Genomic DNA, 120,592 nt, shown 5'->3' on the forward strand with positions numbered 1-120,592 from the left:
GTTCATTTGTGCTGGATATTAGATTCCAGTTATAAGTGATATCATATGGTATTTTTCTTTGCTTTCTGGCTCATTTCACTCAGGATGAGATTCTCTAGTTCCATCCATGTTGCTGCAAATGGCATTATGTCATTCGTTTTTATGGCTGAGTAGTATTCCATTGTGTATATATACCACCTCTTCCGAATCCAATCATCTGTCGATGGACATTTAAGTTGTTTCCATGTCCTGGCTATTGTGAAGAGTGCTGCAATGAACATGCGGGTGCACGTGTCTCTTTTAAGTAGAGTTTTGTCCGGATAGATGCCCGAGAGTGGGATTGCGGGGTCATAGGGAAGTTCTATGTATAGATTTCTAAGGTATCTCCAAACTGTTCTCCATAGTGGCTGTACCAGTTGACATTCCCACCAACAGTGCAGGAGGGTTCCCTTTTCTCCACAGCCCCTCCAGCACTTGTTATTTGTGGATTACTAGCCTTTTATTCTCAAGCCTCCTATACTTGCCAACGATGACTGTATCTCCTATTACATAAAGAAAAAAGTAGACATAATGTTTCCCAACTTCTTCCCATCTACATTCAAGACTTTGCTCTTCTCAGCCATGAGCCCCTCTTTTCTAAAGCTAATGCTTCTATTTATGTTCCTGATTTCCTTCCTTCCCATCTTTTCAAGTACCGTATTCCATCTTGTTTAATCTTCAGTTTTTCTCTTTTCACTCATTTATTTTCCTCAACCTCTAAATAGCTTCTGATATACTTTACCCCAAAACAGTAACAAAAACCTTTTCCTAACCCTGCCTCTTCCTCCTAAGCTATCTTTTCTTTCTCCATCCTATGATTTTTAGACTTCATTAAAAAAAATAAATGTATCTTTCCTACCTCCTCATGTTCATTTTATTTTATTTTATTTTTATGTTTTTAATTATTTATTTTTTCCACTGTATAGCATGGGGACCAGGTTACACATACATGTATACATAATTTTTCCTCCCATTATCGTGTTGTGATGTAAGTATCTAGACATAGTTCTCAGTGCTACACAGCAGGATCTCATTGTAAATCCATTCCAAAAGCAATAGTTTGCATCTGTTAACCCCAAGCTCCCCATCCCTCCCACTCCCTCCCTCTCCCCCCACTTCTTCATTTTCAATTTCTTTTTTTTATAATAATTTTTTTTTATTTTCCCACTGTACAGCAAGGGGGTCAGGTTATCCTTACATGTATACATTACAATTACATTTTTCCCCCACCATTTCTTCTGCTGCAACATGAGTATCTAGACAAAGTTCTCAATGCTATTCAGCAGGATCTCCTTGTAAGTCTATTCTAAGTTGTGTCTGATAAGCCCAAGCTCCCCATCCCTCCCACTCCCTCCCCCTCCCCCTCCCATCAGGCAGCCACAAGTCTCTTCTCCAAGTCCATGATTTTCTTTTCTGAGGAGATGTTCATTTGTGCTGGATATTAGATTCCAGTTATGAGTGATATCATATGGTATTTGTCTTTGTCTTTCTGGCTCATTTCACTCAGGATGAGATTCTCTAGTTCCATCCATGTTGCTGCAAATGGCATTATGTCATTCGTTTTTATGGCTGAGTAGTATTCCATTGTGTATATATACCACATCTTCTGAATCCAATCATCTGTTGATGGACATTTGGGTTGTTTCCATGTCCTGGCTATTGTGAAGAGTGCTGCAATGAACATGCGGGTGCACGTGTCTCTTTTAAGTAGAGTTTTGTCCGGATAGATGCCCAAGAGTGGGATTGTGGGGTCATATGGAAATTCTATGTATAGATTTCTAAGGTATCTCCAAACTGTTCTCCATAGTGGCTGTACCAGTTGACATTCCCACCAACAGTGCAGGAGGGTTCCCTTTTCTCCACACCCCCTCCAGCACTTGTTATTTGTGGATGTATTAATGATGGCCATTCTGAGTGGTGTGAGGTGATATCTCATGGTAGTTTTGATTTGCATTTCTCTTATAACCAGCAATGTTGAGCATTTTCTCATGTGTTTGCTGGCCACCTGTATATCTTCCTTGGAGAACAGTCTATTCAGGTCTTTTGCCCATTTTTTCCATTGATTGATTGGCTTTTTTGCTGTTGGGTTGTATAAGTTGTTTATATATTCTAGAGATTAAGCCCTTGTCGGTTGCATCATTTGAAACTATTTTCTCCCATTCTTTAAGTTGTCTTTTTGTTTTCTTTTGGGTTTCCTTTGCTGTGCAAAAGCTTTTCAGTTTGATGAGGTCCCATGGGATTATTTTTGCTCTAATTTCTATTGCTTTGGGAGACTGACCTGAGGAAATATTCATGATGTTGATGTCAGAGAGTGTTTTGCCTATGTTTTCTTCTAGGAGTTTGATGGTGTCCTGTCTTCTATTGAAGTCTTTCAGCCATTTGGAGTGTATTTTTGTGCATGGTGTGAGGGTGTGTTCTAGTTTCATTGCTTTGCATGCAGCTGTCCAGGTTTCCCAGCAATGCTTGCTGAATAGACTTTCTTTTTCCCATTTTAGGTTCTTGCCTCCCTTGTCGAAGATTAATTGACCCTAGGTGTCAGGGTTTATTTCCGGATTCTCTATTCTGTTCCACTGGTCTGTCTGTCTGTTTTGATACCAGTACCACACTGTCTTGATGACTGTGGCTTTGTAGTATTTCTTGAAGTCTGGGAGAGTTATGTCTCCTGCTTGGTTTTTGTTTCTCAGGATTGCTTTGGCGATTCTGGGTCTTTTGTGGTTCCATATAAATGTTTGGATTGTTTGTTCTAGTTCTGTGAAAAATGTCATGGGTAATTTGATAGGGATTGCATTGAATCTGTAGATTGCTTTGGGTAGGATGGCCATTTTTACAATATTGATTTTCCCAATCCAGGAACATGGAATATCTTTCCATTTCTTTACATCTTCTTTGATTTCTTTGATTAAAGTTTTATAGTTCTCAGCATATAGGTCCTTTACCTCCTTGGTCAGGTGTATTCCGAGGTATTTGATTTTGTGAGGTGCAATTTTAAAAGGTATCGTATTTTTGTATTCCTTTTCTAATGTTTCATTGCTGGTATACAGAAATGCAACTGACTTCTGAATGTTCATCTTATATCCTGCTACTTTGCTGAATTGATGAATCAGTTCAAGTAGTTTTGGGGTTGAGTCCTTAGGGTTTTCTAGGTATAGTATCATGTCATCTGCATACAGTGACAGTTTGATCTCTTCTCTTCCTATATGGATGCCTTTTATTTCTTTTGTTTGTCTAATTGCTGTGGCTAGGACTTCCAAAACTATGTTGAAGAGCAGTGATGAGCATGGGCATCCCTGTCTTGTTCCAGATTGGAGTGAGAAGGCTTTCAGTTTTTCCCCATTGAGGATTATATTTGCTGTGGGTTTCTCATAAGTGGCTTTGATTATGTTCAGGAATGTTCCCTCTATACCCACTTTGGCGAGGGTCTTGATCATGAATGGGTGTTGGACTTTGTCAAATGCTTTTTCTGCGTCTATTGAGATGATCATATGATTTTTGACTTTTCTTTTGTTAATGTGGTGTATGATGTTGATTGATTTGCGTATGTTGAACCATCCTTGTGAACCTGGGATGAACCCTACCTGGTCATGGTGTATAATTTTTTTGGTATGTTGTTGGATTCGGTTGGCTAAGATTTTGTTGAGAATTTTTGCATCTATATTCATCAATGATATTGGGCGACAGTTTTCTTTTGTGGTGGTATCTCTGTCTGGTTTTGGAATGAGGGTGATGCTGGCATCATAGAATGTCTTTGGGAGTATTCCTTCTTCTTCAACCTTTTGAAAGAGTTTCAGGAGGATGGGCACCAATTCCTCTTTATATGTTTGATAGAATTCACCTGTGAAGCCATCTGGACTTCCATTGGCACCAATTCCTCTTTATATGTTTGATAGAATTCACCTGTGAAGCCATCTGGACTTCCATTGGCACCAATTCCTCTTTATATGTTTGATAAAATTCACCTGTGAAGCCATCTGGACTTTTATATGTAGGGGTTGATTTTATGACCTCTTCAATTTCATTTCTGGTGATCGGTCTGTTCAGTTGGTCTGTTTCTTCTTGATTCCGTTTTGGCAGGCTGTAAGATTCTAGAAAATTGTCCATTTCTTCCAGATTGTCAAACTTGTTGCCATATAGTTGTTCATAGTATTCTCTTATGGTCTTTTGTATTTCTGCTGTATCCGTTGTGATTTCTCCTTTTTCATTTATAATTTTGGTTATTTGGCTTCTTTCTCTCCTCTTCTTAGTGAGTCTGGCCAGGGGTTTGTCAATTTTGTTGACCTTTTCAAAGAACCAGCTCTTGGTTTTATTAATTTTCTCTATTGTTTTTTGAGTCTCTATTTTATTGATTTCTTCTTTGATCTTTATAATTTCCTTCCTTCTGCTGGCTTTAGGACTTTTTTGTTCTTTTTCTAGTTTGTTTAGGTGGAGGGTTAAGTTGTCCATTTGGGATCTTTCTTCTTTTTTGAGAAAGGCCTGTGTTGCTATAAATTTCCCTCTGAGCACTGCTTTCGCAGCATCCCATAGATTTTGAGCGGTTGTGTCTTCATTATCATTTGTTTCAAGGTAGTTTTTAATTTCCTTCTTGATTTCCTCATTGACCCATTGGTTTTTGAGTAGCATGTTGTTTAGTCTCCATGTAGTAGGTTTTTTCTCTTTCCTTTTCCCATGGTTGATTTCTAATTTCATGGCATTGTGGTCAGAGAAGATACTTGAGATAATTTCTATGCTCCTAAATTTATTGAGGTTAGCTTTGTGTCCCAATATGTGGTCGATTCTTGAGAATGTTCCATGAGCATTTGAGAAGAATGTGTATTCTGCTTTTTTTGGATGTAGGGTCCTGAAGATATCAATGAAGTCTAACTTTTCTATTGTTTCCTTTAGGATCTCTGTTGCTTTATTGGTTTTCTGTCTAGAGGATCTGTCCATTGATGTGAGGGGCGTATTAAGGTCTCCTACTATGATTGTATTCCCATCAATATCTCCCTTTATGTCTGTTGATATTTGTTGTATGTATCTGGGTGCTCCTGTATTTGGGGCATATATGTTGACGATAGTAACATCCTCTCCTTGGATGGATCCCTTCATCATTAAGTAGTGTCCTTCTTTGTCTTTCTTTATGTCTTTTGTTTTAAAGTCTATTTTGTCTGATATGAGCGTTGCGACTCCTGCTTTTCTGTCATGTCTACTGGCGTGAAATATTTTTCCCCACCCTTTCCCTTTCAATCTATATGTATCTTTTGTCCTAAGGTGAGTTTCTTGTAGGCAGCATATTGAAGGTTTTTGCCTTTTTATCCACTCAGCCACTCTGTGTCTTTTGATTGGGGCCTTCAGTCCATTGACATTTAAGGTGATAATTGATAGATGATTACTTATTGCCATTTGAACCTCGTGTTCCAGTTGATTCTATGGTTCTCCGTTCTTCCTTTCTTTCTTTTTATTTTTTTTTTGTTGGATGGTCTCCTGTTATTATCTGCTTGAGTGTATTTTTTTCTTCATTTTTTGCAAATGAAATATTTGCTTTTGGCTTGTGTTTGCCCGTTTTTTTAAGTATGCTAACCCCTTCCCAAAATTGTGTGTTTTAGACTGATGTTCCTGTAAGTTCAAACACCTCATTACTATATTAAAATTAAGAAGAGAAACAAGAGTTCCCGGCGTGGCGCAGTGGTTAACGAATCCAACTAGGAACCATGAGGTTGCGGGTTTGGTCCCTGCCCTTGCTCAGTGGGTTAATGATCCGGCGTTGCCGTGAGCTGTGGTGTAGGTTGCAGACGCAGCTCAGATCCCGCGTTGCTGTGGCTCTGGCGTAGGCTTGGCAGCTACAGCTCTGATTCAACCACGAGCCTGGGAACCTCCATATGCCACGGGAGCAGCCCAAAGAAATAGCAAAGAGACAAAAAAATAAAAAATAAAAAATAATTAAAAACAAAAGAAAAAAAAAGAAGAGAAACATACAAACAAACAAAAAGGGTTATTTACTTCCTAACATCCCTTGCCCACATTTTATGGTTTTGATGACTCTTTTTTATTGTTTTCTTTTAAATTTTATTTTGTTTGAAGCATGTTCATGATTAAATCTGTATGCTGGCTTATTTGAGTGACTGCTCTCTGATTGCGGTTTCCTCAGTCCTAGTTCTTCCTCTTCTTTTTTTTTTTTTTCCTTTTCTTTTCTTTTTTCTTCCCTTTCCTTCCTTTCTTTTTGGTTTAGAGAAGCCCTTTCAATATTTCCTTTAACCTGGGTTTTGTGTTGCAGTATTCTTTAAGTTTTTGTTTGTTGGAAAAAATTTTTATTTCCCCTTCTGCTTTAAATGATATTCTTGCTGGATAGAGTATTCTAGGTTGCATATTTTTTCCTTTTAGCACTTTAAATATCTCTTGCCCTTCCCTCATGGCCTGTAGTGTTTCTGTAGGGAAATCAGCTGATATTCTTATGGGGGTTCCCTTGTAGGTAACATTCTGTTTTTCTCTTGCTGCCTTTAGGATCCTCTCTTTATCACTAACTTTTGCCATTTTTATTATGATGTGTCTTGCTGTGGGTCTGTTTGGGTTCAGTTTTTTTGGGGCCCTCTGTGCTTCTTGTATCTTGAACCCAGTATCCTTTATATTTGGGAAGTTTCCAGCAATAATTTCTTCAAATATATTTTCCATCCCCTTATCTTTTTCTACTCCTTCTGGAATTCCTATTATGCGTAGATTGGCCCGCTTTATATTATCCCATAGGTCTCTTATATTGCTTTCCAGTTTTTTGATTCGGTTTTCTGTCTGTTGACTGGATTGAGTGATTTCCATTATTCTATCTTCCATACCACTGATTCGTTCTTCTGCATTATTCATTCTGGTTTCTACTGCCCTTAGTTCAGTTTGCATCTCTGCAAATGAATGTTCTAGTTTTTCTTGGCTCCTCCTTATATTTTCTAGTTCCTTTCTGAGGGTGTCTGCATTACTGTTCATATCTTCTCTTCATTCCTTCAGTATTTTCACTATTTCTCTTTTGAACTCCAGGTCTGTCAGACTGCAGAGATCTGTTTCATTGTTGACTGTTTTAGGTGAGTTCTCCTGTTGGTTTGACTGGGGGTGGTTTCTCAGCTTCTTCATCTTGCTTGTTGTTTTCTTTCTCCTGAGGGAGTTGTACTCTCCGTTATCGGGCAGTGTTTGCCTTGTCACTGCCATGGAATGTTTCCTGAGGGCTGGCGTTGTTGGTCAATCTTTTTTGAGGCAGTGTGGCTTTTCTGGAGTGTTGATGGGGCTAACAGTGTTTCTTTGAAGCAAAGGAGGACTTCCTGAGGGCAGACAGGACTGGGAGGTCCACACCACGATGGTAGCAGATTTCACTTGGTCATGTAGAGCTTGCTCTGGTGTTTTTAGGCTGTGGGGTTCTTGCAGGGGGTTGGCGGTGTTGGGCAGCTGTTCCTTAGGAGTGCAGCACCCCCTCGGGGCTGGAGCAGCTATCTGGGTCACTGAGAACCTAAAAGGCTCTTCTCTAGGGCAGCCCAACTCAGAAGGACGGCCTGAGAATGTAGGCGGATCTTTTCACAGTCTGGCCAAGCTTGTTGCAGCTTTTCTGGGCTGCAGGGGCTCTTCCAGGGGGCTGGTGGTGCTGAGCAGCTATTCCGCGGGAGTGGGGCACCCCCTGGGTGCTTGGGCGGGTAGCAGGGCCGTTGGAAATGGAAGAGGCTCCTCCCCGGTGCAGCCTGACTCAGAAAGACCATCTGAGAACTTTTCCCGACTCGGCCAATCTTGTTGCAGCTTTTCTGGGCTGTAGGGGGTCTTGCCTGGAGCTGACAGTCCTATGCAGCTGATCCTCTAGAGGTTGGCACCCCCTGGGGGCTTGGGCGGGTAGCAGGGCCACTGGAAATACAAGAGGCTCCTCCCCGGGGCAGCCCAACTCAGAAAAACCATCCGTGAATTAGGCAGATCTATTCACGGCCTGGCTAGGCTTGTTCTAGCTTTTCTGGGCTGCAGGCCTTTTCTCGGGGGCTGGTGGTGTTTGGTGCTACTTTGCGGAAGTGTAGCCCCTCCAAAGGGCAATCAGGCCTGTGCAGGGACAGCCCCTGCGGTGGTAGGCTTCAGGCAATTGTTGAGGCCAGCCCTCCTGGATGGCAGGCAGCCCCAGGTTCGGCGAGAGAGTAGGGGGTGTTGGGGGTGGTGGGAGGGGATGCACTGGGAAGCACAGCTTTCAGCTAGCTAGCGGGCCTGTAAGCTTGCTGTGGCATGTGGGGGTATTCTATGGGGACCCACCCCTTCTTCTCTCCCCTCCCCAGCACAGGCACAGACCAGGCTCTTCTCCCAGGTTCCTTCTGATGGGGCTTTCCACTTCCCCGCCCCTAGAGTATTGCTCCCTTCCTCTGTGACAGCTTTGTTTTCTAGTCTCCCAAGCAGTCTCTGCCCCATCAAATGGTTTCTAGACCTCCCAAGCAGTTTCTGCTCCGCCCCGCCCCCCCGGCCCGGGGACTAACCTCTGGAGGCGAGGTCTTAGTGCCCAGCCCCCATCCAGGCGTCCCCCGTCCCTTTCCCGGGGACTAACCTCTGGAGTGGGGGTCTCGGTGCCCAGCCCCCACCCAGGCGTCCCCCGGCCCTTTCCCAGGGACTAACCTCTGGAGCCGAGGACTCGGTGCCCAGCCCCCACCAAGGCGTCTCAGTTTTTGGTGACTGTGCCCGTAGTTCAGATGGTCCATTCGGTTCTTGATCGGCTTTTCCGTACTCCAACTTACTGCTACACTCTTCTCTGCATCTGGAGATTCCTCCGGTTTTTTTAATCTTTCCCCCGTGTAGGTGGCTTTCCAGGGTTTGGGATCCCTTTCTCCTCCGCAGTTCCCTTTCGGGAGCGCCCGTCCTGCTCGGATTCACCTTCTCTCACTCTCCTCTTTTCTCCCGTTCGGCCCAGTAATGTCACGAACTTCTTGCCGTTATGGGAGTTTAGGTTCCTCTGCCAGCAATTGGTTGCTGTTCTGTGCGAGTCATTTATTCTGTAGATGTGCATTTTTGTTGTGTTTGTGGGAGAGGGCGAGCGTGTCCCCCTACTCCTCCACCATCTTGCCTCTCTCTCTGCCTTTTTTCCATTTTCAATTTCTAACTTGTGACACCCTAGCTGCTCTACCTACTTTATTTTCGGAATGATTGACTCTGACCACTCCCTCCTGAAACTCCTCCCTTTTGTGTCATTCCTGCTCTTCTTGTTATTCTTCATTCTTCTCTTCCTCTGAATCCCTTAAATCCTGAGGCTCTTAAGTTTACATTTCTAATCTCTCATTCTGTGCTCTCTTATTTTCATTCAATAGACTTCACTAACTTCAGTCACCATTTATATGCCCTGATTATTTATATTTCCACCTCCCATATTTCTCTAGAAGTATATACACCTATCTTTCTAATTATTTCTTAGTCATATCCATATCCAACTTATATCCCATATATATCCTCAATGTCAGTAGGCCTAAAACTAAATTGTCTCTACCTCTCATTTCTGTGTTTCTCGAATCTTTTATAACTTCTCTAATCCTTCCTGTCAGTCAAGTCTTCATCATCACTTTGTGGATTTTTATAGTAGCCTCTGGTTAATCTGTCTGCAAGAATGATTTCTTGCTTTCTAACAATGTGTTCTGCTTATAAGTAACAGTTAACCAGTTAACTGTAGCTTAAATAAGTGAGAGTCTAAAATCTGGAGCTAGGCAGTACAGGATTGGTATAGTGTCTCATTGGTGTGATGAAGGATCTAGATTTTTCTTTTTCCACTCTGCTCATTAGCATGTTGATTTGCTACCTCATGGTGGCAAAATGGTTCTTATACATCTGGCAACACACACACACACATTCAGAGTAAGCAGAAGGATTACAACAAACTGTACCAGATGTTTCTGACCCCTTTTTATCAGAGAAGTAAACGCTTTCTTAGAACTCCTCTCAAAATAACGTCTGTCTGTATCTTAGCACAATTGGTCATGTGGCCAAATTTAGCTCAGAGAAGATTGGTAAATCACATTTTTGTCTATGGTGAAAAAAGCAAGGGGTAAAGGATTTGGAATGGGTGTTGAGTTTGAGCTAACATACAGTGTCGGCTGACCTATTCTAACCCATCTGTCATATTATTATGATATAAGTTGTCTAACAACTGAGTAGTTATCTTCCTGAAATCTTCAGTGACTCATCATTACTTACAAAATCAAATTAAGACCCCTTAGCATATCATAAAAGACCCTTCATATATACGTCCAGGTAAACTTTAATCCTTCTTTCCTTCCCCACCCGCCCAACTGCCAATGTATATTGTATTTTATCTATATCATGCCACTTGGTCCTTGAACATGATTTGCTCCTTTATGTCTATTTTTCTTTGCCTTATACTGGATTCTCCTCTTAGAATTTTGTCTATCTCATCCTGCCCCATTCCAGCTTCTTACTCATCCTTCAAATGCAGTGGCACCTTTCTCAGTTCTCCAAGGTAGGATTTAGATACTCTCTCCTATATGTTCCCTTACACTTGGCATTTGTAGCTGTGATAACCCATACAATATATTATAAAACTAAAACTAGTTAATTTTTTTCTCTTACAAGTCTCCTTATGGGTATGACAATCATCTTTGTGTAGCTTTTATGCCCATGAATACCTAGTATGTAGTAGGAGCTCACATGTTCTGCAATGCTGGTTGTAACACAGGGTGTAAAAATAATTATAATTCTGTCAAAATACTAATGCACCATTAGAAAAGATAGAAACATACACAAATACAGTTTTATATGTAGTATCTGCCCTAAGATAGATACAACAAAAGAACTATAGATGCTCAAAATGGAATGTAGTTCTGAGTGGTCTTTGATAGGCTCAAGGTGAGGAAGCAGTTCACTTACTAGCTTTTTTATAAGCTTTTCAAAATTTAGCTTCAGGAGTTCCCCTTGTGGCTTAGCAGGTTAAGAATCCAACTAGTATCCATGAAGATGCTGGTTCAATCTCTGGCCTCACTTAGCGTGTTAAGGATCTGGAATTGCCGCAAACTACAGTGTAGGTCATAGATGAGAGTCAGATCCCATGTTACTGTAGGCCGGCAGTTGCAGCTCTGATTCAGTCCCTCGTCTGGGAACTTCCATATACTGCAGGTGCAGCCCTAAAGAGAAAAATAGCTTTAGTATTTTAAATGATTTTTTTTTGCCATAGATCTGTTTATGATCAAATGCACCCATATTTCATCAAATCTGACAGATTATTTACCTCTAAGAAAAAAGTGCTGCCAGTTTTATCATTATACTTATCCCAATTTCAGATGTTTTAGAATGTCAACATATAAACATCTGAACTGTCATAAGTTATGGTAAGTGAAAAATAAATATCCTGAAGCCAAGTATAAGTGATTTTCGAATTATCTGCTCTTTTGGATCATCAGCTCTACTACTAGCCATTAGTATATTATTTTGGATAATGGAGAGTTGACAGTATCTGCAAACTCTGTTTCAAAGTAAGAGATACGTTCAAACAAGAGTTTGGTCACTTGCTGTATTGTACAACACTCAAAGTCAAACTGCTATTGACATTCAAATGTTGGAACCTATGTTGGGACAAATTGTGATGAGTTATCTTTAAGTCTTCTCCTGCCTTATCCATGAGTTCTTCTCTGTTAAACCTGAACAGATGCCACCCTCCTCAGAGGAAAGGTCTAAAGCCTCTCGACGAGTGTAGCAGTCAATAGAAACCTGGTTCCAAATGACAACAAGAAAGTGCATGCAGTTACAGTGGCTTCTGATGGCTATCTGTTTAAAAACAAACATATTACTTTTACTTGAAAGTAAAATTTTCATTAACACATTTGTTTTATTGAAGGTCTACTAGATACAGGGCACTGTGTGTATAAAATACTTCCAACTAATAATACAATAGTTATCCCTTGGACTCCTCTAAATCTGTAAAAAAGAAAAAAGGCCTATTGAGTTTTAAAACCCTTTCTTTAGGAGTTCCCGTCGTGGCGCAGTGGTTAACGAATCCGACTAGGAACCATGAGGTTGCGGGTTCGGTCCCTGCCCTTGCTCAGTGGGTTAACGATCCAGCGTTGCAGTGAGCTGTGGTGTAGGTTGCAGACACGGCTCGGATCCTGCGTTGCTGTGGCTCTGGCATAGGCCGGTGGCTGCATCTCCGATTCAACCCCTAGCCTGGGAACCTCCATATGCTGCGGGAGCGGCCCAAGAAATAGCAACAACAACAACAACAACAACAAAAAAAATTGAAGAATGAAAACCATATGATCATCTCAATAGATGCAGAAAAAAAATAAAATAAAACCCTTTCTTTAGAAGTCTAAAACTCATTTCATTGGTTTTTCTATAAATCTAATTCAGTGGGTTTTTGATCCAACTATTTTAGATCTTGTTTTTATACTATTCTCATTAATATCATGGACCTATTTTATGGGTAGAATTGCTTTCTAACTTCCCTTTTTCTTATGCTTTATAGCAAAAAGATGTATCATGTGATTGTGGATTACATTAGAACTCAACTTTTACTTAAGCATAACTCAAATATGACCTCTATGAGTATCTAATTTGAAAATCTAGTTTAATTGGAATAAAAAATTAAGTATATTTTGACGTTATGTTCAGATGTTAAGATAAATTTTCTAATTTATGGCGTGCCCATCTTGGTGCAGCGGAAATGAATCCAACTAGTATCTGTGAGGATGCAGGTTTGATCCCTGGCCTCGCTCAGTGGGTTGGGGATCTGGCATTGCTATGAGCTGTTGGGTAGGTCACAGACACAGCTCAGATCCCACATTGCTTTGGCTGTGGCATAGGCTGTGAGGTATAGCTGATTTGACTCCTAGCCTGGGAACCTCCATATGCTGCAGGTGCAGCCCTAAAAAGCAAAAAAAAAAAAAATCTAATTTATGCCATGTTAAATGATAAATTTGATGAAGAAAGGGATAGCATATAGAATGACAATACTAGCTGTAATATATACCTGACTTAGCCTCTTCAGCATTTCAGCTCCAATACCTAGACCTTTTAAAAAGAGATAATGCAAAATGAAAAAAATATAAGGTAAAAAAATTCACTTAAGTTATTTGCTTTAGTTTCAAAGAAATAAAATATAAAATATAGAACCATGAATTTGGTTATAAATTCATAATAGCTTTTGTTGAAACTCAACTCATGAATGTGTTTCAAATCTTTTTCCTAATTGGAATGTGGTTCCAATGGTAATGGAAAAGAGTTTGGATTTATTTTAAAGATCAGTGAAGAGGAAATGAGTTCCTGTTACTATCATCCTATCACAGAATATATTTCATATATGTTTATAGACAAACTGGTGCAAAATGCAAAAGTACGTTTTAAAGATAAAAGTATAGCTGTGATAATTTGGCTTACTCAAGCCTTCATGGGAAGTAACAAATCTTTTTCTAGTCTGTGATTGAGTCTTCATCATATAGAGTCTTCATGAAATAGAAATGAGTTATGTAAATTAATTTAAACACTGTATTGATACAAGAGTTCCATAAACCAAAACATACTATTTTAATTTTTTTTTTGTCTTTTTAGGACCAAAGCTGTGGCATATGGAAGTTCCAAGGCTTGAGGCCAAATCAGAGCTACAGCTGCCGGCCTACACCAAAGCCACAGCAATGCCAGATCCAAGCCACGTCTGCCATCCACACCACAGCTTGTGGAAATGCTGGATCCAGAACCCACCGTGCAAAGCCAGGGATTGAAACTGCATCCTCATGGATACTAGTCAGGTTCATTACCACTGAGCCATGAAAACTTTTACCATTTTAATTTTTAAAGTATAAAGGGTTACTTGACCTTGGTAAACTTGTATGACATAAAAGTCCTCTAGGTAAAGTAACTTGCCAATCCAGGGGTCATATGTAAAGTAGTACATTGCAAATCCAACAGTCACTTTGCCTAGGAAGAGAAGAGAGAGGATACAAAGAGGTGAATGCTTTGAGTATTACAATATTTGTTCCTCCAAAATGGAATATCTTTGTATTTTTTTGAACTGTTAAAGTAATAAAAATGTGCTGGACAAAATCTCAAAACAATACAGAAATGCATAAGGTTTAAGTCCCTTACAATACAACCTTTAAGAGATAAGTCTTCTTCTAACAGTGTAGAGGGTGTTCTTACTAAATTTTTTCTATGTATATACAGGCATAAGTACATATGACACATTGTCTTTTAAAAAAGACTGAGTTTAGGTACTTACACTCTACTCCTCTGCTTAATAGTAATTATATGTTATCAAACTTTGTTTTCAGGTAGAGAAAATATACACTAGATTAAATTGGGAAAGGCAGATTTATTTTATCTGATAGTTTTTGATGATTGTATACTTCTGCAATCAGGGTAGAAAAGGGGGTTTTCCCCAAGGCCATCCCTGAGTAAATCTGAAATATCAATTCATATGGAAAGTTTACAGTAGAGAAAAGGAAGATGGAGTTGGCAGCACTGGAATTCCTTTCTTCACCTGTATAACAATCTCACTGGCAGAACCTGTCTGAAGTGCATAATTTGGAACTCTAGAGTTTGTTTGAATAATTGCAACTTTCAGAGGACCATTTTGCTGCTAAATTATAGTTAATTTTGGCGAAATTCAGCTATTAGCCCAGGGGTGTCTTCCAAGCACCCTCCCCCTAACTCAACCATCTCCCACCCCACCTCATGGCAGGCAGCTGTAGGGACAGCAACCTGAATTTCTGGAGTGGAGTGCTATGCTGAATGCTGAGGTGAGGAATTGGAGGCTGTGCACTGTTTTTCCAACCTCCACCAACTAATGCAGCTTTTAGGAGATTTAAAGGAGCCATACCTGTTTTGTTAGTCAAAAACAACTACGTATACAGGAGAATCTAGAAAGCCACCATGCATGACCCAGGAAAGACTTAGAAAAGACTTCAGAACATCTTTAAACACTCAACTCAGACTGATCTCTGACACAGGCACCCTATAACAACTTTTTTAAAAGACATCCCTGAGGAAGGGGGAGAATTTGATTTCCAGAGTTAACATATTATAAGATTAGATGTCCAGTTTTCAACAACAACAACAACAAAAATCAGAAGGCATATGAAGATATTGGAAATTATAGCCCATTCAGAGGAACAGAGCAAATCAAAAACATATCTAAGGAAGCCCAGATGTCTGACTTACTAACCAAATATTTTAAAACAACTGTCTTAAAGATGCTCAAAGAACAAAAAGAAGACATGAACAAAGGCAGAAAAAAAGATGTATGAACGAAATAGGAATATCAATAAATAAAAAGAAATTATGAAAAAGAATCCCCACCAAAACTTTCTGAAGCTGAAAAGTATAACTGAAATGAAAAGTGCAGTGGAAGGGTTCAAAGTCAGAATTTAGCAAGCAGAAGAAAGAATCAGTGAACCTGAAGTTAGGATAATTAAAATTATCAAGTGTGAGGAACAAAAAGAAAAGATGCAGAAAAGTAAATGGAGCCTAAAGGATCTATGGAACACCATCAAGTAGACCAAGATCCATAATATGGGACTCTCAGAAGAAGAGAGAGAATGGAAAAAATAATATTTGAATAATGACAGAAAACTTCCCAAATTTGGTACAAGATGTACAAATACAAAAAGTTCAACAAACCCCAAAAGATCAACACCAAGACATATAATCAAGCTGTTGAAAAAACAAAGAGAAAATGCTGAAGTAGCAAGACAGAAGTAACTTGTCACATACAGTGGATCCTTGGTAAGATTATCATCTGATCTCTCATCAGAAACTTTCAAGGCCAGAGGGAGTGGATTGATATACTCAAAGTGTTGGGGTTGGAGGAAAGAGGCAGCAGAGTGGACACCTGTCAACCAAGAATTCTATATCCACCAAAACTATCCTTCAAAAATGAGAGAGAAATTGAGATATCTCCAGACCTCATCCCACCCCACCCCACCCCGTAAAAGAACATGAGGAAGTTCATTATCCCAAGACCTGCCCTGCATAAAATGTTAAAAGAAGAACTTCAGGTTGAAATGGAAGGAAGCTAGATAGTAACTCAAAGCAATATGAAGAAATAAAGATAATGGTGCCTGGTTAAAGGTAAATACATGGGCAATTATTTTTAAAACTAACACTTTTCTTTGTAATTCCACCTTTTTTTTCTATATGATTTAAAGAACAAGTGCATAAAATTAATCATTAATTTGTGTTCTTTGGCACACAATGTATAAAGATGTAAACTATGACATCAGTAGCATAAAAAGGGGGAATAATGTACAGGAGAAGGGTTTTTATATGCTATTGAAGTTAATCAGGTATAAACACAAATTTGATTGTTATGATTTTGGGATGCTAAATATAACCCCCATGATAACCACCAAGAAAATATCTATAGAATATATACATAAGGAAATGAGAAGGGAATGGAAATATTTTACTGCCAGAATCAACTAAACACAAAAGACAGCAATGGTAGAAAAGCTATATATAGAAAATAAAATGTCAAGTCCTTTCTTACTAGTAATTACTTTAAATGTAAGCAGGTTAAATGCTCTAATCAAAAGACATATTAGCAAAATGAATTTTTAAAAACCCAACTATATGCTGTCTATAAGAGACTCACTTTAGATGCGAAAAAAAAATGCAAAAAAAGTTAATAGTGAAATGAGGGAAAAAATATTTCATGCATATAGTAACTAAAAGAGAGCTGGGATCACTGCTCTAATATCAGACAAAATAGACTTTAAGTAAAAAAAAAAGTGTTACAAGAGACAAAGATATTACATAGTGATAGAAGGTTAGTTCATCTAGAAGATAATAACGACTATAAACATCTGTGCACCAAACATCAGAGCTCCAATATATGAAGCACATATTGATAGAACTGAAGATAGAGACAGCTCTAAAATAATAGTTGGGAACTTCATTACATCAATTTCAATAATGTATTGAACAACCAGACTAATGATAAATATGTTAATAGATTATTTGAACAAAACTATAGATTCCACTCAACAACATAATGCACATTTTTCTTGAATTTTTCTAGGATAGACCATATGTTAGGCCAAAAAACAAGTCTTAATATATTTTGAGAGATTGAAACTATATAAAGTATCTTTTCCAATCACAATGCATTGAAAGTAGAAATCAACAGAAATAAACTAGGAAAGTCACAAATATGTGGAAATTAAACAATGCACTCAAAGTAGAAATCACAAGAAAATTAGAAAACAGAGATGAATGAAAATAAAAACACAACATATAGAACTTATGGGATGCAATGAAAGAAGTTCCGCAGGAGGGACACTTATAGTTGTAAATGCCAACATTAAAAAAAAAAAGATCTTGCACCTTAAGGAACTAGAAAAAGGTAAACTAAGCTCAAAGCAGAAAGATGGTAACAATGATTAGAACAGAAATAAACAAATTAGAGGATAGAAATACAGTAGAGAAAATCAATGGAATCAGAAGTTGGTTCTTTGGAAAGATCAAATGACAAGTAGATTGATGAAGAAAAAAAAAAGTAGATGCAAGTAATTAAAATTTACTACCAACCTTACAGAGAAAAAAGAATTTTAATTAAGTACTATGAATTGTATACCAACAAATTGGATAACTAAGAAGTGAACAAATTCCTTGAAACTTACAAATTACCTAAACTGATTTAAAAAGAAAGAAAATCTGAGCAGAGCTATAGGTAGAGTTTGAATCAGTAATTTAAAAAAATCTCCCAACAAAGAGAAGTTATGGGTCACCAGATGGTTTCACTGGGAAATTCTACCAAACATTTAAAGGATTAACACCAATCCTTCTCAAACACTTCCCAAAAAATTGAAGATGTGGGAACATTTCCTAACTCATTCTATGAAGTCAACATTATTCAGATACCAAATATGGATAAATATTAAAAAAATTAAAGACCAATATCCCTTATTAATATAGATGCAAAAAATTCAACAAAATAGTAAATTAAACCCAGAAGCATATTAAAAGGATCATTCACTATGAGCAAATGTGATTCATCCTAGGAATGAAAGGATAGTTCAACATAAGAAAATCAATCATGTTAACTGAACAAAGGGAGAAAAACATGATCATGACATTTGGTACAGAAAAGACATCTGACAAAATACAACACCCTTTTATGACAAAAGCCCTCACAAAACCAGGAATAGTGGCAAATTCCTCAACATGATAAAGAATATCTATTAAAAAAAAAAAACACAGTTTATACTCACTGGTGAATGACTGAAAGCATTCCCCCTAAGATTACAAACAAGACAAGGATGCCCACTTTTACCAATGCTATGCAACATTGTGCTGGAAGTTATAGCTAGAACTTTTAGACAAGAAAAAGAAATAAAAGCCATACAAATTAGGAAGAAATAAAATGATCTCTATTCACAGATGGCATGATCCTATCTATAGAAAATCCCAAAGAATCCAAGAGAAATCTATAGGAGCTAGTAAATTAATTCAGCAAAGTTTCAAGCTATAAGATCCACAAACAAAAATTCCTTTGATTCTTATACCAGCAGAGGACAAACCAAAAAGTAAATTTAAAAAGTCATTCCATTTACAATTGCCCCTAAAATAGTTAAATACCTACGAATAAATCTAACCCAGAAGGTGAAGTACTTGCATACTAACAACTAACATTGGTGAAAGAAATTAAAAGTTATCCCCTGTTCATAGATAACATTATTGTCAATATTACCCAAAGTAATCTAAAGATCCAATGATGTCCCTATCAAAATTCTAGCATCCTTTTTCACAGGAATGATAAAGGCCATCCTCAAATTCATTTGGAATTCCAAATGTATAATTTTATACAGATTTTCCTCATGATGAGGTTATTTCCTTATAAACCCATCATAATTTGAAAATAATGTAAGTCAAAATGCATTTAATACACATAACCTACCAAACATCATAGCCTATTTTATAACAAAGTGTTGAGTATCTCATGTAATTTATTGAATACTATACTGAAAGTGAAAACAGAATGGTTGTAGGGGTATGGAAGTGTTGTAAGAGTATTGGTGGTTTACCCTCCTGATTACATGGCTGACTGGGAGCTCTGGCTCACTGCCACTGCCCAGCATCATGAGAGCATCCTATTGCATATAGCTAGCCCAGAGAAAGATCAAAATTCAAAATAACAATTTCTACAGAATATGTACTGCTTTCAAGCCATTACAAAGTAAAAAAAATCATAAGCCAAAGCACAAGTAAGGGGCTGTCTGTACACTTTTTTTTTTTTGTCTTTTTTGCCATTTCTTGGGCTGCTCCCACGGCATATGGAGGTTCCCAGGCTAGGGGTCGAATCGGAGCTGTAGCCACCGGCCTACGCCGGAGCCACAGCAACATGGGATCCGAGCCGCGTCTGCGACCTACACCACAGCTCAGGGCAATGCCGGATCGTTAACCCACTGAGCAAGGGCAGGGACCGAACCCGCAACCTCATGGTTCCTAGTCGGATTCGTTAACCACTGTGCCACGACGGGAACTCCTGTCTGTACACTTTAATCATCACTTCTCTTAGTGTTCATATTTCCTCCCTAAACTGTTATAATTCATTATAAAACACTAACCCATCCTATTAATATTTCTGGCTATTAACATGTAGTAATATCTTGAAAACAGTTTTAAGTCATTTTGCTTTTATCCACTTCATTCTATCAAGCTACTATTAATATATTGGGCATTAAATTGTACTGTCTGACCAACTACACTTCTCATTTTACGTTTTGGAAATTAGTGGAAGTCTATCGCTGCTATAAAGATGTAAAAGCTCTTAAATATCAATTTAATACTTTAAAATGGGGAAAATATAGAAGAGTGGAGCACTAATAAAGCTATTAAACAGCAGCTTTTTATACAAACTTATGCCCTGTACATCTAGATACTATTAAGATAATTTCTTCGTGAACAAGGACAGCAGCATCCACATATCTACCTACAAGTAGTGCTTTGTGCATACATTGTCATGTTTCTTTTTCTAGCTCTGAAAATGCCATAAAACATCTCACCCTTTGCTGTTAACTTCACTGCATCTGGCATGTTTTCACAGGCAGCCAATTCCTGTAAAAGTAGAAAAAACTTTGATAAGAATGAAGTTTTATTGAGCATTTACTAACATACGATGTCCTAAGTAGTATTAAAAGTGAGTCAGACCTAACCCCAGTCATGTAGAAACTTAAAATCCAAAACAGCACATGCAACTAGTGACTATATATAGAGAGAAGATTAACTATGTTTGTACATCACTCCTGTGATGGTCAGGTGTCCAGGTAACTAGCCTTGAACACAACCAGAAATCAGAAAGTAAAACCAAAAGGTTTTCTGCAAATTCAAGGTAGATGTCATAAAATCTATGTATTATAAAGCTCATAGACTTTACATAAGAGTCTGTTCTGTTTGTTTGTGGGGTGTTCTTTCCAGTTTAACTTTAGAATTTATTTGGCTTTTTACTATATTATTTTCCACACATGCAAATTAATTCTTCATGGTTTGGATCTCAAGCTTGAAAAGGCAGTCTCCACCTTAGGATTATAAAAATGTTCACTTTTGTTCCCTTATTAATTAATTATTTAATTTTCTTTTTTATTGAGATATAATTTGCCGGAGTCCAGCTCCAGCAGCCAGGGTGTCCCGGCAGGGATGGACAGTGTCGGCGGATGCAAACGAAGACAGCCTCTTTATCCCTTCTTTCAGGGCGCTGGACTGCTCAAATTTTATTAGCATAAGTAGCAGTTTATATAGACAGCTTAATTGTAACTTACATTACAGTGCTTAGGTCATATTTTTAAAGGTTAAACTTTTAGATTACATGGTACAGTACATATACATTGTGTTCTAAGGATTTTAATTAAAACCAACAGATACAATACATCATGTAAAACTATAATGGGTACAAAACATCATGTGGAAAAAACAATATATGAAAATAAGGCGATTCGGTACAAAACGTTTTGTGGTTACTTTTAGCAAGCACCACCCGTTATTGTTTTAAGCTAATCTTTAACAACTAGAAAGGTCACAAGCACAAGACATTTACAAAAATTCATCTTTTAGATTAAAGCTTGGGATCCTAACTTCAAAGTGTTATGATCAGGGGACAGTATGAGAAAATATTTTTTATATCAAAGCAACTTAATTTCCTAAAATTTAAAAGCTTTTTACAAAATTCATTAAAAGCAAGATTATTATGTTTTTCCATGTATGTCTAACCTATTCTTAACCTATTGTACATAGCACAATTATCTAACTCCAAAATCTATTCTTACTTGTAACAAATTAATGAGTATTTTGTTTTTACCTACATTGGATCTGAATAGGGGGAATTCAACCAAGGTGAAGCTCTGATTATTTTATTACTGTTCCAATTTTTTGTTGTTCCAATTTTATTGAGTGACAAAACAATATAGGAAAATAACAAAGAATAACAAACTAATAACAGGAAAGATTGAATAATAAGTAAATAACAAGAAAGACTGATTTTTCCAAGAAGCGATTTTTATTCTTGCATTGTTGTGCAAAGCCTTCATTTTGTTATTGTAGCCATTGTTGTCGGGTTAGCAGGTGAGCCTCATTATTTTTAGAACTTGCCCTCAGAACTGTGCCGCAGGGTAAGCCCTTTTCCCTATTTCTAAACCTGCCCTCGGAACTGTGCCAGTGCGTAGGCTTTTTTTCCTTGGTTAGGAGCCCTGCCTTCGGGACTGTGCCATCAAGCTAGTTCCCTCCCTCGGCCTCCTGCATCTCCTCGGCTCCCCGCAATAATTGACGGATAACATTGCATTAGTGCAAGGTGTGCAACATAATGATTTGGTATATATATATTGCAAAATGATTACCACAGAAAAGTTTAGTTAACATCAGTATCTCACATAGTTACAATTTTTTGGGATGATAACTTTTAAGATCTACTCTCTTAATAACTCAAATATACAATACAGTTTTGTTAACTATAGTCACCATGCTGTACATTACATCCCCAAAGCTTATTTATGTTATAACTGGAAGTCTTTACATTTTAACTACCTTCACACATTTCCCCCACACACACCCCGCCTCCCGCCTCTAGCAACCACCAATGTTTTAAATTCCTTTTATTTATAATTGATTAATTTGGTTTTCTTGTTTGCATGTTTTGGTGTAAGCAGCAAGGTGGAATTTCACCTCTTATTTATTTATTTATTTATTTTTAAATATTTTTAAAGCACCTTACAAAGCAAGTTTTATTTATTTATATATTTATTTTTTGTCTTTTTGCCATTTCTAGGGCCACTCCCACGGCATATGGAGGTTCCCAGGCTAGGGGTCGAATCGGAGCTGTAGCCACCGGCCTACGCCAAAGCCACAGCAACGCGGGATCCGAGCCGCGTCTGCAACCTACACCACAGCTCAGGGCAACGCCGGATCGTTAACCCACTGACCAAAGGCAGGGACCGAACCCGCAACCTCATGGTTCCCAGTCGGATTCGTTAACCACTGCACCACGCCGGGAACTCCGAATTTCACCTTTTATTAACTGATTTGAAATGTCTACTTTATCATGTACTACATTGTCATATATAGTATATACTGTAAGAGAGCTTTTGGACTCTCCATTCTGTTCCAGAGATCTATCTCTGCAGTTATGGTAATAGGTTACCATAGTATTTTAATTATTTACAGCTTTGTAATATCTAGTAGGAATAATCTCCCTTATCACTCTTCTTTTTGGAATCTTTCTAGAAACACATGTTTATTCTTCCATATGAAAATTTGGGGATTTTGACTATGGAATTACATTAAATTTATAATGGGGAAAAAAAGCTTTTAAAATATATAAGGAAGACAGCAAGGGCTAAATTATGTAGAGCATTGCTAAGAAATTTGGATTTTATTTTCAATATAACCAGAGCTCAATGGAATTTAATTTTGGCTGCTGTTGAGCATTACTTCCTGTAAGCTCTTTGAAGGTAGTGATGTAATTCAGTAATCTGGTATCCTTTGTAGTACATAGCACATGGCCTTCCCCTAGTATGCACTCAATGTTTACACAATGAACAAAAATCAGATACTAATAGTACATAGTGCTTAACTATGGATTATCAACAACCTAAAACCACACTTCAAGAACCCCCATAAAAGGCTTTAAGTGAAAACTGTGGTAAGCAAGAAGTTAGTTATGGCTGTCTAGCTATAAAGTGACTAGAGCCCCAAATAATGCTGTTGTGTAGCGATTAAGAATAGGGTAAAATAGTTTCATACAGAGGAAAATTGGAAAAAATTTAGTGGCAGGACAGTAAATAACATCTGCAAAATAGTCAGCTAAGGAATGAATTACTATGATGGCAAACTCTCCTAAATCCCTTTGCAAGGAGAGAATGTTTTGCAAATTTGGCAATGAAAAGGAGTTAGGATGAATGTACATGTATGAATTAGAGAAGAACATAAAGTCAAAGCTAATTAATCATTATATTCATGTCTATGATGCAAAGTAATTTAGCCTTTCTATTATTTTTCTACAATGATTATTCATTAAAATTATTTCCAGGAAACATCCAGTATACATTCAGGTACATGAGGCAAATTCAAAAGTAAATGTTGTTGGGAACTTCACAGAAACAGATTCACTGAAGTGGGAGAATCTAGTGATGTATTTTCTCTTGGTGATAACAATGGGCATTGTTTGGAAACATAAGGAAGGTTAATTTTCTGGATAGAGAGATTCACTCTCCTTCAATAATAAATTTATTAATTGCCAACTGGGTGTCAGATAATAAGCTACCAAAAACTCCTTGAAATTATTTTCTACCTGGAAAAATGTACTTCTTGAATAATTAATATGTTGGGCCTAGTTGTTTTTTTTTTTTCTTTGGCTTTGTAGGGCTGCACCCGCAGCATATAGAGGCTCCCAGGCTAGGGGTCTAATCGGAGCTACAGCTGCCAGCCTACACCATAGCCACAGCAAGGCCAGATCTGAGCCATGTCTGCAACCTACACCACAGCTCACAGCAACACCGGATCCTCAACCCACTGAGTGAGGCCAGGGATCAAAATGCAACCTCATGGTTCCTAGTCAGATTCGTTTCTGCTGCACCACAATGGGAACTCTGGGCCTAGTATTTTGACTGATGATCTAGCCATGCAGATTAATGCCTGTTAGAGAACAGATGTGGGAACTTGTGGGGATAGAATAGAATGGAAGACATGGAAGGATGGCTAACCCATATCTTACAGTTCTGTAACCAGCCCTAGCATCATTTCAACACATGGATTTCACTAGAAAACTTCTGGTATTTTATTTTGACCATTAAAACACATTCTCTGATATGATGGAGGATAATGTGAGAAAAATAATATATAAATATGTATGGCTTTGCTGTATAGTAGAAATTGACAGAACATTGTAAATCAACTATAATGGAAAAATAAAAATCATAAAAAAACACATTCTCTGATCAAAGGGAACAGAAACTTGGTCTGATTAAAATGAGATATATATATATATATGGAAACATTTTCATTACAAAACTCTTTTATAAGGTTTCCTTACCTATAACCTGTGCCTGGTTCCAACCACACATGTACTCCATTAAAAAATCTAGGCTCTGCTTTTATATGGGCTTTTATATGGAAATATTTAGATTGTGTGTCACATAAATTATTGCCTTGAGTGCTACAAAACTTCAACACAGTAGCTATGGCTGTTAGTTTGTCCCCTTTACTGTACTGGGATGATTTCCAGGAAAAACATTAAAATGAAATTTTAAACCAGAAATATTTAACCCAGCTCCTTGGATTCCTGGGAGGCTATCTGTGGATGGGCTTCAGGAGTCAAAGTGTCTGAAATTATATGGAAAATGTATTGTGGATGCATATTGTTTTCTGGGTAGTCAATTACTAGCTTCTAGTAATTAGTAAGTAGGTGTGGTCTCAAAGCAAGACTCCCTACCCTAACATCTTAGCCATTAATACCTGAGATTCTGTCACTGACAGGCCATTCATTTGGATTAAGCATTCCTTTTGTCTCAGATTCTCTTTTAAAGTTAAAATTTCCCCCAGGAGGAAGAACACTTTAGATCCCTGAAATATCTATGAATTGGTTCCCCCATTATGTTTTGAGCCTCCTACTATAAGTCAAGCAATTTATATGTAATCATTTTATGTTACTGAATCATTACAACAATCTTGTGATATAGATAAGTTACAGTTATAGATATAGATCATCTTAATTTTAGATGTGGAAATTGAAGCTTATAGAAACTACGTAACTTCCAGAAGTTTTTATATATGAGTCATAATTAGCAAAACTAGGATTCAAACCCAGCCTATGCCTTTGTTACCTTCAACCCTAAATTAATGCTAGGAAGTTACACAGAAGGAGAAGAAAGCAGCTTACTTTAATTAGACGCAGGATTTCCGGGCAGTCTCCAGCTTCCACAGGTCTTATTAGAAAACAATTCACACTTGGTTGCCTCAGGATTGATTGGCTCCTGCCTAGTTGCCTCAAGCCTGTCTGCCCTATACTTAGTTGGCTCCTGCCTGGTTGTCTCAGACTTGTTTGACTCACGCCTTTTTGGTTCGTGCCTGATTGGCTTGTACCTGGCTGACTCGTGCCTGATTGGTTCCAGCCTGGTTGCCACATGCCTGCTTGGCTCATGCCTGATTGGCTTGGGGCTGGCTGACTTGTGCCTGATTGGCTTGGACCTGGTTGACTCCTGCAGGATTAGGCTCAGGCCTGGTTCTCTCATGCCTTGTTGATTCGTGCTATGTTGGTTCAGGCATGGTTGCCTCATGCTTGGTTCATTCATGGTGGATTGGCTTGAGCCTGGTTGCAGTTTACTCATGACTGACTGACTCATGCCTGATTGGCTCAGGTCTACTTTCCCTGTGCCAGGTTGCCTTATGCTTATTTGGCTCGGACCTGGTTGCTGCATGCCTGACTGGTTCATGCCTGGTTGTCTCATGCCTGGTTGGCCCAGTTGGTTAGTGTCAGGTGGGCTTCTGCTTGGTTGATTCATACCAAGTAAGCACATGCCTGACTGGTTCATGTCTGGTAAGCTTGAGTGGTTCATGCCCTTGATTCATGTCTGGTTGTCTGAGAGCTTGTTGGCTAAGGACTGATTGACTTAGGATTGGTTAGCAGATGAGGGGTTGGCCAGGGACTAAGTGTCTTGATGTAATAGGAGCCCTTAACTACAGTGCTGTGGTGGAGGATGTACGATGTTTCTTGTTTTTCTCAACTTGATTAGTTCTTTGAGATACCCCTCTAACAAGATAAGACTAGGGAAAATAAAGGAGGGCTACCTAAAAAAGATTATTAATGCATCCAATTTGCTGGAGTTGATCTCAGCAGCTATCACAGCCAAAGACGTTTGGGTTCCAGGTTTTCATCTGGCCTTTCCCTGCCAGCAGGCTAGAAGTGAAGGGAAGTAGAAAATGACCCTGGGGGAGTATGACTGCCTCACCACCTTGTACCATCACTGCATCACAGTGATGAAGTCACCATGCTCTTATCTACATGTGTAGGTGCTCCCCCACGTGGTGAAGGAGGGGCGAGGCAGGGCCACTGACCACTCTATTTCTTACTCCTGAGTTTAAGAGGGTGAAGCAAAAAGCTGGAAGGAATCTCAAAGTTTATGCTTGACACTCGCCCTAAGAGTGCCTACTGTTTTAACCAATCAATTCAAAGATACTTGCCTCAACCCTTTCTGCTTTCCCCATGCCCCAGTCTTGAAAAAATTCACTTCCTATTTCTGTTCTGACTTCCACTTATCACCTTTTCCCCACACCATAGAAACTAGAATGCTTAAAAGTGTTCTTACTTAGGTGCTCAAGTTCCTAGTGAAGAAAGTATTTCTTTACAAATAATTAAGAATAACTATGGCTACTGTTTATTGTGTTATTTTATTATCTTGGAGCACTTTACATTTTCTCATCCAATCCCATAGCAACCCTATAGTCCTCAATCCTAAGGAAACTGCTTCAAAAGATTTGGTAACCTGATGGAGACCTGAACAGTTGGCAAGGAGCCAGAACTCAGACCCAGGTCACTCTGATTCTAATTCCAGGATTTTTACCATCACACTATCCTACCTCTTATTACACACACTATACTTACTCTCCATCTCCACCACTGTAACTTCAGGTATATTGTCTTTTCACCACATCCCCCCTCAGAGAATCCTTCTCCCATTTCTCCCATCTTCCTTTCTTTCCTTCCTTCCTTCCTTCCTTCCTTCCTTCCTTCCTTCCTTCCTTCCTTCCTTCCTTCCTTCCTTCCTTCCTTCCTTCCTTCTTTCTTTCTTTCTTCTTTCTTTCTTTCTTTCTTTCTTTCTTTCTTTCTTTCTTTCTTTCTTTCTTTCTTTCTTTCTTTTAACATATGGAAGTTCCCAGGCTAGGGGTCAAATCAGAGCTGTGGCTGCTGGCCTATGCCACAGCCACAGCAATGTGGGATCCAAGCCGTGTCTAGACCTATACCACAGATCACAGTAATGCTGGATCCTTAACCCACTGAGCAGGGCCAGGGATCGAACCCGCATCCTGATGGATACTAGTGGGTTTGTTACCGCTGAGTCATAAGGGGAACTGCATTCTTCCATCTTTTTATCTATTGGCCCACTTTCTTAACAATGTATATTATGTAACTGGCATTAGTATTGTTGTAGTTGGAGTGTCTTTTTTTAAAAAACATACTAGAGAACATTGGTTGAAGCTGTTCTGAGTCTCACACTTTGCTAAAAGGGCTTTATGTATGCACTATTTCATTTAATCATCAAAGCAACCTTGTGAGATTTGAACTCTTGTCCCCCATTTTATCAATAGAGAAACTAAAATTAGAAAAATTAATTTTCCCAAATGGAATGCATACCAGAATGGAGACAGAGGCTAAGCCCCATCCCATGTACCATGACCATTTGACCTGTACTAGCTATAAAGGGAACCTAGAGAGCTTACTTTCTTAGCACGACAGACAAATCAAGTCAAATCACAGAAATATGCCAAACCTAACACAAATTAGATGTAGATACATTCCTAATCTTGATCCTACTGTAATGATGAGAGCTAAAATTTTATGAAGGCTTCCTGTAGTGTTAGGCAAGATTCTAAGGAACATTTACTTATATTAATTCATTTAATCCTCACAGCGATCTAATGAGGTAGATGATATTATTATGTTCATTTTTCAGGTAAAGTAACTGAGATTCAGAGAGGTTAGGTAACTTGATTTAAGCCACACAACTGAAAGTCCAGACAAAATAAGGAAAACCTATTTCTCATTTTGGTTTTTCTGAAATCCCAGGAAAAGGGTGAAGGAATTTTGCTATTTGCTTTACAAAATCAAATAATTTGCATAATTTATTGTGGAGATGAATGACTTTTTTTTTCTTTTTTAGAGGAGGAGGCATGTATTAGTTTTCTGGTTAATGCCTTAAAGGGATAAAATTAGAAATTATAATTCAGCGATATAGAACTGTTAACAAGTATCTTTTGTATTTTGACTCATGAAACTTTCCATCACTTGAAGGTGATTTAATTGTTAGTTTGTTTTTATTTTTATTTTTTTAACATTATGCAATGATGATTTTAAGGAGTTGCACCAAAAATCCATATTCTTGCTCACAGTTACTTATTTACACAACTTGTCCATATTAGGAACAAATAATGAGATTCCTCCATCAGCCATGAAAATTATCTCCACACTGTAGCTGGTATCTTATCAGAAAAAAATAGTTTTTTGAAATATTTAAACAAAAACAGCAATAATTAGCTGTTGCCACAAGGTGGCAGTGTTATCCTGCTTAGGAATAAAGTCTAAATGATAAACATTGTAATCTTATTTAATGACTGTACATATATTTAAATTTCAGGTTTTTATCATTTCCAGGTATTATCAGAAAAATTCTAAAATATAATTTTAGTCTTAATACACTGTTTTAATACAGATCTAGTCTAGGTAGTGTATTTTGTAAGCCAATACCTGCCAAATTATAAGAATTAAAAATGTGCATTCATGGTCTGCGCTATCAAAATGTTATTTATTTTTTTGTTTGCCTTTTCGTTTTCTTTTTAGGGCCACACCTGTGGCATATGTACATTTCCAGGTTAGGAGTCGAATCAGATCTGCAGCTGCAGGCCTATGCCACAGCCAAAGCAACGTGGGATTCGAGCTGCATTTGCGACCTAGCGGCTTGCAGCAATGCTGGATCCTTGACCCACTGAACAAGGCCAGGGAGTGAATCAGCATCCTCATGGACGCTATGTGGGGTTTTTAACCTGCTGAGCCATAATGGGAACTCCCCCAAAATGTTTTAAATTCAAGGTAATGTATAAGTTATTCCCCATAGGTCCAAAAACATGGATATGTTTATGCATTTAATTGCTAGTGACTACACACATAAAATCCCCTTTTCTGAACATGCTAAATAAAATCCAGTATTCTGAATTCTAACCCTAGCTTCCTTTCATCTAAATGAATATTCACAATTGAGAAAAGCATTTATATAATTTTCATCTATAGGAAGCAAACTTAGACTTTTCCTATCCCTCAGAGCCAATTATTTTTCCTGTCCTTTTTAAGTTAACAGGCTTTTAATTTTCACTCTGGTAAATTGCAAACATAAAGAAAGAAAAAGAAAAGGCAGGAGGGGTGTGGGGATGGGAGGAGTGAGGAAGGACTTAAGGCAAGAAGCCAGACTGAAACAGAGCTAACATATGGATGTATTTTCTGAGATAAAAATTTAAAGTATTCTGGAAACATTCATCAATAAACAGACTTAATATATCTTTTAATTTTATTAAAATGTAGTTGATTTACAATTTTGTATTAATTTCTGCTGTACAGTGAAATGACTCAATTATACATATATATATAATTTTTCATTTTTTTTCCATTATGGTATATCACAGGATATTCAATATAGTTCCCTGTGAATACAGGACCTTGTTGCTTATCCATCCTATATATAATAGCTTGCCTCTGCTAATCCCAAACTCCCAATTTTTCCCTCCCACACCCCCTCCACTTTTGGCAACCATAAGCTTCTTCTCCATATCTGTGAGCCTGTTTTTGTTTCATGGATATGTTGATTTGTGCCGTATTGTAGATTCCACATATAAGTGATATCATATGATATTTTTCTTTCTCTTTCTTTTTTTTGTCTTTTGTCTTTTTTGTTGTTGTTGTTGTTGTTGTTGTTGCTGCTACTTCTTGGGCCGCTCCCGCGGCATATGGAAGTTCCCAGGCTAGGGGTCGAATCGGAGCTGTAGCCACTGGCCTACGCCAGAGCCACAGCAACGCGGGATCCGAGCAGCGTCTGCAACCTACACCACAGCTCAGGGCAATGCCGGATCGTTAACCCACTGAGCAAGGGCAGGGACCGAACCCGCAACCTCATGGTTCCCAGTCGGATTCGTTAACCACTGCACCGTGATGGGAACTCCCCTTCTTTCTCTTTCTGACTTACTTTGCTTAGTATGATAATCTCTAGGTCCAACCATGTTGCTGCAAATGGCATTATCTCATTCTTTTTAATGGCCGAGTAGTATTCTATTGTATATATACATACCACATCTTTACCCATTCATCTGTCACTGGACATTTAGGTTGCTTCCATGTCTTGGCTATAGTAAATAGTGCTGCTATGAATATAAGGGTGCATGTATCTTTTCGAGTTATAGTTTTGCCTGAGTATATGCCCAATGGTAGGATTACTGGATCATATGGCAACTCTACTTTTAGTTTTTCAAGGACCCTCCATACTCTTTTCCATAGTGGCTGCACCAATTTACATTCCCACCAACAGTGTAGGAGGGTTCCCTTTTCTCCACACCCTCTCTAGCATTTACTTAGAGAATTTTTAATGATGGTCTTACTGACCAGTGTGACATGGTAACTCATTGTAGTTTTGACTTACATTTCTCTAATAATTAGTTGTGATGGGCATATTTTCATGTGCCTATTGGCCATCTGTATGTCTTCTTTGGATAAATGTCTATTTAGGCCTTCCGCCATTTTTCAATTGGGTTGTTTAGAGGTTTTTTGTTGTTGTTTTTGTTAAATTGTATTAGTTATTTGTATATTTTGGAAATTAAGCCCTTGTCAGTTGCATCATTTGCAAATATTTTCTCCCAGTCTGTAGGTTGTCTTTTCATTTTGTTTATGGTTTTCCTTTGCTGTGCAAAGCTTATAATTTTGCTTTTATTTCTATTACCTTGGGAGACTGACCTAAGAAAACATTAGTATGATTTACGGCAGAGAATGTTTTGCCTGTATTCTCTTATAGGAGTTATGGTGTGTTGTCTTATATTTAAAGACAATATTTTTAAATATTTGCCACATTTTATTTTATTAAAGACTACATACTCCTTGTAAAACATTTGAAAAATATCTGTAACAGACAAAAAATTACCTCTAGATTTGGCTCTGACTAAAAATGAGCACATCCAAGAATTTGAACTTTTTTCCTTTTTAGCAAATTTATCAGCAAATTTGCAATTAATGGAAACTCACAACTTCACTTATGCTTTCTCTTTGCTTAGCTGAGGGTGTAGATCAGGGATGTGTGGCTTTTTTCTTTAGAAAAATTCTCCAATAGTAACCTATGGGAAAGGCAAGATAGGTCTAGAGCCTAGTCTGGGATGAAGACTGAGAAATAAATCACTTTGTATATAAAAAGAAGAACTTGGATTTTTTTCCATGGAGCAATTTGGAGAAAGCGACTAGGAACTAGGAAAAGAGAGATTAAATGCTAAGGAAGAGTTCTTGGCTTGAGGAGCAGTACCTGGCCAAACGGTGGTAGGCTAAGTAAGGCCTAGGGCACAAGACAGCCAGTAAAGTTTCCCTTTAAGATATTAGTATTCAGTTTTAAATTGTTTCCTATTAGATGCTGTGGTTAAATACCCCTACCAGTAATATAGTGCAAGTTATTTACTACACTAGCCATGTATATGTGGTAGTTTGAGGCCATGAAAGTGGAGGGACGAAGGCTATGTGTCTGACAGAGGTGCTGAAAGAAGATGGCAGCTGCAGGAGTTGAACCCAGGGACTAGGAGAACTGACTGTAGCTTAGACTAGCTCATGAACAGGTATCTAAGAATAAGGTTACTCTGGAGGAGGAAGGATGGGTAAAGAGCATGGACCCTGATGTTACCTGGGATTTGAACTCGAGATATTTGGTTATTATAGGAATAAATGACTCCAGAAGACTGAGAGACTGAGTTACCTAGGAAATGCATAAAATAGAAATGAAAAATCTCTCAGAATCGTATCTGTACATAACCATTATTTATACTTCAGTGACTATTTTTCTCCTCTCTATATATTTTCTCTATATAATATATATATAATTTTAAATAAAATTGGCATTGCAGTAACTATCTTTCTTTACTTAATAATATATCATTAGTCTTCCCTAGCTCCTATAGCACTTTATATAACATTTTTTTCAAAAAAATTGCTGTCATTCAACAAATCTTTATTAAATACTAACCATGTTCCAAATTGTTTGAGGCCCTGCTGAACATTTATTGTCAGGTACTATATGACACATGCTTTATATATATAATCCCATTTAATCCTCACAATGAGGTAGGCATAATGATCATAGTTTCACAGAGAAGGAAATTTAGGCTTAAAGAAATTAACCTGCCTGAGATCACGCAATTTGGAAATGGTTGAGCCAAGATTCAAACTCAGGACTAGTGTGACTTCCTGGGCCCACTGCTCTGAAGCAGATGCTGAGTCAACTCATTTTTATGTATATGCTTTCTTTTATTTAATCAACCCCATATTTGATGTGTATTTCAATTGGTTCCAGTTTTGTTGTGTCAAACAATGTTCCAGTGAAAATATTTGTGCAATAAATTTTTAATCGAATATCACTTTAAATATTCCTGGAGAATGCAGAAACTATTTGGGAAAATAATAGTAGATGAAACCCAGACAGAATCTCTGCTTAAATACCTTGCATTTGATATATAGGACTCTTAGGCAAATTATCTTACTCAGTATACAAGTTTCAGCAAATACCAAGGGAGTGTCCAGTTATAACATTCCTTTCATGTTAAAAAAAATGTGTTTTTACTCTAACTCCTAAAATATTTTAAGGCAAATCAGAGGAAATTGGTGGAGTAAAGCTATCCTTAAAAAGGTTTTTGGATGCCATTAGTAGCAATTAATGATATTTAAAATTGTATTTTTTCCATTTTACTTAATAACAAAGAGTAAAATAAGGATAAATGTACTTTATTAATTGAATTAAAGATTTAAAGGATCTTATAATAACTTAAAATGGAGTATAATCTGCAAAAACACTGTGTCACGATGTTGTTCACTTGAAACTAATAGAATATTGTAAATAAACTATACTTCAATTTTTAAAAAGATGAAAAATCCAAATAAATTGGTTCAGCTACTATGGAAATTTCCTTAATAAACCAGATGATTTAGCAATCTACCCTACTCTTAGACATATATCTGGAAAAGAAGAAAACTCTAATTCCAAAAGATACATGCACCCCTATGTTCATAGCAGCACTATTTACAAGAGCCAAGACGTAGAAGCAACCTAAGTGTCCATTAGCAGATGAATGAATAAAGATGTGGAATACTACTCAGCTATAAAAAAGAATGAAATTATGCCATTTGCAGCAACATAATGGACCTATAAATTATTATACTAAGTGAAGTTACACAAAGACAAATATATGGTATCACTTATATGTGGAATCCAAAATGATACAAATGAACTTATTTTCAAAACAGAAATAGACTCACAAACATAGGAAACAAACTTATGGTTACTGATGGGGATGAGGTGGGTGGAGAGATACTTTAGGATTTGGGGATTAACATATACACACTACTATATGTAGTATAGATAACCAACAGGGATCTACTGTATAGTACAGTGAACTATATTCAATATCTTGTAATAACCTATAATGGAAAAGAATCTGAAAAAATATATGTATATATACATGTGTAACTGAATCACTGTTCTATACACCTGAAACTAACACAACATTGTAAATCAACTATACTTCAATTTAAAAAGGACTAAAAGGAAAACTGCAAGTGCTACAATAAAATAATTCAGGAAAAATTTATGAAATAATTTATCCCCACTCTAATTCTTAATTATTAAGAAATTTAATGTAGTTTAAATCCTGCTTTTTCCCCCTTTGAATAGTCTTCCTTTTAAATTGCCTACTAACCCAACTAAATATTATTATAATCTTACTTTCCAGTCTCTTCAAGTGTCCCTGTTCCTGCACTAGTTCTCTGGAAAAGCCTCTCTCTCCAGAGTATGATGGAGGCAGGAGACTGATACTACAGTTCTGGCCTCAGAGAAGCTTTATATTCTTCCCCTTATTTGTACTCACTAACCTTACTAACTTTCAACCACTTGGTTATTGTCTTTCTGAAATGTCCCCCCAGTTTAAAAGGAAATCCCAGCTCCAAAAGAGGAATGATGACAGCTTTTCTCCACCTCTAATGAAGAAGTAATAGTCTTGGAGAAAATGAGATGTAAAGTTAGAAGCTCTTAAGAAGAACATAATTCTGGGATGAAAGCAGACCAAAAGGGTAAAAAGACTGATGAAATTGAGAATTCAGTTTGCTTTGGGATCATTAGGAAATATGCAAAACAGAAGGAAGCAAAGTTAAAGGAAGCACATTTCCAGAAACTGAGTTTATGCCAGTAGTGTTTGATGAGAGAGTTCTGCTTCATTTGAACTTTGAAACTGAAAATCATAGCAATAAACTATCATCTGGAATATCTTGGGCTGTTATAGGAAAGGTCATTGCCATGAATATTGTGCTTAGTTAATAAGTACTCACAAAATGTTAGGGATTTTGCAATATATACTCTAAGACACACTCTTCTTCTTCTACAAGCCTATCTGTTAAAAAAATATTTAGAGTTATCCATCAGAGAGAGGGGTGAAAAAAAAATAGGTCCTGCTTAAGTTGCGATGATATTCTCAACACAGCTTTCAGCTGGCTGGAATGTATAGAATTTTCAAGAATAAACTCATAATCCAAAATACCCTCAAATACGGAAATAGACAGTAAAAGAACTTGGCATCAACAAACCCCTAAACAAAACATAACAAAAAATCCTCAAATTCAAGAATAAATTTTATGCTTCTGAGTACCTTTGATGCCTTAAAGAAAAAACCTCTATGAGCCAAAGTCTTCTCATCTGTAAAATGGAAATAATAATACCTGCCCAATAGATTTGTTGTGAGGGTCCATTTGAACGGAAAAAACTATATAATAAAGTACAAATGTAAGGGATTATTGTTATATTTAGAGGGAAAATGATATTTTTGTAGGAAAAAAAGAAATAGTTAATTGACCAAGGATATGACAGAAAATAATTGAAAGGCCCTCGTTAATCTTCTTGAAGTACTGGTCCATTTCCCCTGAGGCTCTTATTCATCTGCCACTTACCTACCCACCTCAAACTCTAGTCTTCAGACGTATTGAACTTTCTTCACTTCCTGAGTGCAGGCCCTCTCCCTTCCAGATTCAGGCAAGCCTCTCTTATGCACAGACTCACTTTACAACCCCCAATTTCCAAATGCCAAGTTAATCATGACTCACTGTCTCAATTTAGACAGAACTGCTGGCAGAAGTCTTCCCTGACTCCCTAAACTTGCCCCCATGTGCTCCATATTGCACTCCTTCTTTCTCTGTACATCAAAAGAGAATACTCACACTGGAACCCCCAGGAGCTCAGTCAAATGCAGATTTTAAGATCCACCCTCTAGATTCTGTGGATCTGGTGTATAACCGGTCTGCAATTTAGCCAGTATGTCAAATGATACCGACTCACACCAAAGTTTAAGAAGCACATTCTGTCATGCTACTCGTCACCCTGAGTTTAAATTGTCTATTTGTCTCTTGCTTCTAACCTGTAATGAGAGGAGGGGCCACATCTGTCTTGCTCACGATTGTATTCCTTGTTCCTGACATAAAGTACATGCTGGAACAAATAAATAAATGACTATACGAAAGAAAGAAAAGAAAGTGAAAGACCTTGTTACCTAAAGCGGGAAGATCCATGTGAACTCTGCATGGCCCTTTGACCACTGTATGTCAATTATTACAAAGAAGACGTGCTCTGAGAACAAGCACACTAAATGTAAAACATTTACCAATACCTGGATTCACTGTCATAATAACTGCAAACTGAGAGTTTCATAACAGTCTTTTAATGGAAATTGTAGATGATTTTTCAGAAACCAAAAAGGCATATTGACAACACATTAAACTGTCAAATTTGTTTACTGCCAGAGAGTGGTATTGAGAGGGAGGGTAAGGGATTTTCGGTTTTACTTTGTATACTGCTGTATTGTTTGATTTTTTAATTATAAGCATATATTATCTTTTTTAAAATTGAGGTATAATTAATTTACAATATTGTGTTAGTTTCAGATGTACAGCAAAGTGATTTACTTATACACAGACATGCATGCACATATATATCTATTCTTTTTCAGATTCTTTTCCATTATAGGTTATCACAAGATATTGAATATAGTTCCTTGTACTATACAGTAAATACTTGTTGCTTATCTGTTTTCTATATAGTAGTTTCTATCTGTTAATGCATTCTCCTAATTTATTCCTCCCCCTTTCCCTTTTGGTGACCATAAGTTTGTGTTTTATATGTATGTGAATCTCTTTCCTGTTTTGTAAATAAGTTCATGTGTATCATTTTTTATTAGATTCCAAGTATTACTAATATCATATATTTGTCTTTGACTTACTTCACTTAGTATGATAATCTCTAGGTCCATCCATGTTGCTGAAAATGGTGATATTTCATTCTTTTTTATGGCTGAGTAATATTCCATCACACATATATAAACCTCTTCTTTATCCCATTCATCTGTCTATGGACACTTAGGTTGCTTCCATGTCTTGGCTATTGTAAATAGTGCTACTATGAATGGAAGAGTGTGTGTATCTTTTTGAATAAGAGTCTTCTCTGGATATATACCAAGGAGTGGGACTGCTAGATCATATGGCATCTCTTTTTTTTTAAGGAACCTCCATACTGTTTTCCACAGTAATTGCACCCGTTTACATTCTCACCAACAATGTAGGAGGGTACTCTTTTCTCCACACCCTCTCCAGCATTTATTATTTGTAGACATATTACCTTTTAAATTAAAAAAAATACTCAAAATATGTTTTAAAAACTTCAGGGCTGTGCTGTTGATGCCATGATTTATCAATATGCTACTTTACAAAAATGCATTTGAATAATTTTTTGTAATCCAACTTTCTCTATATTTAGATATTTGGGATTGAAGTTAAAGTATTTAGCTTCAAATATTTGCCCTATTCCTTCTTTCTATAACTTTCAAATATGGTTCCCTGGTACATCCTTCACATCATTGAGTCAATGGAGAAGTCACAGTAAACAGATACTGAAGCAAAAGGGACTGGGGGCCTGGGGGACCTAGGGAAATGTTATTTAAAGGTAAAAACTTGAAACTAGTAAGTAAATAAGTTCTGGGGATCTTGTGCACAACATTGTGATTTTAGTTAACAATACTGTATTATATACTTGAACATTGCTAAGAGACTGGATCGTAACTATTCTCAGCAAACAAAAGAAATATAATCACTATACAGCAGAAATTGGTACAAAACTGTAAATCAACTATACTTTAATACAATTTTTTTAAAGAAATCATAATTGTGTGACATGATATAGGCATTAGCTAGTGCTCCTGTAGTGATCATATCGTGACATGTAATTTACACAATGTTATATGTCAGTTACATATGAATTTAAAATAAAAGAAAAAGTACTGTGGAAGAGTGAGAGCACTAGCTTTGAAGTCAAAGGGTCCTCAGTTTGAATCCTGGAACTGTCAGTTAATAATCCTGTGAGGTTAGAAAAGTTATTTAGTCCGCCTGACTTTCATCCTCTTTAAAATGTGCCAATAATACCTTCCTCACAAAACTATTATAAAGAATAGATGTGAGTTTATGTGGAAAGTGTCAAGCATGGGGCTAAGTGTTCAATGAATGACAGCTTTCTTTTCTACTTTGTTCATTAAACAAATATGTACTGAGCACCTACGTACAATATATCACTTTATGCACTGGGAATACACTGGTGCACAAAGCCAACATGGTCCTTGGAGCAGACAGACATTAAATTACATCTATCTATCTGTCTAGAGAAAAAGATGTGATATGTACTGTGAAGAAAAACCAAAGGGTTCTATGAGAGAGTAGCACAGGGGTATCTAATTTTTTGGCTTTTTTTTGTAATGTGGAAAAGTGGGTATATTCCTTGGGAAAAAAACAAAAACAAGACTGAGTAGGTGTTGGCCAGGCAAAAAAGGCAAAAGCAAGAATAACCCTGTATTGCTTTAATCTGAAGCATTTTTCTTCCTTTCATTTGAAGGTAGAAAAACATAAGAAAGTGTGTGTGTAAAAAAGAATGGAGGATTGCCCACTGACTTATGTAAATGGTAGATAATGTTTCTGAACTCTGCACACTTGAGACCTTATCTCAAAGTTGATCTGTAATGAGTCCTTAGGACTTTGCTTAACCAAACATCTAAAGTAACATAATAGCAATATACAGACATGAAACCTTGTTTGAATGCTCAAGTACTTTAAAAATTTTTTTACTAGCAAAAATTTTTTTCTTTTCAATGTATCAATGCCATGAAACTTGCAAATAAAACTGCCCTTCCACTGTCCAGTCGATTAATTCTTGAATCATTCCATTGAAGAGCTCACCAGATACATGATCCATTGCTATGCAATGCCTTATATTTCAATGTCTATTTTTTTAAATTATGAGCTGCCTGAGAGTACTCAGTGAACTCTGAAGGGAAAGAATTTCTTAACCAATGATGTAGCTCAGGAAATTTAAGTATGCTCCACTCATTGTAATCCTGTGTTACTCCTGGTCCAGGAAATCTCTTCAGGGCCAAAACAAAACAAAAAAAACAAAAAAAAAGAGATCAAATTTATTACAGTACAGATCCAGGAAGGCCTAAATGATTTCAAAGTTCCCAGAATTGACCTAGCTTTACAAGAGTTAATCTGAAGATCAATCCACAGCTGTAACAGATTTCAGGTCCCTTCCCTTCATTATCTCCAATCCATCACCAAAGAAGCTCATCATACCTCTGAACTTTCTGTTATATCCTCCCCCATCCTGTGTCACTTCAGCCTGGATTAATGCAGCAGCTTCTTACCTGGTATACCTAGCTTCAGGCTTTGCCCCTCTAGTCTACCCTACCCAGGTACCCAGGTTATATATTATTTTATGTCCTATTCACGTATATATAGCATTAGGTGTCTGGAATTGTTCTGAACATTACAAAAAATTGTCATTTGATACTCTCAATAATCCTATGATATGGGTAATATTGTTATCCCTGTTTTGCAGAGGACTCTCAGACCCAGGAGAGGTTAAGTAACTTGCCCAAGGTCACATATTTAGTAAGTGGTAGAACTGGGGTTTAAACTTAGGCAGCCTAGTGCCAAAATCTATGCTCAAAACCACTATCAGATACTGCTACTCTCAGTATAATGAGACATCCTTCTGCTATGCTGGCCTTACTGAACTTTTTTCCTTGAATTCCTTCAACACTTATGAACTACACCAATTTTGTACTGGCTTCTCATGTGACTGTTTTGTGCTTAACTGATTTGGACAACCCATCCAAGGTGTAAAATTCTCAAGGAGCAGCAACTATGTTTTATCTGCTTTCTATAGCCTTCAGAATGCTTAGAACAGGATTAAGTACCTAAAAATTGCCCAAGACTTGAGCAAATCTTCAGAGGTTGAGATACCCAATGATAGCCTTTATCCCTTTCATTACAAATTTCACCCTTCAGTTTTTGTTAAGCTGATTTATACCATTATAGGAAACTTTTTCACCATAGTTAAAATGACTCATGAATCAAAGTTCAAAGTTATTTTGAAACACTGGAAAACTGACTCAGGGATTATTTAAATTTATCAACTCAACTTCCTCAAAGTCTGCCATTTTATAATTCTTTAGTGAGGTATTTTACCAAAAGGAGAAAACAAAATAAAACTTTACTTAGATAAAACTTTTTAAAGTGAACTAATTTTTGTTACTAACTTGCTGAATCAGATTCCTATATAGTTTAGTGTGATTTATTGTGTGATTTATAGCCAAAAGGCTTGAATCCTAGTCCCAGCTCTACATCTTTTCTAGTTATAGGAATTTTATAGGTTATTTAACTTCTCTGAGCCCTGCCTCTACCACCAACTGCTTTCTCATCTATAAACTAGGTGTTATATTTGCCTTACCTCAAAGATAGTTTTGAGGATCAAAGAGAATAAGGAATCTGAAAGTATTTTTTAAACTTTAAAGTACTATTTAAATGTAGGTTATTATTATTCATAATATTAGGTCTGACAATAAAGAAATGTTAGTTCACATTAGCCCCTAATCTAAACTGTGTGGTTTGAGTGCAGGCATTAACTTCTCTGAACCTCATTCACACCATTTGTAAAACAAAGCAGCTTACAGTTTTAACATTTTGTGATTTAATGATCTTAATTTCCTCCATAACTTGTTGGCAAATAACAGAAAATCTGATACAAAAAAAAACAAACAAAAAATTCTTGAATTATTACTTAATTTATTCAATCCATACCATGAAGTAAGGCATTTTATATCATTGCTTTGCATTGCCACTTATAGTTACATAACTTTTACAGGAAAAAATTGTTTTAATTCCTCATGTTTTCTATAATTATAAGTGATGATAGAGCAAATGCTGTATGTATATTACCTTATGTAGAAAAGAGGAAAATTACTCTCTTTGCATTACTCAAAAATAAACTGAAAGGAATATATATTGTAGGGAGTTCTTGAAGTAAATAAAGTAAGTTTAAACCAGGAGAAAATATTTCTTCTCTGCTCAGAATTAAAGCTCCAAAAGTAAATGAACTCCAATAAGTGAGTATTCTATTTCAACAATAACAACATAAAACTTCTTCAAATGTGTGTGTGTTCACACACACACATGTGTGTGTGTGTGTGAACACACACAAACACATACACTAAGTTTTCTGCCAGTGGAAAACTTCAAGACGAAAGTCTTTGAAATGCATTAAAGCAAAAAAGAGAAATGTTTGGCTCATAATAAAGGGAAGAAATGAGTGAAGAAGAATGTAGAAATTTGGAGATTAGATTGAAGGGGAAAAGCATTCATTTAGTTAAGCACTTATTCGTAAAACATTTATTTATTTGATCATCTACTATGGGCAAGACAGATACTACATCATGTTCTGAGGAGAAAAAAATGAATAAGATAAATCTTTGCTCTAAGATTTCAGTATTATTGGAGAGATAGATAAATGGATAGATGGATAGGTAGATAAGTCAATTTAACTGCTGTGCCAGAGATATGCAGAGGGTGCCAATGGAGCAGGCAAAAAACATCTGTTTCAAATGGAAGAATCAAATAAGGCTTTTGGGAGGAAGTGATGTTCTGACCTAACTTATAGATGAGAAATAAGAGAGTGAGGTATATTCCAGGTAGTAAAAGAAGCCTTGATTAAAGACTGGAGATAACAAAAAGCAAGGAGGATTCCAGAGATCTGCAACTTGTTCCATGTTTAGAGTGTGAGAGAAAGAGTAGCAATAAGTGAAGCTGAAGAGGTAAGCAAGAGCAAGATCTTGAAAGAACTTAGTATGACTTTGCTAAGGAGTTTGGCTTTATCTAGAAGTGACTGAAAACTACTATGAGGTACCACCTTACACCAGTCAGAATAGCCATCACTAATAAGTCCACAAATAACAAATGCTGGAGAGGGTGTGAAGAAAAGGGAACCCTCCTGCACTGTTGGTGGCAATGTAAATTGGTACAACCACTGTGGAAGCAGTATGGAGGTACCTCAGAAAACTATACATAAAACTACCATATGACCCAACAATCCCACTCTTGGGCATATATCTGCACAAAACTTTCCTTGAAAAAGACACATGCACCTCTGTGTTCATTGCAACACTATTCACAATAGCCAAGACATGGAAACAACCTAAACGTCCATCAACAGATGCATGGATAAAAAGATGTGGTATATATACACAATGAAATTCTACTCACCCATAAAAAGGACAAAATAATGCCATTTACAGCAACATGGATGGAACTAGAGACTCTCATCGTGAGTGAAGTAAGTCAGAAAGAGAAAGACAAATACCATATGATATCACTTATATCTGGAATCTAATATATGGCACAAATGAACCTTTCCACAGAAAAGAAACTCGTGGACTTGGAGAACAGACTTGTGGTTGCCAAGGGGGAGGGACTGGGATGGTCTCGGAATGTGGGGTTAATAGATGCAAACTATCACCTTAGGAATGGATTAGCAATGAGATCCTGCTGTATAGCACTGGGAACTGTATCTAGTCGCTTATGATGGAACATGATGGAGGATAATGTGAGAAAAAGAATGCATATATGTATGTGTGACTGGGTCACCTTGCTGTACAGTAGAAAATTGACAGAACATTGTAAACCAGCTATAATGGAAAAAATAAAAATCATTTAAAAAAAGAAATTTAAGCAAAACAGTGACATTTTATGTTTTAGAAATAAAGCTAATGAAAGAGAAAAGATCCAAAACCAGTTGAGAAGTTGTTACTTTAATCTAGAATTTTTTAAATGTTTCTGAAATAAAGCTGTGGAGGTGAGGGAAAGAGGATACATTCAAGAATTCTTTAGAAAGTTAAAGTGAGAGGACTTGGTGACTGACCATACATGAGGGTGAGGGAGATGGGAAGTTATGGGAAGATCCCTAAGTTTGGGTCTTTGGTGAACAAATGGATTACAGTGCAATTTAATGAAATATGGCATATTGGGTGGGGGAGGAGCAGGTAAGAAAGCAAAATTATGAGCTGTCATATCAAATGTGAGGTATCTTTGAAATTGCCAAGCAAAGAAGTTCAGTCATTCAACAGAGTATAAAGAGTGAGATTAGAACCTCAGTGATAGAATCCTAAGGACTACCAACGATATAGATTAAATGGAAGAAGAAAAGCACCTGAAGAATATTGAAAGAATTGTCTATAAAGGTATGGGGAAACTCAGAAAGATAGTGATGTCACAGAAGCCAAGGGAGTAGAGATTTTACAGAAGGAAGTGGTCAATGCTAAAAGTGCTCATAGGAGATAAAGACTGAAAACTACCCACTGGATTTAACAGCAAATAGGTTGTATATAACTTTATTGATTACAGTTTCAACTTCAGTGATATGTAGGAAATGGAATCGAGCTGTAGGCTAAGGAGTGGATAAGAATTGAAGTACATGCAATGAATATTATTCTTCCAACTAGCTGTGCTATAAAGAAGAGGAAAGAAATAGTGATAAGTGAATGGGCAGTGAGCTTGATGGAGTTCATTCTCTCTCTCTCTCCCCTCCCTCTCTGAAAAGACTTACCCATGTTTAAATGCTGATAGGGAGGAGCCAACAGAAAGGCAGAGATTGAAGATTCAAGAGAGAGGGGATAATTAAAGAAAAGAGAGCATAAAAAGGCAGAAGAGGAGGGAATCTGCAACACAGATTAGAGGATAGAATTTGTTAAGAATGGGAAATACCTCTTCCACTGAGATGAGAATGAAGGAGATAAGGATGAAAGCCAACGAAGAGAATTTTGTATGTGAATAACAAATGGTAATGGCCAGTAAATTGAGGAGTTATCACATCATAACCTCAGTTTTACCCTGTGAAAATTGTTATGTAGGGTGATGAAAGTCTGGAATAGTAAATGAAGATAGTGGTTGAGGGTCTGGTTTGTCTAATGCCAGAGGCGATGAATGTATCTTCTTCTTCACCTCTACTATTCTTATATCCCATTTCCAATTCATCAGTAAATTCTACCAACTTTGTCCTCAAAATATAATCTAAATCCAACCTTTGTTCTCTACCTCTACTGCCAACACCCCAGCCTGAGCCATCAGCATCTATCTCTTTGATTATTTTAATAACTTTCTTTCCAACACCCCTCCCCAGCTTCTTTCAAGAGTTTGCCTTTGTTTTAGGGTTTCTGCTGTTTGAATATGATATGCATAGTGTAGAGCTTTTGGTATTTATCCTGCTTAGTGTTCTCTGAGATTCCTGATCTCTGGATGTCTATGGAGGGATGTCTGTCATTAATTTTGGAAAATTCCCAGCCATTATTCAAATATTTCTTCTGCTCCTTTATTTTTCCTTCTGATATTCCCATTACAAACATGTTATACCCTTTGTAATTGTTCCACAGTTCTTGGGTATTCTGTTCTGAGTTTTTTTTTCTTTTTCCTCTTTTCATTTCTACTGATGTATTTTCATTTCTACTGATGTATTTTCGACCTCAGATTTTTTCCCCAACCATGTCCAGTCTATTAATAAGCCCTTTAAAAGTGTCCTTTATTTCTGTTACAATGTTTTGGTTTGTAGCATTTGATTTGATAGCCTTAGAACATCCATCTTTCTTTTTTTAAAAAAATTCTTTATTATTGACTTTTTACAGCATCATTATTATGTGTGTTGAAGGGGTCTTTTTGCATTGAGGTAGTAAGGTGATCTATTATCTCTGTAAACTTGTATGTCTAGTTCTTTCTCCAGGTTTGGGAAGTTCTCAGCTATTATTTCTTTATTTATTTTTATTTTTATTTTTATTGTCTTTTTTTAGGGCCACACCTGCATCAAATGGAATTTCCCAGGCTAGGGGTTGAATCAGAGCTATAGCTACCGGCCCACACCTCAGCCACAACAACATGTGATCTACATTGTTTCTGTGACCTATACCACAGCTCACGGCAATGCCAGATTCTTAACCCACTGAGCAAGGCCAGGGATTGAACCCACGTCCTCATGGATACTAGTCTGGTTCGTTACCACTGAGCCACAATGGGAACTCCTAGATCATACATCTTTCTGCTGACATTACCCATCTATTCTTACATGCTTTTCACTTTTTCATTAGAAACTTTAGCATGTTAATCATAATTATTTTAAATTTCCAATCTGATAGTTCCAAAATCTCTGCCATATCTGAATCTGGTTCTGATGCTTGGTTTATATTCTCAGACTTTCCCCTCTGCTTTTTAGCATTCTTTGTAATTTTTTTTTTTTTTTTGAAAACTGGGTACGATGTTTCGGGTAGAAGGAACTAAGGTAGGTAGACCTTTAGTGTGAGGTATTATGTTAGCTGGAGTTAGGCTGTACTTACTCTTTGCTGTAGTTGTGTCAGCCCCTAAAATGTCCTCTAGTATCCTTTTTTTCACCTCCCCTATTGTCTTTGGATTTTCCTAGAGACTCCTTAAATAAGTCTGTGTCTTGCAGCTCTCTCAGTTGTAATCTACTACTATTACACTGTAGCCCTGTTGATGTGACAGTCAAGTACTGTGCAGGGGAAGTGTTCTACAATCTTGTGATTAGATCTAATTTTGTTAGTGGACCTGAGTCTTTGGGCTGTGACTTTCAGAAGCATTTCTTAGCTTTTTCTCACCTCTTATATCGTAAAAAAAAGAAGACTAGTGGGGGGTGGAGTTGCCTAACTGGCCTTCCTCTAAGTCAGATAAAGTTCTGGTAGCTTCCCTTGAGGGCAGACTTTTTTTTTTTTTTTTTTTTTATACAGGGAACAGAACATTCTGGCCATTTCGAAGTGATTATTCTCTTCGGGTCATATTTCAATATGGTTACTTTTCCCCTCCACCTACCCAAAGTATGAGGAATTTTCCTCTGACATTCACCATGAAAATCTTGTGGGATTCCTGGAGTTAAAATTAATGAAAGTGTGCCCCTTTCCCAAGACCGAGTGGAAATTCCAGGTAAATTGCTGGATATATGAGTCTGGAGTTTTCAGTGGTTTAGAGATTGAAATTCTGGAGTCACTTGCTTCAGATGAGATGATATCTCCTATGAAGTGGGATAGAAAACAGAAGAGGTTTAGCTTTAGACCAGGGCACTCCATGGTTTAGAAATTAATAAGCCAACAGAGACAACTCTGAAGGAATGGCCAGTAAAGTAAGAGAAAAAGCAAAGACAGGGATGTACTGGAACCCAAGTGAAGAAAGTGTTTCAAGAAATAGAGAGTGAGCATCTGTGTCAAATAGGTAGGGTGGGGTAATCATATAATTTGCTCAAAATGAGAATGAAAGATAACACTATTAATAATCATGTGGGGAGAACAGGCAAAAACTATGACTTTCCTGGATGAACTGGGACATATGGCCTCCAAGATAAGTCATGTAAGATGAGGACTGAAAATTGACCACTAAAAAAATGATATTTTTGGAGTTTCCATGTGGCCCAGGATAACAAACCTGACTGGAATCCATGAAGATGAGGGCTTGATCCCTGGCCTTGCTTCGTGGTTTAAGGATCTGGCATTGCCATGAGCTGAGGCATAGGTCACAGATGTGGCTCAGATCCCACATCACCCTGATTGTGGTGTAGGCCGGCTACAGCTCCAATTCGACCCTTAGCCTGGGAACTTCCTTATGCCACAGGTGTGGCCCTAAAAAACAAACAAAAAAAAATTGGCCTTTTGATTTAGCACCATGGTAATCATTGGTAAGCATGGAAGGAGCAGTTTCAGTGGACTAGTGAGAAGAAAGTTTGCCTGATGTAGGTTCAAGACAATGTGGAAGAAGAATTGGAGGGACAAGTCTAGACAACTCCTTTAAGGAGTTTTGCTATTAATGAGAGTAAAGGAAAATAGGTGGAGGAAGATGTAAGGTAATCAAGGAATTTTTGTTTGTTTTTGAGATGCATGGCATGAGAGCATGTTTACTGATGAGAATGATCCAATGGAGAACTCAAAATTCTAATGCAGAAGAGAGAGAGGGAAGAATCACTGAGCAGAGTCTTTAAGAATGCAAGAGAAGATAAGAAACAATGTATGAGTTGTTATTACTATCATTAAAAATGTTATTGTTACTCATTATTTTTTATTTCTCTCAGTACCAAAAACCTTAATGTCTTACAAAGGATTGACATGAAATAGGAGATATGTTTGCTAAAATGTTCCCTTCCTACAACTTGTCTGCAACTGTGCTTCTAATGTCTCCCAATATGGCAGGTCTGAGTGGGCCACAGTGAATTTGCTTTATATTGGCTGGAAGTTTCAGGGGAGTAGATTTTGGTTTAATAAAAGAATGACTACCTGACAAAGTTGGCTGCTTCCAGAGGGTCTGAGTTACCTGTCACTAGAAGGTTTAAAGAGAGCATTTTAGTGTAATATTAATCTATAAATTCTGAACCAAGAGAAATTGAGATCCATCTCAAAAGACAGTGTAATTTTGTAGAAGGGATTCAAGCAAAGGTTACATAGAGTTAAATTCTACTATTCTCTGTGGTTCATAACCCTTTGTATCTCATTTTTTACTAAACACTTATATAAAGATTTGGTTCTGATGGTAATAGAAATAAAATTTTCCATTTTTCAAAAATGGGTAATATATACTTTCATAATATTGTACTAGTACCATGAAGTACATATTTTTCTGCTGTAAGAATTCTAAAACAAGGAGGTTGTTTTAAAATGAGATATAAAAATAAATTATACTGGGTCAAAGTGAGGCAGGTAGTTAAAAAATTATTTGTATTAATAGGCTGCATGAAGGTTGCAAACAGGTTGCATGAAGGTTTGACCTGGAACTCTCTTGAAATTTCCATTTTGTTGGTTTCCATTAAGATGGAGTGGAGAATAAAGTATAACAATGGATACCTTCCAAGCAGGAAATAGTGCATAAAATATACTTGCCAGTAGGTAAGGGAAGTAGTAGATTTGAGATACACAGTAGGTAGAAGGTTAACAACTTATCAAAATGACCTAAATGGGAAATATAAGGTAAGGAATATTAGCAGAATGTTAAGTGACATTCTGAAAATGTGGATTTGAGAAGAGAAAGAATGAGGGGAAAAGAATCCTAATAAAAACCTGGTGTCTCAGCTGGATTACGTCTGTCTTGCCCTGCCTAATACTTCCTTTTTTCTCTCCTCTTATTTTTTCTCTTCCTGGCAACTCTCCTTCTGTTTCTCTCTTTCTGCCTTTTTTCACTTCCTTTTTTTCTTACTCTTTCTTCATCTCTTCTCCTTGCCTATGATACTCAATGATGTTCACAGATTATTGCTTAGCAGTCCTGGTGGCTGTAAGGTCAGAGATCTCTGATTTTGTAGAGCATCGAAAACTGCATCTATAGCAATATATTTCATGCATAAGGTGTGGGAGGGGGTTGGCAAATACTAAAACATGATGAAGCTTGGTACAAAGATAAACAAATAGCTCTTATAAGTAATAACTGTGACTAAACTCAAGCAGTATACAACTCATAGACAAGTCATGTACATTCTATATATATAGGAACTGTAGATATGAGGAACCGACAAGTGTACAACCAAAAAGCTATCTAGCAATTTACACAGGCTGGAGGAGAAAGTTCAAAATCCATGCTCATTTATCTCATGTATTAACCACTCAAAATCTCTGTTCCCTGATCTCATCTCATAATTGCAGTAGTCTTTAAGCGCAGTTGTGAGGGCTGCTTGTGTTTCTGCCTTACTCTCACGATGGTGGATTGCAAGTTTATATTGACTCGTATTCTCTTCATCTCCTGCTGTTTTCTGACTGTATATTGCGCACAACGTAAGAAAAATTTTAATTGTTTTATTTCCATAGATTGAAGATGTAAATATTTCATTAGATATTAATCATAGCGGGGATCAAGGCTGCAATAATTAGCCTAAGGGGCTAGACAGTACTTTAAGCAAAGGTTCTGTTGTTAAAAATTTACAAACCTGAAAGTATCTGATTCTTTTAAAAGATGTTTACTTTTAGAATGGATACATAATTGTTTTCCCTTGAAGCTAACTTGTTGGTCTCTGATCTCTAAGATAAATATTTAAAAATTTAGTGGTCTACCAATTTAAAATGTCTACTTGTGGGAGTTCCCGTCGTGGCTCAGTGGTTAACGAATCCGACTAGGAACCATGAGGTTGCGGGTTCGGGCCCTGCCCTTCCTCAGTGGGTTAACGATCCGGCGTTGCCGTGAGCTGTGGTGTAGGTTGCAGACGCGGCTGGGATCCCGCGTTGCTATGGCTCTGGCGTAGGCCGGTGGCTGCAGCTCCGATTAGACCCCTAGCCTGGGAACTTCCATATGCTGCGGGAGCGGCCCAAGAAATAGCAACAACAACAACAACAACACAAAAGACAAAAAAAAAAAAAAAAGACAAAAAGACAGAAAAAAAAATAAAATAAAATGTCTACTTGTGTCAGTGATTGTTATAGGATACTTATATTTAACACTTTATTTCTTATAATACATAAGCTTGGGGAGTTCCCATCGTGGCTCAGAGGAAACGAATCTGACTAGGAATAAGCTTCTACTTTATTTTTCAGAAAATTTTGGCTCTGTAATACATTCAATACAAACATGTACTTACTTGATAATAATAAAACGTGAATTTCTATAAAAGGAAAGAGATATCCAAGGAAATAAATTATATAATCATATCTGTCTATAAAACAGCCTAACATCTTTGCCAAGCCAAATATTTTTCAAAATATTGCCTTTTGAAAGCAGATGTGACTTAAATTTCTCCAAGCAGTACAATTTGATCCATTAATTCTGGTGAGGAATTTTTGCAATGTTGGTAGTTAGACGGTCAGTGGTGCATTTTGGTCACCTGAAATGGTTTCTAGATCCAAAGAAACTGCTTTAAGATACTGTATTTTTCTAATGTCCCCCCTTCATTTATATACAAAAAATGTTTATGTAGGAAAATCAGTGTCATATTTTACATTAGGAAAAAATATACTCTCCAAAGAAAGACAGTTTTTCTTTGGATTCTACAGGCCTGATCTTATGGAGCTATTTTCCCTTCTTTCTAGCCACCTCTAACCTTGGGATTCAGAGAATCTGAAATCTCACACTTATAGAACCAAGTCTTTGTGTTTAGGCTGGTTATGGGTTAAAAAAAATTCTCCTTTTCTTGGAATTACACTGTCTGTGAATGTTTATAGGTCCTGCGATGACTCATAAATTTTCCTACTCACTGATTTTGCAGACTCTAGAAAACTGCTCAGTCTACATTGCTGAAAGGGCTACTGCAGCCATGTCACTGGTAGACTGACTTTCCAAGGTAACCCTAGAAATAATAAAAAATCATCAAGGACTGGGAACTGAGGTGCTTGCCACCCTCAGTGGCCTACTACTAGGGTAACTAATCTTCCTGTCTCAACCAGAGCACTCTGAAAGTGAAGAGAGCAGTATTAATAATTATTCCAGGAAAAAGGCATAAACTGGAATTGTCCTAGCAAACCAGGGTACATTGATTCTGTCTTTGGATATACTGATTTGTCTTCCCTTAGCCGGAGACGATGCTCAAATTTAGTCCAAAAGGACTTCATTTCAAATGCTAGATGTCCTTTTAGCTATAATGCTGTGTAGTGACTGTTTTTAAAGCCACATTATGGAGTCTCCTGGTGGGCTATCAGTTAAGGATCCAGCATTGTCATTGCTGAGGCATGGGTTCAATCACTTGTCTGGGAACTTCCACATGCCAAGGGTGTGGCCAAAAAAGAAAAGCCACGTTGTGAAAATCATCAAGAACAAAATAACAGAATGAAATCCTGTTTGTTATTCACCTTGATTTTGAGAGATGAGCACTTGAAAATATGATATCTGAACATTTTCAAAAGTACCACAGTTATTTTCATTTTTATATTTTAAGATTTTTTAACACAAATAGTTTTTCTAACATGTAGAACTTTTCACATGTAAATTAGCCAAGTTTGAAACATTTGTTCTATATTGTTGAGGGATTTTTTTACTTTGTTATTTACAGCCAGTTGTACATCTGTGACTGACTTTGATGACTGTCCAGGGAATATAACAGATTTTTGTCCAGCGAATAGTGTTTGTGCATGTAAAGATGGAAAGCCTTTTTGCAAGTAAGTAGTTATCTATGCTGTAAAGGAAAAGTGCAATATATTGTAAGTAACAACTAACTTTTTGTTTGCTATATTCAACAATGCAATAATTGTTTTAAAATAATGTTTTAATCAGAAATAGCTCCTCTACATATAGTACAGTTATTGCAGATTCCCTAAAATAGTTTAATCTATTGTTTTAAAACAATATAATAAAATTTAAAACATTAAGACAATTTATATTAATTTTAAGAGATTAGCATCATTCAAAACTGCTTTCCTCAGACATTTTTATGGATAAGTTATGTATATATATATAACATATATGTATATAACATATATATTCATGAATAAACCATTTTGCCATTCTAAAGAAGGAAAATTTAAGATATACCTCATGTTATGTAACTACAATAATCATGACACGTAATGTGTGAATAAAGTGCTTTGTAAATCATGAAATATTTTAAATGCAGTGTGACTCCCCTTCTTTGTTTTCAAGTTTGCTTTTTGTGAAAGTGTGCATTCTTTGAGTGCATATATATATATATGTATATATATAAGTTGGGCAGACTTTCTACTTTGTTCTAACCATAAAAATGAGAGTAGTAGGGTAAAAAATGGGAAGACCTGGGAAAAAAATCAACATAAGAATAAAAAGGAGTTCAAATGTGAGAGAAAGAGAAGATAGGTGGAGAGGGGGCAATAGTGAAAGGTTTTCCGGAGCCCTTGCTCCTTAGACTGATAGTAGGAAAACCAGGTGTAAGGGGCCAGTGTGGGCAAAGGCACTGTGAGGCTTGAGAGAATTTTGTGTCTGGAGAAATACTGAATGATAGTATTTCCAGTTTCTCAAGTACACTCTTTTCTCTCTCACCTTTGGATGCTGACATATACTACAATTTCCTTCTATTACTCTTCCTTTACCCTCCCTCCTTTCATCACAGCTCTTCTTCCCCTGATGAGTTCCTACTTAACCTTCAAGACTAAGCTCCATCATGTTGCTAACACAGCACTTAAACAACTCTACTGCAGTTTCTTTGAATGCAAGGTACGTTTCCCTTTTGAAAGCACCACAAAAACAATAATTTAGTCTTATCTTCAGCACCTAGCACAATGCCTGTCATACAGAAAGTGTTCTGCAAGGATGTGTTGAATGAACCAGTCACTCAATAGTGCAAAATATTGGAAGAATATTGAAGATGAAAAGTGATTTTTAAAAGCCATTGGATTTATTTATTTATTTATTTATGTCTTTTTATGGCCGCACCTGCAGCATATGGAAGTTCCCAGGCTAGGGGTTGAATCAGAGCTGAAGCTGCCAGCCTACACCACAGCCAACAGCAATGCGGGATCTGAGTTGTGTCTGTGACCTACAGCACAGCTCACAGCAACACCAAATCCATAACCCACTGAGTGACGTCAGGGATTGAACCCGTGTCCTCATGGATACTAGTCAGGTTCGTTACCACTGAGCCACAATGGGAACTCCAGAAGAAGAAAAAAAACATTGGATTTAGCTTTAGGAGTTGTTGGTGATAATCCCTGAGAATATTCCAAGATTGAGATGAGAATACAAACCAGATTGCAAAATTACATCAAGGAATGGGAAATAAATGTAATACAGCAATAAATAAACATATATGTCATTTGAAAATCTTAATGTTATTTGTAAACTCTTAGTTGAAGGAATTCTGGAGGCAGGCTAATCAAAATTTTGTCTAAAAGCTTACCTGTCTTCCTAATCCTTATTATAATTACGTGCCTCATTTTTCACAAGCCTTTACAATTGTTAATTGCCAGATCACATTGACATTATGCCTATTTTGATATTGATATTTTTTTCCACTAAGTTGATTCAAACAAGTTACTTCAACTTATTTTACTGATGGATCGCAATGTGGAACATAACTATAGCAAGGACCTACTATACAGCTCAGGGAAATATATTCAATACTCTGTGATAGCTATATGAGGAAAGAATCCAAAAATGAAAGTATATGTATATGTATGGCTGATCCAGTTTGCTGTATACCTGAAACTAACACAATATTGTAAGTCACCTATACTCCAGTAAAAGTTATTAGAACTAACAAAAAACCACAAGTGCTTTGCCTGTATATATATCTGTCAGGTTTTTTGAATGTCTACCTGATGACAAGGGGTAATTTTTATTACTAAATATATTAGCACCACATACTTTGGATCAGTTATTTTGACATTGTTAATCAAAGTTAAGCACTAACAAATTATAATAGAACATATCAAATTAAGTGGTGTAATCATTATTTTAAGTTCATAAAACATTTTAATAGCATTGCTGAAATTGTCTAAGGATACATGTACCACCACCACCACCACCACAACCCACACCCCTACAGGCAGATCTCTCAGACACACATGCACATATGTTCCAAATATTTCATTCAAATAAAAAATGAACAAAAGACAATTTTAAAATGTTTAAAGATAGATAATTTAATGAAATTGGCCTAAGAATACATGCCTGATACTTTTCAAATTTTTCAGTCATATTTTATTTCAAAGAACTATATTTTACATTGTTATGAACTGAACAAAGTTTATTTAAGATCATTTAAGATTTTTTAAAAAATTCAACTAACTCTGACCCCCTAGGTCCATTACTCATCAAAATGAGAATCAGTACCTCAGTTTATCTAAACAGGATGCAAATTTTTTGGTGTTGCTGTTCTATTGAGGTATAATTGATACAAAAAAATTACATACATTTAACATTCACATCTGGATGAGTTTGGACATATGCATACATCAGTGATACCATGACCACAACAAAAGCACTAAACATATCTATCTCTTCCAAAAATTTCCTTGTGTTTTTTTGTGATTTCTTTTCTCTCTTTCTTGCCTTTTTTGTAAGAAAAAGTAACATGAGATCTATCCTCTTAACACATTTTGAAGTGCACAATTCCATATTGTTAACTATAGGTACAACGTTGTACAGCAGATCTCTAGAACTTATTCATCATGCATAACTGAAACTTTGTACACATTGAGGAACAACTCCCCATTTCCCCCTCCTCCCCAGCCCCTGAAAACCACCATTCTAATTATCTGCTTCTAATAAGTTTGATTATTTTTATTTGGAACTGCTCATGTATCTCTCAACCAAGGTTCACATTTCTCACATACTGATTTCTGAGAAAAAAAAGTTAACTACATTAACATTTTTAATGTATTTTTATGTAAAGTTTTTGTATTTTAAATGTATTTTTATATAAAGATTTTATTTTCCACTGATAGTTGAAAAAAATCACATATCTCCCAGGATCACTATGAGAATTAAATAAGATAAAATATTTTAAAATCCTCACATAATAACTAGTTCAGAAAGGTGTTCCAAAAAAGTCAGTTCATTTCTTCTCCCTAGCTACTATGATGTTAAGCTCAATGGCTCAATTCTCAGTTTTCATCATACTTAACCCATTAGCAGTATTCAACATGATTAACAACTCTCTTCTCCTTGAATTTTCACTTAGCTTCCAGGATCCCCCTTTCTCTGGTTTTAATTTTTTTTCTTCCACTTCAGTGCCCACTTCTCAACCTTTGTTAGTCTCTTCTCCTGTCCCCACCTACTCAATGCTGAAGTGTCCCAGGACTTAGTCCTTCATTCTCTTTATCTGTATCTCCTCCCTTGATGATCTCATCCAGTCTCATGTCTTTATCTACCATCCAACTGGGAAAATTTATACTTCTAGTTTTAGAGGTATAACTGCCTACTCAACATCTCTACTTGGTTATCTGATACCCATTTTAAAATCAGCAAGTACAAAACTGAACTGCCCAACCCCCATTACTACCACCCCAAAATGTTCTTTCTACACAGTCTTTCCCACCTCAGTTGATGGCAACTCCATCCTTTTGTTTGCTCAGGCCAGAAACCTTCAAGTTATCCTCAGTCCTCTTTTTCTTGCACATCCTACTTCCTGTCTATCAGCAAATCCTGTTAGTTCTGCCTTTAAAAAGGATAAGCAGAAATCAACCATCTTTTACCCTCACCACCACTGTTATCATTCTTATCTAAACTATTTTGGTCATCTCTTGCCTAGATTACCAAACAGCTTTGTGACCTTTCTCCCTGCATCTACCTTTGTCCCTTATATTCTGTTTTCAGTACAGTAGAAAACAGAATGATCCCTATAAAACAATCTAGAACACATCACTCCTCTTCTCAAAACCCTGCAGCTATTCCTCATATCACTCAGTGTAAAAGTTAAAGTGTTTACAGTGATGTATGAGGTCTTTTGTGATCTGGTCTGCTTCCTTTTTTGGCCTTACTGTGCTTCAGCTACACTGATTTTCTTGTGTTCCTCAAACATGTAGGCACATTTCATCCTGCTTTAGAGCCTTTGTACTTTCTATTCCTGATGCTTGGAATGCTGCTCTTCTCCCAAAATATCCTATCTCTAACTCCTTCACCCACTTCAGTCTTTCTTCAAATATTACCTTCTCAATAAGGCCTGTCCTTTACTAACCTATTACATCACTGCAATCTTTCCCACAATCCAACCCACCATATTGCCAATTCCCCTTACCCTCTCTACTTTTTCTTTTTTCCTTAGGACTTATCACCTTCAAACATTTTAGATAATCTACTAATAATGCTTATTTTTGTTGTCTGTCTTCCTTTGCTACATTTTAAGCTGCTTGAGGACATGGGTCTTTGTTTTATTCACCAGTCTGTCTCAAATACTTGGCACAGTACTTGGCACATGGTAGGCACCCAATAAATGTTGTTGAATAGATGAATGGTTACTGTTTAACATATAATTACTTTGTGATTCATTCCTAAGTTAAGCAAGAAATCTACTCTTGAAAAAGTCTTTTTCCAAGAAGAAATCCATGAGACTTTATAAGACATATTTTTCAAGTATATTCTAACCTCCTGAAATGAATGACATCTTATTACATATTAGAAGCCATGTCCTGTTGAATAGATTACTACCTATTTGAAGCTGGTGGATTCATTTTCTTAGAGAATCCTAAACTATTAAAGCTATAAAAATTATATTAATCATCTAATCAACCCTTTCATGTCATCCATGACAGTACTCCTTAATATACTGGAATGATACGAACCAGGAGTAGTTTACTTAAGATCTGATATTCACTGTTCAACTGGGTAATCCATTATCAATTCTACAGAAGATAATGAAGCAATCTCTAAAGACACTACATGAACTAACCTCTCCATTAGTCACTCCAATGGAGTATGATGAAAAGTCATATTATTCCTCTCCACAAAACCATAGACATTTCCATGTGGGTGTATGCTATGCCAGTTCAGTCTAGGCATCAGAGACACACATTCAGGTCATTTGGCAAAGTGTCAAGGCTTTATAAAAAACATGAGAAGTTCATACATGAGTAATTTATTTTTTTTAAATAGAGGAAGAGATTCTGAACTCATGGGAAAGATGGAGCCAAGCAGATGTTTCTGGCAGACAGTCTGTTCTCACCTTCTCATGTTTCTTCTCGTATTTGTTGTCAAGTGGCATAGTCAGTCTGTCAACCTGCATTTATCAGTATAGGAGATGGTGAACAGAACACCCAGCTGCAGCTACAGAACTGGTAGACTAGGCTGCTTCAAACTCTCTTCCTGGCACTGATAGAACTGAAGTAGCCAGAATGAAATAAATATGAGCAGTGGGCAGAAAATGGACAGTTTTAAAAGAGTCTCGACACAGTCATTCTGGATGAGACCTTTTTTGTTGTTTGTTTCATTCCTAGCTAAGTGCCACATATTCATTACCCATTGGTTAGGAAATCCTGACTGCCTTCTGCATGCTGACTCAATGTATTCAAACCTGTAGGTTTTAGAATGTTTGCTCAAGTGGAAAATAGGACAATAGAAATCTCTTGAGGACCTTAAAGGTAAACCTCATGGTTTAATAACAATGAAAGATGTGATTCTTTCAGGGGAAATGATTTGTTTTTGTTTCTCTAATTTGTGAGCTTTTTCAATTTTTATTATCTCTTTCTAGATGTCCAAATTTCAGAGGTCAGTGGGGAAATTACTGGTACATGGGAGTCAAATGTGACCAACTCTGGAACACACTGGACCTGATTTTAGTAGCAGCATTGCCTGGAATAGGACTTGCTTTACTAGTTGGTGTAACAATCCAGACTATCCACTACTGTAAAAAGAGGTCAAAGAAGGATACAAATGACCACCGGTAAGAAATTTCTAAATACCTCTCAGAGTGATAGGAAATCTCTTGTGAAATCAGCAAATGATTCAAGAAATAATGGATATCATGTATCCTGCATACAGCTGGCATGTTCGCTTCCATATTTATCAGTTTTTAATTAAATTTGAACAAAAGTCAGGATAACCAAATACATTCTGTTCAGGATTTGGACATAGCAAAAACTGAAAAGCACCTTCCTCAGATAAAAGCCAAGTGTAATTCACTAAAGAACTGTCCTACTTCAGGGCCTTCCTTCCACCAAGGTAGTATTTGTATGCACCACACATTCTGTCCTAAGAGTTGGGGTGGGGGGACTGCTATACCAGTGTCTCTTACCCCAACCTCCAGCAACAATGTCAGAGAAATGGACAGAGGAAGCCAATAGACTTGATGTAGTCTGACTCTGTCTTTGGTAAATCATTTCACAGGGCTTCAGGTTTCTCAACTATAGGGACTGCTATAATCTGTCCTACCCACCTCACAGAGATGATGAGATTGATACTGAAAACCACAATCATTTACAGAGAGTTTATTATATGTGTCAGCTGAATTATAAATGTATCATACCTATCAACTCCTGTAATCCTCACAAGAACCCTATAAAGTACAGACAAGATTACTGAGGCAAGAGAGATCAAATAACTTGGCTCAGGTTACAGGACTAAGTCTGTACCCAGGCAATCTAGCTCCCAGGCCTAAACTCTTAACCCCTATGTTATGCTAATGGAATCTAATGAGATAAAACAGTGCTTTGAAAGCAGTAAACCCTGCTGCATTCCTTTTATTTCTTTGTTTTAAAGCAAACAGTACCCTTTATGTTTTGCACTGCCTCTGAATGATAGAAATATGAAGGGTAAATACCAGTAGGGTAAAATTTCATCAATTTTATCGCCTAATTCAAATTAGCATCTACTTTGAAGTATTATTCTTCAATGACAAGGTAATGTTACCCTCCATGCAGTATGAGGATAATTTGAAATAATACTTTAAAATTGAAAGTGGCTGGTACTGTCAGTCTCAAATTTTAAGAACAGGCTTGCAAATTGCAATAAAATCAACAATTTGAACAGTCTCAGATATTTGTCTGAGGGAGGGTGAGATAAACTCTCCAACCTTTTTGTTTTTTCAAAATCCTAATCTTTGTTGCACCATCATTGTATGTGGTACACATGTACCTATGCATGAAATCAGTGTTATTTAGCATTAATTTTGTAAATTGAAATTGATAAAGAGAATTTCATATTGCCACCTGACTTTGGTTGGAAACTTCCTGAGATGTTAAAGAAACATTTTAATTAGAAATCACCTGTGAACAATCACCTTTTAAGCATCCTGTCTTTTAAGCCAACTCCATTTGGAGTTTTCCTACTCCAAACCTTTCTAGAACACTGGATTTGTATTCCAAGCCTCTCTCTTCTACTAATTGTCTATGACTTTGAGTGGATCACTGAGTCCATTTCCTCCTTTATAAATGAGGAGCTGGGTAATACATATCCTACTTCTTCACAGTTGCGAGAATCAAATTAAATAATTAATGGGTAATTGCATTGAGAAGCAAAGGCGAAACAAAAAGATTAGCTATAAATCAGAATAGTAGTAGTGGGTGTCATAAGCACTTAGACTTATTTATACGCTTTTAGGGTAAAGAATTAAACTGTCTTATTTTTCTCCAGTTAAAATATAATTTAGTTTGAGCTCCTCTTCTTCCCTTCTGCCATTCCCTCAATTGTGAATTGACAAAGTGATTCTGTGTATACTCTGAAGTGTAGTGGAAAAAGTATCTACATGGAGCCAGACTGACTGGGGCTCACATCCCTGCTCTACAAATCAACCATGTGGCCTTGGGGATGTCCTTAAAATTTCTCAGCCTCAGGTTTATCTCTGTAAAATGGAGTTAATAATACCTATATTGCAAACTTTTTGTAAATATTCAAATAAGATAATGTAATTTTTTGTGAAATGATGTGTGAAATTTTAAGTTGCGTCAAAAGTACAATGGATGGATAGATGGATAAATACATGTAAAAGCAAGTATAGTAAACTGTTAATGATTAGAGCTAGGTGGTAGATACATGGGCATTTACTATAAAATTCATTTTGCTGTATGTTTGAAATTTTTCATAATAAAATGTTGGGGGAAATCAGATAACATAAAATAAAACATTTTGAGCATGGAAAAACTCAACAAATGGTAGCCATTATTATCACATTCTCTTGAGTACATATAATAATGGATGGGATGGGAACATTCATTCTGTATTGTCAAAAAATGAGTTTATAAAACAAGTGATTTTTAACCAATTAAGCAAGTTCTCTATCCTAACTATATATACATTTTTAATTTAATGTGTCAGAGAACAGAGGCGTTTATCAGGACTCCAACCTCAACATAATTCTGCTCATGCTTTCCATACTGCTATGAGACCTCAACCTGATCAAGGCCAGGTAAGCACTGAAATTCATTTGTAAGGTAAACTAAATTTAGAGAAGACACCAAAGAGAGAAATGCCTTGTAGGAAAATAATAATTTTGGGATATCAAAGAATTAGTCAGAGACAACAACATGAAGTCTGATCAGAAGATTTGCACAAATATGGGATGGTTGATGACAAGCTGTTTATCAGTAGAGTACAGGCCAGGCCTGGGGCAAATTTCACAGGGTGTGCTCTCTCCTTTTCTCCGTTGTTTGTTTCAAGATAAAATCAAGTTAAAATGTATATCAAAAGCAGCCTTGGGGAAAGTTAAATCACATATCAAAGGGGAAAAGAAAGCCCTAAAATAGAGCTAGAAAGATATGGGTAGCAGGACAAGGATTAGAGTCATATGTTTTTTTTTTTTTAACCTGCTGAAAAATCTCTTAACAATATGTTCTCAGTAACACAGATCCTCTAAAAACAGAAGACTTGTGTGGATCTCTTCAACCTTAGGAATAGCTCTGTAGTAAAAGCTCTGAGTATCATACCTGACTGCAAATATCAGAAGTGGCAGCAATATTTTATTGTTTCAAATCAAACTAATAACTAGTAAGATATTGGAAAATCATCTTTTTGTTTTGTATATAAGGTTCTAGAACATGCCCAACTATGATCCCTACATTTTAAGGAAGACTAAGGACCACCAAACTCAGTACAATTCTACATTCTACATATTTTCCTGATATGGTTCCTTCTCAATAGCATCAAGGCCAGTTAAAACTGAAACACAAAAAGTTTAAGATAAAAAGTTGATGAAAGGTGGATGAATGAAGGAAAGCAGTCAAATATTTTCTATTTTAAGTCAGAACAATTAAATATTGGGACTTCGAGTATGAAAGATAGGATTTACGTGTTTCTGAATATATCTATATCTATCAAAAACAATTTTCAAAAAAGAAGGTTAAGGTACTCGGGTTTGCATATACTGTGGTGAATAATGTTGATGTTATAAATGACTAACTCTAAGGCTGTCAAATCCTTTTAGTTGACCAATTTTTTTATAGAAGAATCCTAAGATTTAGAGATAGTTGTGGAAAGGAAGTGCTTTTCCTTTTCTAAGGATTCATTTATTCTTATGCTCCCCATTTATTTCTGCCACACACTTATTTTTCAAATCTTCTCATGGACTTTCTCATATTCTCTCCTCTCATCATCTCTCTTTTTTTTTTTTAACTTAATGCTATACAAGCTCTAATAGTGGGTAAAACTCGGAAGGAAAGCCAAGTAGAATGCCCATCGTTTAGGCTATATTCAATAAATGTCACTCTCCCTTTTCCCAGTCTGTCTTCCTGTGGCTAAATACCTGCTTTAGTTCCTGTTACAGCTATCCGAAAATTTACACTGTAGACACTTCTCTTCATTGCTCTGAACATTTCCTAAACTTCCTTTAACTGGGGCAGGGGATGGTGGGCTTGGGGTTGGGAGTGAACTGCCATGCCTGGTCTCAAATCTACCATATTCTTCTCTTCCTGATGGTTTCCCAAAGTCTAAGGAATTAAGAATTAGAAATGGACCACAGGTTAACAATTTAATAGAGGACAAGGAAACTTTCCAACTGAGTTAAACTTTTTAGAAGGGTGTCCAGATGCACTGTGCTCTGAGTGTATGTTTAAAATATTGACTTTGGCGTGTGATGACTTCTCAGAAGCTAAGGCCCAGATCAGGTTTCCACAGAAGTGAATAGTGCTTTTTTATGCAAATTCATCACTATTTATTCAGCTAGCTCACACACAGAGAACCAGGAATTAATAAGCAGAGCGTGAGTTTATTCTTGAACTGTCAACGTTAATCTTTTCTAATTGACTTAGCAATTACATTTGAGTGGGTGCAGGCAAGACTACATATTTGCTACCTCTTCTTCACCTGTTTACTTTTAGCAGAGTAGCCTGTGGCTTTCAAAGTTGCTACAATCCCAGCATGAGCATGTAATTAGAAATCCCAATGTATTCTACGAATCTCTGACAGAAAGGTGTGCTGCATAATTTAGTCCTGTGAGAAGTCACCATTGCCATTGTTGTTTATTTTTGGTTGTTTGATCTCAAATGTGTTTTTCAAGTTTATCTGCCTTTAAAACCAAGCTTACATGGCATGATTCAGCCCCGTTCAGCCACAGGATATAACATGTTTTAATTGCTTTCACTTGGTCTTTTTTACTAAGGAAAAAACTGTGTCAGAAGGAAAAAAAAAGCACTCCTACTTTTGTTAGAGACATAGGTAAATGGTGTAGTCTGAAGGGCATAGAAATAAATACTGGTATGATTTTAAAAGCATATAATAAACCATATAAATGGAGGCAACAAATATGGAGATAGGTTCACTGAAAAAGATGTACACTTTGACTAACAGTAAGATTTTCTAAATTTGGCAGTGTAAGCACAAACTTACCAAATTGCTGGATTGACTGGATTTTCAAATAGAACAAATTGAAAGCAGGAAGAGGTAATGAATTAAGCTTTAACTTCTGCATTTACTAAATCCAAATTATTCTTCCTGGATAATAAATGAAACAATTAAAGTATCCCTCAGATACCTGAGCATATTATCATAATTTAAATAATTTCTCATTAGAAGTTGTTAATATCATCTTCAGACAGTTTTTAAACATTATCAAGCACTCCGCTGCAGATAGCACTATGTGAATTGTTATAACCTCCAGACCGTTGTCGCATTCTCGGCATGCATTGTCATTGGATATGTACATTACTCTACCTTAGCAGTAAACAACTGGTCACAGTTTTATGAATATTTGCCTAGTTAAAGCCTTAAGTTATGTCACTTATACAATTCATGAAATTAATTTGTTCAAGACAACCAGTTATGTCAAGTGAACTGGAAATCAGCAAAGTAAAAATAACATCTTTTACTGTGATTAGTTTTTTCAACTGTCCAATGTTTTGCTTAGGAAAATAATATTAATTGCCTAGAAACACTAAAGGAATCTTAGTCATTGAAAAGGAAATTTGCAGCATTTTAACCTTTTTTTATTTTTTAAAATTTATGTGATTTTTAAAGGTCATTTTCCATTTAGCTATTACAGGCTATGGCTATATTCCCAGTGTTGTGCAACATATCCTTGAGCCTGTCTTACACCCAAGAGTTTGTACCTCCCACTCCCCTACTCACACTTTGCCCCTCCGCCTCAACTGGTAAATACTAATTAATTCTCTATATCTGTGAATCTGCTTCTTTTATGTTATAGTCACTAGTTGTATTTTTTAGATTCCACATATATATGCTATTACATGGTATTTATCTTTATCTGACTTATTTCACGTAGCACAAAACCCTCCAAGTCCATCCATGTTGTTGGAAATAGCAATATTTCATTGTTATTTATGACTGAGTAGTATTTCAATTGGCAATTGTAAATAATGCTGCTATAAACATTGAGTGCATGTATCTTTTTGAATTAGTGTTTTCAAAGAAAACTATGTTTTGACTAAACTCTTAAGCTTCCTTAATTTTATTTCTATTTTTCTTGCCATTATTTAAAGATTATCATGTAGCCAAATTTTCTGGAATTTTAAAAATACGTTTCCAAAAATAATACAATACCTGTGCCACAAGGAAGTCACTGGATGAAATTTTCCATTTCACCAATAGATGGCAGTAATTAACCATTACATGTGTCTTTGTAGGCATTCCGGGTTTGGGGAATCTACACTGTAAAAATTCAAAAGCAGAAAACCTGTAGTTAAGAACTAGTGGCCAAATCATTCAGAGAACATACCGTCAGTATGAAATTATGGCGACTCTGATAAAATCTTAGTGTCATACTAACTTCATTGTAGAGAAAGAATCAATCAAGTGGAAAATAGGAAAATAGAAAACTGTAATGCTGAAGGATCACAACTATCAGTTTTCTAAAGTATGCATATATAATGGAAACACATTTGACAAAATGTCATTTTCTTCAGGTGAAAAACTATAGGTTAATTTTCCTTAAAATGTGAAAACTCTTCATAATTGTGAAGTAAAGAGATCAACAAAATTAAAAAATGGGCAAATTAGATGAACTGACAGTTCACTGAGAAGGAAATTCAAATGACTCAAACACATGAGAAGATGTTAAATTTCCCTCATTATTATGAAAGAAATGTGACTATAATTATATTTAAATACCATTTTTGCCTATCATTTTAGTAGAGATCCAAAAGCTTGATAATATATTGTTAGAAAGGCTGTGAGGAAAATGGCTGGTGGAAAGACCATTTGGCAATTACAAATGCATATATCCTTTGACCTGGCACTATCACTTCTGGGAATGCATATCCTGCAGATATGTTCCCACAGGATATATTTAAAAGGTATTTATTGCAGCATCAGTTGCAATAGTAAAGGATTGGAAACAACACAGATGTCTATCAAGTGAGGCTGGTTAAATAATCTATAATATATGCAATACTACATCCATAAAATGGAATGCTATAGAACTTTACAAAAGCAGAAGGTTATCTCTGTGCTAATATGAAAATATCTCCAAGACATGTTTAGTGGGGAAAAAAAGTGCAAAAGAGAGTGGATAGTATGCTTCCTTTTGTTTAAGAAAGGGAAGGAAGTAAGAATACACATTTGCATTTGCTTATATTTGTATAAAGAAACTTTGGATCAGTACACAGCAACTATAAAAGTGATTACTTCCTTAGGAGGTTAGAGTGGGAACTGAGTGCATGGGGGACAGAAATGAGAAAAAGAATCTCATTGTTTAAATTATTACTCATTCGAAATTTTTCAGAGTATTTTGCTTTTAACAATGGAATAAATAAAACCTTATTTAGTAAGTTATGTTAGTTATAGTTATTAGTGATATTGTGCCATTATTATTTTCCTGATTTTGATAATGTGCTATAGTTATGTAAAATGTAAACACTAGAGGAAGCTGAGTTAAGGTAATACAGCGACTCACCATACAATATTTGCAACTTGTCTATAAATTCTAAAATCATTTCAAAATAAAAAGCTTTTTAAAAAATAAACAGTTGAAAACCTGTTTGGTCCACAGTCTCGCTGGAACGTGTGAGAAGACAGAAAAACACTATTATCCCTGGTGTCCAGGGATATGATACAGATCCATGTAACAATGACAACTCTAGGTCAGGTTCCTTTACTATACCCTCTTGGGGGAAGATGTTTCTTCCTTAATAACTATTTTCTTTTGCAACTATATATTGGTTTGGGTGATTATTTTTAAAATGTATGCTTCCCCACTAAGAACAGAGATATGTGTGTACATATTGTACATGATAGATGTCTTAAAGCACGTGTAGGGAATTTAAGTGAAAGAAATATTATGTTTATTTTGCATAATTCCAACAGGCAGAACCAAAACCAAAGGTGGAGATTACGGGAGGCAAACTTTGGCTCAATGTAATCTATTCATTTTTAACTGCCAGAGCAATCAAATAATCAAATAGATTGTTCCAGTTAAAGGTGCACTCCTCAAAATTGGAAACATTCCAAAAGAGGCTGGGATGAGACGGAAATGACATCTTCAGGTGGGAGAGCAGATCAGATAATAGATAAGATTCTAAGATGGTCAACACTAAGATTCTGTATGCTTTCTGGCATATCATACCTTAAATCTTCTTCAGCTTCCTTCATATTTGAAGAATCAAAGGAGCTCTTGTTTTTTTGCTATCCTTCAACTCTGTGTTCTCAGTATGTTAAATGCCAAGGTTATTCTTTGAAGCCCATTTTCTAATAAATAACAGATAATCTCATTGAAGCTTATCTGCTGAGTTCTACCCACTCACTCAGCCTTGGGAGATCTCCATGAAGATTATCCTTGTCAGCTTTGCAATTCATATTCAGGAAGCTCAGCATTATTAGATGCTAGTTTGGAAGAATTTTAGAGACCATCTATTCAATAACAGATACTTTTCAAGTCCTTTGGTGTGGAGACTTGTAAAATTTTTTGAAAGTCTAAGTAAATTATAAACATTTAAACCCCCTTACTCAAAATGCTCAAAAACCCTAGTTGATTCTGTCAGGCATTATATAATTTTCAGCATAATAATGATGATTATTTCTACCTAGTAGGTTAAGTTTTCTTAAGCATTTGATATTTTATTAATCTCGCACCTCACGCACAATGGAAAAATGAGAATTATTGGTCTGCAGTTGTCAAGATTCTATCCTTATGGATTGGAGTTAGCACAGTGGCCATTTATAACAAAATGCAACACTTCATGGTAATCTATTCCACAGTTTCAACTTTGAGTTCCTTCATGCTGTTCAAGAGATGCTCTCCTGCCCTTGATTCTCCTATACCTAGTACATTGACTAAGTCTTGACAAGTGATTCCAAATAGAACTTTCTACAATTTTATAAATCTATGCTGTCCAATGTGTCAGCCACTAGCCACGTGTGGCTATAGTGGACTTGAAATGTAGCTAGAATGACTAAGGAATGGGTTTATTTTGTTTTGTTTTATTTTAATTAATTTAAATTTAAATAACTAAATCTGGCTAGTGGCTACCATATTGGATGGAACAGATATAGACCATCCTACACATTTAAAATAAAATTTTCTGCTATTTCTGATTTACTAAACACTCATAAAGGCATTATTCTTAATTTTCCTCAGTAAAACTCAATGAAAATAATTCATGTAGTGTCTCCTCTAATCTTATTTTTAATTCTAAGGATAATTTTGTGTCTGCTCTCTCATTTCCCTCTTTGGGTCATAGTGAAAAAAACTCTAAGTTTACAATCATATGATCAGAGCCTGAGAAATAGTTCTGTGACTTTGATCTTTTTATATTTAAAATTTACAAAATCTGAATCTGTTGAATTATGGTTATAAAGTGGCTCAAATGATTTTATTCCGATCAACTGTCCCTTCAGTATCATTGAGACTTGATTGTGATTAAGGTACTCTGATATATAAATAAGGTAATGGAGTAGACAAGAACTAACATTTATTGAACACCCACCACATATGAGGCATTTTCTTGATGATCAAATATCTGTAACATAGGATATCTTTTAATTTTCGTGATTGCCCTGCATACTCTTGTTACTAGTCTAGTTACTTGTCTAGTTAATAGCGACAAAATCAAGGATAAGATAGGTTGAATGACACAAAGGGCCATGGGACTAAGCAAGAGAAACAGGATTCAAAAACTAAATGTGAATTCAATCTTCTTTCCACTAAACCACAGCTGCCTCTTAAGTAGTTTTTTTTTTCTTTTGTCTTTTGTTGTTGTTGCTATTTCTTGGGCCGCTCCCGCGGCATATGGAGGTTGCCAGGCTAGGGGTGGAATTGGAGCTGTAGCCACCGGCCTACGCCGGAGCCACAGCAACGCGGGATCCGAGCCGCGTCTGCAACCTACACCACAGCTCACGGCAACGCCGGATCGTTAACCCACTGAGCAAGGGCAGGGACCGAACCCGCAACCTCATGGTTCCTAGTCGGATTCGTTAACCACTGCGCCACGACGGGAACTCCTTAAGTAGTTTTTAAAACAGTAACAATAACTAGCATAGGTCAGCAAGTATGTTCCAAGAAGTATGCTAGATACATTATCATTTAATCCTCATAACAACCCATTAAATTTTACAAAGAAACTATAAAACATAGTTTCATATAACTTTAAATTAGCAGGGTCAAATACTTTAGGGAGGTCAAGGAGGATCTGATAAATCAACTCTTCTCTACCTTCATTTTTCTTTAAGTATGATAATTCACTGGCTTGAGCTCTTTACACTTCAATTTTAAAATATATCTTGAGTGTTCATCATGTACAAAGCACTACACTGAGTGGGAAGATTGCATAAAACTAGATTTTTGTTTTCAAAAGCCTTTTCTTCCATTCTCTTCAGTATTCCTTCCCTCCCCTATTTATAGTCTATAAAATTTCTCAAAATATATTGTCTGAAAGCAAAGTCAGTGATATTTAATTTTTACTTATTGAAAATTTGGTTCCTGATACAAGTAACATTCTAATTATACTGAGGTAGGCAGGACCAAGGTGGAAGGTGTTTCAGGGTCGTTAGACTGGACTAAAAAATTACCAGTGAAGTAAGAAGCTACTTCTTGTTTGTAAATCCTTGATCAAGTTTTTCCTATTCTGTTTCATTACTCAGATATTCTATCTTGTCCCACACATTCCCATGTTTCCATTCCAGATCTGTTATTTTTATCATAACATTCAAAACTGTATTTGTAGACATTTTCAGGCTCATAGTACATTTCCCTATCCTACTTAATTTCTCTTCTTTGTAGACATACAGATGGCCAACAGGCACATGAGAAGATGCTTAATATCCCTGATTATTAGAGAAATGCAAACCAAAACTACAATGACATACCATCTCACACCAGTCAGAATGAGCATCATTAAAAAGTCTACAAATAACAAATTCTGGAGAGTGTGTGGATAAAAGGGAACCCTCCTACACTGTTGGTGGGAATGTAAATTGGTACAACCACTATGGAAAACAACATGGAGGTACCTCAGAAAACTAAATATAGGGAGTTCCCATTGTGGCTCAGCTGGTTACAAACCCGACTAGTATCCATGAGGATGCAGGTTCAATCCAGTGGGTTAAGGATCTGGTGTTGCTGTGAGCTGCAGTGTAAGTTGCAGATGCAGCTCAGATCCCGCATTGCTGTGGTTGTGCAGTAAGCTGGCAGCTGCAGCTCTGATTCAACCGCCAGCCTGGGAACTTCCATATTCCGTGGGTGTGGCCCTGAAAAGCAAAATTTTGAAAAAAGAGAGAAAAGTAAATATAGAACTACCATATGATCCAGCAATCTCACTCCTGGGCATATATCTCTAGAAAACCATAATTCAAAAATATAGTACACCCCAATGTTCATTGCAGCACTATTTACAATAGTCAAGACATAGAAACAAACTAAGTGTCCATCAACAAATGAATGGACAAAGATATGATATATATATATATAAATATTACCCAGCCATAAAAAAGAATGAAATAATGCCATTTGCAGCAACATGGATGGACCCAGAGATTATCATACTAAGTGAAGGAAGTCATCAGAGAAAGACAAATATGATATCACTTATATGTGGAATCTTTAAAAATGATGCAAATGAGCTTATTTACAATCCAAAAATAGACTCAGAGACATAGAAAACAAACTATGGTTAGTTATCAAAGGGGAGAGTGGGGCAGGGGATACAGATTAATTAGGAGTTTGGGATTAACATATACATACTACTATATATAAAATAGATAACCAACAAAAACCTACTGTACGGCATGGGGAACTATATTCAGTATTGTGTAATAACCTATAAGGGAAAAGAGTCTAGAAAGGAATGTGTATGATTGTGTGTTACTGAATCACTTTGCTGTACACGTGAAACTAACACAACATTGTAAATAAACTCTACTTCAATTTTTAAAATGGTTAAAATTTTTAAAATTCTCTTCTTTGCTCTAGGAATAACATTAAGTACAATCAAAGTGAAAATATCAGAGCTGCTACAGGCCAAGCTCATAAAAATCATCTGACAGGAGTAAAATCTGTCATATCTATCTATCTAGAGAGATTTAGTGTAGATCAAGATCTCTGGGAGCATTCTAAGCCTTCCTCAGAGCAGACTCAAATCCAACTTGCTTGGAGAAGAGACGGATTTATATGAGTCTTATTCCTAGTCCTTCTCCTTTACTCTGAAAGCAAAACCTGAATCTAATCTGTAAAATCAAGCCCTTCAATCATTTCAAATACACTGATCTCTCAGACCACAGAACTACGGATCTGGCTCTGTGAATGCAGTCAAATCAAAGGCCTATATATTAGTTTCATCATATATAAAAAAATGTGCCATCCCTGTCTGTCTCACAAGGCTGTTGGGAGTCTTCAAGGAGATCATAAAGGTAAAGTGCTTCAAATACCCAAAATTGTTACACAAATTTTTATATTATTTTAGGAAAAGAAACAAAAATGTTTTTGGTATTAAGCACTAAAATAATTTGTACACTTTTTCTGGATTTTTTTTGGTACATCTAAAATGCATACCTCTCAAAATAAAGCAAGACTTTATTTTTTTAAGAAGTAGACCTTTTAAATTCTGAAAGTTTCTAATTCTTACTCTATAATTATAAAAAAACAAACTAGCATAGAATTCTAATAATTTCTAATCTAAAAAATTCTATGAGACTATGAAATGTCTGATACACTTCTGGCATATTCTACCATTTATTTATTTATTTATTTATTTATTTTTTAGGGCTGCACCTGCAGCATATGGAGGTTCCCAGGCTAGGGGTCAAATCAGAGCTACAGCTGCTGGCCTACACCTGAGCCACAGCAACACAGGATCCTCAACCCACTGAGTGAGGCCAGGGATCGGACCCACGTCCTGATGGATACTAGTCAGATTGGTTTCCGTTGAGCCATGACAAGAACTCCCTATCATCTTTTTGGGAATAAATTTTTACCTTTCTTGCATGTAAAAAAATGTGTACATAAAAAGGTATTTGGCCATAACATACACATGAAAATGCAAAAAAAATATGTTCTAATACAGTGGGGACATGGTACTCTTTTCCATACTTTCCGTAAAATAATTAACTCAAATTTTTATGCTTGTGTGGTTTTAAAGATAATTTTACATGTTTATGTGTAGGGTGGTATGTGGTGATGTGGAAGGATCTAAGGAGAAGGTTGACCAGAGGGGTGTGTGTGTCTGTGTGTGTGTTTTATTGTAAGAAGTAAATATAGTTAAAATTATAAAAGGAATTCCTACATGAAAATAATTGTTAATATAAATTAGCCACAACCTTTTCATGCAGAGATAGGTTTCTCAAACATGTTTGTACATACAGAACAGTATATTTCAAAAAGGAAATATTAAATTTATCAGGAGGAAATATCCTCATTACTTTCCACTTGGATTGCAAATTTCTTTTTTTTTTTTTTTTTCAAGGGCCGCTCCCGCGGCATATGGAAAGTCCCAGGCTAGGAGTCCAGCTGTAGCCTCCCACCTACACCAGAGCAGCAGCAACTCCAGATCTGAGCCAAGTCTGTGACCTACACCACAGCTCAGGGCAACGCTGGATCCTTAACCCACTGAGCGAGGCCAGGGATCGAACCCACAACCTCATGGTTCCTAGTTGGATTCGTGCCATGACAGGAACTCCTGCAAATTTCTTTTTTTTTTTTTAATTTTTTTATTTTCCCACTGTACAGCAAGGGGGTCAGGTTATCCTTACATGTATACATTACAATTACTTTTTTTTCCCCCACCCTTTGTTCTGTTGCAACATGAGGGATCGGGAGCTTGGACTTATCAGATACAACTTAGAATAGCTATACAAGGAGATCCTGCTGAATAGCATTGAGAACTTTGTCTAGATACTCATGTTGCAACAAATTTCTTAATAAATAGGATATGACATTTATCTTGATCCCTGTGAGCTTATATGAGTGGTATGTACCTTATAAATGCTCAACTAATATTATTTAATGAGGATAAAGACCAGAGATATCTAATAAACATCATTTCTCAGTTCTAGCTCTCATACTATATTAAAGGCAAAGAAGTATTTATGTCAATATGCGGTTAAAAATTGGTCACAATATTTTTGGATTTTGTATTTCAGTGTTTAGAAGGAATTGTTGATCACACAATTAGTTCACCCACGCAGCAATATAATTCAACCATTAGACTGATCAAAATAACCATACAAATTCTTTCAGTCCCCAGTTAACTTTTTTTTTAGTCATATCGACCAAACATTGAAACTGTGGAGCTTCCTTTGTGTTAGCTTTGCTAGAATGTTCTACCTTTGAAAGTTTCTATCCCAGCTCTATGAGCATGGTGTCTTAGAAAACTTGCTGCTAAAGGGGTCCTTTATGTGGAAGCAGACACAATTTTGATGTGCATTTTGTTGAACCAAAAGGTCTTCATCCAGGTTCCAGCATTGAAACTTGGTGATTTCTGAATTCATGTGGAATAATTTTTGGCTTCCTCACAGTCCAAGGCTTAAATGTAATAACAGAAGATTTCCTGATAGCTGAATGGCATCCAAAAAGGGAGCCACTTTGTGTAACTATTGTTTCAAAATCTCAGATAAACGTTCTCTATGAAATTAATGCTAATATCCACTTGAATCATACATGGAGTTTTCAGAAATCAGGCACAGCCAGACATCTGTAACACAAAACGATGAATGCTACTTGGCAGGATTTGATATTCAAATGGTATGTATCACTCTAATATGGATTGTACACAGTTGGAGCCAGACAACTGCTAGCTATATGGCATGATCAGAATAGCTAATAGCAGCATTCGATAAGTGAATACATGCAGAAAGCAATGTCTTATCTCTTCTTTAATCATTTCCTTGCTGATGAGTTCTAATTTATTCTCATACTAATCTATTGCTAAATTGAAAAGTATGATTGCCAAGCTCCTTTTTAGAAATGGGAAAACTTAAAAATTTGAGCATTTATATATTCATGCTTAAACATGTTCTTTTATTGAATTACAAATATAATGTCCAGTGATAGCCTTTATAGTTATTCCATGTTTATCTTTAATACAATTATCTTAAAACATATTTATTCTGTAATTATGGTTATAACACAGCTACACTTGACCAGTAGTGTGCCTCTATTTGTTACCATGAGCTAAGGACAAAATTTTCTAGCCTGTAAGATAGGTACATAAAATCAGAAATAGCAGAAATAAAATTTAAAAATTACAAAAATAAAAACCTTTTTGTCTCATCATGAAAATTGTATTCTAATAACCAATGACCATATCCAATAGTACCTGTCCTATTTGAATAAAGTCATAGTCATCTGAGAGAAAAATAAAATAATAATAGTAATAATACCAAAACCTCATGATTATCTACATATGGTTAATGCACACATGTTGGTGTCTAACTCAGCTGGATAAAAGTGATGGTCTTATTTTTTAAGGCACTCAATCCAGTTTGCATTATTCTCCTAATAGGCATAACAACTGTGTTAAGGTTAACCACTAGGAAACGTGCTATAAAAGAACTATCAACATGAATGACAGAATATCTTAGATAATATCCTCTAAAAGATATACTAGAAGTTAGAACAAATACTCTGCCATTTAATAAATTAATAAAGAAGTGAGACTTATTCCATGGAAATTTTACTTTATTGCCTTATCACTACACCTGTCAGTTATTCAAAAGAGAAGCAAGCTCAATATTCTAATATAAAATAATGAGGCCAGTTCTCATAAGTTAAACAGAAGATCATCCTCATTAGATTATTATCATACTCCTATTGTGACTGTGGCAGGAGAGCTGACAAATGTTAAAATTGAGACTGTTAGAATAAAGTCAATTATATAGGCAGTTAAGTAATTTCACGTACCCTAGAAGCCAGTCCTTCTATACATGGTATTTCAATCAACAAATCCAATATTTCTATGCTAAATGTTTTTTTTTAATTTATTTTTATTTTATTTATTTTTTTACAGAATAAAATACATACATTTACACACAATTACATTCACACAGATTATTATAACATGGATCTTAAGAAACAGATTAAGTGACTACCACTGGAGAAGTGGAATGGAAAATATGCTGAGACAAATAGGAAAATTATTCTATACTTTATCCCAATTTTATGGCTTTCATCTTTACTACTTAGTTTTATCTATTACATTTCAATTTTTCTTTAAAAATTAGCATTATATTAAATTGTTATATTATGCAACTAAAATTTACAAAGAAGAAAGCCTTATATACCATTAAATATTTTATATAGCATAGTAAAAAGAATAACAACTGGTAAGAATAACAAAAATAATACACCCTCTGAAAATAAGTAAAATATAAAATGCATAAGTTGGTTAAAAAACAGTGTAACGGAGTTCCCGTCGTGGCGCAGTGGTTAACGAATCCGACTAGGAACCATGAGGGTGCGGGTTCGGTCCCTGCCCTTGCTCAGTGGGTTAACGATCCGGCGTTGCCGTGAGCTGTGGTGTAGGTTACAGACACGGCTCGGATCCCGCGTTGCTGTGGCTCTGGCGTAGGCCGGTGGCTACAGCTCCGATTCAACCCCTAGCCTGGCAACCTCCATATGCCGCGGGAGCGGCCCAAGAAATAGCAACAACAACAACAACAACAACAACAAAAAAGACAAAAAAAAAACCAGTGTAACTATATAAATATGTCCTCACAATTTGTTCCATCTCATTGATTCTTCAATAAAGGCATTACACCATTCTAGGTGATGTGATAAACAAGGCATTATAGACTTTACATTGTACCATGGAGAGAAATGGTTATTAATAATACAATTGTAGAACTGTATTATTTAATTGTACAGTGGCATTATTTAACTATAATTATCATAAGTTCTTTGATGGAGAGGAAATCAGAATCAGATCTAAGAAGACTTCAGCATTCCAAGAATAATGTCAAATGACCCCCTTCATGGTGGATTATGCACTTATTTATTATGAGATATATTTCTTCTCCAGAGATTCCTTGTTTGTGTATCAATTGTAGATTTTTGGTTTGCAGTTATTCTGAAGTTTTGATGTAAGAGTCTATATGTATATGAGATTGTTTTAAGTGGTTGTTCTCTTAATTGCAAGTTCATCTCCAGTGTCCCGCATTTGTACCCACCTCTTCTCATGATTTCTGATTTTGATGGTATAATTGTGCATGGATGATTTCATATCTTTACTGTATATATACCTTTACTGTAGAGCCTTGTCATTTGTGGAATTTTTGTTTCCTGTTGCTGATCTTTTCTTTCCTGCTTAGAGAAGTTCCTTTAGTATTTGTTGTAAGGCTGGTTTAGTGTTGCTGAATTCTCTCAGCTTTTGCTTACCTGTGAAGGTTTTGATTTCTCCTTCAAATCTGAATGAGAGCCTTGCTGGGTAGGGTATTCTTGGTTGGAGGTTTTTTCCTTTCATCACGTTAAGTATATCATGCCACTCCCTTCTGGCCTGCAGAGTTTCTGCTGAAAAATCTGCCAATAACCTTATTGGGGTTCCCTTGTATGTTACTTGTTTCTTTTCCCTAGCTGCTTTCAAGATTTTCTCTTTGTCTTTCATTTTGGTCAGTTTGATTATTATGTGTCTCGGTGTGTTCCTCCTTGGGTTTATTTTATATGGTACTCGTTGTGCCTCCTGGATTTGAGCGAGTGATTCCTTTCCCATGTTAGGGAAATTTTCGGCTATTATGTCTTGGAATATTATTTCTGTCCCCTTCTCTCTCTCTTCTCCTTCTGGCACCCCTATAATACGGATGTTGGTGCGTTTAACATTGTCCCAGCTTAGGAGAAAGATCTTGGCTGTAAATATTGATTTGGGAGACATCTCCATACAGATGGTAGTTAAAACAATTGGATAAATGACTCCCAAATCTTTGCTTTTAGCCAAAGATTTTCTTCTGGGCGCAAGACTCAGAATGAGCCATATTTTCGGTGGACAATCTAGGGAGAAGGCAGATTGTAGTAGATTGAGAAGAAAGTGGGTAGTAAAGAAATGAAAGTAGTGTGTTCCACACTTTTAAGACGATTGAGTGTGAAGAGCTCAAGAAACTGTGTTATTCCTGGAGAAAATTTAAGACCAAAGAGTTGATGATAGGGGGTGGAACTCAGAAGGAAGGACATACTTTCTTTTTTTAGGACATATTTTCCACTGAAACTAGAGACAAGCAGATAAGGATGCATCAGATAGAAATAATTTTGTCTGTGGGGATTCAGAAAGTCAAGGGTGTGTTTAGAATTGCACTTTACAAAGATCACTATGACAACATTTGAAGATTAAATTGGAGGTAAATTATTTCATAAACCTATGTATTCCTCAAAGCTGGAGAAAAATAAAACAGGATTTTAGCACTTAAAAGAACAAGCATAGCATGCCCGATACCTTCCTACAAACCCACACTAGCCATGAGATTGCATATAACCATAGTTTAATGTTGAACCTTTGGTTGAAACTGAGCAGTATACAAGATCAATATACACAAATCAATTGTATTTCAATACATTAGCAATGAGCAATCCTAAAATGAAATTTAAAAAATAATTCCATTTACAATAGCATAAAAATGAATAAAATACTTAGGAACAAATTCAAAGAAAGTACAAAACTACAAACTATTGTTGAAATAAAGTAAAGAAGGCCTTAATAATTGGAAAGAAATCCCATGTTCATGGACTGGAACTTAAGATGGCAATATGCCCCAAATTGATACAAAGTCTTTTCAAGCTTTATCAAAATTTCACTTACCTTTTTTTTGCAGAAAGTGTCATTCTGACCCTAAAATGTGAAATATGAAATATGAAAATGCAGGGGAACCAGAATAGCCAAAATAATAATGAAAAAGAAGAACAAAGAGTACTCACACTTCCCAAAAAAGCTACTGTATAATCGTGATGATGAGGTATTGCCAAAAGAATATACATATAGATCACTGAAATAGAATTGAGAGTTCAGAAGTAAACCCTCACTTTTCAGTCAATTGGTTTTTGATAAGGGTACCAATATAATTCAGTGAGAGAAAGAACAGGCTTCTCAAAAGTTGTGCTGGGACAACTGGATGTTTATATGCCAAAGAATGGAATTAGACACCTATCTCACACCATGTTAGCAAAGATATGGAGAAATTAGGACCCTCTTACACTCCTGGCAGGAATGTAAAATGGTACAACCAGTCTGGCAAAAAGTCTGGCAGGTCCTCAAAAAGTTAAACATAGAGTTACCCTATGACCCACAATTCCAGGTATTTACTCAAAAGAATTGAAAACATATATCCAATCAAAATCTTGCACATGAATGTTTATAGCAGCCTTATTTATAATAGCCAAAAAGTAGATCAACTCAAAATGTCCATCGGTTAAAGAATAGATAAACAGGAGTTCCCACTGTGATTCAGTGGTAACAAACCCAACTTGTATCCATAAGGATGCAGGTTCAATCCCTGGCCTTGCTCAGTGGATTAAGGATCCGGCATTGCCATAAACTGTGGTACAGGACACAGACACAGCTTGGATCTGGTATTGCTGTGGCTGTGCCGTAGGTCAGCAGCTGCAGCTCCGATTCAACCCCTAACCTGGGAACTTCCATATGTCATGGGTGCAGCCCTAAAAAAAAAATAAAAATAAATAAATAAATAAATAAGTAAACAAAATGTGGTATATACATAGAATGGAATATTAGTTTAAAAAAGAAATGCTTATACAAGCTACAACATGGATGATCCTTGAAAACATTGTAGTCATTGAAAAAAGCTAGTCACAAAGGATTATATAATGTATGGTTCCATTCATATGAAATACCTAAAATAAGCAAATCCATGCAGTCAGAAAGTACATTAATGGTTGCCTATGGCTGGGGTGGACGAGTGTTTTGGGGGAAATAATGAATGACTGCTAGTAAGTATAGAGTTTCTTTTGGGGAGTGATGTAAATGTTCTAAAATTATAGCGAAAGTTACACAATTCTGTGAATATACTAAAAAAATTGAGCTGTGTACTTTAAATGAGTGGATTTCATAATATGTGAATGACATCTAAATAAAGCTTTTTAAAAAGTGAATAAGGATAAATGACCAGGATTCTCTTACAAAACTATTGTGCTTCTCATTTTTAAAATACTTCATGCATGTACTCCCAGTTAATCATTTATCATCCTTTGGAGACAGAGGCTAGACTATTTTCTTATCTGTCGTCTTTTTCCCCCAAACTATAATGTCTGTGTCTTATCTCTATGTCCAGATGCTTGACACATAGAAGGTGTTTGATAAAAAATTATGGCATAAATAATTGAAGAAGTTGTATCCCTATATTAAAGATTTTCTCTTGGACAGACGCAATGAAAAGATACACCTTGCCAGGCATTGTGCTCAGCACTTTCATGTGCATTATCTCCTTTAATGTTCATAACAAAAATTTATGGGGCAGATATTATTACTAGTGCCATTTTAAAAGGAGGAATTTGAGGCTCCAAGTGGTTAAATAATGCAGATCTGGTAATAAAGCCCAGGGAGTAGATGTGATCACTGAAGGAGAACACATGGATAGAAAAAGAGAGTAGTGACAGAAACTTGCCCTTGATCCTTAGATTCATCCCACTAAATTTTGTGTTCTCTTACTCATCACCAATTCATGAAGGAATGTCTTTAAAATAGGAGGCAATACATGAATAGTGATTACATTTTCTGATCTAAATGAGGATGTGTGGTCTAAAAAAGTTTTTTTTTTAAAAAAAACCAAATAAACCAAGAAAAACGAGGACTATAGCCCAGGAGACAGCCTCTCAGGCGGCTCTGAGGAACTGCTCCCGAGAGTTACGAGAAGAGCCAGGACATATATGAAAAATTTTTGTCAGGGAAATATGTGCAGTCAGGCATGTATCTTGGTAAAAGATTACTACTAATAATACCCCAAAAAACCCCAGCTATCTGAAGTTAACGATTTTAGTGCTTTTGTATGTATGGGAAGATGTAAGAATCTAGGGTCATTGAAATTCTTCCTTAGATATATATCTTTCACTATCTAGGGGCTTGTATATCCAAAACACAGAACGCTTCCTGTTTTTCCATCCCGAATTCACTTCAGGGCACACAGTCAGTGGGCAACTGCAGTGGGCTGCAACTTAGTCTTTGTAGAACTGGAATGGCAGGCATAATCCTTTGTTTATGCTATGTATTTATTTTAATTTACGTATTTTCTTGCATAGGTATGGCCTTGTATTTAAGTAATACATTTAGCAAATTTCAGTATTGAAAAAAGTTACATGGACTCAGTGTTGTCCCTATAAAAATGTAAGACATATCATCTCTCTATTAGGTTAGGTGTAGTGCTAATGGAGGAAACTGTGAGTAACATAAGTCACGTTCTCTCAGAATTTAAATTACTCAACCATTGTAAAATGTGTACCTTTGGCAGATGCATTCACTCTTTCTGGTCTACAGTACCTGAGGGTACCACTCTGTGGTACTAAATCGAACCCAACGGAGGTGACTGCACTTTAATGTAGCTTCTAACACATTCACACAAATGTGACTTTGTGTATGTGTACATGTATGTGTGTTAGATCAAAAGTAAGAAAAATTTTTCACTCAAAACTTTAAAATATTTAATTTCATTAGACTTCTGTGCTTCTGGCTAGAGAGAATTTAAACATACCCTAGGAGAATGCTAATTAACATGAATTATTAAAGGAGATTAAGGCTTTTATTATGCTAGTTTCAAAGGCCCTTTTTAAAGACTGTATTGTGTTTAAAAACTTGATCTGTTTTGTCTTCTCAATGAGTTGTTTTAACTCTAAATATATTTTCTATATATTTATCTTTCTATATACCTATGTATTTATGGATGTGTTTTTTATTTCAGTCATGGGTGTGAAACTTTTCTCTGAATTTAGGCCAGTTTAGCACATTAAAAATTTACAACTGATCCAAAAGAGCCACAAAGGGGACCAGAGTCACTATTTCTGGTGGATAAAGCTATTATTTGTGGCAGAAGCAGGAAAAGAAACAGTTCCTTTCTGATTGTTGAATAATCCTAGAGTAGAGGGCTGAAAAGTATTTACCTCTTTCTCTTTCTTCCATTTCTTTGACTTATTCCCTGGATAGGTGACCACTATTCACCAGATCTTAAGTACACAATGCTTAATTATCTTTAGTCCTGATCAAGAAGTGAGACAATGGAGTTCCCATTGTGGCTCCATGGGTTAAGCACCCTATGTAGTCTCTGTGAGAATGTGGATTTTATCCCTGGCCTTGCTCAGTGGGTTAAGGATCTGGCATTGCTGCAAGCTGCGGGTGTAGGTCACATATGTGGCTTAGATCCAGTGTTGCCATGGCTATGGTGTAGGCCTACAGCTGCAGCTCTGATTTGACCCCTGGCCCAGGAACATCCATATGCCACAGGTGCAGCCATAAAAAGAAGTGGGACAAGGGGAAATGTGGATATATTAAATCTCTAAACAAAAACTAATACAATTTCCTTTCAGAATATTTTCCTTCTATTAACTTTTTTTAGTAGCTGCTAATGAAAACCAAATTGCTGAGTTTGAGTATCAAGTTTTATTTTTCATTCTTATTCACCTTAGGAGGGCACAAAGGTACTAATAGGCAGGCAGTAAGAAAGAGAAGTAAAGTATCCTAGATATACAGTACACTGGTTCTGATTGAGAGCCTAATATGCCTTATTTATTGTTAAGATTATTCCTCATCTGGGCTTGGTGTTATTTCAAGATAGATATTGTTGCGGAAAAGTGACTCTGGCTCGAATCGTCGGTGTCAGAAAGAAAGACACATGAACATGGGGAGATCTTGACAAGACTATTTACTTCTGCAGAAGGGCACGAGTGCCCACAAAGTGTGCCAAAGAGGGAAGACCCCTCCCATTTATCCCTAACGCAGGTGGTATACCTCTCCCCTTTGCATTGGTCAGGTCGGGGCACACATTCTTCTCGGTTGGCTAATTTGAAACAAGTTGTTACTGGGAGAAGAGGGAAAGAGCGGGGTGGAGGAGGGTGTCTCAGACGAAGCAGGAACAAAATGGAGTAACCAAGACTTCCTTTGATAGAAAAGACATATGTTAATTCTCACACTATTAAGGGATCATTAAAGTATAAAGTCACAGCAAAGGTAATCCAAACAAGAAGGAACCGATGTTTCACTTTGGTTCTTAGCATAAAATTCACCCAGTAGTTTTCATTAGATATTCATTTATCCGCTAGACATTAGATATTCATACCCATTCATCAAGAAATTACTGAATACCTACTATGCGCTTGGAACCGTTCTATACTCTGGGGACACAGTGGTATTTGAGAACAAGTCTTGTCCTCATTGAGCTTGCATTACAGAAGGGAGAGGAGACAGACAATAAATGTATAAGTAAGTAAATAAATAACATAATTTTAGATTGCGATAAATTCTATAAGTACAAAAAACCAAGTGATATAATAATGACTTGGAAGTGGAGAATATTAGATGAGAAATTTAAAGATGACTTTTTGAAGAGGTGATATTCAAATCGAGACTGAAAGTTGAGAAAAACCCTTCCATACAACAAGTCAGGGAAAGAACCTTCTAAGCAGATAAAAGAACAAATACCAAAACCCCAAGGGAAAAACAGGCTTAATGTGTTCAAAAAAAAAAAAAATTCAACATGGTTGAAATGCTGGTGAGGTAGGCAGATCATAGTGGGCTTTGTAGGATATGGTAAAACATTTGATTTTGTTATCAGTTCAGTGGAAAGTCACACTGAAGGACTTTTTCTATGGTAGTGATTCTGAATGCTATGCAGATAATGGTTTGGAGGGGTCCACAACTGAAAGAAGAGAGAGCTAATAATGTCTTGAACTAGGGTGGTGACAGTGGAGATAATGAGAAGTGATCTATTTTACAAGTAGAACAAATGAAACTTACTGATAGAATGTTTATGGGCTGTGAGGGAAGGAGAGGAACCAAGGATGAGTTCAAGGATTTGATTTGAGCATCTGAGTGTGTTGCGGAAACTGCAAAAACTGTGGCAACGGAAGGAGACAAACAGCACTCGGAGATATGGAAAAGCAAGGTTTATTCAGCACCGGTGCGGGCTCAGAGGAGTCACCTCCAGAGTCTGAGCACCAGGTCTTTGTTCTCAGTAACTTTTATACACTACAAGGTCTTGATTTTCCCATGTAAGCATCCCAGACCTCCCCCATCCCCAAGCAGACAGCGTTCCTCCCTAAGAAACTGAGCAAGCAAGGTTACAGAAGCAGAACCGATAAGCAATGCTGGGTACCTAATTAGCAGGGCTGCTGGCTTGGACAGAGAGCACACAGTTGTTACATTATTACAAGAGGGGTGGCATAGTGATTAGCATATCTGGAAAGGCTTGCAGCTGCCTTCTTAGCCAAGGGGGGGGGTTTGTTCTTTAGTTAAAACTCCATTTCAGGTGGATGAAGAATACTGGAGGAAAAGCAGGGTGTATTTTGGATGGAGAATGAATCAAATTTTTAGTTTTAACATGGTTAGTTGTAGATGCCTATCAAACTTTCAGATGGAGGTTGTATAGTCAGTTGGATATGTGAATTTGGATCTCAGGGGACAAGTACAGACTAGAGATATAAATATGATAGTCATCAGGATATGAGTGCTATTTAAAGTCATGTTCCTGGACTTACAGACAGAGTATATATAGAGAGAAGAAGAGAAGTTGGTAACAAGCCCTCATGTGTTTCAACATTTAAAGATCAGGTAGCAAAGGAGAAGCTGGGCCAGCAAAAGGATCTGGGCTAGATCATATAGAGCAATAGGAGAAAACTAGGAGAGTGTGGTATTAAGGAACTAAAAAGAGAAAAAAAATCATTTCGAGAATTGCGGAATGATCCACTGTATTAAATGCTACTGGGAGATAAGGTCAGATGAAGACAAATGACATGGGATTTGGCAATATGAGATGGTTGGTAACTTTAACCAGAGGTGTTTCAGCAGAGTGGTGGAGACAGAAGCAAGACTAACATGGACTGAAAAGAAAAGTCAAAGAAAGATGAGGGAATGGTTATAATGAGGGTGACAACATTTTTTGGAGATGTTTTACAGTGAAGCAGAAAAATGAGACAGTAGCTGGGGGATAATGTGGAGTTAACACTGAGTTTTCTGTAATGCAAATCTGAATGTTAATAGAAATGAGCCAGCTGAGAGAGAAAAAAGTAATATCATAGGATAGAATGGTAATAATTGAATGAAAAAAGGCCATGGGAGGGCAGGAAGAGGGATCCTAAGCGTATTTGGAAGAGTAGATATTTGATACAAGAAACACTTTATAATAGAGTATGTGGATACAGATGCAGGTAGGTTGGTAAATTTTGGTGGTGGGAAAACGAAATCGTTCTCTTCTAATTGTTTCTATTTCTTTGTAAAATAAGATCTGAGGTCATTAACTGAGAATAAAGAACATGGAGGAGAAGTTGGAGATTTGTGGAGAGAGGATGGTGAAATAGTTGTCTCAGAGAATAGGGAATTGTAGGATTGCCAGGCAGTCAGGCAGTGCTGTTGGGCCCTTGGGAGAGTTTTCTTTTTTTTTTTTTTTTCTTTTTAGGGCCGCACCCCTGGCAAATGGATGTTCCCAGGCTAAGGGTCAAATCGGAGCTACAGCTGCCGGCCGCAGCCACAGCCACAACAATGCTGCATCTCAGTGCAACCTACACCACAGCAATATTGGATCCCCAACCCACTGAGAAGGCCAGGGATCAAACCTGCATCCTCATGGATACTGGTGAGTGGGATTCATTTCTGCTATGCCACAATGGGAACCTCTGGAGGTTTTTTTTATCATATGTTTTAAATCTGAAATTGATTTGAGAAAGTCAAATCAAGCCTTCCATTGGTGTGGCCTACTCCTGGTTCCAGCTATTGCTGCTCTAGAAAGAGCCTTGGTCTATAATATTTGGAAAAACTTCATTGGTACTGGAGATGAGAATGAATAGGACAACTACTTTGCCTCTGACCTTCAATACCTGAGGCACCTAGTCAGGCTGTCCCAGATAGATTAGATGGACCTGTATGTTTTCCTATATGCAAATTTCACTCTTCGGAATGTCATCAAAGAGTTCCAGAAACTTCTCTTGATTCCTTTAATTTTCTCAACCCTCAGGTGATGTTTTGCTCTTTGATCATAGATTTAAATAAGAATCTGCTGACTTTCCTATATTTACCATATCCTAATGGTTCCCTCCATATGGCTTTTTCTTTGTCCTCTGAAACTGTCAAAGTGGACCTTGGCTTAATGCTTTACTGAATGCATCTGTCCCACACTTTCATGGGGCCAACCTCCCTGTGGGTACTGAACAATGGAATCAATTATTGTGCCTATGTAATATCAAAAGGGTATTTCAAGGTTTTTGGAAATAAGGTATGGAAGAGGAATTTCTTTTGATGGAAAAAGTAGAAGCCACATTGACTTGATTGCTAAAAAACAGGTGGAGGCTCATCTTTGAGTCCAACAACAGTGACTTCGAGGTAGGGTGATCAGGATAGTCTAACTTTCTGCTGGTTGTTCCAATGTAAACATGAATAGTTACCCCATCACTCTCTGATAAATGTTCTGGTTTGGGTGATAAATTATATAGTCAGTCTACCTCAACAGGGTGATGCAGTCCCTGATTCTGGAGAAAACTTACATAGCTAGCTGCTGTTCTTTCTAGACCCCCTGTGCTCATAAGAGTAGGGTGCCACATTATGATCACCACAACCATCACCACTGCCCCTAGCACCCAAATTAAAAAAAAAAATTTCACCGTGTCTACCTGGCCCTGCCTTCTATAATTTTCTACTCCTTAGGTTCTACCTATCTAGTTGAATGGCTACATCTATCTAGTTGAATCAAGGACTAGGTATGGCTTAATGAGTTTAAGCTAGGCCAAAAATGGACAAGTGGGAAGTATACAACATCCCTCTATATATTGAGACTGACCTACTGCTTCCTATGGGATCCTTCTTCCCAAATATATCCATACTGCTTAAGCTAGAAAATCTGGTTTGCGACCCCCAAATCCAAATTTTAGATAAGTCTCTTTTCATTTCATCAGACTACTACTCTCTCTGGCCTGCTAGAGAAAAAGGGCTGAACCAGTATATGTCCCACGGAAGTAAAGGTAGCCCCTTTAAGAACTGATTGATGTACAGAAGAGTCAGGAACCTGTGATTCTGTCCACTATGACATCAGGGAACAATGATACGAGGGACTGGCTATAAACACAGATGAAGCTTTCTTGCCAAGCTCCACTGAAATCATACTTTCAAGAGTCATGGTTTTCTTTTTTTGTTTTGTTGTTGTTATTTTTTTTATTCTAAAGAAGATTGCAAAAACAAAGCAGAAAAGGAAAGCCCAAAGGCAAAAGAAAGATATTTAAACAACGGAGGAAAAATATTGGGTCTGTCTCATTCTTCTTATTTATATCAGTTTGTCTTCTCATAAGATATGTAACCTTTATCTCATCTCTGACATTATTACCAATCCAAGGTTCCCCACCCTCTAGGGGTCATTTATGGATAGACATGAACTGAAACATACAAATGAGACATGGTATATATTTGATTCAACTTAATCTTTTTTTTTTTGGAGAAAAAGATAGCTTTATTGTTTTTCCAGGCAAAGGGGGCCACAGGCGGTTAATGTCTTAAAGACTCTGCCCCCCTTGGGAGATATTAAGAGGTGCTTTTAAACCTTGGGGAGTGGAAAATAGGGCCTCAGCTAAGGATGAGGGTAGAGACAAGTTTGCATTCTTTCAAAGCTGGTGGTTAATGGCCCCAGGACTGGTTCTGGCGGTCCTCCTTCTTCCCAGAATGAAGAATGTTTCATCAAGTAGCACTTCCATTTGTTGGGGGTTTTAGTTCTATTTGTGTGATTATTTAGTTACTCTCCATTCTCCTTCTGGAAATTCAGTGAGACCAAGCACTGTCTTCCTTATTCACCTCTGCATCCATAGAACCTGGAACAGTAAGGTTCAGGTTCTCTGTGCCTCTACGCAGAAGGAATTCAGCAAGAGACAAAGCGATAGGCAAGAAATAGATTTATTAAGATAGGATGCTTGTGAGAGATGCGAGCAGCCAGGCAAGGAGGTTTTGCCCAACTTAATCTTTTTAATCAGAAAGTGCAGTGGGTTGTTTTATAGTCTGCATCAAATTTCCCCAAGTCAATATATTTCTATCAAAGTACTTATGTAAAATTATCCTTTATTTCAATATGGCTCCATCAAAATGGCCATGTCACAATGTTACTCATAACCAATATGGCTATAAGAATAGATTTTTTGTAGATCTGGTCTTGATCCACTTACATGCCCCATGTCTATGTTAAAATGCCAATTTCTTGCTTCAAAGTCTATATTACTACAATTTACTCTTTGCATCTGTACTTACTTAAAGTATGCTCTTTAAGAACCAAGTCTTTTATCAATTGATTAATTGATATCAGCTTCCCTCCAAAACTCACTGTTTAATGCTGAAGCTCTCTACATTCAGCCTCAGTATTCTAAGTTACTTTTTTTTAAAATACACTTTACATTTATTTTTTTTATATAATTTTTTTTTTATTTTCCCACTGTACAGCAAGGAGGTCAGGTTATCCTTACATGTATACATTACAATTACATTTTTCCCCCACCCTTTCTTCTGCTGCAACATGAGTATCTAGACAAAGTTCTTACTGCTATTCAGCAGAATCTCCTTGTAAATCTATTCTAAGTTGTGTCTGATAAGCCCAAGCTCCCGATCCCTCCCACTCCCTCCCCCTCCCATCAGGCAGCCACAAGTCTCTTCTCCAAGTCCATGATTTTCTTTTCTGTGGAGATGTTCATTTGTGCTGGATATTAGATTCCAGTTATAAGTGATATCATATGGTATTTGTCTTTGTCTTTCTGGCTCATTTCACTCAGGATGAGAGTCTCTAGCTCCATCCATGTTGCTGCAAATGGCATGATGTCATTCGTTTTTATGGCTGAGTAGTATTCCATTGTGTATATATACCACTTCTTCCGAATCCAATCATCTGTCGATGAACATTTGGGTTGTTTCCATGTCTTGGCTATTGTGAATAGTGCTGCAATGAACATGCGGGTGCACGTGTCTCTTTTAAGTCGAGTTTTGTCCGGATAGATGCCCAAGAGTGGGATTGCGGGGTCATATGGAAGTTCTATGGATAGATTTCTAAGGTATCTCCAAACTGTTCTCCATAGTGGCTGTACCAGTTGACATTCCCACCAACAGTGCAGGAAGGTTCCCTTTTCTCCACAGCCCCTCCAGCACTTGTTATTTGTGGACTTCTTAATGATGGCCATTCTGACTGGTGTGAGGTGATATCTCATGGTAGTTTTGATTTGCATTTCTCTTATAATCAACGATGTTGAGAATTTTCTCATGTGTTTGCTGGCCATCTGTATATCTTCCTTGGAGAAATGTCTATTCAGGTCTTTTGCCCATTTTTCCATTGCTTGATTGGCTTTTTTGCTGTTGGGTTGTATAAGTTGTTTATATATTCTAGAGATTAAGCCCTTGTCGGTTGCATCATTTGAAACTATTTTCTCCCATTCTGAAAGTTGTCTTTTTGTTTTCTTTTTGGTTTCCTTTGCTGTGCAAAAGCTTTTCAGTTTGATGAGGTCCCATGGGTTTCTTTTTGCTCTAATTTCGATTGCTTTGGGAGACTGACCTGAGAAAATATTCATGATGTCGATGTCAGAGAGTGTTTTGCCTATGTTTTCTTCTAGGAGTTTGATGGTGTCCTGTCGTATATTTAAGTCTTTCAGCCATTTGGAGTTTATTTTTGTGCATGGTGTGAGGGTGTGTTCTAGTTTCATTGCTTTGCATGCAGCTGTCCAGGTTTCCCAGCAATGCTTGCTGAATAGACTTTCTTTTTCCCATTTTAGGTTCTTGCCTCCCTTGTCGAAGATTAATTGACCCTAGGTGTCAGGGTTTATTTCCAGATTCTCTATTCTGTTCCACTGGTCTGTCTGTCTGTTTTGATACCAGTACCACACTGTTTTGATGACTGTGGCTTTGTAGTATTTCTTGAAGTCTGGGAGAGTTATGCCTCCTGCTTGGTTTTTGTTCCTCAGAATTGCTTTGGCGATTCTGGGTCTTTTGTGGTTCCATATAAATGTTTGGATTGTTTGTTCTAGTGCTGTGAAAAATGTCATGGGTAATTTGATAGGGATTGCATTGAATCTGTAGATTGCTTTGGGTAGGATGGCCATTTTTACAATATTGATTTTCCCAATCCAGGAACATGGAATATCTTTCCATTTCTTTACATCTTCTTTGATTTCTTTGATGAAAGTTTTATAGTTCTCGGCATATAGGTCCTTTACCTCCTTGGTCAGGTGTATTCCGAGGTATTTGATTTTGTGAGGTGCAATTTTAAAAGGTATCGTATTTTTGTATTCCTTTTCTAATGTTTCATTGCTGGTATACAGAAATGCAACTGACTTCTGAATGTTAATCTTATATCCTGCTACTTTGCTGAATTGATGAATCAGTTCAAGTAGTTTTGGGGTTGAGTCCTTTGGGTTTTCTATGTATAGTATCATGTCATCTGCATACAGTGACAGTCTGATCTCTTCTCTTCCTATTTGGTTGCCTTTTATTTCTTTTGTCTGATTGTTGTGGCTAGGACTTCCAACACTATGTTGAAGAGCAGTGGTGAGCGTGGGCATCCCTGTCTTGCCCCAGATTTGAGTGAGAAGGCTTTCAGTTTTTCCCCATTGAGTATTATATTTGCTGTGGGTTTATCATAAGTGGCTTTGATTATATTCAGGAATGTTCCCTCTATACCCACTTTGGCGAGGGTCTTGATCATGAATGGATGTTGGACTTTGTCAAATGCTTTTTCTGCGTCTATTGAGATGATCATATGATTTTTGACTTTTCTTTTGTTAATGTGGTGTATGATGTTGATTGATTTGCGTATGTTGAACCATCCTTGTGAACCTGGGATGAACCCTACCTGGTCATGGTGTATAATTTTTTTGGTATGTTGTTGGATTCGGTTGGCTAAGATTTTGTTGAGAATTTTTGCATCTATATTCATCAATGATATTGGGCGACAGTTTTCTTTTGTGGTGGTATCTCTGTCTGGTTTTGGAATGAGGGTGATGCTGGCATCATAGAATGTCTTTGGGAGTATTCCTTCTTCTTCAACCTTTTGAAAGAGTTTCAGGAGGATGGGCACCAATTCCTCTTTATATGTTTGATAGAATTCACCTGTGAAGCCATCTGGACTTCCATTGGCACCAATTCCTCTTTATATGTTTGATAAAATTCACCTGTGAAGCCATCTGGACTTTTATATGTAGGGGTTGATTTTATGACCTCTTCAATTTCATTTCTGGTGATCGGTCTGTTCAGTTGGTCTGTTTCTTCTTGATTCCGTTTTGGCAGGCTGTAAGATTCTAGAAAATTGTCCATTTCTTCCAGATTGTCAAACTTGTTGCCATATAGTTGTTCATAGTATTCTCTTATGGTCTTTTGTATTTCTGCTGTATCCGTTGTGATTTCTCCTTTTTCATTTATAATTTTGGTTATTTGGCTTCTTTCTCTCCTCTTCTTAGTGAGTCTGGCCAGGGGTTTGTCAATTTTGTTGACCTTTTCAAAGAACCAGCTCTTGGTTTTATTAATTTTCTCTATTGTTTTTTGAGTCTCTATTTTATTGATTTCTTCTTTGATCTTTATAATTTCCTTCCTTCTGCTGGCTTTAGGACTTTTTTGTTCTTTTTCTAGTTTGTTTAGGTGGAGGGTTAAGTTGTCCATTTGGGATCTTTCTTCTTTTTTGAGAAAGGCCTGTGTTGCTATAAATTTCCCTCTGAGCACTGCTTTCGCAGCATCCCATAGATTTTGAGCGGTTGTGTCTTCATTATCATTTGTTTCAAGGTAGTTTTTAATTTCCTTCTTGATTTCCTCATTGACCCATTGGTTTTTGAGTAGCATGTTGTTTAGTCTCCATGTAGTAGGTTTTTTCTCTTTCCTTTTCCCATGGTTGGTTTCTAATTTCATGGCATTGTGGTCAGAGAAGATACTTGAGATAATTTCTATGCTCCTAAATTTATTGAGGTTAGCTTTGTGTCCCAATATGTGGTCGATTCTTGAGAATGTTCCATGAGCATTTGAGAAGAATGTGTATTCTGCTTTTTTTGGATGTAGGGTCCTGAAGATATCAATGAAGTCTAACTTTTCTATTGTTTCCTTTAGGATCTCTGTTGCTTTATTGGTTTTCTGTCTAGAGGATCTGTCCATTGATGTGAGGGGCGTATTAAGGTCTCCTACTATGATTGTATTCTCATCAATATCTCCCTTTATGTCTGTTGATATTTGTTGTATGTATCTGGGTGCTCCTATATTTGGGGCATATATGTTGACGATAGTAACATCCTCTCCTTGGATGGATCCCTTCATCATTAAGTAGTGTCCTTCTTTGTCTTTCTTTATGTCTTTTGTTTTAAAGTCTATTTTGTCTGATATGAGCATTGCGACTCCTGCTTTTCTGTCATGTCTACTGGCGTGAAATATTTTTCCCCACCCTTTCCCTTTCAATCTATATGTATCTTTTGTCCTAAGGTGAGTTTCTTGTAGGCAGCATATTGAAGGTTTTTGCCTTTTTATCCACTCAGCCACTCTGTGTCTTTTGATTGGGGTGTTCAGTCCATTGACATTTAAGGTGATAATTGATAGATGATTATTTATTGCCATTTGAACCTCATTTTCCAGTTGATTCTATGATTCTCCATTCTTCCTTTCTTCCTTTCTTTTTTTTTTTTTTTTGGTTGGATGGTCTCCTGTTATTATCTGCTTGAGTGTATTTTTTTCTTCATTTTTTGCAAATGCAATATTTGCTTTTGGCTTGTGGTAGCCCTGTTTTTTAAGTATGCTAACCCCTTCCCATAATTATGTGTTTTAGCCTGATGATCCTGTAAGTTCAAACACTTCATAACTATATTAAAATTAAGAAGAGAAACATACAAACAAACAAACAGAAAGTGTTATTTAATTCCTAATATCCCTTGCCCACATTTTATGGTTTTGATGACTCTTTTTTATTGTTTTCTTTTTAATTTTGTTTTGTTTGAGGCATGTTCATGATTAAATCTGTATGCTGACTTATTTGAGTGACTGCTCTCTGATTGCGGTTTCCTCAGTCCTAGTTCTTCCTCTTCTTCTTTTTTTTTTCTTTTCTTTTTTCTTCCCTTCCTTCCTTTCTTTTTGGTTTAGAGAAGCCCTTTCAGTATTTCTTTTAGCCTGGGTTTTGTGTTGCTGTATTCTTTAAGTTTTTGTTTGTTGGAAAAAATTTTTATTTCCCCTTCTATTTTAAATGATATTCTTGCTGGATAGAGTATTCTAGGTTGCATATTTTTTCCTTTTAGCACTTTAAATATCTCTTGCCCTTCCCTCATGGCCTGTAGTGTTTCTGTAGGGAAATCAGCTGATATTCTTATGGGGGTTCCCTTGTAGGGAACATTCTGTTTTTCTCTTGCTGCCTTTAGGATCCTCTCTTTATCAGTAACTTTTGCCATTTTTATTATGATATGTCTTGCTGTGGGTCTGTTTGGGTTCAGTTTTTTGGGGGCCCTCTGTGCTTCTTGTATCTTGAACCCAGTATCCTTTATATTTGGGAAGTTTCCAGCAATAATTTCTTCAAATATATTTTCCATCCCCTTATCTTTTTCTACTCCTTCTGGAATTCCTATTATGCGTAGATTGGCCCGCTTTATATTATCCCATAGGTCTCTCATATTGCTTTCCAGTTTTTTGATTCGGTTTTCTGTCTGTTGACTGGATTGAGTGATTTCCATTATTCTATCTTCCATACCACTGATTCGTTCTTCTGCATTATTCATTCTGGTTTTTACTGCCCTTAGTTCAGTTTGCATCTCTGCAAATGAATGTTCTAGTTTTTCTTGGCTCCTCCTTATATTTTCTAGTTCCTTTCTGAGGGTATCTGCATTACTGTTCATATCTTCTCTTCATTCCTTCAGTATTTTCACTATTTCTCTTTTGAACTCCAGGTCTGTCAGACTGCAGAGATCTGTTTCATTGTTGACTGTTTTAGGTGAGTTCTCCTGTTGGTTTGACTGGGGGTGGTTTCTCAGCTTCTTCATCTTGCTTGTTGTTTTCTTTCTCCTGAGGGAGTTGTACTCTCCGTTATCGGGCAGTGTTTGCCTTGTCACTGCCGTGGAATGTTTCCTGACGGCTGGCATTGTTGGTCAGTCTTTTTTGAGGCAGTGTGGCTTTTCTGGAGTGTTGATGGGGCTAACAGTGTTTCTTTGAAGCAAAGGAGGGCTTCCTGAGGGCAGACAGGACTGGGAGGTCCACACCACGATGGTAGCAGATTTCACTTGGTCATGCAGAGCTTGCTCTGGTGTTTTTAGGCTGTGGGGTTCTTGCAGGGGGTTGGCGGTGTTGGGCAGCTGTTCCTTAGGAGTGCAGCACCCCCTCGGGGCTGGAGCAGCTATCTGGGTCACTGAGAACCTAAAAGGCTCTTCTCTAGGGCAGCCCAACTCAGAAGGACGGCTTGAGAATGTAGGTGGATCTTTTCACAGTCTGGCCAAGCTTGTTGCAGATTTTCTGGACTTCAGGGCCTCTTCCAGGGGGCTGGTGGTGCTGAGCAGGTATTCCGCGGGAGTGGGGCACCCCCTGGGGGCTTGGGCGGGTAGCAGGGCCGCTGGAAAACCAAGAGGCTCCTCCCCAGGGCAGCCTGACTCAGAAAGACCATCTGAGAACTTTTCCCGACTCGGCCAATCTTGTTGCAGCTTTTCTAGGCTGCAAGGGGTCCTGCCTGGAGCTGGCAGTCCTATGCAGCTGATCCAGTAGGTCTCGCCACCCCCTGGGGGCTTGGGCGGGTAGCAGGGCCCCTGGAAATCCAAGAGGCTCCTCCCCAGGGCAGCCTGACTCAGAAAGACTGTCTGAGATCTTTTCCCGACTCGGCCAAGCTTTTTGCAGCTTTTCTGGGCTGCAGGGGGTCCTGCCTGGAGCTGGCAGTCCTATGCAGCTGATCCACTAGGGCACCCCCTGGGGGCTTGGGCGGGTAGCAGGGCCAGTGGAAATCCAAGATGCTCCTCCCCGGGGCAGCGTGACTCAGAAAAACCGTCCGAGAATTAGGCAGATCTATTCACTGCTTGGCTAGGCTTGTTCTAGCTTTTCTGGGCTGCAGGCCTTTTCTCAGGGGCTGGTGGTGTTTGGTGCTGCTCTGCCGAGGTGTAGCCCCTCCAAAGGGCAATCAGGCCTGTGCAGGGACAGCCCCTGCGGTGGTAGGCTTCAGGCAATTGTTGAGGCCAGCCCTCCTGGATGGCAGGCAGCCCCAGGTTCGGCGAGAGAGTAGGGGGTGTTGGGGGTGGTGGGAGGGGATGCACTGGGAAGCACAGCTTTCAGCTAGCTAGCGGGCCTGTAAGCTTGCTGTGGCATGTGGGGGTATTCTATGGGGACCCACCCCTTCTTCTCTCCCCTCCCCAGCACGGGCACAGACCAGGCTCTTCTCCCAGGTTCCCTCTGATGCGGCTTTCCACTTCCCCGCCCCTAGAGTATTGCTCCCTTCCTCTGTGACAGCTTTGTTTTCTAGTCTCCCAGGCAGTCTCTGCCCCGTCAAATGGTTTCTAGACCTCCCAAGCAGTTTCCGCTTGCCCCGCCCCCCCAGCCCGGGGACTAACCTCTGGAGCCTAGGTCTCGGTGCCCAGCCCCCATCCAGGCATCTCAATTTTTGTTGACTGAGCCCATAGTTCAGATGGTCCGTTCGGTTCTTGATCGGCTTTTCCGTACTCCAACTTACTGCTACACTCTTCTCTGCATCTGGAGGTTCCTCCCGTTTGTTTGATCTTTCCCCCATGTAGGTGACTTTCCAGGGTTTGGGATCCCTTTCTCCTCCGCAGTTCCCTTTCGGGAGCGCCCGTCCTGCTCGGATTCACCTTCTCTCACTCTCCTCTCTTCTCCCGTTCGGCCCAGTAATGTCACGAACTTCTTGCCGTTATTGGAGTTTAGGTTCCTCTGACAGCGATTGGTTGCTGTTCTGTGCGAGTCATTTATTCTGTAGATGTGCTTTTTTTTTGTTGTGTTTGTGGGAGAGGGCGAGCGTGTCCCCCTACTCCTCCGCCATCTTGTCCTCTCTCCTTAAGTTACTTTTTGTCAACTCTGTTTTCTCTGGAGATATGTGTTTTTCACATTATGACAATGGGAAAATTAATATTTATATTTAATTCTTTTTGCTGGAAGGTAGACTTACTGCTTAGAATAGCCACTGAAATGAATATTCCATTTGCATTTCCCCTTCAGTAAGCCAGTCTACATCAGAGAGAGAGAGAGGGAGAGAGGAATAAAAATAGGTGATAGAAATAGAGAAAGACTGGTTAAGCTACTACTATAATTCATAAACATTTTCCTTTGAGTAATACCTTTGTTTATTTGTCTTTTTTAGGAATAGACCTGGGATAGCTTGACATTTACATATTTAGCATGTGGTATCAATGTGGGCCATTGTATTTCAATGTCCTTAAAATCATGGCTAAACCTTCCCTCTCTCCCTTAAAAAAAATCTATGTGCAGAATCCCTGGAGCCCATCCTTTCACAGCGTCCTTCCTAGAAGTCCTGTATCTCCACCACAGCAGTCCTCTGGAAGATATTACAAGTAAGCAATCCCTTAAAAGGAAAATTAAAGCTTGTAAATACTGAAAAAGAAAGCAGGATCTCATTTGGAAAGAATTTTAGTAGAAGGTTTTATGTATTTATTTTTCAGTAGGAAGTGGGGTTTCAGAGAGGTAGGGGCATAGTCAGAGATAGTAATGTTTCTAATTATGAATATATACATAGTTGTGTTTATGTCAGAATAAAAGATAACTATTTAACGCATCACCTAAGGAAAAAGCACTGATCTAAATTAACCTGTAAGAATTTTAAAATTGTATTTCCCTCATTTATCTAAGTATCATAGTAATTTCTCAGACATTCTTAGAACATAGAAAATATTCCCTAACAAAAACCCTAGTTTTAGTGAGGAATAGAATAAAAAGAGAATGATTTTGTTTTATGAATATGCCATTATTTTAGTATATCTGCTGCATTGATCTAATGTGTTTTCTGGATGATTTCACTTATTTTCTTCCTAGAGAATATAGTGTGAGTGTTTGATATTTTAAAAATATCCTCTAAAATATTTCATGTTTATTTTTTCATTTAAAATAGCATGACTCATGAACCCAAAGAAGACAGTGCTTATATCTATCCATCTGATAACTGGGATGGCTCTCTGGGAACAGCTAAACCTGAAGGAAGTTATGGAGACAAGTATTCTTTGACCCTGCACATGAAGCCACTTTTCGTATGTATCATGCATTTCAATTTCTATACATAGTTATCATCACTATAATTCAAGTAAAGGTAATATAATGAATATTAAAACTTTGCTAGAGCAAAATGATTAGACAGAATCAGTTGAGATAAAGACATGAAAAGTTTAGGTCATTAACACTCACTAACACTACTATTTCACTTTGTAAAATGGGATTAGGAAATTTGAGTCAAAGGTATAGTATATATAATACTTCATATATATTAATGTACTATGGAAGTTCTTATTGTGGCTCAGCAGGTTACAAACCTGGACTAGCATGGACTAGTATCCATGTGGATATGGGTTTGATACCTGGCCTCACTCAGTGGGTTAAAGAATCTGGTGTTGCCATGAGCTGTGGTGTAGGTCACAGACATGGCTTGGATCTGGTGTTGCTGTGGCTGTGGCATAGGCCAACAGCTGCAGCTCTGATCAGTCCCCTAGCCTGGGAACCTCCATATGCTGTAGGTGCAGCCATAAAAAAGTAAAAAAAAAAAAATAGTGCTGTGTGTGTGTTTGTGTATTTTGCTTTATTTTGTTTTGTTTGGCCACACCCGCAGCATGTGGTTCCTAAGCCAGAGATCAAACCTGCACCACAGCTGTAACCAGAGCCACAGCCATGAAAACACTGGATCCTTAACCTACTGAGCCATGAAGCCACACCTATGTGTGTTCTCTATATAAATACATATATAACTTAAGAAAGGAAATTTGAGATCAAAGGAAGACTGGTTAAATGCCACGAGACTAACTCAGAGGTTGGACTGGTCTTATGATAATCATTAAATTATCATAATTTAACAAGGTAACTGCTATTTTGTATTTCAGTGGACTTAAATAATACCTTAAATAATACATTGCTCAAGATAATGCTGAATACTAGCTAACTGGTGATCTCTAGTTTGGGTTACAGGTTAGCTTGAGTTAGAATAACATAGAGCTTTACTGGCTTTAGGGTTGTTTCTCTCAGTGCACACAGGTAGGGAAACTAATTCATAGCCCCACTCGTTGCTGAATGTAATCTCGAGCCTGTATGACCAGGGAACCTAACCAGAGCACAGGGGAAGTTACATAGCCCATCCAACAGCCCTGCTTAGATTTGCATTTGAACAGAGAGCAGAACTTATGTCTTTCTGCATTTGAAGAGAAAAACTGGTGGTCTCACCTGACCAGGGAATTCAGTGCACACTATTGCCTGGTTTGACTTCCCAAACAACAAGCCATACAAGTCCTTGCTGCCCTGCCAGGGAGGGAAGCTAATTCATAGCCCCATCTGCTACTGATTATAGTACCCAGTCCCAACCATCTAGTAAGCCTGACCAGAGAATCCGGGAAACTACAGCACCATCTATAACAGCCTCACTTGGGTAGGGAAACAAGGCCGATATCCCTGATGAATATAGATGCAAAAATTCTCAATAAAATACTAGCAAATTAAATTCAGCAGCATATTAAAGGATTAGTCACCATGATCAACTGAGATTTATCCCTAGGATGCAAGGATGTTTCAATATATATAAATAAATCATTGTGATATATGACATCAATAGAATAAAAGAATCATAAAATCATCCCAATAGAAGCATATAAAACATTTGACAAAATTCAACATCCATTCGTGATTTAAAAAAACACTTGACAAATTTGGTGTGGATGAGACACATCTATCAGGAACAAGACAAGGGCCCACTCTCACCACTCCTGTTCAACATAGTACTGACCAATCCAGACCAATCCAGAAGGAAAAAGAAATAAGAGGCCTTAAGTAGAAAAATGAAGAGGCATCTGAATTAGAAAGGAAGAAGTAAAATTGCCTCTTTTTGCAGATGACATAATTTTATACTTAGAAAACCCCAAATGATCAACAAAAAAAATGTTAGAACAAATCAACCAGTTCAGTAAAGTTGCTAGCTACAAAATTAACATACAAAAGTCAGTAGTGCTTCTATACACTGATAGCAAATATTTTTAAAAAGAAATAAATAAGCTGATCCCATTTGCGGTAGCATCAAAAATAGTAAACTACTTAGGAATAAATTTAATCAAGGACATGAAAGATCTCTACTCTAAAAACCGTAAGACACTGATAAAAAAAATTAAAGAAAACTCAAATAAATGGAAAGTTATCCCATGTTCATGGATTGAGAGAATTAAGATTATTAAAATATCCATACCATTAAAAGCCATATATATAGATTCGGTGCAATCCCTATCAAGAGTCCAATGGCACTTTTTTTTTTACAGAAATACATATGACACTCCTAAATCTGTATGGAACTACTACTAAAAGACCCTGAATAGTTGAAATCCTGAGAAAGGAGAATAAAGCAGGAGACATCACACTTCCTGATTTCAATTTATACTAGAAACTTGGGAGTTCCCTTCATGGCTCAGGGGTTAAAGAATCCGACTCAGATCCATGAGGATGTGAGTTCAATCCCTGGCCTTGCTCAGTTGGTTAGAGACCCAGAGTTGCCATGAGCTGTGGTGTAGGTCACAGATGTGGCTCAGATCCCGCCTAGCTGTGGCCGTGGTTGTGGCTAGTGGCTACAGCTCTGATTTGACCCCTAGCCTGGAAACTTCCATATGCCACAGGTGTGGCCCTAAAAGGCAAAAAAAGAAAAAAGAAAGAAAAAGTTATAGTAATGAAAACACTGATACTGACATAAAAACAGACATATAGACCAATGGAACAGAATCAAATCCCCAGAAACAAACCATAAGCATATACTGTCAACTAATATTTGACAAGATCCAAAAATGCTCAATGGAGAAAAGACAGTCTCTTCAATAAATGGTGATTGGAAAATGTATATTCACATGTAATAGAATGAAATTTGACCCCTCTCTTACACCACTCACAAAAATTAACTAAAAAAGGGCCAGAGACTTACGTGTAAGACCTGAAACCATGAAACTTATAGAAGAAAGCATAGGAAAATCTATTTTCAAAATAGATTTTTTTTTTATTATATAACTTTCAGGTGTAAGGAACAAAGCTTCTTGACATGAGTCTTGGTAAATATTTTTGGAAACTCACACCTAAAGCATAAGCCAAACAATAAAAAAATAAACAAGTGGGATAACATCAAACTAAAAAGTTTCTGTAAGGCAAAAGAAACCACCAACAAAATAAAAAGACAACCTACAGAATAGGAAAAATATATCTGATAAGGGGTTAATATTCAAAATATATAAAGAATTCATACAACTCAACAGCAAAATAGTAATAATCCTATAAAAATGGGCAAAGGACCTGAATAAATATTTTTCCAAAGAAGATATACAAATGGCCAACACTTACAGGAAAAGATGCTCAACATCATTATTCATTAGGGAAATGCAAATTAAAACCACAATGAGATATCACCTCACGCTTATTAGAATGGCCATCATTAGAAAGACAAGCAAGGAGTTCATTGGTAGCCCAGCAGTTAAGGTTCGGGCATTGTCACTGCTGTGGCTCAGGTTCGACCTCTGGCCTGGGAACTTCCACATACCGTGGGTGCAGCTAAAAAAAAAAAAAAAAAAAAAAAAGACAAGCTATAACAAATGCTGGTGTGGATGTAGAGAAAAGGGAACCCTTGTGCACCATTGGTGGGATTGTAAATTGGTAGAGCCTACATAGAAAACAGTTTGGAGGTTTTTTAAAAAGTTAAAAACATGGAGCTACCATTTTGGCTCAGCAGATTAAGAACCCGACATAGTGTTTGTGAGGATGTGGGTTTGATCCCTGGCCTTGCTCAGTGGGTTAAGGATCTGGTATTGCCGCAAACTGTGGTGTAAGTCACAGATGTGGCTCAGATCCCACATTGCTGTGGCTGTGGCATAAGCTGGCAGCTGCATCTCTGATTCGACCTGGGAACTTCCATATGCCACAGGTGTGGCCCTAAAAAGAAAAAAAAAAGTTAAAAATAGCACCACTGGGCGTTCCCAATGTGGCTCGGCAGATTACCAACCCAACTAGTATCCTCATGGATGCAGTTCATGGGTATCCTCATGGGTGAAGTTCAATCCCTGGCCTTGCTAAGTGGGTTAAGGATCTGGTGTTGCCATGAGCTGTTGTGTAAGTGGCAGACATGACTCAGATCCTGCATTGCTGTGGCTGTGGTATAGGCTGGCAGCTGCAGCTCCTATTCAACCCCTAGCCTGGGACCTTTCATTTCGCAGTTGCAGCCCTAAAACAACAACAACAACAAAACATAACAACCATATGATCTAGCGATTTCACTTCTGAAAATACATCCAAAGGAAAGTAAAACATTATTTCAAAAAGATGTCTGCACCCTCATGCTCATAGCCGCATCATTTACAATGACCAAGACTCGGAAAACCAACTAAATGTCCATCAATGGATGAATTGATGAAGTTGTGGTACACATACACACACACACACACACACAATGGAATATTATTCAGCAAGATTAAAAAATGAGGGAATTCTACCATTTGTGATAACATAGATGGTCCTTGAAGTGGAATGTAAAACAAACAAACCAAAAAAAAACCTCCACAAAATTCATGGAAAAATAAATCAGATTTGTGGTTACCAGAGGTGGAGGTTAGGGGAGGAGGAACAAACTTCCAGTCATAAAATAAATAAGTACTATGGATATAGTGTACACCATGATAACTATAGTTAGCACTGCTGTGTGATATATAGGAAAGTTGTTAAGAGAGTAGATCCTAAGAATTCTCATCACAAGGAGAAAAAAATTTTTTCTTCTTATTGTAACTATGATATGATGGATGTTAACTAAACCTGTTGTAATCATTTCACAATATATATAAATCAAACCATCATGCTGTACCCTTTCACCTTACACAGTGATGTATATTATTTCTCATTAAAATTGAGAAAAAGCCCACTGAATTGATGAGTGACCTCACAGAAGTAAAGTAAGGAAATGCAAATGCGGAGCTTTAAAGATGTTAATTGCACAATATAAAGACAAAATGCTGGATGTGTGATGGAATAAAAACTGATTTTTCACATACTAGATAAATGGATAGAACTGGGAAGAAACTGGGAATTTTTAAGGGACATATTAAATCAGAAAGAGAAAGAAATAGAGACTGGTACTGAACTCATTGTGGGTCAATATATGTGGAAATACAAGAAGAGAAAATATAATCTATATAGTAAAATAAGAAGGACTAACATTGAGAATATAGTGAGAAAACTGTCAGGGTTTGAATTCAGGTGGCTTCATCATCAGTTTTGATCTGTGTGTTAGTTCTCTGTTGCTGCATAACAAATTACCACAAACTTAGCAGTTTAAAACAATTACATTTATTATGCCACAATTTAGGTGAGTCAGGAGTCTGGATATGTCTTATCTGGGTCTGCTCAGGGTCACACAAAGCTGCAATTAAGGCGTCAGGCAGGCTGCATTCTCATCTGGAGTTTGGATCCTCTTTCAAATTCACAGGACTGTTAGCTGAATCAAGTTGCTTGCAGGTGTAGATCTTGGTGATTCCGACAACCCTGCTCCATATTTTTCCCTCCTGGCTGTCAACTAAGGGGTCACTGCCAGGCCCTAGAGGCCACCTACAGTTGCCACTTGGCCCATGACAGACTCTCTCACAACATCACAGCTTTCTTCAAGGCCAGCAGAAGAAGCTCCAGCTCCATTCTGCTAAGATGGAGTCTTACATAACAAAACTCATTTAAGGGAATAACTATCCCATTGATACTCCCTATTATTTTCTCCATATTCTATTGGCTAAAAGCAAGTCACAGGTTCTGCTCACACTCAAACGTAGGGGGTTAGACAGGACATTACTCATTGGAGATCATTCTTCAGGGTGTGTTCAGATAAATAGCAGGTTACCACTTAAACGGAACTAAAATGGTACTAAAGCAGCTTTCTACTGGAAGGTAAGTTGAACAGGAAAAAAATATACAGTGGCCCTTAAAGGTTACAGAGGTATAGGGTTATAGGCAAGTTGAACAGGAAAAAAATATGTAGTGACCCTTAAAAGTTATAGGGAAAAATAGATTATTCTTATAAAACTGAGCAAAGTTAATTAACATATTTTTCATTCATTCAACCAATTAATTGGTTGCCTATTATGTGCCAAGCACAGTTGTAGTAGTTAAAGAATGATGAGAGAAAAGTTCCTGCTCCATGGAGCTATAATATAGTGGGGGGAAATATATTAAGCAAATAAACACATATAGAATTACAAATTGAGATGATAAGTGCTATGAGGAAATAACTCGGGGGTAGTGAGAGAAAATAACAAGGGTGGCGCAATCACTTTCAGTGCAGTGTGCATATGTATCAGTTTTATCCTTAATTACAGTCACTAAAAGAAAACCAATAATATACAAGAGGTGGACAAAAGACTTAAAAGGGAAGAAGTGGGCTATAGGTCCTTTTCATGGCTACCTCAGTCAAAAAGTAGTAGCAATTTCTGGAGTTCCCACTGTGGCTCAGTGAGTTAAGAACCCAACTAGTACCCATGAGGATGCGGGTTTGATCCCTGGCATCAGTCAATGGGTTAAGGATCCAGCATTGCTGTGAGCTGCAGCATAGGTCGCAGACGTGGCTCGGATCTGGTGTTGCTGTGGCTGTAGTGTAGGCTAGCAGCTGCAGCTCTAATTCAACCCCTAGCCTGTGAACTTTCATATGCTGTAGGTGTGGCCATAAAAAGACAAAAAAAAATAGCAATTTATAAGTAGGGGCAGGATTGGAAATGGAGGAGGCAATGCAAGAGAAAAAGTTGAAGTGAAATTGATACTTTATTGATAAGGCTAGAAGATAGTGCACCAAAGAAAAGTGCATCATAAGAAAAGAATATGCCAAGAGCTTCTTATATAAAACCTAGGGAAATTTTAGGCTGAGTTAAACAACTTGAATTTATCCTTTTCTCAAGAAATATTTCATTGCACTGTGATTCAAAGGACACATGGGACCAAGCTCAGCATTTTATTAAACCATCTTATTAGAGCTTCTCTCACTGAATATACCTGCAAGCCCCTAGTTGTCAAACCTAAAGGCCTATTTTAAGACCATCTTACCTGACAACTCTGTTTGGCATTTCATATTCACTGCTTCCCGAACTCTTACTTTTGACTGCCAGGGTACCATTATCCTGGCTGTCTGCATATTTCTCTGATTATTATTGCCCAAACCTCTCCTGAAACAGTTCCAACTTGTCCCAACTTAATGGTGCTGTTTTTCAGGGTTCCATCTTGTTGGCGCATTTCAACTCATAGAAGTCTCTCTAGATCTAGACCAGTGACTCTAACAGCCTACAGGATATTTGTACATTTGTGTTTCTAGCAGTCCCCTTAAAGATCTAAGTCATTATCTCTTCACTCTACACTTTCTCCTACATTCTGTGTTACAGTGAATGGTGCCATCTACCCAACATCTAAGACCAAAGTTTGGGAACACTAGGAGGCTCTTTTCTCTCCTTTACTGCTCTCTCTAAATCTAAAGCGTGAAGTCACATGTTGTTCTTTTCGCTAAATCTAGGGTGACCAACTCAGCACAATTTGCTAGGGACAGTCTTGGTTTTAAAACTGAACATCCCATCCCACATTCCATGTACTCCTTCAGTTCTGGGAAAATTCATTCCCTCTGCTGACTCATTTCAGGTCTTCAGCATGTCCCTTCCAAATCAATGCCAACTAATTCCTCTGCTACCTGTTTATTTCAGCCTTTACTGGCACACTGCTGCCAAAGTTACCATCCTAAAACCAATATGATCTTACTGTGATCTAGCTTAAAAGATTACACTTGATTCTTATTACCAATAGGGAAAGGTAAAAACTCCTCAAGTAAGCATAATATGAAGGATTTTAGCCCACCCCCCTCATGTTTCCAGCTCTCTAGCTTCATCTTTTGTTGATCTTAGGCTTGCACATTATGATCCAGCCATACTAAATGTATTTTTTTCCCAAGTATGTATTTCCCAAGAATTTATGCTTCCATGCCTGGAAAACTCCTAGCCATCCTAATATGAACTCTGAATATCACATTCTTCATGAAGCCTTTCCCAAATCTTTAAGCTGAGGTAGTGTTCTATCCTCTGCCCTCCCAGCAGCACTACTATTGCCTACATTCTTAGATTAAAGTATCATGTTATAATTATTTGTCTACCTGTATATTGGTCTGTCTCTTCCACTTGATTTTTTTTTTTTTTTGGCCTTGCCTGTGGCAAGTGGAAATTCCTGGGCCAGGAATCAAACCCTTGCCACAGCAGTGACCCAAGCCACTGCAGTGACAACACTGGAACTTTAACCTGCTGTGCCACAAGAGAACTCCTTCCACTTGATTTTTTAATTCATCCAGATCAGGAACCATCACTTATTCATTATTGTATTCTGAGTGCCAAATACAGTGCCTGCCACAGATTGGTGGTCAACGTGTGTGTGTGTGTGTGTGTATATGCATGCACACATGTTTGTGTTCATCTTTGAACCATTCTCTTATGAATTGGGAAGGTGATCAATGCAATGCTTCCCAATAAAAATAGAGAATTCTCAAAATAAAAGCCCACAGTATTCATTCCTTTCTTAGATCTGACTTTCTGATTTTTTTGTTTCCTTTCTTTTTTCTTAGCCACATCTGTGGCACGTGGAAGTTCCTGGGCCAGGGATCAAACCTAAACCACTGTAGTGACAACACCAGATCCTTAACCAACTGAGCCACAAAAGAATTCCTCAGATCTGTTTTAAAATGATATTTTTAAATGCTCATGAACATGTTTCCTCAGGGTCTCTGCAATATAAAAGTGCATCTGTGAATAGAGATTTTTAATTGTCAAAAAGTAACATGTTATGCTAAGAAAATGAAGTTTTAGCATGAACCCCTATCATAAAACAATTCTATATCAGTGATAAAAGCGTGGGGTAATATGACATAATCAGTGTTTTTATAATAACATTTGGTATTAAAAAAACTAGTGATGTACTTTAATATTTGTGCATATGATCATACAACAAAAGAAAAGTGAGGTACTGCACAAAAGCAACAAATTAAATTTCGCAATTATATTGTATTAACATTCATCAATGCAAGATTAGAGTGTGGACTTTGGTACTATAATTTCAGAAAAAAGGGGCATTATTTTTCTTATATAATATGCTCCTATAATGTCAATTTCCTACTTTAGTACAGAGATTCTGGATTGCACAATATTTACCCTTGTCTAGCAAACCATAGTACAAGTACAGAATTTAATGGTTATTTAAAAGTAGCCAACAAACAAGTCATTTGCTAAAAAATTTTTCTGTGTGTTGTTTTAAATAACTAAAGTTTATAATGGTGATTAAACAAATTTCTAAAATGATTAGATATTACATGCCTACTTTTCTAATATATAAGTCTACCTAAACAAGAATAGAAGTTTTATTAAATATCATTTAATTATGTTTGGTATTTTTAACTTCCTTGCAGAATATGTCCACACCAGGCATTCCAAAGTCAAGCTACATTCAAAGAGAGAGACAACAAACTGGATACCCAGGTTCTGAAGAGCCAGAAATTCCTTATAGGATAGGACGTGTGCAGATGAAACCCAACTATTAAGTTTTCTGCAAAAGAAAAATTTATATATATATATATAATCACCTAATCATTTTAAAAGCATATTTGGAATATTTTTAGAAAACTATGGGTATGATTTACCTATGCTATAAATTATATTTTACCTTTCTTTCCATATTAATGCCATCAATTCTTATATCTTTATATTTTTAACTTTTATTTTCCCCAGTCTCTCTCTAGGACTGCAACGCAAAACTTTCATTTCCAACATCCAACTTCATTAACTCAGCAGGGATGGCAAATACGTGTTATCTCCAAAATTCAGCATAACACTCGTTGATTGATTTATGACATGTATCTTTATAATGTACTCAATGATATGCAGAGAAGGTTGGCTGAAAATTGGTAATAGGGAATATTAAATAGTTTTTAGTTACTGGATAAATCTATGGAATTGCACTAAAGCATCAGCATATAAATAATGAATTTTATTTGAAATGTGTGATTTGATTATGAATTAATTCCTTAAAATAAACTAAGAATTGCTAGATGATTTCTGTAAGTGGGTGGTGTAGTGGAATGATCCCAAGATTTAGGTTTCTCCTTCACTTCTTTTCGTTCTTCCCTTATTGCTACTTCTCTCCCTTCTTCCCTCCTTTTTTTAAAAGGCACTTAATTTCACACCAGTTATGTGCCAATCAGTGGTTAGTTACAAAGGTACAAAGATGAATCTGAGGTAGTCCCTGGACTCAGACTGGTAGAAGAGACAGAGACAAAGAACACTTATTATTATTTAATGTGATCAGTACAATGATAAAAATGTATACAAGAAAGTGGGAGATCAAAGAACAATTTACCAAGCCTAGGGAGAAGTGTGATGATAATGGTGAAGGAAGGCCATACAAGAAGGTGATACCTAAGAGGTCATAAAAGGTAAGTGGCAGTTAGCTTTACTGAGGTTAGGAGAGAGTTTTTGAGATAGAGGGAAAGCGAAAAGCAGAGGAGTGCAAAAAAAAAAAAAAGACATGGAGTATGCAGGGAACTTCAAGTACTGCTGGAATGTGAAAGTGAACAAGGTAATAAGAGGTGAGGTTGAGGAGGTAGCCAAAGACTAGATCATGGAAGATCTCATATGCCTTGTTAAGGAGTTTAGACTAAATTTTATTAGTTATGGAGATCCTTTGAAGGGTTGCAAATAATCAAAATCAGATTCTGTGTTTTAGAATAATCACTCTGATGGCTGTATGGAGTATGGATTTAAAGGATACAAAATGAGAGGCAGAGCAACCGAGTTAGAAGGAAGAGATGATGAATCCTATCACTGGAGCAGAGAGAGAAAAAGATTGAGATGAAGGGCAGATTGAAGCAAATTCCAGGTAAATTGACAGGACCTGGAGGCTCATGAAATGTCACAGATAGGAGGAAGAAGTTACTATGATTGAAAGAATGTTGGAACTATTCATGGAGGTAGGTCATTAACAGATCAAAGATCAATAGCAGACTGAGTGAGGGGTAAGAAAATGAATGACCTAAAAGGATAGGGCCAGATTAATACCATCGTAAACCCATGACCAGACTCAACTGGGCCTAACACAAGACCACAAAACAGGTCACTCTCCGACTCCTCCTAGTGATTATTTTACACCTTGAGGTTTTCTTTGGTGGGGGCGGGGGTGGGGGCAGCACTATGAGGCATATGGTGTTCCCGGGCCGGGCCAGAGATCAGATCCAAGCCACAGCTGCGACCTAAACCTCAGATGCAGCAACCCTGGATCCTTAACCCATTGTATGGAGCTAGGGATTGAACCCAGTCCCAGCACTCCCAAAATGCCTCTAATCCTGTTGCACCACAGAGAGGAACTCCACCATTCCTTGAGCTCTGACCCAACCCCACACTCACACCCCCATTCTCAGGAGATGACCTCACCTTGTAATTTAAAGAATAAGCAGAGCCCACTATATCAGAACTCATAAACCTACAAATGCTTCTGCACTCATCCTCTTATTTCAAGGCTTCTCACATCCCATCTAAGGGAAATGCTTTTACTCTCATAAATCCCATCTTCCCCAGCCTTTATATGGACCTTGTTGCATCAGTTATCCTGGGTATCTTCAACTTCTCCCTCTCTTACTGGCTCCATCGAATGAGCTGAAATATACACTAAACTTAAAAAAAATAATAAAAAAGAAAACCCTTCTATGGAAGCCATAAGAATGTGCCTTACCGGAGTTCCCATCATGGCTCAGCAGTTAGCAAACCCGACTGGCATCCATGAGGATGCAGATTATCCCTGGCCTTGCTCAGTGGATTAAGGATCCGGTGTTGCCCTGAGCTGTGATGTAGGTGGCAGAGACTGCTCGGATCTCATGTTGCTGTGGCTCTGATGTAGGCCAGCAGCTACACCTCCGATTGGACCCCTAGCCTGGGAACCTCTATATGCCACAGGTGCGGCCCTAAAAAGACAAAAAGACCAAAAAAAAAAAAAAAAGAAAAGAATGTGCCTTGTAGACCTCTAACCAAGGGTCCATGTTACATTGCTCTGAAATCCATCCCTGAATTTTGCCTAGAGACTATGCTTTCCCAGGCTGCTCCTAGCTTATGCCAGAGAAAAAGAGGAATACTAATGTGAGTTCATTTCAGAGTCATGGGACTACTCTGATGGCTGACTTTGGCTCAAGGACTCCCCATCAGCTTTGCTGAACATTCTTAGACTGCATGGCAGTGTAAGGACATTTCCTCTCGCCATTGCTCAGGGTCATGCTCTTTCAGCCTTTTCCAGATTCCTCACCATTTTCTCTCAACAAGTGTTTCCTCTAATCAAAAAAAAACATCCTTGCACAGTTTAATCCCATCCTGATGTCGGCTACTGGGAGGGACTAGTTAAGCACACCCCCCTTAACCATTTTCCCCTGTAACTTCACTGTTTTTCCCTTCAATGTCGAGTTTCTGGAATGAATTCTTTACTTCCTGCTTTCATTTTCTTCTTTTTGCTTCATCCCTCACTTAACACCAATGTAGCTTCAACACCTAGTACACCTACTATCCCATCCAAACTGCTCTTACTAATGTGACCTCTGTGTCACAAAATAATATATAATGTCTAGTCTTTATTTTACTGCTCATCACCAATTGCTCTACTTGCGGCATTCTCTTCTTTTGGCTTTGTGTGGCTATGCTCTGCTTGTATGACACCTAACTCTTCTCTCCTTCTCAGCCTCTTTGCTGGATTCTTCCCCTACTCAATTCACTATTAGAGTTAAGCCTTTTCTTCTAACTCTATTCATTCTCCATAAGCAATTTAATTTGCTCCCACTGTTCTAATTATCATCTGTAATAATTTCTAATTCTGTATCTATAGTCTAGACTCTTTCTGACCTTTCCATGTGGCCATTTGCCTATTGGACATCTCCACCTGGATAGCTCAAAAGCATTGAAAACTCAATATTTATAAAAGTGAACTCATCTACCTAGTTGCTCTTATTATTTTCCTATGGCTATTGTAACAAATTACTAGGAATTTAGTCAGTTTATAACACTAATTTATTCTCTTACAATTCTATAGGTCAAAGTCTGAACATGACTCTCACTGACCTAAAATCAAGGTATGAGCATGTCTACATTCCTCCTGCTCTAGGGGAGAATCCATTTCCTTGCTCTTTTCAGCTTCTAGAGGCTGCCCACATCCCTTAGCTCATGGTCCCCATCAAGTCAGCAACAGTGGGTTGAGTCCTTCTCATATTGCATCAATCCAAATACCTCTTCTGCCTTCCTCTTAACTTTTATGAATTACACTGGACCCACCCAAATAAATCCAGGATAATCTCCCTATCTTGACTGTCAAATGATTAGAAAACCTCAACTCCATCTGCAACTTTAATCACCCTTTACTACTTAAGGTAACATTCACAAGCTTCATGGATTATGATATGGACCTCTTTGGGGGAAGGGCATTATTCTGATTATTGTATTGTTCAAGCCAGAAAATTGAGAGTCATCATTTACTCCTTAATCTTTTTAGCATCCTGTGTCTTTTAGGATTACATTTATGTGCAAGTAAGAGAAAACGATTCCAGTAGCTTCAACAGATAGGTTTATTTATCACATATACCATGAAGTCCTGAGCTAGGCAGTCTGGTGCTGGTGCAGATACTCAAGAATATCATCTTTCTAGTCTACTCTTCTCAGCATGTGAATTTCATCCTCAGTGTATGACAACCATCCATGGTTACAAGATGACTGCTTCACCCACAGCCTCATATCCATGTTCAGGAGGAAGAGGTAATGGCAAATGAGTAAGGTGTGAAAGAGTATTTTCAGCTATCTCTCTCTTTTAGAAAACTTTCCTGGATGTTCTGCTCAGCAATTTAAATTCCTCCTTATCTCATATCGGTCAGAACTGGTCACATGGCCAGTCCTAATTACAAATTATTCTAGATTTGTGAGTAAGTTGCTTTGATCACAATGAAGATTTTGTTGGCAAGAGAAAAGGAGAAAATGGATATTGGAATGGTATCCAGAAGTGTCTTTCACATTCCCCAAATTAAGTTCTAACCCATGCAAGCACTTTTTTTTTTAATAGAAAGGCAGATGGGGATGGGTAGATGGGGGATTGACTTAATTGTTTCTACAGCTAAACTGTTGTCTCAAGAAAATGTTCAGTTGCCACTTTGTACTACTAAACAGTGAAAATGCTACCACTCTTGTAAACAGCTGGAGAGAAGATATTCATATGATTGTCCCACAGTTGAGAGAGTTTTGCAAATTCCATAACCTCCAGTGTTGAATGTAAAATCTTCAGATTCCATGGATGCAGCAGGGAAGAAGAAAATGTAGTAGAGATCTTCTAGTCTAAGCTACAATGAGGTTAGCCCTTCCCTAGAGAACCCAAAATCAAAAACACTTCTCCATAAAAACTAATGTTATGGTAAGAGAGTAATTGTCCCCTCTTGTATTTCAGATACATCACAAAGACACTATAAAAAATAATAGGCCAATATCACTGATGAACATAGATGCAAAAATCCGCAAAATATTAGCAAACTGAATTCAACAATAAAGACAAAAAAAAAAAAAAAAGGAGTTCCTGCCTTGGTGCAGGGGAAGCGAATCCCACTAGGAACCATGAGGTTGTGGGTTCGATCCCTGGCCTCGCTCAGTGGGTTAAGGATCCAGTGTTGCTGTGAAGGTCGCAGATGTGGCTCAGATCTGGTGTTGCTGTGGCTCTGGCGTAGGCCGGCAGCTGTAGCTCTGATTAGATCCCTAGCCTGGGAACCTCCATATGCCTGGGTGTGGCCCTAAAAAAAAGATAAAAGACAAAAGACAAAAAAAATAAATAAAAGGATCACACACGACGATCAAATGGCTTTTATCCCACGGATGCAAGGATGATTCAATAGCTGCAAATCAATGTGATACACCACATTAATAAATTGAATAATAGAAATCATATGATCATTTCAATAGATACAGAAAAAGCATTACACAAAATTCAACATCCATTTATGATACAAACTCTCAACAAAGTGGATATAGATGGAACATACCTCAACATAATAAAGCCCATATATGGCAAACCCACAGCTAACATACTCAAGGATAAAAAGCTGAAAGCATTTCCTCTAATATCAAGAACAAGACAAGGAACAAGACAACAAAAGTGGCCCATTCTTGCCACTTTCATTCAACATTGAATCAGCAATCCTAGCTACAGCAATCAGAAATGAAAAAGAAATAAAAAGAACCCAATTGGAAAGGAAGAAGTAAAACTGCCACTGTTTCCAGATGACATGATACTATACATAGAAAATCCTATGAACTCCATGAAAACTATTAAAACTAATAAATGAAATCAGTAAAGTTACAGGATACAAAATTAACATACCTAAATCTGTTGCATGTTCTATACACTAACAATGAACTGTAAGAAAGAAAAACTAATATTAGAGAAATGTGAATCAAAACTACAATAAAGTATCACCTCACACTATTCAGAATGGCTATCATCAAAAAGTCTACAAATAGGAGTTCCGTGTGGCCCACAACATAACTACTCGGCGTTGCTTCTACAGTGGCTGTAGCTCAACCCCTGGCCTGGGAACTTCCATATACTGCAGGTGCAGCCAAAAAAAAAAAAAAAAAAGTCTACAAATAAAATATGCTAGAGAGGGTGTAGAAAAAAATGGAACCCTCCTACACTGTTGGTGGTAATATAGATTGGTGCAGACACTGTGGAGAGGAGTATGGAGGTTCCTTAAAAATCTAAGAATAGGAGTTCCCATCGTGGCACAGTGGTTAATGAATCCGACTAGGAACCATGAGGTTGCAGGTGTGATCCCTGGCCTTGCTCAATGGGTTAAGGATCCGGCGTCACCGTGAGCTGTGGTGTAGGTTGCAGACACGGCTTGAATCCTGAGTTGCTGTGTCTCTGGCATAGGCCAGCAGCTACAGCTCTGATTAGACCCCTAGCCTGGGAACCTCCATATGCCGCAGGAAGTGGCCCTAGAAAAGGCAAAAAGACAAAAAAAAATCTAAGAATAGAGTTACCAGATGGTCCAGCAACCCCACTGGTAGGTATACATTTGGAAAAGACAAAAATTCTAATTCCAAAATATACATGCACCTCAGTGTTCATAGCATCACAATTTATAGTAGCCAAGACATGGAAGCCATTTAAATACCCACTGACAGATTAATGGATAAAGCAGATGTGGTATGGGAGTTCCCTTGCAGCACAGTGAGTTGAGGATCTGGAGTTGTCACTGCAATGGCTTGAGTCACTGCTGTAGTGCAGGTTTGATCCCTGGCCCAGGAATTTCTACATGCTGCAGATGCAGCCAAAAAAAAAAAAAAAAAAAACCAAACGTGTTATGTATAGCTATATAATACACACAATGGAATATTACTCAGCCATTAAAAAGAATGAAACAATGCCATTTGCGGCAACATGGATTGATCTAGAGATTAACATACTAAGCAAAGTAAGACAGAGAAAGACAAATAAATATCACTTGTATGTGGAATCTAAGAAAGTGATACAAATGAACTTATTTACAAAACAGAAAGAGACTCACAGACATAGAAAACAAACTTATTACCAAATGGCAAAGGGAAGCAGGAGGGACAAATTAGGAGGAGGGATTAACATGTACGCATTACCACACAGAAAATAGATAAGCGACAAGGACCTACTGTATAGCACAAGGGAACTATAGTGCAGATCTTGTAATAGCCTATGATGGAAAAGAATCTGAAAAAGAATATATATAACAGAATCTCTTTGCTGTACACCTGAAACTAGCACAATATTGTAAATCAACTATATTTCAATAAAATAAGAAATAAGAAATTAAGAAAACAATCCCATATGCAATTCATCAAAAAGAATAAAATACCTAGAAAGAAATTTAATTCTGGAGGTAAAATTCTGGTACTCAGAAAACTGTAAAACACTGATGAAAGAAATTGAAGACGATACAAACAAATGGAAAAGTATAACATGCTCATGGAGTGAAAGAATTAATATTGTTGAAATGACCATACCATGCCAGGCAATATACAGATTTAATGCAATTCCTATCAAAATACTAATAGCATTTTTTCACAAAACTAAAAAAAATAATTCTGAAATTTCCATGGAAACACAAAAGACCCCTAAAGCCAAAACAATCTTGAGAAAGGGGAACAGATCTAGAGGAATCACATTTCCTGATTTCAAACTATACTCCAAACTATCATCATCAAAACAGTAATGTTACTGGCACAAAAACAAATACGTAGATCAATGGAACAGAATAGAGAACCAAGAAATAAACCCATGCTTATCTGGTCAATTAATCTACAACAAAGGAGGCAAGAATATACAATAGGGAAAAGAAAGCCTCTACAATAAATGGTGCTGGGAAAACTGGATAGCTACATGCAAAGGAATCAATCTGCACTACTTTCTTACATCATATAAAAAATAAACTCAAAATGGCTTAAGAACTTAAATGTAAGACCTGCAACCATAAAATTTATGGAAGAAAATTTAGGCAATACACTCTTTGACATTGGTCTTAGTAATATTTTTTTGGATATGTATCCCCAGGCAAGGGAATCAAAACAAAAATAAAGACTATGTCAAACCAAGAAGTTTTTGCACAGCAAAGAAAACTGGGCAAAACAAAAAGGCATCCTACTAAATGGGAGACTATATTTGCAAACAAGATATCCAATAATTGGTAGTATCCAAAATATACAAAAAACTCATACACCTCAACATCAAAAGAAGAACCTGATTTAAAAATGGGAAGAGGATCTGCATAAACATTTTTCCAAGGACATACAGATGGCCAACAGACACATGAAAAGATGCTCAACATCACTAACCATTAGGGAAATGCAAATCAAAACTATAATGAGATACCACCTCACATCTGTCAGAATGCCTACCATCAAAAAGACAACAAATAACAGTGCTGGCAAGGCTGTGGAGAAAGGGAACACTCATGACCATTGGTTGGGATTGTAAATTAGTGTGGCCATTATGAAAAACAGTATGGTGGTTCCTCAAAAAATTAAAAATAGAACTGCCAGAGTTCCCATAGTGGCTCAGCGGAAAAGAATCTGATTAGCATCCATGAGGATGCAGGTTTGATCCCTGGCCTCACTCAGTGGATTAAGGATCTGGCATTAAGGTGAGCTGTGGTGTAGATCAAAGACTCGGCTCAGATCTGGCGTTGCTGTGGCTGTGGCACAGGCTAGCGGCTACAGCTGCAATTTGGCCCCTAGCCTGGGAACCTCCATATACCATGTGTGTGGCCCTAAAAAACAAACAAACAAAAAAATTGGAACCGCCATGTGATCTAGAATCCAGCAATTTCATTTTTAGGTATTTAAAACAAGAAAAAAAAAACACTGATTTGAAAAGAAAATACACTCTAATATTCACTGCAACATTATTTATAGTAGCCAAGATATGGAGTCAAGCTAAGTATCCATCAATAGAGGAATGGATAAAGAAATTCCACACACAATGGACTATTCCCCAGACAAATATAAAATAAAATCTTGCTGTTTGGGATAACATCTAGCAGGTATTATGCTAGGTAAAATAAGTCAGACAGAGAAAAACAAATACTCTATAATCCAATGCACATTTGGAATTTAAAAAGCAAAACAAACAAAACAAGTGAAAATGTACTAATAAATACAGAGAGCAAACAAGGGTGGGGGCAGGCAAAATAGATGAAGGGGATTAAGAGGTACAAACCTCAGGTTATGTAATAAATAAGGCATAGAGATGTAATGTACAGCATAAGGAATATGGTCAATAATATTTTAACAACTTTGTATGGGGACAGATGGTTATCAGATTTAACATGGTTATCATTCTATAATGCATGCAAAGATGAGATCATTACGTAGTACACCTGAAATCAACATATTTTACTTCATCTATATTTCAATTGAAAAATACAAATCTAATACTGTTACACCTCTTCTTAAAAACCTTCAATATCTTCCAATTACCCTAGAACAAAGCCTCAAATTTTTACCATAGTTCAAGAGGCCCTCCAATACTCTAAGACCTAGGGTCTCTGTCTCTCTCTCTACCTACCTACCTATTTATATATACATCTCTATCTATCAAGTGTGTGTTAGTGTTTGATATTTATAGAATACTTACTGTGATGTAAGTGCAAAATTACTTTAGATGCATTATCTTATGCAGTCCCCACAAAGTCCCTACGAGGTAGGTAATATTATTTTTTCCATTTTACAAATAAGTAAATAGAGGTTTCAAGTAGTTTAGTGACTTGCCTGAGGCCACACAATTGGTAACAAAGCTGAGATTCAAACACAACCATCTGGACTCCAAAGTCTGTACCTACTAAAGTATACTCTTCCAAGTTCCTTCATACACCATGTTCCCTCTTTCTCTCTGCTCTAGTTTCACTGGACTTTCAGTTTCTCTTTGAGGGCCTTAATATATGTAGTTTCCTCTACCTTGATGACCTAATTAGAAATAATTCCCTGGCATTCAGATGCTTCTGTGGAAGATGTAGCCATCCCAGAAAAATACATATACACACATTTATAAAACTCACTCTTCCCAATCTTGTCTATTCCCTTAGTGTATGCCACCTGGATTTTTAACTACTTAATTATGAAATTACAATGACGTCTGTTTTGTTGACTACCTCACAATGACAAAAAAAATTGTTTTTTAATTGCTTCCTGTTAGGCACAAGGTTGATTTTGGTTTGGCTTTCTGAGACTATCAAGCAACAATCATTAAGTCCTTATATCCTTTGCTCCTCATGACTAAAATAGAGAGACAAAAATAATGCGGATAACAGTGTAGGAGAGTAAGTACCCCTATGAATAGGTTCTCTCCAAATAGGAGAGAATGTTTTTGCCGAACTCTTAAGGAATAAAAGATTCTACTTTACATTACTTTTCTAACTAAAAGTCTCTAGCTAAGATTATTTTTAAGTTTATACACAATAGCTCTAGTTTTAGCTCTCCTGGAAATGGCTACTTTATAGTTTTGTATACAAAGTTATTCATGATGTTTTCTAAACGGATATTCATCCCTTCTAGGATTTTAAACAATTTCAGAGAAATTTTCTTTTTTTCCTCTACTGGTAAGCTTCCATCTTAATAGATGTTTGGAACACATTGTATATTTAGTTATGATTGGTCTAGGTAGTACACGTTCAAGGTTTGTGGCCTCATATCATCTGTCACAATAAAAATACTTCATCTTAAGAATTATCCCATGTCCTTGCCCATGAAGTTTGTGTTATGACACTTGTAATTTAGAGACTTAGGATTGGAGTGAGTGCCTGGCTGGGAGTTTTATTAGACTGGAAGAGAGATAATATTTTGAAGAAGGCAGAAAAGAGAATTTCAAAAAGGCCACCTAAGACCATGAGAAGCAAACAGATATGATAGGGCCAGAGAGAAAAAAAATTGGTCCAGTTTTTAGTTTCCTCCTCTGTAAAATGAAGTTACACTAAATGATCTCTCAGTTCCCTTCCAGCCATTAAGTTGCATCATCCAAATCCTGCAGGATGAGCCAAGATAAGCTCCTTAAAGAGGACAATTAGCAGAGGTCAGAAACCTTCTTAGAGTAATGGAAATAAAAACAAAAATACCAAACAGGACCTAATTAAACTTAAAAACTTTTGCATAGCAAAGGAAACCATAAAGAAAACAAAAAGACAACCTATAGAATGGAGAAAATATTTGCAAATGATGTGAACAACAAGGGATTAATTCCCAAAATAGACAAACAGCTTATACAGCTCAGTATCAAAAAAACCAAAAATCCTAGTCAAAAAATGGACAAAAGATCTCAATAGACATTTCTCCAACAAAGTCATACAGATGGCCAACAGGCACATGAAAAAAATGCTCACCACCACTAATTATTAGAGAAATGCAAATCAAACCTACAATGAAGTTATCACCTCAGTGCAGTCAGAATGGCCATCATCAAAAAGTCTACAAACAATAAATGCTGGCAAAGTGAAATGGGAACCCCCCTACACTGTTTGTAGGAATATAAATCAATGCAGCTACTATGGAGGACAGTATGGAGATTCCCCCCAAAATTAAAAATGGATCTACCATATGATCCTGCAATCCCATTCCTGGGCATATATCTGGAGAAAATTATAACTCAAAAATGTACATGCACTGCAGTGTTCATTGCAGCACTATTTACAATAGCCAAGACATGGAAGCAACCTAAATGTTCATCAACAGAGGAATGTATCAAGGTATTATTCCTGAAATGTTCACCTTTGGTAGTATTCAAAGGGATCCCTGGAATTTGACACCATGATACATGTGAATAAAAAGGGAACTCTATTTGTTTTTTAAATGGTTTCCTTTGCTGTGCAAAAAAATTTGATTTTAATTAGGTTCCATTGGTTTATTTGTGTCTTTATTGTCATTATTCTAGGAGGTGGATCAAACAAGATCTTGTTGTGGTTTACCCTAAGAACATTCTGCCTATGTTTTCCCCTAGGCATTTTATAGTATCTGGCCTTACATTTAGGTCATTAATCCATTTATTTTTGTGTATGGTGTTAGAGAATGTTCTAATTGCATTCTTTTACATGTAGCCATCCAGTTTTCCCAGCACCATTTATTGAAGACACTGTCTTTCCTCCACCTAGTCAACTAATCTAAGACAAAGGGGGTTCATAGATTAGTTGGCCATAGGTGCTTGGGTTTATTTCTGGGCTTTCTATCCTGTTTCATTGACCTATATTTGTTTTTTGTGCCAGTAACATATTCTTTTGATGACCATAGCTTTGTAATATAGTCTGAAGTGATGGAGCCTGATTCCTCCAGTTCCATTTTTTCTTTTTCAAGATTGCTTTGGCTATTCAGGGTCTTTTGTATTTCCATACCAAATTTAAAATATTTTGTTCTAGTTCTGTGATGAATGTTATTGGTAATTTGATAGAGATTGTATTGAATCTCTAGATTGCCTTGGGTAGTATAGCCATTTTGATAATATTGATTCTTCCAATCCAAAAGCATGTATATCTTTCCATCTGTGTCATCTTTGATTTCTTTCCTCAGAGTCTTATAGTTTTCAGAATACAGGTCTTTTGTTTCTTTAGGTACTTTTTTTTTAATTTACATAATTTTATTTTATTTATTTATTTATTTTTCCACTGTATCTTTAGGTACATTTATTCCTAGGTATTTTATTCTTTTTGATGCAATGGTAATAATTATTAGAGAAATACAAATCAAACTACAATGAGGTACTAGTCAAACCAGTAAGAATAGCCATCATTAATAAGTGCACAAGTAACAAATGCTGGAGAGGGTGTGGAGAAAAGGGAACCCTCCTTTACTGTTGGTGGAAATGTAAATTGGTGCAACCACTATGGAAAAACAATATGGAGGTTCCTCTGAAAATTAAATACAGAACTACCATATGATTCAGCAATCCCACTCCTGGGAATATATCTGGATAAAACTACAATTTAGAAATATACATGCATCCCTCTGTTCACTGTAGCACTATTTACAATAGTGAAGACATGGAAACAACCTAAACATCCATTGACAGATGAATGGATTAAGAAGATGTGGTACATTTATACAATGGAGTACTACTCAGCCATAGAAAAGAACAAAGCAATGCCATTTGCAGCAACATGGATGCAACTAGAGATTCTCATACTAAATGAAGTAAGTCAGAAAGAGGAAGACAAATACCATATGATATCACTATGTGGAATCTAAAATATGGCACAAATGAACCTATCTACAAAACAGAAACCAACTCATGGAAATGGAGAAAAACTTGTGCTTGCCAAGGGGGAGAGGGGAGGAAGCGGGATGGATGGGGAGTTTGGGGCTGGTAGATACAAACTATTACATTCAGATTGGATAAGCAATGAGGTCCTATTTTACAGCACAGGGAACTATATCCAATCTCTTGGGATAGACTTTGATAGAAGATAGTATGAGAAAAATAATGTATATTATATATGTACATATGACTGGGTCACTGTGTGTACAGCAGAAGTTGACACAACACTGTAAATCAACTATACTCTAATAAAAATTGAAAAAGAAAAAGAAAGAATTAGACTTTTTTTTTAAAAGGGAACTCTAGCACTCCTTGTTCTCCAGTGGTTAGGAGGGAGCCATACCCCCTTCCCTGGTCTCCGTCTTTTCATTACATAAACGAAGAATTGGCCTGATATCCATCTGTTCTCTTTGCAGGATTCCCATCTCTTTCTCCCTCACCGGCAACACTCACAGCCACACAATCATTATCTGCTTTGAGATCATTAGGATCATCTCATTACACTCTTTATCTCTGTTTACTTCAGTTATCTAAAGAAGTCCAGAAATTCCAAATCCCTAGACTCTAATCTGCATAAAACTTCACACATTCGCCTTTTTGCCCCTTTCCCCCACCCCTTACTACCTCCTCTATTTCCTCTACAGTTTCTACTGGAACTTACAATCCATCACCAGAAAAATACCCTAACATCCTCAACCCCTCTTCTGAACATTCCTTTCACTTTTTTGATCTAGTAACTCTAGCTCCCTCATGAAGATGCAGCTTTCTCAAAAGCCCTATAAAGTGGCTGACGCTTTCTTTTCCATATCTCTCAAATCAGTGGTCCTAGAGGTGGGTTAGATGTTCTACTTAAAACTCATTGTCATTTTCAGGCCATTTACTCTCTCTTCTCTAAACACTATCCAGCTTTGAATTTCAAGTCATTAATCCATTCATTTATTAATTCACATAATAATAAATATTGAGCACCCTACTACATGCTGGGTATTATTCTGACTTGAGGATACAATGATGAAAAAACATTGGCAAAATCCCTGCCTATATAGAACTTACATTTTACTACCTCCCCTTATTGAGTTATACCACTCATTCCTTGAGGAGGTTAGCTTCTGACCCACTGTCAAAATACTTAATGATATCAATGTCTATATTAATGAATGTTCTAATCCTTTGGCTTCTCTTTCCTTGATCTCCTCTCTTCCAGGGATCTTGTCCCTCACTCCATCTCAGCCACTACTCTGCAGTCCTTCCCTAGTCATAGTCATTTATTACCCTCTTGATAATCTGTTTTTAACTTTCCAATAGCTGATCAACATCTCTTATCCCTCTAACACACTCCTTTCTTTTGGTCTTTTTAAAAATCTTTTAGGGCCACACCCGCAGCATATGGAGGTCCCCAGGCTAGGGGTCCAATAGGAGCTGTAGCCACCAGTCTACACCAGAGCCACAGCAATGCAGGATCCGAGCTGTGTCTGTGACCTACACCACAGCTCATAGCAACACCGGATCCTTAACCCACTGAGCGGGGCCAGGGATGGAACCCATGTCCTTATGGATGCTAGTTGGGTTCACTAACTGCTGAGCCATGACCAGAACTCCTCTAACACTCCCTTTTTTTTTTTTTTTAGCACCTTGACTTCTTTAATTCTTCCATCTTTACAGAATATGCACTCCTTTGACCTTTTCAGCTTTTCACTGTTCCTCATCATTCTCACACCCTTACTTCCCCCTTTACCTAATTCGAATTCCATGATTCATCATTATAGTTGTTCCCTTGCAGACACCCTCAATATTATTGCCCCTTTCTTGCTTGAACTCATCTGACAAAACCCAATCCTGGCTAAATCCAGTTCTTCACCTACTTTTTACCTGAATCAATGCAGCTTGAGAAAAACATACAACCACACTTACGGGTCTTACATCAAATTCTTGATCATGAACCCCATCTGTGCTCTTAGTATTAGCTGGCAATCATACTAAATTTCTTTAGTCCAATCATGTTCCTACTCTTTTAGATGTCTATTTCATGCCTTTTCCTCCTCAAATCTCCAATACTTTCTCTCTCTCCTCACTCTAGCTGATGATCTTCCTATTTCACTGAGAAAACTGAGACAATCAAAAAAACACTTCCAACTCTACACTAGGGTAACCTTATCATGAATGAGGGAAAGTTTCTTATTTTAGAAGTTTTCCAGCTAATTCTAGCAACCCTCCATGAATTCACAGATCTAAGCAAAAATCAATTGCTGCTAACATCTTAACAAGAAACAACTTGACATTATGTGCCTCCTAATTGTAGTATGCAATGCCATCTATGAAATATTCTTGCAAAAACTTGAATCCAAATCTCATTAAGCCTCTAGAACATACAGTACAGAGAACAGAAGAACATGTTAAAAGCCACCATGAGGATGCAAAAAAAAACAAACAAAAAAAAAAAACAAAAACAAAACCTAGACTGTAGGAGATTCTATAGGACAAATAAATCAGATTTTTAAACAAATAAATTGGGTGAAATAGAAAGAGAATCAATAGATTAAAAGGGACTTAAGACACACTTCGACCAATTACAATTCATGAACCTTATTTGGATCCTGTTTCAAACAAACATTGTAAAGGGCAAATCAGGAATTTTGAGCACTGACTGGATACTTAATCCTATTAAGGAACTATGATTAATCTTTCAATTGTGGTAATGTGGATATAGTTTTAAAAGAGCCATATACTAAAATATTATAAATATTCATAAATTTATGAATCATAAATACTTATGGTTCATATGATACATATTATAAAAATATATATGGTAATAATATGACATATGGAATTTCCTTCAAAGTTATCTGAGGAAATGAGAGAGTGTTGGTGCGGCTATAGGAAAAGCAAGAGAGGTGATGAACAGGTAACTGCTAAAGCTGGGTAATGGCAACATAAATGTTCATTATCCTGTTCTCTGTACTTGTGTATATACTTGAATTTTTCCATAATAAAAATATTTTTAAAAAGAGATATCCCACAAGCAATCAGAAGTGAACTTCCTACTGACCTAACTGCAATAGTACACACTATTCTGCCTCCTTCTTGCCATTATCCAAACTCCACAGTAAGGTGGAACCCTTCATTTGTGCATTAGGACCCATCCTCTCTCACCTATTGGAAGATATCATTGTAGTAATTCTCTTCTCACTTGCACTGTTAATTTTTGCCTCTCTACTGGATCAAGTCCAGTCAGGACATAAACATGCTATAACTTCTCACATTAAGGAAAAAAAGTCCTCTTTAGATATCCTGTATCCCCCGCTAGCTATTGCCACATTTTTCTGCCCCATTTGGAGTAAAACTCCTCAAAAGAATTTTCTACATT

The 120,592-nt window shown here is 37.2% G+C and overlaps 2 protein-coding genes across 2 annotated transcripts; one reads left to right on the forward strand and one right to left on the reverse strand.

Annotated features, from left to right (window-relative positions):
* Positions 1-11,488: 11,488 nt before the first annotated feature.
* SATL1 (spermidine/spermine N1-acetyl transferase like 1) lies at positions 11,489-26,018 on the reverse strand. The gene is given in 9 exon segments (XM_047764220.1): positions 11,489-11,643; positions 11,646-11,751; positions 12,953-12,993; positions 13,795-13,898; positions 14,302-14,337; positions 14,339-14,378; positions 19,983-20,034; positions 25,343-25,645; positions 25,647-26,018. Coding segments are annotated over 9 exon segments (1,209 nt in total).
* A 24,840-nt stretch (positions 26,019-50,858) lies between these two features.
* On the forward strand, positions 50,859-104,386 carry LOC125118866 (uncharacterized). The gene is made up of 7 exons (XM_047765741.1): positions 50,859-50,922; positions 51,846-51,949; positions 56,922-57,113; positions 59,483-59,573; positions 93,613-93,695; positions 94,250-94,385; positions 103,811-104,386. The coding sequence occupies exons 2-7, from the start codon at positions 51,897-51,899 to the stop codon at positions 103,940-103,942; spliced, it is 687 nt and encodes a 228-aa protein (XP_047621697.1). The 5' UTR covers positions 50,859-50,922; positions 51,846-51,896; the 3' UTR covers positions 103,943-104,386.
* Positions 104,387-120,592: the final 16,206 nt, after the last annotated feature.

The sequence above is a fragment of the Phacochoerus africanus genome, chromosome X (genome assembly GCF_016906955.1).
Source record: "Phacochoerus africanus isolate WHEZ1 chromosome X, ROS_Pafr_v1, whole genome shotgun sequence".
Classification (NCBI taxonomy): Eukaryota; Metazoa; Chordata; class Mammalia; order Artiodactyla; family Suidae; genus Phacochoerus; species Phacochoerus africanus.

Excerpts from the sequence above, each read along its gene's own strand:
- LOC125118866 (XM_047765741.1), top strand. The coding sequence starts at position 51,897 with ATGTTGCTAACACAGCACTTAAACAACTCTACTGCAGTTTCTTTGAAT. Across the intron at positions 59,574-93,612 it reads CTCAACCTGATCAAGGCCAG|AATCCCTGGAGCCCATCCTT; the intron begins GTAAGCACTGAA and ends ATCTATGTGCAG. Across the intron at positions 94,386-103,810 it reads TGCACATGAAGCCACTTTTC|AATATGTCCACACCAGGCAT; the intron begins GTATGTATCATG and ends ACTTCCTTGCAG.